The sequence below is a fragment of the Pleurodeles waltl genome, chromosome 5 (assembly GCF_031143425.1).
Source record: "Pleurodeles waltl isolate 20211129_DDA chromosome 5, aPleWal1.hap1.20221129, whole genome shotgun sequence".
Classification (NCBI taxonomy): Eukaryota; Metazoa; Chordata; class Amphibia; order Caudata; family Salamandridae; genus Pleurodeles; species Pleurodeles waltl.
This window is the reverse complement of record NC_090444.1, coordinates 1,774,534,703-1,774,678,881: the sequence shown is the minus strand read 5'-3', so window position 1 is coordinate 1,774,678,881 and position 144,179 is coordinate 1,774,534,703. Positions and strand designations below refer to the sequence as shown.

General features: G+C 46.1%; 1 protein-coding gene across 2 annotated transcripts; it reads left to right on the top strand.

The window, feature by feature from the left end:
* The first annotated feature begins 23,081 nt into the window (after positions 1-23,081).
* On the top strand, positions 23,082-66,314 carry FOSL2 (FOS like 2, AP-1 transcription factor subunit). 2 transcript variants are annotated; one of them, XM_069236216.1, is made up of 4 exons: positions 23,082-23,529; positions 53,012-53,266; positions 55,109-55,216; positions 59,824-66,314. In XM_069236216.1, exons 1-4 carry the CDS (start codon positions 23,410-23,412, stop codon positions 60,337-60,339), a joined length of 999 nt encoding a protein of 332 aa, XP_069092317.1. In that variant the 5' UTR covers positions 23,082-23,409; the 3' UTR covers positions 60,340-66,314. The 2 variants fall into 2 exon arrangements, with proteins under 2 accessions (XP_069092317.1, XP_069092318.1); XM_069236217.1 differs by lacking the exon at positions 23,082-23,529 and adding an exon at positions 39,698-39,958.
* The last annotated feature ends 77,865 nt before the right edge of the window (positions 66,315-144,179 follow it).

Here is a 144,179-nt window from a genome sequence, read left to right as displayed (position 1 = left end):
CATCACAAAGGATCTGACATACCAATCACACACACTCACAGTATAACCACACAGAGGCACACAACACTGCAAATAACACATGTCAACACAATCACAACACACAATACCAACACAAATACATGTCCCCAACTTTTACATGACCATCACACATGACACACCCATCACTGTAGGACAAATGCAATGCCCACACATGCTTCCCAGGCACAACTGGTAGCACAACCACCACACACAACACTTACACACACATACAAACAAAAACAGCTAAGACCGAAACAACCATAAAAAAAGAGAGGCAGGACGATTTAACTTTCGACAACAAGGGGTTGGCCCAGTTATATGTCAATTATCCATAAACATATGTACATAAATATGTCCATAGATTAAGGCCATAAGGCACTCCAAACACATATGTGCAACTTTCACATATGGCACTTCCAAGTGCCCCGACTTGATACCTGACTGTCATGTAACCTTATGGGAAGGGAGGCACCTCAGGGATTGGGAAGTGGGCGTGCATTTTGTGTTTTTTTTCTTGCCCATGACATGAACTGGGTTGCTTAGTTATGAGTGGATGGGGTTTAGAAGTACAATATAGGCTCACCTGGTCGTTGACATACACACTTCAAAGTGCGCATGTCAGGTTGACAAGACCATGTCCACTCACCTGAATTCCAGGTTCCGCAGGAGCGAATAGAATAAAACCCTCACCCCTAAACACTATTCTTTCGTATCTGAACTGAACAGGGAATGAGCGAGTAGTCTCTAGGTGAAAGGGATAGGGAACAGGGATTTGGGAAGGGAAGAGAAACAAAAACACTGGTTCACGAAGGAGCTTCACTATTGTTCTAAGAAAGTTGCTGCAGTGTTTGGTGCAGAAATTTCTAAGACCAAAAACACATCAAAAACAAAAGAACTACAAATATCACAAAGTCTTTCAGCAAAATTACAATAATTATTATCATTCGATTGAGCAATCACCCAGCCTTTCAGCAAAGTCACAATAATTATTAGCACTTGAATGCTCAACTATTAAACACGCTTTTGTAACTCACAACAAAATCGTTATAGAATTCAACTTATGAATTTGTCTTTTGTTATTCATTTTCACACAATAGACTCGCTCCAAAAATAATCAGAATAAACATCTAATTTTGAATAGATATCAATCGATGCTTTCAGGAGTTCACAACACTTAACTTCAATGCTGTCTTTAAAAATACTTCTCAAGCTGTCTTTGGAAAATAGCCTTACGGGTTTCTCAGCATCGATGAATGTTTTTCATAATGCACTAGATAAGGTTGAAAACAGAGGAACAAGACAGGGATTACTCACGAACCGACTTCTCCTCAAATTATTTCAATTATTTGAGGGAGATGGAATACTGTTCGTAAATTCTCCAGCCGCTGCAAAAGTAATTCGCTCCGGAGAGGGAAGCTCCGATGAAGCCTCGCACTGACATGACGACTCCAGAAAGAATCACGGAAACTCCATCTGAACCGGTAACACCTGCGATCGAAGGAAGACTTGAAGCCAAGCACAGGAAACACCTTTGCAGTTCTATTTATAGACTGGTGATGAGTCATCAGACACATGCTGGTGATGAGTCATCAATCACTTCTGATGATTCACAAGAAGGAATTCTGGTGATGAGTCAGACACATGCTAGTGATGAGTCATTAAACACTTCTGGTGATTTATTACAAGGAATTCGATGTCTCCATAAACCCCTTGGCACACAGTTCACAAATGGAACAACACTTGCTTTTATCAATATAAACAAACATGCAATGCAGTTTTCCTCACAAGTTACAGGGAAGTGCTGTGCTGTAAACACATTCATGACATGTTTCATCGTTCTTCATACATGCTGATGGTGCAGCAAGAAGCGTGCATGTGTGAGTGCGGATCCTAACACAGGTTGGCCAACTGCCTTTCTGCGACCAGCCGCACATGCGCACTAGAGGCCTCTAATCATCAGTGCATAGTGGGGGGGATGATGTGGGCAGCCACAACCCCCTGCACTCAGAATGAAGGCTGGCTTCACCAGCCCAATCCAGCCCTGGCGCTGCTCTCAGCAGAGGAGCTGTGCCAGGATTGGCCAGGACTTGCGGCATTAATGGCATTGCACACAGCACATTGAGCTCATGGAGAGAGGCTTGGTGGTTCTAGCCAAGTTCCATCCTGACCAAAGGTAGCCCTCCGAGATGTGGCGAGACACCCACCACGGTGTGGAAGGCACCTTGATACTTACATCTTGTCATAAACGCTGAGTTTGACGATACCTGCTGAGAGTTATATGTTGTGCTGAAGGTGTTTCCTGTTTCTTGAAGAATTCATGTCTGCCAGTTAGTGCGTCATTTCTGTGTGCAGAAAATACTTGCTGCCTCGAACGGCATTTCAAACAAGAACATAATTTGCATAGTGTTTTATTATACTATACTCCGTCATTCAGTGCTGTTGGTTTTAGAGTCTGTTTTCATTCATAGCCGAGGCTCCTCTCACCTGATTATTTGTGTATTTTTTGTTTGAAGTTTTCAACTGTTTTTCTGGTGAGCAACTTAACCGTGCATCAACTTCTGAAGGCTGCTAAATTTAGAGCACTGAAGACCTCGGTTTTCTCTCTGAACACAAGGCATTCATTAAAATCTGCTCTATTGATCAGACTGTGCGTAATAACATATATTGTGCTTTTGTTGTGATGCAGCATTAATAAGGTAACTCTTAGTTTGATGCACTGAGGAATAGACAGCTTTCAATTTGTCATCACTGGGCACTTGTCATCAGTAAGGGAGGCTCACACTAGCATGCCACTAATGTGTGTATTACGGGGCAGCTTCCAGTGTGTTTCCAAAGCAGTAAACGCAGGTCTCAGTGTGATGTCAAGTCAGTAAGTCCTGGTCTCAGTGTGTAGCCTTGTCAACAAGTGACGCTCTCAGTAGGATCTCAATAGAGGAAGGGCAGTGTTATGTCAGAGCAATAAGAACAGCTTTTCGTGGGAAACTTTGTCAGTAATGACAGTTCTCATAGTTGTAAGTAATGCCACAGTAGCAAGGGCAGCTCTTGGTGTGACATGACTGCAGTAAAGGCATCTGAATGTGATGTCAGTGGAGTAAGGTCAGCTCTTGATGTGATGTCAGCGGTAATGAGAGTTCTCAGTGTGATGAATAGCTGTAAGGGCTGCCTGCAGTATGATGTCACTTTAGTAAGGACAGCTCTCAGTGTGAGTTAACTGCAGTAAGTGCAGCTGAATGTGATGTCAGTTTACTGAGGGCAGCTCTTGAGATACCACATTAGAAAGCTCTCATTGTCATGCCACTTAAGTAAGGGTTAGTTCTGGTGTGATGTGGAGTCAGACTGAGTGAGTCAGTGTGAGAGTGAGTGCGGCTGATTGAGTCAGACTGAGAGAGAATGAGTTTCAGTCAGAATAAGTGAGTACGAGTGAGTCAGAGTGAATCAGAATGAGTATGACTGAGCAAACCAGTGAGAATGTGTGAGACTGAGTGAGAATGATTAAGGCTGACTGGGAATAAGAATGAGTCACAGTAACTCTGAGTGAGTCAGAATGAGTTGGAGTTTGAATGACTTAGTTACAGTGAGATTGAATCTGAATAAGTAGGACTGAGTGAATCAGAGAGGACGAGTGAGTTATGAGGAGACTCAGTGAAACTAGGTGAGAATGAATGATACTGAACAGGAATGAGTAAGTCAGAGTAAGACAGAGTGAAATTGAGTGAGTCTCAGTGAGACTGAGTGAGTCAGAGTGACATTGTGTGAGCCACAGTGTGTGACATTGTGTGAGCCACAATGAGTGAGAATGAGTGGAACTGATTGAGTATGAGTGAGTCACAGTGAAATTTAGTGAATTGGAATAAGTGGCGATGAGTGAATGAGACACATCGAGTGAATCATGGGGAGAATACTCAGGGAAACTAAGTGAGAATGATTGAGAGGTAATGAGTGAGTCTGAGTGAGACTGAATGAAACTGAGTGAGACCAAGTGAGTCAGAGTGAGTTTGAGTCAAGCAGAATGACTTAGGATGAGTAGGACTGAGTGAGCGTAAGTGAAAACGTTGAGACTGAGTGGGTCAGAGTGAGACTGCATCAGTCAGTGAAACTGTGACAGACTAACAAAAGTGACTGCAAGTGCAAATGAGGGTGTTAGACTTGGTGTCATTGGCATGGTCTCCCCTAACGTTTTGCCTCTACTTCCCAGGTTGCTTCTGTGTGCTGGACTCTGTTTTTGCTGTTTCTTTGCTCTGGACACTTTACCACTGCTGAGCAGTGCTAAAGTGTAAGTGTTCCCTGTATGAATTAAATGTGTACATTGGCTTATCCATGATTGGCATATTTGATTTACTAGTAAGTCCCTAGTAAAGTGCACTAGAAGTGCCCAGGGCCAGTAAATCAAATGCTACTAGTGGGCCTGCAGCACTGGTTGTGGCACCCACGCTAGTAGCCCTGTAAACATGGTTCAGACATACCACTGCAGTGTCTGTGTGTGCAGTTTTAAACTGCCAATTCGACTTGGCAAGTGTGTCCACTTGCCAGGCCTAAACCTTCCCTTTTTATACATGTAAGGCACCCCTAGGGTAGGCCCTAGGTAGCCCCATGGGCAGGGTGCAGTGTATGTTAAAGGTGGGACATGTACATATGTGTATTACATGTTCCGACAGTGAAATGCTGCCAAATTCGCTTTTCACTGTTGCAAGGCCCATCTCTCCCATAGGTTAACATGGGGCTGCCTTTAAATATCATTAAATTGCAGATTCCCTTTGGGAGCAGATAGAAATTTAGAGATTAGGGTCTCTGAACGTACAATTTAAAAATACATATTTTAGTGAAGTTGTTTTTTAGATTGTGTGTTTGAAAATGCCACTTGTAGAAAGTAGGCATTTTCTTGCTTAAACCATTCTGTTACTCTGCCTGTTTGTGGATTCCCTCTCTGGGTCAGTTTGACAGTTGGGCTGTTTGCACCTCTCCTCTAGATAGTGACACAAAGGGAGCTGGAGTGTAGCCTGCATATCCTGATGGGCCATCCGGGCTGAGGGGAGGAGTGGTCACTTATACCTGAAAGGGCTGTGCCTATCCTCACACAATGCAGTCTCCAACCCCCTGGTGTGTTTCTGGGGCCTGGCTTGGGCAAGGAAACAACAGAGACTTCTCTTTGAAGTAGGCCTACTTCAAAGGCAGAAAGGGGTACAAGAAGGGCACCCAAAACCTCTGAAAATTAGATTACTTCTGGAACCAAGAGGAACCTCTGCCCGGGAGAAGATCTGGAGAAGCTGGAGGAGGAGTACTGACCCTTTGCCTGTGACTGTGCTTTGCTGGGTTGGCCTCCAGTAGCTGCTTCCACCTGAGAGAGGACAAAGACTGACTTTTATGTGATTTCCCACTGGTGAAGAATCTCCCAGGGCTTGAACTGAGCTTGCCTCCTGTTGTTGAAGTTTCAAAGACAACAGAGCCTTCTCTCTGCCAGCACTCAGGCTTTCTGCTGAGAGTCCTGCTAGCTAAGTGGTGCCCTAACCTGTCTCTGGGCCCTTGAAAAGTGCATCTGGTAGAAAAAGGACAGAAATCAATGCAAAGATCACTGTGCGGGAAAACCTTGCGGCTGCTAAATGATCGTAACTGGCCTCACGGCTCAAATTACGCTCTGCCTGCATCACGACTGAGAGATCGACTCAATGCGACTGGAGAAACGACGTGCAACACCCGCAGCGGCTGCTGTCGACGCAAGCCCCCACGCAGTGCGGTTTCCTGACACAACGCAACCGGATTTCAATGCAACATTGCTGGGTGCGGAAAATCAACGCAAAGCCTGCCCGCAGCCGAGGTGCCCATCCGGAATTGATGCATCGCTCTCTTGCGGGAGAGAAGAAACGACACACGTTGACCAGACCAGAGGAGGAACGACGCACAGTCTCGCTTGCGAGTGAGAAATAAACACATCGTTGGCCTTTTATGGTGCACACTCGCCTGTGCGGCTTTATTTTGACTCAACCCAGATAGTTTTGTGCAATAACAGCGTTCTCACTGTTTTCTAAGGATTTAAGACTCTTATTCTTTTTAAAATTCATATCTTGACTTGTGTATGTCGGATTTTAATCGTTTTGGGCTTGTTTTGTTTAGATAAATATTACTTATTTTTCTAAACCTGTGTTGTGTCATTTTGTAGTGGGTTCACTGGGTTACTGTGTGTGTTGGTACAAATACTTACACATTGCTTCTGAAGTTCAGCCTGCCTGCTCGTGCCAAGCTACCAAGGGGGTGACCAGAGGTTAACTGAGGATGATTCTCCTTTACCCTGACTAGAGTGAGGGTCCTTGCTTAGACAGGGGGTAATCTGACTGCCAACCAAAGACCCCATTTCTAGCATTGGTGATCAGTGGTTGGGATTGGACTTGAATTTGTACTTGACATACAGTGATTATGTGTACACTACTGTTTTCAGTGCAGACCATTCTTTTACGTGACCACATACTACTTGTCTTTATGATTTTTGCTTTTTTCTCTTTTTGGGGTTTTCCCTACTTCCATATTTGGTGGTAATCATTTATTGCCTTTTGAACTTCATTTGGGAACTCGTTTTTCTGCCTTTGCACTTTTGACTCTTCATCATGTCTCAGTCTGGAGATGCATCAGCTGGATCTGCCTTTGACTTAAGGAAACTGGAGAGCTATACGGTTGCTAAGTTGAGGCAGTTTTGCGAAAACCTTGCTTGTCCCATTAAGGGCTCCACCAGGAAGGAGGAACTGCAGAAGGTACTGAGGGCCTGGGTAACAGCCAAGGAAGCTGAGGGGCACACAGAGGGGGAGGAGGAGGAAGGGCAGTCCATACACAACTACGTAGTAGGTGGGCCTGTTATGTCCAGGGAGAGGGTCTCCAGGCCAGGTAGCAGTGTGTCATCCAATGGTCTGACTCCTGAAGAGTTGCAGGACAGACAGGCAGAGAGGGCTCACAAGTTGGAGTTGGAGAAAATGAAGATGGCCATGGAAGAGAAACAATTTATTGTTGGCTTATGAGCTCAGCTTGAGGGAGTTGGATCAGAGGAGCAGGTCTAGTAGGGATGGTGGCAGCAATAACACAGTGCAGCCTGAGAGGAGGGTCCACATCCCTAAAGACCTTGTGAAGGATTACAAAAGGGAGGATGACATATTCTTATGGTTCAAGGGGCTCTCCATATGAATCTGGTCCCTGAAGCTCATTGGGGGGGCGGGTCTGTGGAAGCACTTTGAGGTAGAGGGGAGGGATACGCTGACATCCTTAGGGGACCCTCATGTGCTCACTTACTCTATATTGAAGGACGCCCTACTCACAAGGTATGGTCTCACCCCTGATCAGTATAAGGACAAGTTTAGGTCCTATAAGAAGAAGGAATCCCAAACATGGTTGGCATGTGTTAATTATTTTTGCAGGTCACTGGATGAATGAAGAGCATTAAGGTGACAACGCATGAGGGGCTTTACAGTTTAATTATTTGGGAGCATTTGTACAGTTTATGTTTTCCAGAGCTGCGCCAGCACCCAATTGACAGCAAGCTGACTGACCCCAGGAAGCTTGTGCAGGAAGCGGACCATTGGGAGAGCACCAGGGTCCAAAAGAGGTATGGGGGAGACCATGCCAAGGGTGGGCAGGGTCCCCATCAGAAGGAGTGGGGAGGAAGGATAAAGAGGGGGAGTTCTCTAAAGAGCCCCAACCTAGTTCCCAGGGTAAAGAATCCCAGCCACCAGTAGAAAAGAAACCTTGGGTTTCTACAGGGAAACCTGCAGAGAAGGGGTCCCGCAAGTGCTTTGCATTGATCAGGACGGTCACATGTGGTGGGGCCCCAAATGTCCCAAGTGGACACTGGCACCCACTGGTGCTCAGTCACAGGGTTTGGCCAGTGTAGCGCTTGGAGAGGAGTTGGTTCCAAGTGGGTGGGAGCCAGCTAAGATGACCATTGTCTTACTAGGGGACAGTGAGATGGTCCTGAGGAGCACTAAGAAGTACAGGCGGTGGGTGACCATCAATGGACAGAGGGTGGAGGCTCTGAGAGACACAGGAGCCAATGTGACTACAGTGAGGAGTCAACTGGTGTCTGAAGAGCAGATAGATCCCCATATCCTTTACCAAGTAGTTGCAGTGGACAACTCAGAGCACCTGTGTAGAGTGGGACAGGTTCCCTTTGAATCAGGGTGGGTCTCAGGTTCCTTGAAGGTAGCTGTGAGTCCAGCCATGCCTGTAGATTGTTTCCTTGACCCAGAGAATTCCCCTTGGCAGGAGGTGAATCGCAGGTCACACTTGGAAATGTTGGGTCTGCCTGGGTGGGTGTGTGTGTGTGTGTGTGTGGGTGTGCCTTCCTGGTCAATGGGAGCCCATCAGGGTGATCAGGAGATCCTGGAGCCTGAAAGAGTGGCCCAGGTGTCTGCCAGAAGGAGGAAGGGCAAGCAGTGAGGGAAGTCGTCCTCAGAAGTTCCCACTGTACAGGAGGAGGCTGAACCTGAGGGGGTGGCCCTGGAGCCTCCAGGGGAACTGTTAGGACTCACACATGCACACATCTTGCTACTTCCTCACAAAATAAATCAGCATTTATGAAAAAGGATGAAACATGTCATGAATGTGTTTACAGCACAGCACTTCCCTGTAACGTGTGAGGAAAATGATCTTCCGTCTGAAGACCGAATACTACATTGCATGTTTGTTTATATTGATAAAAGCAAGTGTTGTCCCATTTGTGAACTGTGTGCCAAGTACTTTATGGAGACATCAAATTCCTTCATTTGAATCATCAGAAGTGTCTGATGACTCATCACCAGCACACCAGTCTATAAATAGAACTGCCAAGGTGTTTCCTGTGCTTGGCTTTGAGTCTTCCTTCGCTCGCAGGTGTTCCCGGTTCAGCTGGAGTTCCGTGATTCTTTCAGGAGTCGTCTTCTCAGTGCAAGGCTTCGTCTGAGCTTTCCTCTCTGGAGAGAATTACTTTCGCAGTGGCTGGAGAATTTACAAGCAGTATTACATCTTCCTTAAATAATCGAAACATTCCAGGAGAAGACGGTTCGTGAGTAATTCCCCTTTCGTCTCCTTGTTTTCAGCCTTCTTGAGGCTAGTGACCTTTTGGTGCAATATGAAAGTCAGTCGTCGATGCTGAGAAACCTGTGATACAAGACTATTTTCCAAAGACAGCTTGAGAATTATTTTTATAAGCAACATTGAAGTTAAGTGTGGTGAACTCCTAAAAGCATTGCTTGATATCTATGTGAACTTAAACGTTTATTCTGATAGTTTTGGGGCAAGTCTATTGTGTGAAAATGAATAACAAAAGACAAATTCATAAGTTTGATTTTATAACGATTGTGTTGTGAGTTACAAAAGCGTCCTTAATAGTTGAGCACTCGAGCGCTAATAATTATTATGACTTTGCTTAAAGACTCGGTGATCGACCAATTGAATGATAATAATTATTGTTATTTTGCTGACTCTGTGATATTTGTAGTTCTTTTGTTTTTGGTCTTAGAATTCCCGCACCAAGCCCCAAGGCAACTTTCTTAGAACAACAGTGACACTCCTTTGTGAACCAGTGTTTTGTTTCTCTTCCCTTCCCTTCCCTTCCCAAATCCCTGTTCCCTATCCCTTTCCCCCCGGAGGCTATTTGCTCGTTCCCTGTTCATTTCAGATACGAGAGAATAGTGTTTAGGGGGGAGGGTTTTATTCTCTTCGCTCCCGGGGAACCTGGAAGTCAGGTGAGTGGTGGACATGGTCGTGTCAGAAAACCAAGCCCACAAAAATTAAGTCTGCCCGAGCGAAGATGTCTCAGACAGAGGTCAAAATGGAGGACCTTGTGCAGGCTCTGGCGCAGGTTCAGGCTGAGGCAGTCCAATTGAGGGAGGCGGACATGGTCTTGTCAGGAACAGGTGGCTGAACTGGGTGAAGTCCCTGAGCTGTCACAGTGGCAGCAGAAAGTGGGGCCCCCCAGGGAAGCATTCTGTGAGGCATAGAAAGTATGCCCTACTCTGGAGGGTTTGCAGCGGTAGGCTGCAGACCAGGCATCTGGCAAGGAGCCTAGATCACATTTGATTAACTGGGAGGATGGCCTTTATATAGCAGCCTAAGGTTCCTGAGCCTGGGTCAGCCCGTGTGCTGGTGGTAACCCAGTGCTTTAGAGCCTTCCTACTGGGTCTGGCTCATGATCTGCCTTTAGCTGGACATCTGGGGCAGGACAAGACCTTTGAACGGCTTGTCACCCACTTTCACTGGCCCCTAATGCGCAGGCATTCAGATGCTCATTGTAAGACTTGCCTAACTTGTCAAGCAAGTGGCAAGACTGGGGGGAAATTCAAGGCCTCCCTCCAATCTTTCCCTGTGGTTAGTACCCCCTTTGAAAGGGTTGGTATTGACATTGTGGGGCCTCTGGATCCCAAGACAGCCATTGGCAACAGGTTTATCCTGGTCTTGGTGGACCATGCCACCCGGTACCCAGAAGCCATTCCTTTGAGATCAATCACTGTCCCTGTGGTGGGTTGTGCATTGATGGGGGTTTTTACCCACATGGGGTTCCCCAAGGAAGTGGTGTCTGATAGGGGTGCCAACTTCATATCAACTTATATGAAGTCTCTGTGGAGGGGGTGTGGGGTAACATACAATTTCACCACTCCCAAAGCAATGGTGAAACTGCACCTTGAAGGGCATGATTCTCTTGCCACGCCTTCTGTTTGCCTACAGGAAGGTGCCTTAAAAAGGGCTTGGGTTTAGTCCTTTTGAGCTGCTGTATGGCCACCCTTGCCAGGGTGGCTTTGAGTCTGGGAAAGGAGGCTTTGGAGAAAGCCCCTAATAAAGCCCCCCAGGATGTATTCATTTACATGCTGGCTCTGAGAATCCAAACTGCCCGCTTTAGGGGTTTTGCTCAAGTGAACCTGGAAGCAAGCCAGGAGGACATGAAACGCTGGTATGACCAGAATGCCATTCTGGTCGAGTTTCAACCTGGTCAGAAAGTGTGGGTGATGACGCCGGTGGAGCGTAGGGTGCTCCAGGACACGTAGACAGGGCTATTTGAGGTTGTGGAGCGCAAGAGTGAAGTCACCTCCCTGGTGGACTTGCGGACTCCCAGGAAATCCCCGGCAGATTCCTGCATGTGAACCATCGCAAATCACACTTTGAGCGGACTGAATTGTCCATGCTCCTAGCAACAGATGATGGGGTGGAGGAGGAAGAGAGTGAGCCTCTTCCTGAACTCTTGTGTGCTGGAGATAGGGAGGGGAGAAGTTCACTCCCTCCACAGACCCATCCTTGACTCCAGAGTAGCAGAGGGACTGTCGGCAGGTGTTGGGTCAGTTTGCCTCTCTATATTCCCTGATCCCACAGGTCACAAACATATGTACACATGATGTGGACACTGGGGACAGTCCTCCTGTTAAGGATAAAGTTTACATTGTGACTGACAGGGTTAGGGCTGACATTAAGGATGAAAATTCTAAAATGTTAGCTTTGGGGCTATTGAGTTCTCTAGCAGCCCTTTGGCCAGTCCTGTGGTCTTGGTCCCAAAAGCTGCTGCTCCTGGTGCTAGTCCAGAACTCAGTACTGCCCCTTTGCCTGTGACTGTGCTTTGCAGGGTTGGCCTGCAGTAGCTGCTTCTACCTGAGAGAGGACAAAGACTGACTTTTGTGTAATTTCCCACTGGTGAAGAATCTCCAAAAGCTTGAACTGAGCTTGCTTCCTGTAGTTGATGTCTCAGGGCCAACAAAGACTTCTCTCTGCCAGCACTCGGGCTTTCTGCTGAGAGTCCTGCCGGCCAAATGGTACCCTAACCTGTCTCTGGGCCCTTGCAGAAATTCATGCAAAGTCTGCTGTGTGGGGAAACTTTCGACGCAGAACCTGCCTTGCAACAGCTAAACAATGCATTGCCGGCCCTGCGGCAAAAATCGCTGCTCTGTCTGGATCGCGGATGAGAGATCAACGCAACGCGACTGGAGATACGATACGCAATACCCGCAGCGGCTGCTGTTAACAATGCAAGCCCCCACGTAGTGCAGTTTCCTGACACTGTGCAACCGGATTTCAACGCAACATCGCTGAGCACGGAAAATCAACGCAAAGCCTGCCTGGACCTGAGATGCCTGTATGGAATCGACAGATCGCTCTCTTGCTGGAGAGAAGAAATGACGCACACCGATCCAATTGGAGGAGGAAGGATGGACAATCTCGCTTGCGAGTGAGAAATCAACGCATCGCTGGCCTTTTCCGATGCACACTTGCCCATGTGTCTTTATTTTGACGCTACCCAGGTATTTTTGTGCAAGAACAGTGTTTTCACTGTTTTCTAAGGATTTAAGACTCTTATTATTTTTAAAATTCATATCTTGACTTGTGTATGTCAGATTTTCATTGTTTTGGTGTTGTTTTCTGTAGATAAATATTACCTATTTTTCTAAACCTGTGTTGTGTCATTTTGTAATGGGTTCACTGGGTTACTGTGTGTGTTGGTACAAATACTTTACACATTGCTTCTCAAGTTAAGCCTGCTCGTACCAAGCTACCAAGGGGGTGAACAAGGGTTAACTGAGGGTGATTTTCCTTTTCCCTGACTAGAGTGAGTGTCCTTGCTTGGACAGAGGGTAACCTGACTACCAACCAAAGACCCCATTTCTAACAGAGGGTAAATGACTAAGACAGAGTAAGAATGAGTGAGGGATTAAGACTGCAAGCTAGTGTGAGCAAACCCCCCGATTCCTCCAAGTAAGTGTCAGTCTTGCTCACTGGAATCAAGCCAAGGATTACGCTCCGCCACTTTTAATGGTCACCAGTCGCCACTGACTATACATGTATTATAAAGGACACATACACAGTTTCTGTGTTTAAGTGTGATTTATTGTGCATATCAAAAGACTATCAGTAACAATTGAAGTGCATAAATGAAAATAAAAGTGTTGAGTGAAGCCTAAAGGGTGTCTCAGTGGACACAAGGGTGACAAATCAGGAGAGGTTTACATTTTGGCAGTGGGTTTGGTCTTGGCATCTGCTCTAGCCGGATGTCTAGGTGGACACCCACGTTTGCGGGGGTTCTTCTGCTACAGAAGGAGGGGTGTCTGAGGCTTGTGGTCCCCCTGGCAGGGCCGCCGTTCCACTAGCTGCTGCAGATGTAGATTGGGCAGATGTTATGTGGCTATTGAAAGGGGCCTGATGGTGTGCTGAGAAACCAATGAGGGTGGAATTGATGTCCCTCTTCACCCCTGCAATGGGAGCCGTGGTGGCTTTTTTTGCCTGCCACTGCTGCATGACTTCCTGTGTGACATTACTGTTGTAGATACTTACCAGACTCCAGTCCCCCAGGTATTCCAGCCAGGCCCTCAGGATGCAGTATGTCCATGAACTTCTCCCCCCATGATGTAAACTGTGGGAGAGGAGGTGGGGAACCACACCCAGTCTTCTGCACTGGCTATCTGGTGCCATGGAAGGGACCTTCCCCCGTAGGTCGTTCCACCTCTTCCTGATGTCCTTCCTTGTGCATGGATGGCTGCCTACTGAGTTGACCCTGTCGCCTATCCTTTGCCACAACTCCATTTTCCTGGCAATCGTTGTTTGTTGGAGCCGTGCTCCAAACAGTTGTGGCTCTACCCTGAAAATGTCATCCACCATGACCCTTAACTTGTCATCAGTGAAATGTGGGTGTTTTTGTGGGAATACGGTAGTGGTTGTGTAGACAGTGTGTGGGGGTGTTGTGAGTGTAAGGGTACAGTGCTGGGTAATTGGTGAGGTGTGGGTGGCACGTTGTGAGGGTGAGACGGTAGTGGCAGATTGTGTGTGCTAGTGATGTGTGTATTGTATTAGTTGAGCTGATGTGGGTGGTGTGCCGAGTGTGATGTGCCTGTTGTGTAAGGTGCTATCTCTATTGTGTTGCCTATTCTCTGGGTATCTGAATGGTGTTTTGTTGCAAGGGATTGTGGGTTGTGTAGGGGTGTGTTATATAGTGCAATGAGGTGTGTCAGATGTGTGAACGGGCCAGGTGTAGGGTATTCAAACTGTCCAATGTGGTGTGGTATTTTGACTGATGTGAGTTCTGACCACGGCGGTTCGCACCATCAATGGTTTTCCACTTGGAAGAACCGCTGTGGTGATTTGTGGCTCGTAATCTGGTGGGTGGAGTTTTGTCAGGCTGGTGGTGCTGGTACTGGGACTGCCTCTTTCCTGCCCTACAGTGTCAGATTTTTGGCAGTCTTCACAGTGTGACTCTTAATACGGAGGGTAGATTACTGCCAAGGTGGCAGTCTTTTCGCAGCCGCCACCGCGGCGGTTTTCCCAAAAGATCACCTACCTCATAATGAGGCCCTATACACTTACTCAAAGACACTCTAATGAAGGTATGCTGTCCACCTTCCTGTGTAAAGACAGCTTACACTTTAATTTTGACTCCCCCATATTTGTTAAAGAGTATTCCTTCAAAGTTACAGCTGCCCCAGTATTGAAATATACCATCACTTATTGTTCATTCTGTTTGTATTAAATGGTAATAAGTATATCTGGTCTCACATCATCCATCGCCCCAATGCTCTGGGACTTGCTTATCATCCTTTCTTTCTCTGCTGTGTTCTTTCGTGGTCAGACACCTCCTGATCTACCCTTACTCTTGCACTTGCTATTCCCTTGTTGATGCAACACATTCACTCACCAAAGAGAAAGCTTGTTGGTGCCCCCCCACCTCCTCCCATTTTACTCATGCTTTCAAGAAGTCTAGCCACACCTGCCCCCTCCTCCTCACCTGCATGGTCTGTTCCTTAGTGTCTTTCAATTCTCCAGCCCCAGGAGATGAGCCCGCTTCTGCCTATCCATCCCTTCGAGATGCACAATGAACAGTTCCACATCTCCATGTGTCCCTCCTTGAGATGGCCCTAAAACTGCTAAGAAAGTGACATTCATCTTCAGCGGTGCACTCTAAATTATTTATACACTCAATCCTGCTGTCACTGGCTCCAATAGCTGGCTGTTAAAATGAAACTAAACTTATAGCAGCTTGCATACCACTTTCTTTTAATTGGCTTCTGAGAAGGTATGTCAAGATCCCCAACTCTCCCTTACATCCATTACCGCCATGTAGAGCACTATTTCAATATTCATGCTAATAAGGAGTATGCTCACGGCCACTGTGCACACTGTACATAAACAATTCCTAGCAATTCAAATTTTGAGGAAGAGGGCAGAATCTAGCTGCCGTGAAGGCATGTAGTCAGCATCACTGTGAGTACAACAAGAATTCAACGCAGCTTCTCTACCCATCACCAAGATCCAGCTTAGACCTTCTGTTTCACCTTGGACACCTGCCAAGCTTCATACACCACAGCAGAAGCCCTTTGGGAACATCTACCTGTTCTCCACCTTTTAAGTCAAAACCAATGAAGTTGTTTTTTGTTATAGGCAAAATGTGCTCTGCCAAAAGCAGCAAAGGATCAGCCAAGTGCTCTACCAATGCTTCCGTCTTGATGATGTTCCCTCAACTTAATTAGTGGTGGAACAGCGTTTGACCTTTACAGGAACAAAGACATTATTTAATGAACTTGCTCTTTAAAATAGCATATAGACTATAGCTTCAACTTATTCTCATTACATGCTTTAGCAATTTCCTCTCATTATGTCTGTTGCTATTATATTCTTTTGATCACTCTTTCCAGCCGATACACTTTTATCAGTAGTACGTGATCACTTTCATATATAAGTACGTTTTAAATATTTTTGCATAATAATAGCCTATGTCTTATGATCAACCTGGGTTATATAAACAATTGAACAACCAATTTGGTATATATGGTCTCTTTTTATAACTACCTTACTCTCACAGATTAATCTTATGACAGATTTCTTTTAACTATTCCTTATCACTGTCTAAGGGCCTCATTACGAGTTGGGTGGTTGAACCGCCACATCTCCAATATGGTGGTGGTGAGGCGGCCGTTAAGCAGGCAGCCTCACCACCGCCATATTACGATGTTTCCACCAGGCTGACCAGCAGAAACTGTCGTATTACGACCTTTCCACTGGTCAGCCCGTGGAAACTATGCAGCGGCATTGGCCTCGGCTCCCTTAGGGAGCGAGGCCAATGATGTCGCAAACAGCACCCTCAGACTGCACACTATCTGCATAGCAGACAGTCTGCGTTCCGAGGGTACTGACAGGGGGGCCCCTGCACTGCCCACAACATGGTCATGGGCAGTGCAGGGGCCCCACTGCGGTCCCCATCACTGCCTACCTTTTAACGATGGGGACTCTGCCATAAAAAGGCTGGTGGAAAGGAAACTCGTGATCAGTGCGACTGATCCCGGCGGAGACGGTGGTCTCCTGGTAGTCTGACCTCCAGGATCTTAATCTGGCGTTGGACCCCCAGGAGTGTCCAACCACCAACACAGGTTTGGCGGTCTCAAGAACACCAAACTCATAATTAGGCCTAAAGTTTTTTCTAGTGCACAATTCTGGCTGGCAAATTATTTTGACTGCCAACGGAGGGCAAATTATATTGAATACCAAATATTTTTCTTATGTGTTCTTGTTGAAAATGCTTAAATAATAACTTTGCATTTAAAACAATTTTAATTTGACATTTAGAAGTGCATTTATTCATGTGATGTAGTTGTGCCACATTTAAATGAAGACATTATTTTATTATTATAGATGTTATTTTGATGGTCTGTTCATCTTGCTCCTGCTCATTACCCCTCCCAATCAGTGTCCCTCTGCATGTCTTAGCTCCCCACTTTCTTCGCAGAGCACAGGTCACTGTGACATAACTAGTTATTTTCCTTAGAGTGCATGCATAGTGAATTAAACTTTTTTGTGTGTTGAATGTTACAATCCCATGGACATTTCCGCCACAGTTACAATATGACACTAGTAGAACACACTAGGGTATGGATGATTGCTTGAAAAATATTTCATGTTGTGTTGTGCATCTCTCGACAGCAACAATGCAGAAGCTGCTGGAACCTTTCTAAAAAAAATGGGTTTGTTTTATGGGCACGATTGTTGTGTTTTAACCTCTGATTTGTCCAATGTGTGTTATCACTAGTCATGTTATGCTGAATTTGCAGTTTTTTAATATTTCCTGTTCATAAAATGTGTATTAAAAACTCCCTGATTCCATTTCCTGAACATCGATTAGCTAGGGTTATTGTCAGTTTCTCTTATGATTTTTGCTGTTCATTGGGACTTACAATAATTCTGACTTCATGACTGTGTACTCTATATTTGAGACTTTGTGGCAAATATTTTTTAATTTCTGTGTATTACCTCAGTGACATTTTGTAGTACACCCCCTTACCTCCTCCCCTGACCTAGAACTCCAATTTTGAGTGGTCCCATTAACTTATTCTATTACTCTGCTAAGCTAGTGTTGGGCCTGATGTTGAGGAGGGTGTTCTTTAACACATGGCCAAAGGTGCCGGAGTGAAAATTCTAAGGTAAATGTGGGAAATTTACATTTTGGGGTGCATTTGGCATTCAGGGTTCTGGATCCACAAAAACAGTAGCAGAGGATGGTTGCATAACAGCACCTTCTCTTTTATAGGGGGTACCCCAAACTATTTTCTTGAGGTTTCTCAGTTCTTAATGACCAATCAGGTGTTTTTTGAGTTTTGGAACTTCACCAGTGCTTGAGGCTCCAGAGAAATGACTTTCAGAGCGTTCCTGAACGATTTGGAGTGTAAGTATAAATAGGGTGAACTGTTTATGTGTATGGTGTATGTATTTATTGAGATGCATTGATTTTACTTGCCTGTAAAAGGTGGCGTGTAGAGCGATGCGCAACATGGACATTGATGGGATTTTGATACAACACCTTCTCCTTTCTAGGTTGTGTGCCTAATTTGGGTTGTGTGACTTGCTGTTGAGTGCATGGAAGAAGTGCACTGACTAAGGTGGATTGTCACTGACTGGAGTCTACCTACTGAGGCTTGTGCTTTAAATGAGGCTTTCTGTTTTCCGATATTGGTTTGACTTTTATTCTTGTTTCTGAAGTTTCATTGTTTGCAACTGAATTTTTATACTTGATTTACTGATTTTTCCTTGATATCTAGGGTAAAAATACAAGGGTTCTTTAGTTTATTGTTTTAAAAGAGGATTTGCAATTGTTTTCCTGTCCACAGAGAAGTCATGCTGTGATTGGTTAGTCAGCTAGGGAGCCACACTGGGATAGGTCAGATGTCACCACAAGACTCTGCTCAGATTGGTTGGTTACTGACGAAGCTGTGCTTTGATAGGTGGAACTTTGACGGAGATATGCTGTGATTTCTTGTTGTTCTCTAGCTTGTTGTGATTTTGAGGTGATTTTATGTTTGTTTTAAGTGGAATAATGTGGAACATGTTAGAGGAGCCCAAGATTTCAGTTGTTCCTGCTTTAGACGGTCAGAAATTACCTGCAGAGGAGACAACTGCATTTGAAATGATGACGAACACTGGGTTTCACACATGACCTAAGATCTCCGAATGACAGGATTATACTGCTTCTAACAAAGATTTGCAGTTTACTTTAGAGAGTGATTTTAATACTAAAAAGTTAGATTTCTTGAGGCAGGCTATGTTTGATATGAAGCCAATGCCCAGACCAACGCAATTTGAGGCTATAAATAAGTTGGATTGAATGGCAACAGGGTAAGAGAAAGAAAATGACAAAACAGATGATGGGCTCATTTAGGCAGTGGTTCGAGAACAAGTGGGACAACCAGGAGAAATGCCAGGAGGAGGAGATGATTGAGTGTATAAAGAGGTTTCCTTCCTGCTATAGTCAAGGAAACAAATGATAAGGACATGACAAACAAAAGAGAAAAGCAGAATACCGACTCGCATGAGGAGGATAATTTATTCAGCTTTTGAATTGAAAAAAGTTAATGTGGGCATTTAAAATTTTTAATTTGGTGAAATGTTGCAGAGAAATGTTGGTTTAAACAATCTGTTGACTTATAATGCTCATGAACTAAGATACTTGATTAAAGAAGCAGCCAGATGTGCAAATGAAGCGCATGATAAACTAGAAGTTAGCTGATGAATAGGAGGTTGATGTTAGCAAGATGAAAAATGTTGAACAAAATTATAAAATGGATTTTACACATGATGAACTTAGAGAAATGTGCTTAATCACATTGAGAGCCCATATTAAAGATGAAAATGAGAAATCTAGGGACTGGAGTGACTGAAAGAAATATTGAGAAAAATAGAAAAGAGGGACAGACAGCAAATAAAAAGAAAATGAAAGACTAAGGGTGGAACAAGAAATGTAATGAGTGTTTCAGAAGATGGGTCTGGAGCAGTTTTGGAGTTTCCTTTGAGAGAAGTTAATGGAGGGAATTTTGTGCACGTGCCATTAACACAGCATGATTTATATTTAACTTGTCAAAGTTGAGAGATGGTCCAGGAAAGAGGTAGCAAGGGGTACACACTCTGACAAACCTTTCTCAGATGCTGTGTGACCTTGTCCGTGTGAGATGTATTTATACAGATCATGTAGGACCCTGATGCAGGTATGTTCCTAAACAACTGATAAGGCAGCAGACTTGTGGCAGCAGTGATAAACCCCAACAATTGTACATTATGTTCCTATCATGTAAGTGAGAAAGGGACACAATGTTAATACCTATGTACATCACTTCATCATGACGCTGATAATGACACCTTCACAGAATGACACTGATAATGCAAACCAAAACATTTTTATAACTATAAACAATGGCAGCCATCTTAAAGGAAATAAAATAAATGGGTTAAAAGAGAGCAAGCTCAGTATGCTAAAAGTCAGTAGGTGACGGGGACACAGGCCTGCAAGCTAATCTCGAGAACACTAAAAACGAAATTTGATTCAGCACACCACCACACTGTTTCCACCAGGTTGACCAGCTGGAACACTGTCGTGCGATGTCTCTGGCGGTCAGCTTGGTGGAAACATCGTAATACGAGAGTGGTGAGGCCGCCGGCTTGACGGTCGCCTCACTACTGCCATATTGGAGTTTGTGCAGTTCAACCGCCAAACTCATAACTGACCCCATTGTTATTACTCACCCTGAACCCCATGGGCATAAATAGTTGTCCTTGTGATATACTACCTATGTGTAGCAGCAGTCAATTAGATAACATGGTAAACATGACAATGGTATACATGGAAATTAGTGCACGATCTAGAAATGAAAAATCTCACATAAAGGGTCAAATTTGTTTATTTTCAAGTAATGACAATGTAATTTTAGGGGACAAGATGAGTTTATTAGCTAAAAATGACACTTGGAGCAAAACTGATGTCAATCCAGAAAGAAACTATTATTTATTAATTGAAAAATGAAAATGAATGGCTGTTATAAGGAGGTAAATAAAATAAATGTACCTAAGAAACTATCACAATGGTGCTTCATGAGAAATACGTTTGTTTCCTAGAACTTAAAAAACTGTCTTTCAGAGCATAACTAGTGTATGTTCAGAAAATAAAGAATTCTTCTTGGAGATAAATGGAGTTAATTTGCTAAGGCAAAGCGTTTGCATACCTTAATGGAATTTGCCAACTGGGGTTAAAGGACAAAGTTATTTACATTTTCAAAATATAATTGAACCAGATGTTTGAGTAATAGTTCATGCCAAGTTGGGAACACTTCTTAGTGCTTTTACAGCATATTTCCATAGTTCAAGGGGCACTTGGTGCTTCAAATATCATTTCTGGGCTCAAAGCCTCAATATGTAAGTTTCAAATGAGAATGTGCCTTTGGAAATCAAGACAATTTACTAAAGTTGAAATTTGATGAGCAAATTGTTTTGTGAATTGGGTTCACAGTCTGTCTTACCTGGGGGTTACCTCTGCTGTCTAAGGCCCAAGAGTATAATATATGTGTAAAGTTCTATTTCCTTATTCTGGCGATCCCTTGCTCATCTATCATTACAACACCCCATCTGGCTAAACGAAGAGGCTGGCGTTAATCGCCTTATCCCCGGTTGTCCCTCGTGTCACCACGGTTCTAGAATCCCTTGGATGAGGTGCATTAGAGTGACCACCCTGGCCCTAGGCTGCCCTCATATTTTGATAACCCTAGAAGTATCACCAAGGAGTAAAGGGTGTCTGAAGGCTTGCTTCCCTGCCTTCTTTAAAGGGCCGTAGAGAGAGGGAGGAGCTAAAGAAACCATCTATTGGATATTTTTGCCTCCTTCAGACAGTGAACACTGTAGCTCTCTACTTGGTGTTTGTTCAGACCTCCTGGGAACAGGCGCTACTAACAATTTCGAACTGGCTCGATTAGATGGTTTCTGTATCTCTCCCCAGTCGCTGTTGCACTTTGTATTTTTCTGGACGTTTTATACCCCCTTGATAAACAGTGTTTGATCCCACTGTTACGAAACTGTAAGATTAGGGGATGTAAAGTTGTGTTGATTTTTGGCCAACAGCTCGAGTGTCACCTGGTATGTAAAGTGTTTTTTTTAATGCTATACGATTGTGTGAATTAGTGTTATAATAAATTAGGCTATTGGGCATGGCTTACTCGAGCCTGCTGCCGGTTAATGTTCTTGTAATTCATACGCTGGATGAACTCTGATGAATTTACTGTTCCACTTTTTTAGGACAGCTAGCATCTTTATACTGAAAATTTATGTACCGTTATTTATTGCCCTTATTTTTATCTTTTTTTATTCCTTTTCATCATTGTTAGTGTCTATTATGACTTACTCATTTACGATCCATTTTTCTGTGATCTAATAAAGAAACTGAATAGATAACAAAAGGTTGTTGAAGGAATAAAAGACGCATCATCCATTGTTTTTAATTGATAAGAGACCATGTGTCTCACAAGTGGCAAAATCCACCAAACACCCTCAGGAGGAGTGGGCCTGCTCAACAGAAGATGAAATAATGAATTGAGTACTTCACTTGTGTCCCTTTGGCGTCGCCAACGTAATGTATGTCTTTTCAGACAATGTATGCCTAAGGTGAGCATGAAATGCTGAATTTGGGCCATCGGACATCGCTCTAGGACAAGTGTTTTTGTTCCTTCTGTGCTTGATTCGTGCAATCCGCGTGCTGTGCACGGACCCCAGAAAGGCTAATGCGAACCAGTGCACTTACCCCTGGTGCAGCAATGTCCTGCAGATTGTAGGTGCAGTTTGGGGACTGCTAGAAGGACGGGACAGGGGTGCTGTTACTTCAGCATTTGCACTTAGAAGCACTCTCTTGTCTACATGAGGGCCACACAGGTGCAATCACCGCATGAGGGGCAGTGTGGTGTGCTTGGGAAAGAAAAGCGCCAAGTACAGTAATGCTGGCTGGTTAAACGCTTAAAAGCAGGCAGTGTTGAAGGTGTTACCCACGAACGCTGCCAGCATCAGGAGCGGTGGGTCACCGCAGTGTGAGATAGGTGGGAGGGTGCAAAAGGAGGAGTCGTGTTACTTCCAAGGCCCTCACACGCCCCCTCTCCCACTGATCCATGCTAAATACCCACTGGGTCTATCTGGGAAGAAGATTTTATTTTTGTTTTTTTTAAGAAACAAAAATTCATTTCTCTGCGTTAAAAGATACCGTAGGCAAAATATTCTCTATTACAGTGCAATACACTAAGTACATTCAATCCCCAACTTGTCCAATGTTTTTGCTACACCTGTCCGCACTCCGCCTCCTCCCCCCACTCCCAGCCCTGCTATGGGTGTCCGTCGTAGCGCTACGAAGGGTTGGTTGGTCCTTGCATTCATGTTCAATCAAAAACAATATAACCACAAGTAATCACCCAGCGCTGCGAAAGAAAGATGGGGCTTCGTTGCAGGACGGACAATGCACCGTCCTCAACCCCGGCTCCGTGCAGACTGAGCCCCGGTCCTCCGTTCGCTGGGAGCCGAGGCCCCAGAAGGGGGATCCCTCCTCCATACGTCACTCCATCCAAGGAAACCCACGCCCGCGTCACTGCGCCCAGAGCACCATTTATGGCGACATGCGTCAATGGCACGTACCACAGCATTCGGCGGGCGGGGGGTTGTTCAGCGAGAGACGAGCCTGCCTCTACTAAACGATCGGCGCGCTGTGAAGCAGCAAATCTCCTGCCGCACAGACTGAGACGTTAACCTGAGAGGAGGGATTTATCTGTCGCTGTTTGCTCGTACTCGCCCCCACCCCCGTTCCCTGTCACGTTGGATGCTTCCGGCGGACGTCACCGGGCCCGCTCGCGCTTGGCTGCCGAGTTGATAACAGGAGGCGCTGAGCTCGTGCCATGTCAGTGAGTCATCGGCGCAGGAGCGGTGCGGGCGGCAGAGGGCGCACAGGGCGGGCACTGACTCACCGCGCTCCGCGGACGGGCAGGGCGGGCTCTGCCGGCACCAGGGCCGGAGCTCTCATTCATACCGACACCTGTGGATTTGCTCGTAGGCGTCGGGCAGAAAACTTTTGACGGGGACTGGTGCGAGCGCGGAGACCCGGGCGGGGAGGCTTCCACCCCCCAGCGGACCATGTACCAGGACTACCCCGGGAACCTGGACAGCTCCTCCCGCGGCAGCAGCGGCGGCTCCCCCGGGCACACCGAGTCCTACTCCAGCAGCAGCAACTCCATCCCCGGCTCATACCTGCAGGTGAGTGCGGGGGTGCCCACCCCCCGGGGCTGTCAGCTGCACCCCATCATGGGGGACGTGTGGAGGGTATTTCACCCCCAGCCCGGTGACTGTCTGCGGGATCCGTGAACTGCCCCAACACCTCCGGGGGGCATGTCCACTCCACCAGGACTTTTGGGGGCATATGTCAAGTAACTTTGCCCCTATCCGGGGCACGTCAAGTGCATGTCAACTGGAGTGGCCCCCTCCTGCTGACATGTCATCCACAGAGGTGATAAGTTAACTACATCAACACCCCCGGGTGCACGTTAACTATAGTTAACTACCGGGGAACTTAACACCCTGGTGCACATCAGCTGTTTTTAAAGCCCGTAGGACATGCCAAGTACATCCGAAACCCCCTGAGGGACCGATCACGCTCACCCCAACCCCCATAACACTCTCGCACTCACACTTGACTTGTCAGACACATTCCGGCCCCAGGCGCAAATCGACCACGTTAGCCCATCTACCGAGGGAAATGTTTACATGTCACTCGACGAAGCATGGAAATGATCACATCACATCACCGGGTGACATGTCCCTAACATTTATTCCCCAGCACATAATTACAGCACATCTGCCTTGGGGACAAGCCAGCTGCCCTCCATCCCGTGGACATGTCGCAAAGCTTCCCTGCGCCCGAGGCGAGTCTCCGCGCTCTCCCTTCTACAACGGGGCATCTCGCCCATCCCCGGGGCATCTCGCACGCGCTTCTTCCTCCCCACCACCCGGATCAGTACCCCAGCCGAGGGTCTCCACAGCCAGACCCGGCGCACCTCACCCACTCGGCCATCATTGGCTTATCAGCTGCCCTAGGGATGCCATGATGTACCCCCCTGCCCTCCGCCCCCAGAGATATCCATGGCCAAGGTATGCCATCCTCTGCCTGTAGTAAAGTTCAGTAGATCTCACCTTCTGGTGCAGGACTGTGACATAGCTCCCATCCCAAGCAATTGTCCAAGACACATCGCTGGTCAAAGACGTCTCGCCCTATTTAGGAGAAATACGTCAACTTCTGGCCAAAGGAAATTTTTCCACCTTCTCCTAATATATCAGTCTCTGTAATATGTCAGTGGACAAATTAGTTTGTCTCCTTTGGTGTCTTAACATCATATAATCCCTTTGAACGTTGCCTCGATTTTAGGAGTATGATAGCTCTACCGCCAAGGCACGTCCAGGGTACCCCACCCGCCATGGCCCTTCCCTGGGAATGTCACCTGTTACATGCAACACACCAAAGGGTATGTCAGGACATCACTCCCAACAAGGCCTGTTTACTGCACCTCACCTGCCAGCGACAGGCATCCACCAGTCCTGCAGTTCGCTCACCTTTAGTCTCCCACTGATTGGTGGAAGACGAGTCTTTCAAATCCCTCGATCTCATTGGCTAAAGAGCCGATCACTGTTGGTCACACAGTAAGTAGGCGAGGGGGTCATCCCTTGCGTGCAGGATCTCGGTCAGTGACTGTGACTTCCTAGCGGGTGGACTCTCCGCTTCCTGTGTCTGTCTCTGAGAGTCGATCTCACTCACTGGGTGAGTCTCCAACATTTTTGTTCTGGCAGGAATCACATTGGCTGTCTGCACCAAAGTTCCGAGTGTTTTTGTTCTGTTAATAAAGTACCTTCCAGCGCAGTTGTGAATAGATTTCGCACATTGCTCTTGCTAAAAGCTCCCCCCTGTGTGATTGCTATGTTTTTCGGTATTTTTGTTAGTTTTTTCTTTGTCTTGTGTTGCTTCTCTGAGCTGTGGGTGATTGAATACATGTGGTGTCACGGCACAGTCTCGTATATCGTTTATATATATCGCAAACAAATATCTTTAGGTAAATCTGTCCTTCGGAGTGTTGTTTTACTGAAGTTTCTTTAGTGGTGTATTGTATGACTTCAGTTAGATACCGTGCCTCTCCTGCGACGTGATGTTGTCACTCAGGGTCTATTCCGCGCACAGGATAGTGCCTTGTTCGTTCAGGGAATCATTAACTCCTTAATATCTGTCAACCTCAGTTTTACTCACTTGTTGTGGTTGTCACTTTTTGCAAGGGCCTACTGGTGGTAGTAACAATTGTGATTTTTTTTTTTTATTTGTATATACCTTTTTGTGTAGTCCTCATTGTTGGAACGCTAGTGTCACTCATTTGGAGTGGGTGTCACTCATGAGACTGTGTCGCTCAATGGCAGTATATCCTGTCTTTCTGGTGGTGGTATCGCTAATTAATGCTTTTATGGCATGCCTTGTAAGTTTGTATTGGTGTCATTCATTCGGCGTTGCCTCCGCTCACTTGTTTGACACCTGCCTGTGTGGCGGTGCTGTGGCTTCGAAAGGTTGTCATTTGTCGCGGATCTGCAGTATCTCGTGGGGGCCTAACTCGCACGAGGCCGTGCACATTTAGGGGTTATGGTATATACGGGGAGTCTGCATAGCTTTGTTTGCCCGTGTGACACAGTGGACTCCAGGCTTGAGTTTGCCCCCACTGCACACACCCTCTTTTGTGTTGATTTATTTGCAGTAGAACACTGTTTACTTGGTGTGATATTACCCCGAGGTGCCCGCATCTGTCTGTGCCCGCTAAGGGCGCTTAGCCGCCAGGAGGCAGTAACGGAGGCCTCGACTGTCCGGGCTGGGCACCAGACACGGAGTGCCCAGTCGGGTTTTATTGAAAGTGGGCAGGGTTGGGGGCATCCATGGGCTGACCATCGTCTGGTCCTTGCGGGCACATCTGGAGAAGTTGGCATAAACTGTGTCCCTGGCACGCTCCACCCTGGCTCGCACTCCTGCACCGCACCCAGGACCCCCTCGCTGCCAAGACCCGGAGAAGCTGCCCGGCCCTGCCCGCCACGCGCCCACACCCGCCCCCACTGATACCAGCGGCGCCTGCTGTCCCGCCAGACCAGGGGTCTTCAAACTTTATAATGCCGCGCCCCCAGTGGAAGGAAAAAATCATTGGGCCCCCTCCAAATTGTTCACAACTATTCTATTAGATTGGAAATGTTTAATAATGTCTAGACTTATTTAAACATTGCAGTTAAGTTCTGATGCGGTTTTAAAAAGGCAATGAAATACAAGATACCAAACATACTGTTCTGGACAGACAGGCCTTACTAACATGTCAGAGTAGGCACGGTGTGAATATTAAGGGGGAGGGGGGGCTACGAGTATTTGTAGTCCATTCCCTCTTGACACATACCCCCAGGTTGGATATTAACGACAACACATGCTGCTGAAGGCCCATTACAGCGCGTTTACTGCTATTTTGTTCCTGCTTAAAAAAGCCCTGTTATAGACATGATACTTTTGGCCAGAGCTGGGCGCCCCATCGGTGGGATGGCTTGAGGCCCCTGCGAGGGGCGCCCCCCAGTTTGAAGTCCTCTGCTCTAGAATGTGGTTTGTCTGTACAGTGGGTCACTTGCTGTGATCCTGCCTGTTGGACAGTGTTTTGCCTGATGTGCCGTGCGCTGCAGCCTCGTGCGCTTTCCTGCCCCTCCTTGAACACGCTGCTCAGGCTCGCAGGGACCAGGGGCCATATGTACGAACACATTTTCCCATAGACAAGGTATGGGGAAAACCCTTTGGTACATCTGGCCCCAGATGCCTCCCCTTGGCCCAGGACTTGCAGCTCGCCCCTGGCTGCGGGCGGTGTCATCACCACTCCAGCTATGACAGTCCTCTGCTGCCATCTAGCGGGCCCAGTAGACCCTGCAGTCCTCGAATCCTCCCCGCACCACTCTATCCTGCACCCAAGTACGACTGTCTCGGCGTCCAGGAAGACATAAAAGCAGAACTAATTCCCCGTTCCGGTGACGTGAGGGCTTAGGGAAAAGGAGGGATGAAACTCAAGAAGGCCCCACAAGAGAAGTAATATGTTGCTCTGATCAGTCTGGCTGGTGTGTGTGTATACGTTCCTGACTATGGGCTGAGGTAACCAGCCCTCAGGATCATTATGGCAAAGCTCGGAATGCAATAAATGTACAACAGCAAAAGGCGGCAGTTATAGTGAAGATGCAGATAAACTCACAAGCTCGACTTGCATTTGTTTGATAAACATTTGATGTTTTCTTTGTTTTCTGGTATCTTGTTCATATTTGAATGCTTAAGGAATTTTGGAAGTTTCACAGCCGGCATGTTTCGCCCCACGTTGTAACCTAGGCCTTTTCTCAAAGCTAAGCAGAACATATCTGTGCAGAAGGGTCATGTAGGACCGCCGGTGCGCGCGCTGCAGGAAGCCGGGTGGGCCCACGTGGGCGCTCTGAGGTGGTGATCCTGGTCTGGCAACCGGAGGCATACATTTTTTTTAATTCTATTGTTTTCTGTTCTGTTAGACCAGAAGGCTGAGGGCCTGGTTTACATCCCTTCCGCCGAAATCTGCATTCCCTTATGTTCTGAGATTTGGATTTCCGCAGACGGGATAGCGTCACTGTTAATCTCCTCTACTAAACTCTAAATCAAGCCCTTGGTTTCTGAATTTACCTGTCAAAAAAGTCTGTTTCGACCAAATTACTCCTGCTAAAAACCCTACAGTCTGGAGTTGATGGGCTTTCACGTGCTTCTAATTTCTATGATGATTGGCGGAGTGATGCACCCGGGACCACCTGCGCGACGTCACGTCCGTGGTCGCAGGTTCGAGTCCCGCCTTGGTCGCCCAGGCTGCCGTGGAATCTGCCATTAACTGGACAGCGGTCATATCCGTTATCCGTGGATGGCACCAGGATGGCCCCCAGAGCGTGGCCTGACCGGCCCTGGGCAGCCTGACCTCTGCACGTGGCATTACCTGCTGGGGGCCTTGGTTTGCTTCTTAGACAAGGGTAGCTCACCAGGCCCTGGGCAGGGCCCCTCCACCCTAGCCCCCCAAAACACTACGACCCCGTGTGTTACACGCCCGCGTGCCTGCGCTGTCCAAGGTGGATCTGTCCGCGTAGCCATTTCCTGTCGGTGGAAGTTACAGGAATCCTCGTGAAACGTTGTACAATTGGCCTCTTCTCACCCACGCTGGTTTTTCTTGCCCACAGAACCCCGTTTTATGTTCAAGGGTGCCCTGCGAGGGCCTGGCATCGCTGCACCACTCGCTTCTGGGGTGCGGATGATGCACTCCGTGCCCGCTGGGTGCAGACCCCGTGTGGCAGACAGGCCCCTCGCTCTCATTTCGGATTATCACCCCCAGTAGCGCCTATAAAGAGGTCCTGGTCTCTGCTCTTACGCCAGCAGTGGTCGCATTTCCGGTTCACACCTTAAAATTAAGTACACAGCATTCAGCGCAGCCGAGGCGTTTAAAGACTATGGGCGTGATTACAACTTTGGAGGAGGTGTTAATCCGTCCCAAAAGTGACGGATTTACCACCAGCCTTATTACGAGTCCATTATATCCTATGGAACTCGTAATACAGCTGGTGGTATATCCGTCACATTTGGGACGGATTAACACCTCCTCCAAAGTTGTAATCAGGCCCTATATCAGTTTAGATATTCATCTTTCTCATCACTTGTAACTCAGGAGCTGCTTCACTCCTGATAAAGTGGCGTCGTACTCACCAAACGCCTCCTGTCCCCCTACGCCCTTTTGTTTAGGGTCCTACCTCTCAGTGGTTGGAAAGCATCTCTTCTCTTATACATCACAGCTGCGTGGGGTACTCTGATGGACCAACTGCTTCCCAGCATCCTTTCCTGTCCAATCCCCGCCCCGCATCATTATAGACAAGTTCCAAGGATGCGAGTAAATGGCTGAAAGATCCCAGCGGCGTCTGGTGGCGGGGTTCGCACCTCCCCCACCTCCCGTTGCTCCTCTTGATTGGTTGGTTCTCCAAAGATAGCTCAGTGGGTCGAGGCCAGTAGCTTCAGCGGTCAGCCCAGATCCAGGAGCTTGCCTCTCCGGAGTGTAATGTGGACCTTAATCTGCTAAATGAGGCCTGGCGATGGGCACAGGGCAGTGTGCGGAGACTCGGTCGCTGAGTGGGCAGCGTGCTGTGTGTGTGTGAAGTCCGGTAGCGCCAGTGCCCCGCACCAAAGCGCGTTTTCACAGTTTTGGGACTTCCATCTCTGAGCAGCAGGCTCTGGTCCAGATTTTCCTGTCTAGTGGGCACCACTTGAACACGCTGGCACCTACTGCGAGTACGGGCCACCCTGGATGGACAAAAACCGAGTCTTCCCACCACAGTGAAGGACACTTGTCCCCTAGTTCAGTGTGGACAAGAGAGGCCCTCCCAGTGAAAGAAACCAGAATGTTTGTTAAAGCCCCTCTCAATGCTGCGCTGCTAGCCACCACCAGGCCACCGGCCCAGGCGTACACTAGCCGACCTGAGGAAGGCCGAGGGGCAGTGCCTGCCCCTAGTGCCAGTCTGGGTGCCTCCAGCACACCCTCGCCCTCTAGTGCTGCCGGTCCACTCGTAGGCGCAGGGGAGCAGGGCTGCAAGGCCTGTGGCTTCAGGGGAGGCGGCCTACCCACCCCACCGGTCTGTGCTGGGCCTAGGCTCGGCCTCCTGTCCTTCCAGCTTGAGGTTGTACAACCTCTAATGCACTGTGCCCTCGTGGATTCTCTTCCTCAGTCTTTGGTGTTGGGTCACTAGTCTGTCCTCTTCTCTATTCTTAGAGAGCTTAGCTGACTCCATGGGAGGCTGGAATCTTGCTCACGACTCCTGTCGTCTGTGTATTCTTGGAGGGCAATCCCTGACTGATGCCACGTGTGATAATTCACTGAATGCTTGTGCTGTGTCTTCGTGGCTGTGACTGGGGTGCACACAAGGCTTCACAGCAAAACGAAGTAACCACTAGGCGCTCTGTGTGAATCCTCGAGGAGCTGTACCCGGGGGTCTGGTGCACTGGGCGCTCTCTTCGGTGTACACTCGGTTGTCAGTAGCGGTTTCACATCATGGTGCCAGCCAGTGCCACGTGACACTGCCCGCCTTCTGCTGCTCCAGGTCCTTGATGGGTTATAGACGGGGCCACTGGAATTATGCAGCAGGAGAGGGTCAAAATATGCTGAAGGGTTGAGTAAATACTAGGCAGGAAAACGAAAGTAATGCGGCACATATTGTAATATTACTTCAATATCATACCATTTTCAAACTTGGTTAACACTGCCTGCGCATTGGTTGTACCTTATTGGTACCAGTTTAACACCGAAATGTAGCAATAAGTAACAAAGGTGACCAGTCCAGTTTAGCAAAGGGCCTTCTAGCGCGCAGCAACGCGTATCGCTGCATTGTTAGTAACTTTTGAGCTACAACACATGTTTTTGTTATCTGCAGATTGAAGCAACTCTCTAATTGTGCAAAAATCGCCGGACCGCACAATTGCGTAATTCCAGCGGCCATGGCTATCGACCAGGGTTACCCTGTTAATAACCTCCCCTCCCCCGTGTACTGATCTATACTGAAGAAACCTGACCCACTGGTAACTGGTGTTTTTCTCCCACACATTGACCCGCCTGGAACATTTCACAATTACCCCCCCCCCCCCCGCCACTTACTGGGACAGCCCATTCCCAGTTTTTTGCTTGGTATAGACCAAAAATCTTCAAAACACCCCCTCCAGCTGTACTCCTGTAGCAGTTTATGCCAAACGGATTCCCAGCCAAACCCCAATGATGTACAGTCAGCCGCCCTCCCTGTTCCATACCTGCAACATGCAGTGCTTTAAATGGAAAAATAGAAGTGCAGGTACTCTCTATCAGAGTACCTGCTTGTTTCTGAGAAGTGCCGGTACTCTCCAATTAAAAGTATTACGTTTTTCTTGATATGCCGGTACTCTGCCTCTCAAAATAAAAAAGTGCCGGTACTCAGTACCGGAGAGTACCGGCCCATTTAAAGCACTGGCAACATGTAATGTCCCTCCTTTGCTCCACACCTGGGACATGCAGTGCCCACCTGCCCCTCTTCATACACACCAGTACCCCCCTCCCCCACCCCTTACTCTTTATATCCACCTGGAACCCACATTCCCACCTCCCACCCCTGGAACATGCATGTCCATCCGTCGTGCTTGCTACACACATCAGGAACATTTAACGTGCCAACAGCTCCCGGTGCAAGCCATGGGCACCCCCTCCTTGGCACACACGAGGAACAGTTTGTCCCGCTCGTATCCTTCCCGCTCGAGGGAGGTTTTATGGCCGAGCTCTATGCAAATTCTTTCCCTGCTCAGGATGCCGGATGAGCCGCGCTTCCTGCTGGTGAAGGCCGCGGGCGTGCAGCGCCCTGCCTGCCAGGTGCCACCCTCTGGGCACGGTCTGCAGAGTGCCCTTCCCCGCGGCGGCTGCTCTTCCCATGCCCATGCAGTCCGAGGCGGCCCCGGGGCTGGGGGTGGGCCCGGGGTGGGTGCTCGGCCCCGGCTCCACCTGTGCCCGGGCTCCCTGCTGCAGTGCTGCCCCGGGGCTGGGGGTGGGCCTGGGGTCGGCGCTCGGCCCCGGGCTCCACCTGTGCCCGGGCTCCCGGCCCCCTGCTGCAGTGCTGCCCCCGGGGCTGGGGGTGGGCCTGGGGTCGGCGCTCGGCCCCGGGCTCCACCTGTGCCCGGGCTCCCGGCCCCCTGCTGCAGTGCTGCCCCCGGGGCTGGGGGGTGGGCCCGGGGTGGGCGCTCGGCCCCGGCTCCACCTGTGCCCTTGCTCCCGGCCCCCTGCTGCAGTGCTGCCCCGGGGCTGGGGGTGGGCCTGGGGTCGGCGCTCGGCCCCGGGCTCCACCTGTGCCCGGGCTCCCGGCCCCCTGCTGCAGTGCTGCCCCCGGGGCTGGGGGTGGGCCTGGGGTCGGCGCTCGGCCCCGGGCTCCACCTGTGCCCGGGCTCCCGGCCCCCTGCTGCAGTGCTGCCCCCGGGGCTGGGGGTGGGCCTGGGGTCGGCGCTCGGCCCCGGGCTCCACCTGTGCCCTTGCTCCCGGCCCCCTGCTGCAGTGCGGCCCCCGGGGCTGGGGGGTGGGCCCGGGGTGGGTGCTCGGCCCCGGCTCCACCTGTGCCCTTGCTCCCGGCCCCCTGCTGCAGTGCTGCCCCGGGGCTGGGGGTGGGCCTGGGGTCGGCGCTCGGCCCCGGCTACACCTGTGCCCGGGCTCCCGGCCCCCTGCTGCAGTGCGGCCCCCGGGGCTGGGGGGTGGGCCCGGGGTGGGCGCTCGGCCCCGGGCTCCACCTGTGCCCGGGCTCCCGGCCCCCTGCTGCAGTGCGGCCCCGGGGCTGGGGGTGGGCACGGGTGGGCGCTCGGCTCCGGGCTCCACCTGTGCCCGGGCTCCCTGCTGCAGTGCTGCCCCGGGGCTGGGGGGTGGGCCCGGGGTGGGCGCTCGGCCCCGGCTCCACCTGTGCCCTTGCTCCCGGCCCCCTGCTGCAGTGCTGCCCCGGGGCTGGGGGTGGGCCTGGGGTCGGCGCTCGGCCCCGGGCTCCACCTGTGCCCGGGCTCCCGGCCCCCTGCTGCAGTGCTGCCCCCGGGGCTGGGGGTGGGCCTGGGGTCGGCGCTCGGCCCCGGGCTCCACCTGTGCCCGGGCTCCCGGCCCCCTGCTGCAGTGCTGCCCCGGGGCTGGGGGTGGGCCTGGGGTCGGCGCTCGGCCCCGGCTCCACCTGTGCCCTTGCTCCCGGCCCCCTGCTGCAGTGCTGCCCCCGGGGCTGGGGGTGGGCCTGGGGTCGGCGCTCGGCCCCGGGCTCCACCTGTGCCCGGGCTCCCGGCCCCCTGCTGCAGTGCTGCCCCCGGGGCTGGGGGTGGGCCTGGGGTCGGCGCTCGGCCCCGGGCTCCACCTGTGCCCTTGCTCCCGGCCCCCTGCTGCAGTGCGGCCCCCGGGGCTGGGGGGTGGGCCCGGGGTGGGTGCTCGGCCCCGGCTCCACCTGTGCCCTTGCTCCCGGCCCCCTGCTGCAGTGCTGCCCCGGGGCTGGGGGTGGGCCTGGGGTCGGCGCTCGGCCCCGGCTACACCTGTGCCCGGGCTCCCGGCCCCCTGCTGCAGTGCGGCCCCCGGGGCTGGGGGGTGGGCCCGGGGTGGGCGCTCGGCCCCGGGCTCCACCTGTGCCCGGGCTCCCGGCCCCCTGCTGCAGTGCGGCCCCGGGGCTGGGGGTGGGCACGGGTGGGCGCTCGGCTCCGGGCTCCACCTGTGCCCGGGCTCCCTGCTGCAGTGCTGCCCCGGGGCTGGGGGGTGGGCCCGGGGTGGGCGCTCGGCCCCGGGCTCCACCTGTGCCCGGGCTCCCGCCCCCTGCTGCAGTGCTGCCCCCGGGGCTGGGGGTGGGCCCGGGGTCGGCGCTCGGCCCCGGCTCCACCTGTGCCCGGGCTCCCGGCCCCCTGCTGCAGTGCTGCCCCCGGGGCTGGGGGTGGGCCCGGGGTCGGCGCTCGGCCCCGGGCTCCACCTGTGCCCGGGCTCCCGGCCCCCTGCTGCAGTGCGGCCCCGGGGCTGGGGGTGGGGTCGGCGCTCGGCCCCGGCTCCGCCTGGACTCCCGGCCCCCTGCTGCAGTGCTGCCCCCGGGGCTGGGCCTGGGGTCGGCGCTCGGCCCCGGCTCCACCTGTGCCCGGGCTCCCGGCCCCCTGCTGCAGTGCTGCCCCGGGGCTGGGGGTGGGCCCGGGGTGGGCGCTCGGCTCCGGGCTCCCGGCCCCCTGCTGCAGTGCGGCCCCGGGCTCCACCTGTGCCCGGGCTCCCTGCTGCAGTGCGGCCCCGGAGCTGGGGGGTGGGCCCGGGGTGGGCGCTCGGCCCCGGGCTCCACCTGTGCCCGGGCTCCCGGCCCCCTGCTGCAGTGCTGTGGGTGGGATGTGTTTACTGTGTCCTTGCGTGTGAGAAGATGCCCCGGAAAGGCGCACAGTGCATTGGTCCCCATGACACCCGATGCACCCACATTCTGAAAGCATCGACCCGATAAAAGCTGATGTAGCTGCGTTAGGAATTTCTCGGGGGCAGGTAATTCACATTTTCAAAGTGTTTCCCATTGGGCAGTGCTTTAAATGGGCCGGTACTCTCCGGTACTGAGTACCGGCACTTTTTTATTTTGAGAGGGAGAGTACCGGCATATCTCAAGAAAAACGTAATACTTTTAATTGGAGAGTACCGGCACTTCTCAGAAACAAGCAGGTACTCTGGTAGAGAGTACCTGCACTTCTATTTTTCCATTTAAAGCACTGCCATTGGGGAATAGCGTCTTCTTGCCCCAAAGCCCGCACGTCCTAGTAATGAACCCTTCGCCTCCCCCTTTCTCCCCAGTTAGAGTGACCTGCTGGAATGCATTAGAGCATTAAGGCGATATGGCGCGGTGTAACCACCAGGGGCCTAAATCCCGCTTCCCTCACCCTTGGTTCGGACGTTTCTGACCGGTCACAATAGGACCCCAAGGGCTGTGGAGTAGTGGCAAGGCCAAAGCAAGCAACCAAGGGTAAACTTGGGGAGACCCCTGCCCCCCACCAACACTGCAGCTAATGAACATTGACAGCTTAAAGGCCGGAGTCCTGATGCATGTGCACGAGTCGTAACTGAGTCCTGTGATAATTCAGACCCTCCGTTTTCTCCTGAAGGTTGCTGGCAGGTCACACCTGCTGAAATTTATCTTCTGAAAAGGCCTGGAGAAAGGCAAAACATGCACAATTTGGTGAGTTAACAACTGATTCTGCATGCTATGCCTTTTTTTCCAAGTTGAAAGCTTGGATCGGGAGGTAACCACATTCTGGGGGCAACAGTACTTACCACGTGTGGTAATAACAATCTTACTGCACCCGACTTGTAATGTAGGGCAGTGGTTCCCAACCTTTTGACTTCTGTGGACCCCCACTTTATCAATTCTAGAACCTGGGGACCCCCACTGGATCATGATTGGAATCCGGGGACCCCCGACTGAGTCATTACTGAAAGCTGAGGACCTAATTTGTTAAAATTATTAAATTTTCGAAGTAATGGCGGACCACCTGAGGAGGCTCTGCAGACCCCCAGGGGTCCCCGGATCACAGCTTGGGAACCACTGATGTAGGTCATTTCCTCTACACTGTTAGTTAATGGCTGTATAAAACAGGCCTTTAGCCATTTTCCCTGGACCTCCTAAAAAGGCACACAGGTGCACCGACTGTTGGAAGTGATGTCCCACACTTCACTGAGGGACGAGTTCTGTAGGTTTTTGTGCTGTTTGCATTGAGACTACATCAGACTTTGCCACAGAGGGGAGCTAGTTCATACCTCAAGCTCCGGTGAAACATGGGCCCTTCTCCAGAACAACCTCTGCAACAATTGCCTGCCTGCAGCACAGTGTGACGCAGAATCTATATTGTGGACATTGATGGGGAGTGATGTCACATAGATGATGCCTACTGGTCAGCCAATGAGAATGGAGCTCCCCAGTAGCCTGGAGAGTGCCCTTCGACAGTGCCCATGGTTCTCTCGTGCAGTGTGCTTGGGCCACTGCCCTGAGGATCACTCTGTGCTGGGGCCTGCTTTGAAGTTACCACTCTGTGACGCAAAAATGGAAGCCTTATTCACTTCTTGGAACTCAGCTGGTAAAGTTTTATTCTATGGTCACCAGAACGTTGGGCCTCACTAGTCCACTCTGTGACGCAAAAATGGAAGCCTTATTCACTTCTTGGAACTCAGCTGGTAAAGTTTTATTCTATGGTCACCAGAACGTTGGGCCTCACTAGTCCACTCTGTGAAGCCTTATTCACTTCTTGGAACTCAGCTGGTAAAGTTTTATTCTAGGGTCACTAGAACGTTGGGCCTCACTAGTGGGAATGCTGAGCCTTCTGTGCTAGGACCCGCCTAGCTGTCACCATACGGCCTCGCCAGACAGGATCTTGAATTAGTCACCCTCGCTGACTCAGTTCAGGAAGGACCTCAAGACATGGCTCTTCGACTGACCTGCGTCCCCCTTTAGCGCCTTGAGACCCCCAGGTGATAAGTCACGCTCTACACATTTCTGATTGATTGTATTGGTGTCTCAAAGGGGCAGGAGCACCCTAGGGCTTAAACTGCTGGCACAATATACACTTCTAGCCTATGGCATGGCCTCAGATTGCTTTGAGTGTTGGTGCTCTGAGGTTTATGCCTTCTGGTCTGGTGGTCCCCTCCTCCTCTAGTTCTGCAGGTTAAAAGCTAGCCTTCCATTTCGATGAGCGGTTGCTATTGGTAGAAGCAGGTGAACCGTCTCCTTGTGTTTGCATTGGTTGAGGGTTGAAACTGACTCCTCAATTTGTCCTTGAGCCCTCACCAGCTCAGGTTGGTCCAGGACTGCATCAAGTATCTATTGTGGTAGCATTTATTAGGCTTACCTCTGGTGTAATCTGGAAGTTGCAGCTAGTTCGGAATATAGTACTTGAATTAGTACACAATTTGTTTTAACCTTATCTCTGGCATGTGTGTGGTCTCCTCTGACTCTGTATGGGCAGGCTGCCTCAATGGGGTTGTATGACAGATAATAGAGCACGGAAATATTATACCTCCAAGATATCATGGCCAAAATATCAGCTGTCAAAATAGTGAATGTAAGTTTGTGTGTATAGTATATAGATTTGGTGTTAACGCCACATTCATCTACCTTAAAATATCTTGTAAACATGTATATTATGAGTGAAGCATACTATCAAGTATAGTAAACCTGTAATTACCTATATACTTACCTTTACTGTACTTTGGAAGTCTATTTTTAGCTCGTGATTTGTTGAGTGACACTTCATCCACGATATTCTGGTGCTAGACTGCCTCAAGCATCATGTGTGTTTTTCATAGGCAAAGGTCCAGTGACATTGGCGCGCGACTGTGCCATACCGCCCTAATGGCCCCTTTGCTCAGGCGCTTTACCTCTCCCTTGTAATACATTTTATGTGCGCAGGGAGCAGTCCTTTCTCGACTCTGGCCCCTCAGCTTGGGAACTTCTTGCCCAGTATACCCCAGCAAAGTGTATATCATGTTGCACAGGACTCCCAAATCCCAGTCATTTTGCTGATAACGTTCATTTTTAGGGTCGAGCCTGCGTTGCTCGCGCATGCGTATTGCAGCGAGACGCTTTAGTGTTTAGGAAAGGGCTCGAAGCCCTGTCGACGTCACGTCAGTGTTTTTCATTGGTTCGTGGGCTTGCCTAGTAAAATCTGCTTGCTTTCATTAGTCGAAGGCACGCAGACGTCATGCCTTTTCCGGTGGCTAGCCCTTCTCGAGCGCAGCGACCAAGTACAGAAAACATGGGAGGCTCACTTTTTTCTGTCGGATCGTCGACTACTTTTTCTCTATTTTCCTAGCGCGATTTCGCTTGGCAGAAGTCTAGAGCTTTACACAGTTAATTTCACTTTTTTGGGTTATGTACATAAAAGCACTTTTGCTGATAGATGAAAAGTCAGGTTAGGAGTTTACAACGCGATCAGCTCTAACATGAGCAAACGCGAGACCCGTTGCATTGCAAATGCTTGTTTTTCTTGAGTCTTCGCGCCAAGACGCCTTTAGATAATGTTGTGCTGATAAGTGCTGCGCCCCCAGATCTGGGCATTCTCATTGGCTGAGTCAGTGTGGTGTTGCATCATAGAGACTGGTGGGGTCCAATGTATGGTCCAGTAATGCGTTGTTTTACATTAGCTGATGGGCGCGTCTACGGGCCGCCCCTTGGAAGACACCTTCTGAGACCACTTAAGCCCCCATGGGCACTCAGTCATGTCAGGTTTGCACAGAAGAGTGCTGAGAGGGCCTGCAACTGGTCAAGATGCAACACGGTGTTAAACAAAAAAAAAAAAGTACATAAAATAAAGCATGACCTGGTTGAAAGGAGCAGGATCCTGAATGTATGTCACGTCTCCCTCTTGTGGGTCCCCGAGGCCAGGTTTCAGCCAGATTTTCAGAATACACGTACATCTATTCCCATGTCGGCTTCAGAGTCTGGCCCAGACACCCCTGTTTTAAGTCCTGACCTTTCTCATCCGGGTCAGGAGGAGCTGTCACAACAGCAGGCGGCCCTTCAAGGAAGAGTTTTCCCAAGAGCCTTTTTACCGTGAAGGGGCACATGAGTCATTCCCTCTTCCCAGCAGTCGGACCCTGCCCCCTCCCTCCCTCGCTGCAGCTCCCTCTTCCGAGGAACTCGGCCAGACTCCATAAGTAAACACACCCAGGGCCTGCCCGGGCACGGCCAGACACCCTCCGCCCCCTCGGTTACCCCTTCAATAGCCCGCGTGTGCGCTCTGTGGAGGGGTCACTGGTCGCCTGCAGCTCCCCGGGGCGGTGAGGGGGGCGCCCCTTCCAGGAAGGCGGGGAGCAGGGCCTGCTTTGTGGTAATTAGGATAAACGCCGGATATGGCGCCCTGCTCATTAAGAGGTTAATTCTCCTTGCCGGGACCCCCCCCCCCCCCACCCCCCCCCCGCCCTCACCCCTCCCACCCCACCTTTCTGGGTGCTTGAAGTGCGGTTCTGGCCACACTGTGTCACATTATATCCAAAACTTAGCTGAAGTTCCGGACGGTGCAGTGCGGCCTGGATTCTCCTTTGCTTGACTGTAGTGACGTTTGCAGCAAGTTACTTTACAAAAAGTACATTTAGCACAGAGGTCGCATTATTTACCCTGTTGGGTAGGTTGCCTTAGAGTGAACACTTATCTCTGAAAACTTCACCGGTTCAGTGTTCCTGCGCCCTGTCAAAGCGCTGGAAACACGTCATCTGCCACAGCGAGCAGCGTTTATTTAATACGTTTGAAGTTGTTTAATTCAACACGTCAGCTCTCTGCCTGAAAGCAGTCATGTGCCTGCAGTGACCCCGCCAAATCATGGTTGTCTTACGTTAAGTACATTAAAATTGAGTTTTCTAACTCATCGAGAATATATAGACACGCACCGCTTGAGAGCCAGGTCTGTGCACCCGCTTTACAACACTTTGCTGAATTCCGTTAGGTTTTCGTGCATTTATAGCGCCTGGAAAGACTCGGATTGGTTTCAGGGCAACCAGTAGGAGCTGTACCAAGTGCCTCCACAAAACGTGACTTGCATCAGGTAAGGCTGTTTGTAGTGGGAGCCCACAGTGGGAGACCTGTATGCAAGAAATGTAACCCCTCCAGGGTACATGTGTGTTTTAAAGCGCAGCGGTTTTTAATAAGAGTTTTGTTAATTAGGCTCAGCCCCGGGGAGTTGGCTTTCTTCTTCGAAGTCTGTGACCCGGCACTGAGTTAATCGCTTCCTGGCTATTGACTCCCCGGTTTCTTTGTACAGTCTCGTCTCAACAACTTCTGCCCGCTGAGGTTGAAAGCAGTACTTCGGGTGAGGTCAGATGCGATGGAAGGACGTATAGCGCCGTGAGGGTCTTATTACCTCAGATGTCAACTTTTCACTGGGCTGCTCCGTTTCGGTGAGCTACGGAGGCGTGGGTAGTTCGAAACTACCCGCCCGCTTCGGCGCGGTCTGCAGTGCGGTGGGGAGCCTGGAGCTCCGAGCTCACCCCGTCCAGGCCTCAGTGAGCTGTGGAGATGAGGGATTACCCCAGATGAGGGATTACCCCATCTCTTGCAGAAGGTGGCCATGAGATGCTAAGGATGTGTGAGTGTTCTATCGATACAATTTGTTATATACTGTTGTGTGTCTGGGATTGTCATGCTGCAGACTGTGCCCGTACCTCTGGACTCAACCACTTTTTTTGTGGGGGTGGGGGGCCGGAGGGGTGATCTCCTTGCTTGGGTGTGTTGGCTGTGCAGGGACATTACTGCAGCTGGGGCGCAGAGGTTTGAAGGGGCCAACTCACCCCAGTTAGTATTTTTTTTTTTTTTTCTCTCACCATAAAGGATTTATGGTTTAAAAAAAACAAGCATTTGCTGGCGGTAGAGCTATTGGCGTAAATTCCTACCTGGTCTTTTCTTGCCACATAAATTGAAAATGATGTGTAAAACTAGTTGACGTTAGTGAGCCGATTCAAAGCACCATGGCCGCCACGAGCATGAGCGTGAAGGAGAGACAAAAGGAAAGTTTGCTCAGTCAAACGTATCGGCAATTATCCATGTAACAGGGTCAGGCTGCAAGGCGGTAACAAAACCGCCTAAAGGCGGGACAAACGTAAAGCATTTACCAATGATAAGTGATTTTTGAAAGACAAGCCACCCCCCCCCCCTAACGAGTGAAAGTGCTGGGTGTGAGGGGGCGTGGTTAAAAGCACACAATTCTTACAACAGGTCAAAGTGCTCGACCTAGAAAACCTCTAATTAATAGATATAGGGCGGGGGAGGCAATTTCGCTGTTTTTATTAGTACATGTGGTGCCCCTGCTGTTCCCTGGAAGCAGTTCTGAGGCTCGGACACCCCTCTGCCTTAGAGCCTGCTACTGACAGTTTTATATCCAAGATATAAGTGCAGCGGTCCCACTGAAAAGTGTTTTTTTGAAAGTGTTACCCTTCAAAGATGAGAAAACAATGCCTATAAAAATTATTCACCAAAGCTCGGTGTACGTTGAACCCAGGGCCTTAAATATGCTCATAAAAATAAAATGTCATTTTTGCTGTTAGACCGCCCAAAGTAAAGCAAGGATTAGGGCACAGGGCAGACCGTCAGTTCACCCTAAAAGTTTCTGCGGAAGTTTGAGAGATCCGCAGTGTATGAATGAGAGTTTTAGGTTGAGTGACGATGGCAAGGGTAGGAGCCGAGGTTATGGTCTTACCATAACTTGTAAGTATCCTTTATGCACCCCGTCAGCTATTCTTAACCCCGCTGTAAGTTTTGCAGGCAATTTAGTATATAACCGCTTTTTCATTTTCTATTTTTTAGACATATTACAATCTTGCATAACCTTAAGCAGGCCAGGTTGTAAACTGTCCTGTATCGAAGCGCAAGTTACAGTAGCAGTCATAACCACAGTCATTTCTGCCACCTTGTCACACTGGATCAAACAAGCACTGGTAGTGCTTTCATTTGGAACCTCTTGGCTTTGCCAATGGTTTTTAGCGATGCTGTGCAGCATACCTGATGCGGTACAGCACGGCTTAAGAGGGAAGCAAAAAATAGCGCCATAACGGAGTTGCAGTGGCTGCATCATTTTGTAGTCCTGCGCAACTCACATGCTCTCTCCTACAGAATGATGTGAATACTTTTTTCCTCTTTATTTACGGATCCAAGCTGGGTTGGTAATAAAAAATAAAAAAAAAGCACAAGCGTGTTTCCCTTCTCTCCTTTTCCCCAAAAATTGGTGGATGAAGCAACACTTGCATGAGTGAGAGAAGAGACGCAGGGGGCGGAAGCAACACTATGCAGGCGAGCTAGAGCACTGGTGCACCAGAGAGAATAGAAGCACACAGGCAAGAGAAACATGTGGCAGGCGGGGAGGAGAAACACAGGTGCAAGAAAATAACCGAGCGAACAAACAAGGGTGAGCAAAATATGGAGCGGCATGGAGAGAAGCACAAAGGCGAGAGGACATCAGAGTCCTAGGGTAGAGAAGTACATAAGGGAGGCAGCTGGAAAACACATGCACTGTCATAGAGTGCGTAACCGAAAAGAAAAACACAGGTAATGAGAACATGCTCCAGGGGTGAGACACAAACAAGAGGAAGGACAACTTGCACAAGCTAACTAAAAAGAAGCAAGCAACAGATAAGCCAACTACTGGTAAGAATGGGCAGGCTTTAAGGCTACTATACTCTCACAATAGGTCTTTCTGCAAGCAAACAAATAGCTTGCGCTGTCTGGTAGTCAAGACCTAAACATGAACACTGAAGTCACTGCACAGCCCTGAGACCACGATCTAGCTCTTAAACTGTACGGATGTTTTAAGTGTTGAGCATAACCACAGCCACTGGAATTATGCAGTGCTGCAGCTTTTTTTCTCATAATTATGGATTTGCACGCATTCACGATCTGCAGATTTTAACAAAAATTGGTTTCTAGGCCAATTGGCTCAAAAGTTACTAAAAACATGGAATGTGTTCAGGCGCAGTGGAAGGCCCTTCACAAAGGTTAACTGTCCCTCTTTCAGTCACCTTTTATTTTGGTTTCGTTGTTTGTATTGCGTTGTTAAGCTGGTACTAATGAGGTCAAATATTTGCCCGGACAGTTTTACCGTGTGTAGAAATGACCTAACAAAGTGATACTATCAGAAAATGTGCGCGTTATGTAGGGTGGCCAGACGCCTGGATTTCCCCGGACAGTCATGGTTTTCAGGACACTGTCCGGTGTCCTGGCACTTTGGTCAATTTTAAAGAAATGTCCTGTTTTTTTAGACGAGTCAGGTCATCCTGCAAAGCAGAGTTCAAAGGGATGCATTTCTTTCCACAAGCTGCCAAAGTCTGAAATTGTTTAAGTGGTGTATCTGTTTCTGCCCGGCAGCTCAGGAGGAGACTGCTCCTGGCAGAAAGACAGAGTGGGAAGGAGTGGACAAAGGGGGCATTGCCTGCATTGTCCTGCCATTGCTAATGTTTAGTAGTCTTGTAAATGTGTGTGTACATATATGTACATATATGTAAATGTGTTTACAAAATTATAACCCTAGTGTGCGCGCGCAAACCCCCCGCCTTTTCATTTTCAAGGCTACGCAAAAAAGGGACAGGCCAGATGCAGAAGTGATGCGGCGTTAGTCCTACTTTTATGTCTGACCTGTCCCGGTTTTTGTTTCTCACATTCTGGTCACCCTAGCATTGTTGCATAATTTCTTTCCTTGTCGCATAAATTGGTCAACCCTGTCGCATATTTCCGTGCTCCCCTACCTCATAATTCCAGAGGCCCTTGGCATAACCCATTACAACTGTAAAATACGCAGCAAACGTTCGGTTTCTTAAAGAACATCCGAAAGCAAGAGATTGCTCAATGACTGCAGTCAGGTAACCCCGGGTTATTTCGTAACGCGTTTACAGCAGAGGCATGTCTTATTTTTTTTTCTAAGGAATGTTGTATTTTTAATTTTGCCAACTTGTAAAAACAAATCCTATGCACGAAAGTGCATTCCTGTTTCCACTTGATATGCACGTTAAATTTCTTAGTTGAGATGAAATATAAAAAAAGCGTGTGGTTTAAAAAAAAAATTAAAAAATCCCTTGTGTGGTCTGCGAGCCGTACCAGGCTGCGACATTCCACACCTCCGAGCCTTTCCCAGAAGTGACTGCCGAATTCCCGCCCAGCAGTCAGCCAAATGGAATGCTCTGCTGCCCTCTAGGGGCGACTCCCGGGAAGGCGGTCCGGAACTTGAGTTTCCAGTACTTCAGTGAACCTTGAGACGTGATGGGGAAATGTAGGAACTAACTCTGCGCCTCTCTTCAGGCAGAATATTTCACTGATGGCGCCAGAGATAATGAATGGCTTTTAATGCTGAAGAAGATGGGATTTTATTCCATTTATTAATAGGTGGTGGCATTAAAGGCGCTTTCATGATGAATACGTGGATTCAGGCTCGAATTTTCGAGATGTATAGGCGGAGATGTGCGTTTTCCATCTGAAGTGCTTTAAATTGAGTGAAGGGTATTTTAGGCTAAACGAGTCTTAAATCCAAGAGAGCAGCGCGGGCCAGATGCGTTATCGCTGCTTACCCGAAGGCATTTAAGGCCAAGCTGCCAAATTCCAGAGGCCGAGAACTGCAGCGGCGCCGCGGGACTTCCTCTCGCCAGGGGTGTTGGTCGGCGAGGTCGAGGTCACGAAGCCCCTGCACAATCAGGCAGAGCACAGGAGTTCAAAGATTAGCGTGCAGCAGTGCTTGACATTGAATAATTAAGGGCTTCTGAGAAGTGCCGGTACTCTCCAATTAAAAGTATTACATTTATTTTGAAATACGCCGGTACTCTCCCTCTCAAAATAATAAAGTGCCGGTACTCAGTACCGGACAGTACCGGCCCATTTAAAGCACTGGCGTGCAGTCCACTAAAAACCTGCCCTAAAGGACAAGGGCAGTGATATTATGGGCTGCTGAGTTTACAAGTTGCACACACTCCCCTTTAAAGAACAACACTGTAAATCGACGTCACACCTGGGGCTCCCACGGCTGATCCGTAGGTAAGTAGGCCAGAGCACCGCCATTTTGTGGGGGAGACTGAGGTCACTTCCTGCCTCAGTGTTCTCCCTGGACCACTTTGCTGGTTTGTGCCACTGAATACCTGCCTTTTACCTTTATCAAAGGTAGGCTTGTCCAAACAGGCAGTAGTAAGGAGGACCACACTGCGAGATTGAGGTGGGTGAGGCCTAGCTGCGGGCCTCTGTCTTGGTGGGATGTACCTCAACGGAGCTGTCACTCAACCATCTGCCCAGCCTTAGACGGTGGCATCCTTGATAACACACCCTTAGCTTCAAATAGCACTTTTTCATGCTCTTGGTGTAAGAATGAACTTCGTGTCTGTTCTCAGTAGTTGAGAGCTTTAAAATATAAACTGGGGAAGACGAGGCAGGAGAGACCTATCTGTCCACAGGGCACCACTAGGAGATTATAAGGGTTTCAGCCACACCCAGTGACCTGATCCACCATGAAAGATGTAAACCATCTCTGACCCCGGCCATCACAGCAGTGCCTTTAACGGTAGTGCTTGGGCTTCAGTGCAGAAAGTGGTGGGCGGTTATGATAAGTACCAGCTCACTCCACATCACCCTGCCCTGGGATGTCTGGGTCAGCCAGATGCTGGAAAAGAAACTGGGACAAGTTGCGATCCATGACCTCCTGCTTGAGTAAGACCTGGCTCTCGCACTATGGCACGTGCTGCCATCGGAGGGAAGTTGTTAAACACTAACGAGGCCAGTATGTTCTTTCAACAGAAGGGCCACCGCTCTGAAGTCACACAAGTTTATGAAACTCGTAAGTGAACTTGAGAGCTGCCAGTGACCACCATGTAGTCTCTCAATGGCTGATGCAGTGCGGGATCTCCAGGCAGCCGTGTGGGCTTCAGTGTTCAGCCCCATTTCTGGTGAAGTACAAAACGATACCCAAGCACTGAAGCTGCAGTCCAAAAGCATTTACAAGTCCATGAAATAAGGATTCGTAGACAATGGACCCAGTCAAGTGAGTTTATTGAAACGTGGAAGATTCAGTGTTCCAAAATACATGTTATCACAACAGCCGACACGTGTTCTGTCACCATCCATGACGTTTCCAAGGCTACAAGTGCAATTAGCAGTAATGGATTCCAAAAAAAACGATCCACACGCCTAGGCCTGGAATTATGATGGAAAGCTTGAGGCACGGAAGGTAAACGTCGGCTGTCACGCCTGTAGCGGAGCCCATATAATTGGTGTTTCTGAGAATTATTGGATTGCTAATTTTAATTGACAAGGGCGAAGCGAATGGCCCATTCGTGAAACCTGCCCAATATGAAACTCTCCTCAGGGACACAGTTTAGTGCAGGGGGGCCCAGGTTTCTCACTGCCCCTCGCTGGCAGTGAAGTCTTTTCAGCACCTCGCCAACTAAGAAATTCTGCCTGCTCTTGCAGAGGTGTCTCATCGGGGTGTTTGGGGCTGGTTAGAAGTTAAGAATAACTTTGAAGATATACAAATGGTTTTTCTAGGAATGTTGTGTTTTCACAGCTGGTTCAATGCCAGTTTCAAATCCACTGCATCCCCCCTATTAGTGATGTGAAATTGATTCTCGGCACTTACAAGAGCTGTTCATGCTGTGTTCGCCTTCCTGGGTCTCCCCAAATGATGCTATGTATACCTTTCATCCCTTACACCAAAGGAGGTTTGTACTGAACGCCACACTTCATCTTATCGTATTTCCTGACTGGGAAGCCGAAGAACCTCCCAAATAGTAAGGCATGCCGAGTATTGGTCTCTGAGGATAGTCTCAGGCCCACAACTGGACTTTTAAGACTCTTGCCAATCTTCAACAAGGCAAGTACTCTTGTGTTCATTATCCACTTTTAAAAGTTGACCACCAGCTGCTTTTGCCCTGGGCGCTGGTCAGACATAGATTTAAAAGTACAGATGCCTTCCCTTTCCCATCCCATGATGGGAGAGTACATGTCCCCTGTATTTTACTGTCTTCCCACTACACTTTACTGAGTTTGAGCTGAGTTCCTTGGGCATCAGATTGTTTGAAGACTTCCACAGTTGCCTTCTTTCCTTTTGAGTTAACCTTTAAAGGAATTATGAAGCTTCAAACATGTGGACATTTATAACAGGATGCTTAGTTTTGGGCACATGTATAAATAAGGCTTTGTGTTCATCTTCTAAAAATCCTGCCTCCTAGTTTTTCTGGATGTGAGTGTGTAATACATACATTGGATTTCGGTGAAACCTAATATGTGCCACTGTTGTATCTTTAGAGTGTGTTCAGTGTCTCATAAGACACTTTCTGATTCTGCAGCTCTTCGCTCCCCCTTGTGTGAACCTTTGTTAAATATCCTCCAGGACAAAACAGTGCAGGGAGTGTTCTAGTCTGACCGACAAGTGCTTCAGCCTGTATGAAGCCTGCAGTCTTTACCCACGTGATAAGCCATTTATAAATGATGAAGGCTTTTGTTTGTGACACTGGGCAAGTCTTTAGTGCTGCTTTATCAGTCCTTTCCTTTCAGTACCTTGGCACCGAAGGCTAGCTGCAGCAGCCCAGACTGATCTTGCTTAATGTGACTCTTTCCCAGGGTTTTAATAAATGCCCTCTGCTGTCCCTGCGGTGTGAAGAGGGGGCAACACTTCACGGGGCCTGTATTCTTTAGGGATCCACATTCAGCCCGAGGTCAATGAATATCTGTGAGATGGAGACGGGGGGGGGGGCTCACCACATTTTGCAGTGGGTCTCCATCAGTTTGCGTTGTGCCACTGCTCTCCCCAGGTAACTATCTCCAGAGGTTGTCAGAAAGTGGAAACGTTGGCTTTGACAGTGCTTGTTGTGGGTTGGCCCTTAAAGCATTTTTAGGTCTGGGTTTTGACCATGTAACTGTCAAATTGATCTGATACAATGTATGTAGTGGGTTTTCGGTCTGCCCTTTTCAACCATTGGTTTTCTTCAGCATCATCCTCGTTCATCATTGGCCTGAGATTGTCACTTGTGTCTTGGCTCAGCCCAGTGGAGTATTCATCTCTTGACTAGTGCTGCTTGTGTATGTATCCCTCCACCTCCACTGCATGAGGGACTACTTTACAACTAAAACTCTCTATCCACTCCTGCTGGGTCCCGTCCATAATCTCAATCAGTTCCTCATCTGTTTCTTTCTACCCCTTCTGTTTTCTCGATGCCCCCCTTGCTTACTCTTCCTTGCTGCTGCTTCTCAGTTTATAATTGCTGCTGGCACCAGGTATTTTTTCCTCCATTTCATAGAAAATAAAGGTGTGGTTTACCAAGTGCTCCCTTGCCTTCTGTATCGCCCTCTTTTTGTTTAGTTTCTATGACAACTTCTTTTGAAATACAAAGGAGTATAGTGAAAACACCCCAGCCACCCAACCTTCTATTCGAAATGGGACCAAAAATAGGTCTGTATCAGACAAGGGAGTCTTCAATACAGTCTGTCTTTTGTTTTGTCTTCCTTTAATCTGCTTATACTGCATGCTTTAGCACATTAAGCCCAGACCTATTGGCTTTCATAAAGCTTGTTTTCCTGAATGGCCACTGTTCTTACTAGCCCCTCTCTGGAGACAGGTCATGATTGCTATGAAAGAGAGCAGCAGACAACTGGGCCTGCGATCGGATTTTAATATTTCCACTGATTTCATAGGGTGTCCAATAGCTGCAGATGGTGCCCAGCCAGCAATCTCGGTATCAAGTCCAGCTGGCCAGTGCTGTCAGGGCCCCATAACTCTGATCTGCGTGTTGTAAAAGGAATATTTGTAATTAAATTCTTACATCAGTCCTGTCTACTCGCAAGTAAAGTAGGTTGATGCACACAACCTTAATATCTTACTACCAGCTTCCTGTATGCGTTCTTGTTCAGAGTGAAGTATAGCTAATGTAAAGTTGTCAAGATTCCAGAAAAGGTCTCGGTTTCGTTCCATAAGCTATATTTCAGCAATATTTTGTGTATTTCGACCCACATCTTAAAATGTAAAAAAGTCTTGTGGGGTACACAAATGCACATAGCATAACTTTTTTGTTTTTCTAACATTTGTGTGGGTCTTGTGCTTTCAGAGTGGAAAGGATTTATTTTATTAAATACTGTGCTTGCTTGGGTTGCCTTCCATTATCCTCATTGACAGATTCTTGGATGTTAACTGGTTTCAAAACATTTGCACTCTAAAAATGTACTCTTATGGATATATCTCACCATAGATTACATACATTAGAATACTCCCATGGTACCAGACTAGATCGAGAAACTGTGCTCCTGCACGTTGCTAGGTAACTCTGTGGCACCGGAAGTGATGAAGCCGAGCTGCATGTAAACACGACTCTGAGTTTCTGCTCCCTCCCACATTGATCGGGAGCTCCGCTTCCAGTTTTGTCCGCCTTCTTATGACTTCTAGAAATGAACTCCAACTGTGCTAGAGAATGTTGTCCCCACCCAAAACTACAGGTATCAAACCATACCACGACTGAAGAAAACAGATGTCAGTCACAGACTGATATTCTTCCTGCATCAGAGTGAACTTCAGGAAAGCACCTCATTCTGCTGTAAGATGTGTGAATGTTACTATCCAAGGGTGTTATTGAAAGGGCACATGACTCCTAAAGAGGACTTTAGATTTTCTTGTGATGGAGAACTGGGGGTCTCAGACCTATTTTGGACCCTCCACCTCAAAATGCCTTTCTGTGGAAGGACAAATTCAAAATGCTCACATAGACCCGGCTCATTCTGCTCTGGATCTGAACAACTGGATGGTGTCCACCCTGCAGGACGGAATTTGTCAAATGCTTGTCCTGCAGTCCCACAGACGTTACTTGCAGTTGAGGTTAGGCCAGTAATATTTTCAGTTTGTTCTACTCCTATCTGACTAGCATCATTCCGGTGTTCACGGAAGTGATGGTGGTGGTTGCTACCCACCTTCAGAAGTTGGGATACCAGTTTTCTCCCACCTCAGTAATTGGCTGTTCAAGGCAGGCTGAACCCAGTCAGTGGTGACATGAGCATCTGTGCTTCAGGAGGATCTTATATCACAGGAAATGGACAGTGTCCTCCACCCACATCTGCACAATCTTTACCTACACGCGTGATGATTGAGTGGTGGCTACTTATTGTGTTTGATCTGCCGCCTGAGGTGGTGAATTTTATCCTTGCTACGAGCCCTTCCATAATCCATTAATGCCATGTGCTAGGACACATTTGTGGGTTATGTTGCTTGGAAAATTGGCCATTTACAAGTAAAGTTGTCTGATGTTCATTTATTTGTTTTATCTTTTACTAGCATTGCCTTGCAGTGGTCACTGTTAAAGGGTTTGAGAGCCATTTCTCATCTCTACATTTTCCTGATCAACCTTCCTTGTTTAAGTCACTTGTTGTTGTGATTCATTAAAGGTTGTACACTTGTTCCCTCCCGAGCTGTTTGTGATGCCACAGTGAGAACTTAACTTGGTCTTGCTGTTTCCCATGTGCATGCTTGTCTTGTTGAGCTGATGCTCAGTTCCTCGCTGATTTTGAAGACTTCATCACTGAGATTACATCAGCTTGTCACATGAGTGAGCTCCACGCTGCTTCAGTGCAATGACCTTTCATCCCCTTTTTTTTCCTGGATAATGTTGGTGTTGAGGACTTGGGCGTCATTTTTGCTGAAAGTTGTGACTCTTTCACGTTGCGTAATCCTATCACGCTGCCAGCATTCTTTGGTCCTACTCATCCTTTGAAAGAAGAGAGGATTTATCGGCTTGACGACAAAGACTTTAAGCGTTTACAGTGATTGTACCAATAAACACTGTGTGGACAATCCGCTTTTTGTGGGGTTCTCTCAGGCAAAGAAAGGAAATGTATGTGCAGAAGTGGGCCCTTTTGAGGTAGATAGTCCTTTGCATCGAGATCTACTATGGTCTGGCCAAAAATCAATCCCTGAAAGGTTTGAGAGCAAATTCCACCAGTGCTAAGACTACTACCACTGCTTTGGCTGCTGGAGTGCCTGTCCTTGGCATCTGCCAGGCTGCAGTGTTGGTGCATTTGTTCATGAAGTACTACTGCCTTGACAGCTAGGTGTGGCGGGAAGGGCATTTTGCCAGCTTGATTCTGCCGGACTTCAGTCTGAGTCCACTCTGCAGACCCTCTACGTGAGGAGCTACTGCTTTGCTATCTACTGTAGGTTGAAGGATCCATGACTAGGAGTATACATCAGTTACTTACCTTCAGTAATGCTCTTTCTGGTGAATACTTACTGCAGATTCCTCACTGCCCTTGTGGCCTCTTTAATATCTAAAAATCTCCCAGGCTAATACTCAACATACTAGCACGAGCATTTAAAAAAAAAAAAAAAGTTTGTATTCTGTACAACAGATTGATAACCTGAACAAGAACACCCCCTCTCCTCAACTGCAATCATGTCAGATTATTGAAGCAAGATTACAGTATCACTACATAAACTTTCTTCTAGGAATCTGACCTCTCCCCTCCCCCCCCCCCTACACCTTTGGCACCCACTCAACCCACAGTGACACCTCCTTCAGTGCAAACACCCTGTTCATCAGCAAGGTGGCTGATCCCCATACCTAGTCTTCTATGCTGTCTCATCTGTCAAGTTAATTTATGGATCCCAAATTTTGATGGTTTTTTTGGGACCACGCCCTCGCTTTATAGATCTGTTCCTCTGCGTGCTTGCACCAGTCCATGTTGGCTTCCCATCTGCCCGCCGCCTGGACTAGTACCAACAGCTGTTTGAGGGCATGCTTGAAAGGGAAAACAAAGAACTGATGTCAGCCTGCAGGTGTGGCGCTTGTATGCAGCTCCACTGTCACTTCTGGGGCAACAAGGGGCCATCCACGGAGCTCCACGACACCACCTAGCAGCGAGTGGCAGCACTGCGAAGAAGTGTCTAGGTCCAGTATGGCTCCTGGGGAGTATTGTAAGGTGAGGAATCTGCATTTAGATAGAGTATACACCAGAAAGAGTGTTACCAAAGGAAAGTAACTTGTTCATCTCTCCTTATTCTCTTCCTCAGTCACTCCCAATAAGTGCATGAATATTACTCCCTCATTAGAAGGCATTTGTGCAGTTCAGAAATTGTTACATGTCTCAATCTGTAACCCTTTGTAAAGGCACCAGTGTTACTGTCTTAAGGTTCCTCAGCTCACGTGTACCCCTAACATGTGCTCCACTAAATTGTCAACAGTGGATCACTAACTGGAATTTTGAGTCTGTTCCGCACTGTGACCAACTAGCAGCTATCTCAATATTCATTCTGTAGCAAAATAGACTTTTGTACTCCTGCACAGAGAAGACTGTAGGCTGTGTTTTACATCTTATGGAAAGCTGTGAAAATCCCCTACTGGTGCATTTGAAGAGATTGTGATAGCTACTGGTGTCAAGTCATTTCAAGTATTTTTAAGTTCCTAGGTTACATTGACATGGGGTCTGAACCCAACTATTATGTCGGCACCAAAAAAAAAGTTAAATTCACCAGTTATATGTAACCAAATAAAGTACAACTTGCTTAGCTGTGATGCACTGCTAATGACCTCAGTGATGACATACAAAATGTAGAGTGGTGCAAGTTACACTTCTCAGTTACGTATTACTGGTGAATATCTTTATTTTTTATTTTTGTTTCAAAACTTGTTATTTTTTTACTAGAAGATCTGTGTAACTCCACTTTAAGTTGAATTTGTTTTCTGTGTATATATATGTGTGTGTGTGTGTGTGTGTGTGTGTATATATATATATATATATATATATATATATATATATATATATATATATATACAGCTGCAATTAGTGCTGTCATTAATGTTGGCATCCTGGTCAAATATTCTGTAGTGCTGTTTTTATTTATCTGTGATTACCGCTTACCCAACTATTGATTGAACAGAATGTGGCACTGGAGATCTGAAGTGACCATGATGACTCATGACTCAGCTATCAACGCTGCCTAATATGAAAAGTGCCCTTAAACTTCCGCCAACTTTTCAGATCCCCATCCAGGCACGACCAGTCCTCTTAGATAGTGGGCAAGAAGAGCTGGGGTCGGTTGGGCAGTTGCTAGGGTCCCAAGGACACAAGGGCCTGAGGCCAGCTGAAGTCCTTCGTGCAGCCATGTCTGGAAGCTGGTCCTTCAGCAGTTATACACGTGCGGTAGGAGAGGCTGCTCGGTCCTACAGGCATCTTATGTTTGTCTCAGTAGAACAATCTACCTGTGAAGCCTGTTCCTTAGGTGATTGTGATCCACTGGGCCATGATTGAATGAAGTGATAATTCAGTCATTCCTATCCTGAAAATAATCCGTGTGCCTTGACTACAAGGAGCTTCCTATTTCATTAAAAGCTGCCAATGATGTAACTTTCATGACTATTATTTTAAACTATTGTCTTTATTTTTTAATCTGTATTTTTCGTGTTAGAAAAAGCACACCCAGTCAGTATTCTGAAAACGTAACGCTTGGACTTTGGCAAAGCTAATTGCATAATATTAATGTCCTGCACAGAGAAGAAAGGAGAAAATTGTTGATTGGCTAGAGCATGTTCCCAGTCCATGGTTACAGTTAGGTAGTCGAGCTTTGATTGGATCTTGTATATTGAATGGAAGTGTTCTGGTTGGTCAGACGGTGCTTACGTGTTTTCTTTTCCTTCTCCCGCTGTAGAAGTTTCGAGCGGACATGCCGGGTGCCAGCAGTGCCTTCATTCCCACCATTAATGCCATAACCACAAGCCAGGAACTGCAGTGGATGGTGCAGCCCACTGTGATCACCTCCATGTCGAGCCCCTACTCCCGCTCGCACCCCTACAGCCACGCCATGCCCGGCTTGTCCTCTGTGACTGGGCACACGGCGCTGCAGCGGCCCGGCGTCATCAAGACCATCGGCAGCACAGTGGGTCGGAGGAGGAGAGATGAACAGGTAATGTGGAGTGGGAGCCCTCAGCGCTTCCTTTCATGCACTAACTACTCTTGACTTGTGGTTTCCATCTATTATACACCAAACTTGGGAGACCCAAACTCCTGTTAACACTCTTCGCACATCCTTGTGCACCGGGGCCCTTAACGCATCCCTGCAGTGCTGCCATGTCATTGGTCCCGTCTAAAGGCCAACCAGCCTAGCACTACTCAGCTTGGGGCACTCCATAACTTCAGCTTGCTACAGGCAGAGGTGGCCCTAGGTATTATTTTTTTTTCTGAAATAGTTGCAACATTTGTCCTTCCTAGCAGTCAGAAATTGTAACTGTTTTATTCCTATTGGAATGTCTTGTCAGTCTCGGTCACAAAAAAGGAATATTTTTATGAGACCTAAAGCAGTGGTTCCCAACCTGTGGTCTGGGGACCCCTGGGGGTCCGCAAAGCCTCTTCAGGGGGTCCGCGACTGCTTAGAAAATGAAATAACAGATTACATCCCCAGCTTTCAGTAATGACTCTATAGGGGGTCCCTGGATTCCAATAATGATTCAGTGGGGGCCCCTGGGTTCCAGTAATGATAAAGTGGGGGCCCACAGAATTCGAAAGGTTGGAAACCACTGTCCTAAAGTAAACCTGTGAATTTCTTGAAACTAGTCTTTTTGTAGTGCCAGACTCAGCCTGGAGATGCTTGGACATCTACATAAATTGCAGATTACGCAGCACTAGATTGAGAGCTTGGACGCGCTTGTTTGCTGTTAGGACATTGGAGAGTTTTTTTCCTCCTTCATATGTACCACATTTTGAATGCAAAAATACCCCTTTCTCCGCCTACTCTGAAAATATGAGGGCAGGTAACTGGCTGAGGCTTTTTGCACATCCGCCCAGAATCCTGCAATGTCATACCTTGATGGGTATTCGTCACGTTCGTCTGCCCCTCCCACAAGAAATGTTTATACCGCTAATACGCAGTACTGGCATATTTCATACAGTCATAAGTTGCTCGTTCTGTGATTCCGATTGTTTTCCCCTACATATAAAACTTTCAAAGCTTGCATATGAAACCCTACAGCGTCTCTTGCTTCAAGCTGAATGGTCTTTTGTGGTTGCTAGAACCAGGAGACTTCACACCACTCACAATGTTTCTAAATTTCTTTTTTCTCTTGATTGTTTTTCACATTACCATAAAATGCTCGAAATGATTTTCTTTTTCTGTTACATAAAATATTTACTTGGTTCTGCAAGACTCCCACAAAAGTGGGAGAGGAACCAGTTGAGTGTGTGGAAGAAATCACAGGAGTGGTGGGCGAGGAGAGAATGCTGGAGAAAAGTGAAGACTCCGAAAGGGAGCCATTGCCCTTGCATTGCAGCTGCAAAGAGTTTCACCGCAGTGTTGCAATATTATAAGGACACATAGGGTTAGGCGTAATTAAACAAATCAGCAGATGTGTGCAGTGGACACCCCCTGAGTTTTGTTTCGTAAGTATTCTAAAACTACTTTCTGGAATTGACCTTGAGGAAAACTACAATGTCTACAGCTGCATGACGTTGCTGACAAGGTTTCAGTTGAAAACCCCTTCGCTTTCAAAGAAGTCTTACCACACGCTGGCGCTGCAGTGACCGCACACCGCGGAGCGGGCTGGCCGCTTGTGCAATCCTTTATCTGCTCAGGAGCAGGACTCTCCTTCCCTGTCCTTGGTAGCATGTTCATGTTCCTCTTGCTCAATCTGGCTTCCTGTTCCTTCCTCGCTCTCTCTGCTTTCGCTTCTTCTGTGCAACTGCTAAAAAAAAAAAAAAAAACAAGTGACAATAGGCTCAGATTTTTTTTTTCTTTTTTTTTTTTCTTGTGTAGCTCTCACCTGAAGAGGAGGAAAAACGCAGAGTCCGACGAGAGCGGAACAAACTGGCTGCCGCGAAGTGTCGCAATCGCCGCCGAGAACTGACAGATAAACTCCAGGCAGTACGTACGGCGCACATATACTCTCCAGGCCACAGAAGCCCATACTGGACGTGTCGGAATTATAGACCTGTAGCATTTAATACTGGCAGGGGAACACAATAGCCTTATAGCCCACCACAGCTGAGGGCTACTCTGGTTGTTAATGGCCCTGAACCAGGCCCTATGCGAGAGAGAAGGCCTTTAAGAACCGCAATAGCCCGAGCTAGAAGCGCTATAAGGCTATTAGAACATTCAACCCACCAATGGTAGAATGTTCTGAATTAAAAAAGAATAAACAGAGACAAATATTGGAATGTTGGAGCCAGAAGGTGGACACTGGCCATTGTTAGTCCTGGGCCACTGCATTGTCTCCATTGGAGCTCACAACATTCCTGTGTTCTAATAACCATTAACTTGATGTGGGTAGTAATGGTTTGCTTGGGTGTATTATAGGTTTTGGGGCCAGTGCCTTGCTGGGTTTATGGCTGTTTCACATTCCTCTTCATTAGCAACCTCAAATGTAACAACATGCCTTTGAAGCTGTGTTGTGCAGGACACCTTCCATGCTGCATCTCCTCTCTGGCGGGTGCACAAGAACCTCAAAACCCCCCCCTTGCAGCACCTGTTTAGGGTTGTGTAAGGGAGATCCTGCCAGCTGTGAGAGGCATCCCAGAGTTGTCCCTAGAGATAAGACATAGTGGATAGTCCAGTTGCCTGGCCCATCAAGAGCAGGAATCATTCACCACATAGATCTCCAAAGCATTGCTGACTTCACCCTCAAGGTCAAGAATGCTTTTGTATCTAGAATGGTAATGAAATAGACCCCTGCACCCCTACCGTGTGTCCCCTCACGACCTTTGCTCGCTCTGAATGCACCTCATCTTAGAGGTGAGCTCACTGTAGGAGGGGAGGGTGGGTAAGAGGAGGGGAGAGGTGCATGTGGGGCAGTGGATGGGACAAGATGCACCACTGGTTTCTTTTAGTAGTCACATGTGGAGTGTAGATGCTGTTTGTAGCCAAGGATGAGGGTCCAGCACTGCACATTCTTCTGACGGTCTCCTGAGCTGCCCTATGAGACTAACTTATTACTGAGCAATATTGTCTCTTCTGATGTGAACAGACCTGGCAGGATCACCCCCTCCCCAGAAGTCACAAACATTTGCACAGACTTGGTTGGTACCATAAGGTGCCGCAGCATCAACTGCAACACAGATCTGCGATGCAACATGGTAACGTTTGTTCCCACCTGTCCCCCCACCCCACAAAAAACACACTGCTAAAATACCAAGTTAAAATTTATTTAATCTGGGTCACCCCTTCTTAGATATCTCTGTATTTTTTTTGTTTTGCAGTAGGAGTATACTTCTTCCACATTCAGCACTTTAGAAACCATTAAAGGGTGTTTTAACAGTCTTACTAAATAATTCAACCCCAGTGCACTTGTCAACAATTTAACCTAATTCTAATATCACGGAATTGGTGTAGTTATTCCCCTCTGTCTGAATCTGCAAGCTGGTAATTCACAATGGGAAACAGCATCAATCTTCCAGCAGTACAATTTCCTGTGGAACCTAAAATGGGAAGGCATGTCCAGGGATGTGGAATTCCTATTGCCCGACGCCCGGCACATCTTGTTTGGGGTCAAGGGCAACAAGTTTTTATGTTTACTTTGTCCTTGGGACAAGTAGGCCCAACCCTCTGCAGCACAAACCCTTTGGCTGCCTGTTTACAGAGAGTGGAACTCTCTGCAGTTGAGGTAATGTGTTTCCAAAAGATAATGCTGTTCGAACTTGTATTTATGGTTCATTATTTGAAATCCTTCATTATTAGGGTGAGTGCTGTAATTAAATGTTTTAAGGTCACACTTCACTACTGATGTTGGTTCCAGTACAAAAAAAAAAAACGTGTATACACGTTTGAAAAGTTTAGGCTATGAGGCTAAGTATAATGCTCCCAGAATGCTCTCTGATTAGATGCAAATGAAGTGTCATTTAGTAAAATGTGTTGGTGCATGCTAGTATTTCCCAAAAATATTTCTAATGGAAAATCAGTGTAACCATTTTCAACACGATTATGGCAAGCATGAAAATAAACAAACACTGACAAAGCCAACTGATCGGACATATTTTTATAAGTCTTTTAGTTTCATCAATGCGTGTCTTGTTTTGACATGGCTTTTGTAACACTTTATTGTTGTGGGAGCTATCAGGCCCTCAACACTATCAAACACTGGCAAAAAAAAAAAAAACGTTTTTGAACTCTAAAAGCACACGTTGCCACCAGTGGCATAACAAAGGCCCCGCAGCCGCCCTCCAGGGGGCCCCTTCAGCACAGCACCTGCCCTGAGTGAGTCTGGAGAGGGGGCTCCTCCATGTTCTTTGCAAAGGGGCACCCTCCAGTTTCGTTACGTCATTGATTGCCACTGTAGTTCCTGACACTGAACAAAACTACTTTGTGTGCCAATATGCTCCTTGTGGAAGAGCAGAATGCGATCGCTCACAGTAAAGCCAGCCGAAAGAGAGAGAAATAGAAGTTTAATAAAAACAAAATGTTTTGTTAACACCAGACCTAATTAGGGACCAAGACCCACATGTAGGTAGCTTTTTGCATGTCGCAAACAGCGACTTTAGCTGTTTGCAGCGTGCAAAAAGCACATTGCGATGCACAAACCCAGTTTTGCCATTCGGTAACCTGGTTACCGAATCGCAAAACGGGTTTGCGACTATTAATTAGGAAGGGGTGTTCCCTTCCTAATTGCGACTCGCAGTGCAATGTAGGATTGTTTTGTGACCGCGAACGCGGGCGCAAACCAATCGCAGTTTTCACCCATTTCGAATGGGTGCTAACACTTTAGCTATCCCATTGTGAATGTCACTGTAAACATTTTTTCAGAGCAGGCAGTGGTCCTGCGGAACACTGCCTGCTCTGAAAAAATGAAACGAAAACGTTTCATTTTTCGTTTTTGTAATGCATCTCGTTTTCCTTTAAGGAAAACGGACTGCATTACAAAAAAAAAAAAACAGCTTTATTCAAAAGCAGTCACAGACATGGTGGTCTGCTGTCTCCAGCAGGCCACCATCCCTGTGAGGGCCGCCATTCGCAAGGGGGTCGCAAATTGCGACCCACCTCATGATTATTCATGAGGTGGGCATTTGCGAAGCCCTTGCGAATCACCGATGGTGCCATCCTACATTCGGATTTGCGACTCGCAAATTGCGAGTCTGACTCGTAATTTGCGGGTCTCAAATCTGAACCTACTGACATGTGGCCCCAAATTCTTAAAGAAAGTCACAAAAGTGCACCCATGGTATATGTCGTACCCCTATAAAATATTTGTGAACTGTATTTTAGCATGGGTAAATACGATGTGTAGATTTGCTCATTTGAAAATCTATTGAGCATTTGCAAGTTCATTTTCCCTCCAGCCACTTTCTTCCCAACCCTGGAAGAAGTTCTAATTCTGCCATTGTCAGGAGTAAATGTCCAACCTTTCTTATTATGGGAAAATATTCGGGAGAAGCTGGTGAAAATCTTTAAAACATGCAGGTTAGTAGGTTTGCAGACTCAAAGGCATTTCAGCCCTGGAACTATTGCTTACTGCTTCCTCCAGCCCCAGTATGCAGATCTGCAGAAAGGTGGAAAATAAGGAAATGGCTACAGTAGGGATTGAAACTGCAAGTATTCAAGCCCTACTAAGGTAGTAGCCCTGGCATAATCAGAGAGGCTATTATCAGAGCTCTTACATAATGAGATTGCTGCCATAATTTGTCGCCACACTACATGGCACCAAAGGGACAACTAGATCTTTTTACAGGACAAGTAGATTTGAGAAGCAACCTGTCCCCTGGACAAGTAGATATTTTAATAAATGCCACACCCCTGCATCATGTCTTCTATGATCCCTCCCATACCTTTTTCCCCCCTGCACGGGATTGCAAGAAGACTGGCATGGTGGACCATGGCTGCATACATTAAGCAAATGCCAAATTTGAAGCAGATATAATTTTTTTGGATCAAATTTATAGTCAAAATAAACAATGCATTTACAATGGGAAGTGGTGACTACCTCCCAGAAACCATCAAATCCATCTCAACCGTCCACAAAATGTATTTTATTTTCCTAAAAATCTAAGGGTGTTGCAAGTACGTTTGCGATAAAGCCTTTCTGTCGAACATTTTCCCAATTGTTCATTTACCTGTATCAGCAGCAGAAAGTACTTGGCGCACAGTAGTAGGGAATGCTCCCTTGTGCCCGCTTATTGGAACGGAGTCTTCGAAGAGAAGTTGTTGCTTTGTGTTCCTGTAAAAAGTTATTTATACGAGGAACCTCTGTTTATTTATTTATCTTCCTAGCAAAGTTTCGACTGCATGGCTTCTCCAGGTCACACATTGGTGAAAAATAGGGGTGGAGGGAATAATGGGTGTCTTTGCGCTTGTGCATGAGCAGACAGGTGGCAGGACGGGCACAAACTGAGGGGGCAAGAGGAACCTCTGTAGTACAGCCTGAAGTCTGTGTGACGAGATATATTGCAATATACATAGATATAAACTTATATTCAAGACAAAAGTTGTTACATTGTGTTTGTGATCTTTCCCTGTTTAAATTATATTTCCTCCTCATTTCACAGGAAACGGAGAAGCTTGAGGAAGAGAAATCTGTGCTTCAGAAGGAGATTGCAGATCTGCAGAAGGAGAAGGATAAACTGGAATTCATGCTTGTTGCTCACACGCCGGTTTGCAAAATCAGCCCAGAGGAGAGGAGGACGTCTCCTCCACAGCCTCTCCACACGGTGCGGACCCCAGCAATCGGCGGCGTGGTGATCAAAGAAGAACCTCAGGAGCAAGCCATCCTGTCCTCTGTAATTGACAAGGCCCCAAGATCTGTCATCAAACCCATCAGCATCGCTGCTGGTTACTTTGGAGAAGAGCCGCTGAACACTCCGGTTGTGGTGACCTCCACGCCGCCGGACACACCCAGCACTTCGAACTTTGTGTTTACGTACCCCAGTGGACTGGAGCAGGATTCTCCCATGTCCTCCTCCGAGTCATGTTCCAAAGCGCACCGCCGGAGTAGCAGCAGCGGTGGAGGCGGCGGCGACCAATCTTCGGACTCTTTGAACTCCCCCACCCTTCTGGCACTATAACCAGCACCGGCGCCCTTGAGCAAGGAGGGAAACCCCGGAACGGTTTCTGAGCACAAGGAAGCATTGCTGTACAGCGCAGGATGAAGCGCAGCTCCTCTGAGTGGGCTGCCGGGAATGAGCTGAAAATAGGAAGTGTGCAAGGGATCGAGTCCCAAAGACAAGCCGAGAACACTGAGAGGAAAAGCCATTTCTAGAACTGGATCCGAATCGAACACCGTTAATTACTTGACTTGGATATACTTTAGAGCTGGAGAACAAACTCAAGACCAGCCACACATTCCTTGCAATATGTCGTTTCTTACCTTGTGGTTGGCACTGTTAGTGGTTCTTAAACACTCTGATTGGTGGCTTTAGGCTTCCACTGTCTGCATTGACATTTCCCCTAGCGTCTCTGCTGTCAATTCTTTGTTCATTGGTGTTATGGTGGTATGCTGCTTGGCTTAGGGAATGACGGTTATTTTTTTTATTTTGTTGCTTTTGGACAAGCAAAGATAGTTTCAGTATTTGTTCAAGGTACGGAAAGGCAACACACAGCCAAAAATAAGTTCTTAAGGAAGAGGGTATTTCAATGAAAAACATTGATTCGTCTTAGGGTAAGTTCTAAAGAGTTTGCCATTTTGTGGCTTGCAGCACATGGTTTGGGGACAATTTATAAACAATAAAAGACAACTACAGGTTTCTTGAATGTTCTAAAAATGAAACCCTCTATCTTCATGGAGGAGTTTATTAATAGGTAGCACACAGAAATCACAATCTAAGCACAAGCAAAAGCTCTTCTGGTCTGGGAACAGCAGGGCTCCATCTGTGAGTGTGTGGACCCCCGGTTTCGATAATCTCTGCTGGTGATGGCTGAAATGCCATGCAGTTGATATATGTGGAACCACAGTGGTGCATAACTTTATCGGAGGATACGCTGATATTATGCATCAGTGCGTGACTGCACGGGTCCATGGTGATATGACATTTACTCAGTGGTTGTTGCAAAGATCTGCAAAATCCTAAAAAGAACAGGTTCTTGGGCGCTTTTGACAATCAGGTCGTGATTTTATTTTTTTGAACAATCGTGTTGCGCATTCTGCCCTATTACCTGTTATATTCCACTTGTGGCTTGAATGAGGAAATTGCTATGTTCGTCTGTTATGGTGCGAGCAATCATTGTACTCTTTTGGTCACTGGGAGACCAAAGTCACAATAATAGTCTTAATAATTACCAGCAGAGAGGTTACTGAACGAAGTTTGGAGAAAGTTGAAAGAAAAATGCACCACTGATCAGGTCTTTAGTTAAAACCACTCGCAATATGAATTTATTGTTCTTTTTTCAATGGTGTAGACCCCAGTGCAGCTCAAGATGTATTTTATTGCTCAGTTTTTTCAATCCTTAACCTTACTCAATTATTTTTCATGTGGTAACAGTGAGTGATTGAATCTGTACAATTACTTATCCTTACACAATTACACATATGACCCCTTAAATGTGTATTTTTCATTCCTTTTTTTTTTATACACCACAAAGCTGTTTCAAAGGGTATTGTTGACAATATATAAACATGGGAGCTGGTGGACTAGGAAGGCTTGTAAGACGGTAACATGAAAGATGGTGGATTTTCACGCTTCCGCAGAGGAGCTACTTGCAGTCTCCAAAAGCAGACCACCATCCTGGCATCAGTGTGTCTCCATGTTAAGCCCTGTACCACAGGTGCGTACAGGAAACTGCAGGTCCGTGTGCCATCATGTGCCCTTGAGCACTACTACATTTGATATTGACTAAGTGAGTGCCTTCTTTTGGTCCATAAAGTAGTGTTATTGCATCACTTTCCACGCTGTAAGACCACTTTGCACAATTCAGGACACACACCAGACATACCATGTTTTAGACTTGGTTATCCTACCATGAAATTGGTTAGTCAGTGGGCTTAACTCTCCTGGGCCCGGGTGCCACTTCACCTGCTGCACTATTGATAGCTACAACCGCTGGGGAGTAGATCACTTTAGCCTGCGTAGAGCAGGACCCAATTGCATCGTTCTGTGTTGATGAGATCGTGAGTTCTGATCAGCACAGCTAGAACAATGCACTGTTCTTTTTTTGAGGCTTTAAAACTTTCCATTACACATCATATTTTGTATTCTCAAAACAGCCTGGAGAATATCTTGTGTTTGAGGGGGAAAAAAAACTGTTTTCCATTTTGGTTGACAAAGTGCAGCGAAATCTGAAGTTCGTAAACGTCAAAAGAATGAAATAAACTGAGCAAGCTGGAAGCTGCCCCATAACTTATGCAATCACTTCTCTTGTGATTAAGGCAGGTGAAAGGCGCAGGCCTATTTGGCAAGCCATAACTGTGCTATCGAGCATGCTGTTAAAATGCAGTAGGATATGACTGGGTGACAGAAATTGGACTGTAGAGTTCTGGCTTATTGCTGTGGTTTAAAATTTAAATAGCTTGGAGACAGTGACGTTCACATTGTAATTCAAATACACGTCCCTCCCGATTGATGAAGTTAAGCACACCCTGGGTGCCAGCTTTTATTCCAGATCCACAAACATCAGTCATTTACCATATTTATACTTTTTTAGCGCCGCTTTTGCGTCAAAAAATGGCGCAAATGCGGCGCTAAAAAAGTATAAATATGGGCCTTAAACTCTTATCGTGACTTGTACCATAGACAGATTTCCAAGAGTGGCAGGATTGCTGGTCGAGCAGATCTGCCTACGTTCAGGCTGTGTGCCTCCCAGAATGGACCCTTCTAGAAAAGGTCTATTTAGGGAATCGCCAAGCTTTATCTGAGAAGGTGCCCACCCAGAACGCGTCGTGTCAGACTGCTGTCATCAGTGGGAGTAAATATGTGGGACAGTGGAGGAAACTCCATTAAAGTTGGCCAGGGTATATGATGAGAGGTTTTTCCACAGGGGCAACTTTAAATTACTTTTCCATATGCTTAAGATATGGATCTATATGTTGCCATATATGCAAATGGTGCACATAGGTTGACAGTCGCAGGATTACACCGAAAGGTTTTTGAAAAGTTAGAAATGTCCTGCAAAAGTAGATGTAATGCTACATGTGTACATTCCCACCTCTCTTTTGTGACTCGTACTCTGTGTTAACTTGGGCTCATCCTTTTCACCCGGTGCCTCTCCTCGAAACTCCAAACATCGAGAGCAGGTCAGGTGCATTGAGCACCATGCATGAACCTGGCATTCTCCATCAACTGGGAGCATTCGGTAACCTCATTAAACTAACTAGTTTTCCTCAGTCATGGGTGACTGAGGCATCCAATTTTGCTCCAGTTTGAGCACTGCAAATCCCATTTGTGGATGGAGGTGAAAAGTGGTGTTAGGCCATAGGCCCACAAAGCGGTTTGAGCATTTTCTCTACCAGTTTTACCACACCTCACTCCATCTGTACGGACGAGGACCAGAGCTGCCTAAATACATCATATTGAACCCACGTGCTATAGTCTTCTTTCATGTGAAGGTAGCTGGGATTTCCCCCTCTATCCGACTGGTTGGATGTGGTGTGTTGAGGAGCCATTACAAGCGGGAAGTTTATCCTGATAGGGCTGGTACCCGGGATTAACAGGCTCGTCTGGATTACAAGCCCGCTGGGAACACTGCAGGGTTGGAATGTTTCACGTAGGGATAAAATGCAGAATTTGGTACGGACACTCGGCTGGTGGTCCACACCTCTCCCATCCTAAAATTACCATTACCTGTACCATTTTCAGTTCCGAAGGGTCATGGCAGGGCAGAATACATAGTGGCCTGCTTGTAATGGGGCCACGTGTTCTACTGCATAAAACCTGGAAAACAGTCCTCAACTCCTGCCCTATGTAATTAAGTGATTGATTTCTGTTTATTTCAGGCTTCTGCAGTTGGTATGGATCTAAAATAGGAAGTTGCTCTTTCTCTCCGATTGTCGAGAGATGTGCAGCATCTCACCAGCTCCCATGTTGCAGTTGCTCAAGCTGCGGTTCATCGTTCAGGCATATTGTGCTCTACAATTTTCCCAACAATGACATTGAGCTTTTCATCGCCTGCTCCCCAGGTCTCCCTCAAACAACGTTGTGCCTTATGGACACTGTGGCAGCCATGTTGAAAGTGAGCATAGCCGACTGCAGTCATTGTGGGTCGCTATGACAAGTCACAGCTGTCGGTCACATCTACACTCTGGTTTCTGGTTTGTAATGTAAACAAGGCCTCAACTTGATTTGTATTAAGATTGGCTAGATGCATTATGAGAAAATGCAGGCAAAATGTTAACCCCCTCAGATTACCGGATTATTTAATTTGCATACAGTCTTTTGACAATGAAATATGTGGACTAGGTGAGTAAAGGAACAGGCACAGAGTTGTGTACTCTGTACATGGATAAGTGTTGGTGTGTCCAATTTTCTCCTTCGAAGGCCAAAGCCATGTTAGATTTGAAAGATAACCACTGACAAATTATCCTTTTGGTTCACTGTATGTTTCTTCTGTAGTATCCCAGAAATCTGGATGGCTTTGTCCTTTGTGAACCAACTGCTCTTCCCTCGGGTGATGCCAATATATCCATGGTCAGGGTATATAAAATGTTAATTTTGCTGGTTTCCACTTTTGAGTTCTTCTTTCTCATTAGTTTTGGACCCACCCCCTAACAAAACGCCTTCTCGAGAAAGAAAGAACAAAAAAACCTACATTTACTAATGTATAGCTGGATCTCAGCACTGTCACAACAAAGAATCATTCCACGTGGACATTGGAGAGCAATTTCCGAAAGGTTTCTTATACGTTCTACAGAATATCTTGCATCTTATTTATTTAAAATGTTTACATCTGTGTGTACTATTTTTTTCCATGACTCAAATCGTAAACAAAAGCATTATAAATACCACCATGTTTGTCTACATTACTTTGCAAGTCTGTCTTTAAATTGCTGAAAGTTATTCTTGAGAGACACTGACTCGCTGCGTTGCTGGTGTCCAGTCTAAAGGGCACACGGTCCAGCAAACCGAACCAGACCAATGAAATTGGCTGCCTTTCAGCTTTTGGCTACACAAGTTGATCTAAAAATATACTTGATATTTAAATAAAATGTGGCAATTGTGCAGATCCAAGGTATCCCTTTATTTCATTGGTGAAGTAATGCATTGTTTGTGTACATAGTGATGTATTTGTTCAGATACCATTTTTAGCGATTGTTCACAAGTACCTTGGGTAATGAAGATCATCAGCATTGCCTTTGTCAGAGTCTTAAAGTATTTTCTGGTGTCAAGTATTTAACTAGGTTTCAGAGCACTGTTCTTTCTTTTTTTTACAGTTGTTTAGATTAATTCCTGTCAAGATATTACTTGAGTGGGAACACTCCTCTTTGCTCAACTTTTTTGTATGTTCTAGTCTGTATAGGCTGCGTAAAGATGTATACATGTTAGAATAATCTCTGGGATACCATTTAAAAGGGCCCTCATTTTTTGTTTTAAGGGATAACCTTTGTACAGCAATATCGCCATCTTGTGGCCAATAAATAAGCCTTTAGAATTATTTTTTAAGTAATGACCATGCAAAGCAACATGAACTTTCTTTTTATTGGTTATATTTTGGCCCAACCAAGATTGAGATCAGGATTGAGTAATTTTTTGTTTGCTGTTTTACTGAAATACAGGCCTACAGTATTTGCACTAAAAAGCTTGTTAGTAAAAGCTTGCTGCTATGAAAGAAAGAACATACATTTTTTGCTTCTACACTTCTAATTGATTCCAATTTTGTAGAATAAATAAAATTAATTTAGATAAAAATGCACTTTTTATATTTTCTTCGATTTGAGTTCTTCATAGTTCTTATTTGGGATGGTTTCAGAACTGTGCAGTGTTGAATCATGATGGTGTGTAAATTTGACACCTGTTGTCCAAATTAGATAGACACTGGGCTGTTTGTGTGTATTCAAATTCCACAATGTTTCCTTTCTATTGTTGAGCTATTAAATGTTTCCTTTTTATAACAATGGCTTGTGGAATGAACATTTTTTTCAAAAAGCAATCCTTTTAATGTTTTTTTTTCTTTTTCGTCTACTCAATTTTTTTTGGATGAAGAAAACATTTATTATAATAGTTTCACTTGTACTTAGGTATACAATATAATATTCCATATAACCTTAAGATAAGATTACTTTTTCTAATGGGAAAAAGGTGAGAATTGAGAGGATCATGGGAAGATGAAGAAAAAGGTCAGGTCCAAGATGAAAATATAGTAGAATTCGAAATTAGGTGTGAAGAGAAGACCTCGGTAAGAGATTACTAAATTACAACATATTTAATTGTTTGTTGAAGTCTGAAATTAAAAGACTTGTACCTTGATTAACACAAAGTAGATTCTAGCAGCTAAAAAACAATTTGGAAAAATATATCCAACAAGATGGTATCGCCTTCAATGCAGTCACAATAAGGAGATCCAATACATTAGGCATATTAGTAGGACTATCAGAATTGGGAGATAGAGGCTGAAGATATTAGACAAGATAAATGGTAGATCAATACTCAATGTTTGGAACATTTAGATCAAACTAAACAAAATGATTTTTCATACTATTAAATAACATATGACTCATAGAGCCATTGTCATTAGCTCAAGATCAACAAAGAGAAGAACCAGAATGATCAAACTTATTAGTGTAAACTGGAGTAAGTGTAGCTTTATTATAAATGGAAAAAAAGCTATCTGGTAATGTTGGTTGCTTTGGATGTTTAAATAGTTTCAACCGTAATCCAACCTTCAACTGGCTGTGAAACATTCAAATAGTCTTCACATAAGAATTCAATGGTAGTTATAGCTGTTATCGAATCAGACAAATACATTTTTATACATAAGGACATCTTAAGAAGCAGGTAACTGATATTTCTCCTGAAGAACATAAAAGGTAGCAATGGCATTCTTACTCCAAAATTGACAATTGGATAAAAAATTTTTTTTTCTTTCCATTGTTTAAAATAAAATGACTTGTGTGCTTTTATAAACCGAATATGCCATATTAGAGAGTTTCTAAGATTGAGGAGAAAATTGACCAGATAATCTATTCTACAAAAATTTAGACTATTTATTTAAAATAAGGTACTTGGAAAAATAACACATATAAACAATCTCTAAAAAGAAAATTAAATAGACATTGTTTAAAAATAGTCCAGCGAGGAATAGGGTTATCTTTGAAAATATACACCAAAACACAAGTTTGCATAGTTATCAAAGAAGAGTGAGGTAAAATCCGAATCTTACACAACTTTTTTTTTTTTTTAAATTTAGATATGGCAATGTGAGGAGTCTTATTATTCCATAGTCATTTGGAACCAATGGTGTTAAGTTTTTAAAAATAATAGTTTGGAATCTTAAAAATGAGTATGGAGACAACATTAATAGTTTTATTTCTATCAAGGCTCCCTCATCACAATAAGAATAAGGGAGACAAAACAAATCAAATTCTGTAACTTAGATTTCGGTGTCAAAAGATTGTACTTAACAGTTTTCTAGTACTTACTGAGAACGAAATAACAAGATACTTGATCTTTGAGGGGAAACATTAAACATTAGTTGTTAAACATATATGAAAAACAGAATTCAACAGGTGTACCTCTGTTTTGGTAAAAATCAATTTAGATCCTGAAACATTGGAGTATACTTGAATTTTGTTCAGAAAAGGATGCAGAGATGTGAGGTTTAATCTGTATACTAAGATGTCACCCACATATGGAGATACTTTGATTTCTTCCAGACATGTTTGGGTACATTAATTCTTTCTAGGAAAGGTTATGAACTTAATACACATAGTAGAGGAGAAAGAGGGCAACCCATTCTAGTACCGCAAGGTCACAATAAGAGGGAAAACACCCATTAACAAAACTACTTGACTTAAGATTGTAGAATAATTTCACAAAAGAAATACATTGCGGGCCAATCCCAAACTATTTAAGAGTCTTAAACATATATTGCCAGTTCGTTTGATCAAAAGCTTTCCCAGCATCAAGTGATAATGCAGCCACAGGAATGTTTAATCTGCTTGCTTGACTAAGATTTGAAAACATTGAAACCGAATTCTATTATACTACCAGGTGTCAGGATCTAAAATTAATTTTACCAAAACAGAGGTAGTCCTGTTGAACTCTATGTTTTTCATATGTTTGTTTTATCAGTAGCAAATCTACCTTTGATAAAACCAGACTGGTCAAATTTAATATAAAAAGTTACAATAGACTAAAGGATATATGAGGATATATACTGATATTCTACATTCATGATTAATAAGATGTGGGTATAATGTTTGCAATATCGAGGGTCTTTGTCATGTTTAGCAATAATAGTAATTCAAGCAGTAAAAAGGGTGCAGCTAGTGTTTTATTAATAAAGATTAAGTTCTAACAATTAAATGCAAAAAGAAAGATTGAGACATTCAGTGAAAAGCCATCTGGACCTGGGGTTCTGTCATTCTCCAACGATTTAATGGCTTTTAATATTTCTTGTGATGTGATATCTTTTTCAAGATCTTTTTGATCATAATTATTTTGAATGCCATCAAAGAATTTACTAATGTCGGATGAATGTATCTTCAGAATATAAATATTTATAGAACATGTGTAATGACTTCGGAAATTTCAGCATTAACATTTGAAGTAGTGTTCACTATTTCATTAACTATAGATTTAACTGCTTTGCGCTTTTTTAAATATTTAACTAATTGGTAGGCATGAAATTTAGATTTCACCATCAACAAGCATCAATAGTAGCAATTTTATTTAGTTCCAATTTTGTTTTAATTAAATCCTGCAACATGAGACAATTTGGAAGGAAGTAAGTGATCGTCCAATAAGAGCTGATTATTAAATCTACAGATTATAAGTCACTTGTGGCGATATCTAGAGGACAAATATCAAGAGCATGGTCTGGGAGAAAAATAGAATTTACCTCTGCAGATTATAGGCATGGTAATGTTTTTGTAACTGAAATATAATCAGCCATTTAAAGTGGAATATGTACATTAGAGAAAAAAAAATCTGATTTTATCTGGATTGCACATTCTCCATATGTCAGGTAATGGTGATAGAGGAAATTACAGATTTGAAAGCCAGGTGACTTACCAGATTTAAATGTATACTTTAATTTCCTATCTGAAAAGGATCTAATAACTCATTGAAATCACCAGCCTTAATAACATTGAAATAGGAATATTAGCTAGTTTGGTTTTGATAGCATTCCAGGAATCAGGGTCTGGTGTATCACGACTTTAAACATTAAACAAAGTAATATGCTTATTTTCGAGAATAACATTAACCAACACCCATCTGCCAAGAATATTACTTTCTGATGATGTGAGTTTTCATTTTTAAAGATAAATAGTGTAAGGCCGCTATACCACCCCTATAATCATTTGCACTAGAAAAAAATGGCTCACCTGTTGGATTCATTTTATAGATACAGATTTACTACAATGCATCACTTGCTAAAAGGCAATTTTTGTATCCGGTCTAGATAAATGAGTACTTTTGTCATTTTACTAGATCCATGAAGATTCCACAAAACCATGTTAGACATAATTGATGTCGGAGGAAACAAACGTGGGATCAAAGGTAATTTGAAAGAATAGGGGTGGGGGATATACAATAACAATGATATAGGTAGAACATACATTAGGAAGGCAGCACCATATAACCAATTTACACTCAAGAGACGAGAAAGGAAGGAGTGAATGAACATACATAAAATAAGGAAAAATAGATTAATGGATAGCGCCCAGAACTGCAAAGAAGATATAGGAAAAATGGATATTGCATGTCGATGCCATGATAAGCTAGGCAAAAAAGCTTTAAAAAAAACAAAAACACCCAAAACAAACTGATAACGGTACTTCGTAAGTTCATAATATAACAAAAGATGTTCATTTTTAGGATGAACAAGTCTCTGCCCTAAGAGGGGAAATATTCTTAATTTAACAGGATCATCAAAAGATTTAGGGACTGATCAGGAGTTCGGCGCTTGAACTGCCCGAACTCCAATACAGTGGTGGGCAGGCAACTGTCAAGGTGGCGGCCTTCCCACTGTCTTATTACGATGTTTCTGTTGGGCTGACCGCCGGAAACAGTGCGGTGGCATTGGGAGCCAAGGCCAATGCTGTCGCACACAGCACCCTCGGAATGCGCACTGTCTGCTGTAGCACAGTACGCATTCCGAGGATGCTGAGTGGGGGCCCCTGCACAGCCCATGTCATGGTCGTGGGCAGTAGCAGGGCCCCTCTGTGGCCACCCCAACTCTGCCTATCCACCAGCCTTTTCATAGTCGGGACCCTGCTGTGGAAAGGAAAGTTATGATTAGCACGGCAGTGCCGAACTCAACACCGCTGTAGCTGACCACGACTTTCACCGCCACCAACCTGTTGTGATCTCTGATCCTGGTGGCGGCGGTCTTCTCGCAGTCCGACCGCCAACATCGTAATCTGGCATTTGGGCCACCAGGGATATGGCAGTTCGACTACCACAGCAGGTACGAGGGTCTTATGGACTGCCGTACTCGTAATCAGGCCCTTAGTCCTGCCCTCATGAGTTATTTTGTATTTACAAAGATGGAGAATTGTGCTTTGCCAGCCAGTGAGTAGGATGTAAGCTCAAAGGAGGTGATTTGGGGATGTTTAGGAGCTCTGGAGTCAATTCCTTTGAAACGTCAGAGAAGGGCCCTCAACACCTTCTGGTAAGCCATATAGGCATGGATTATTGTGAGGTTCTGTTTCCAAAGCTTCAAGATTTCCTGTAGAAGAATAAGAATGTTCACAGTAACATCTTGGACCATGCTGCTGCCTCATTTCAACCATCCCGTTTTCATTATGAACCATCTTCGCTTTATTTGCTGTGGGTTTTCATTGGGAGTGTTGATCAAAGGTGGCGAGGCTCTTACTTCTAAATTTGTGTCCAGCATTTGGTTAGAGGGAACTATGTGGTGGATCATTTTGGATCTTCTGAGTGTTGCACCTGAAGAACCAGTTTTAGCACCAATAATTGCATCATTAGCCTCTATCTTAATTGAGCTTTTATTGCTAGATGTGCTCAAATGAGATTTTGCTCTGTTCAAACAACAAATTATTAGAAAAGCAGAAAAATATTGTTAGTTCTGATAAGGCGTTATGAGCAAAAACGTGAGCTTACCAGAAAATATAAAATGTCAAATGATGAGCCACCAGTCACAGAACTATTTTATATTGGGGCAAAAAAAAAAAAACAACATCTCAGAATGTTGTAATGGCCAAAGAAAGCAAAACGAAGTAACCTGATGAAAATAAGTCCCTACATAGGTGCATAATTATATTACTACAGAGAGTACATTGTCAGTGGAACCTCCATTATAGAGGGAAAACGTTTTTAGAAGTCTGCCATGTGAGGAAAGTGCAAAGCACAAAATATCAGCCTCACTCTGAAAATATCAGCCTTGCCCAAAGATGTAAATCTGTCTTGCAAATCACCAGCGGTTGCTCCCCCTGAAACACTTGAGAATTTCAGGGGAAGCAGAACATCCAGAAACTGAACAATTGCCCCAAAAAGTGTCGCAGAGTGTGAAAAAGTGGCAAAAAGTAAAACTGAGCTCATAGATCTGCGCAATCTTGTCCGGTGCACAAGCCCCACCCCACCCTTCATGTTTTTATTGCACCTTTTAGTATTTTATTCAATAAACACTGGGGTCATTTATCATTTTTGCTACCCAACACATTGTTCTTGAAGGTTCTGTCGATTTTCACAAGAAAGTGGATCATTGTTAAAGGGAGGTATTTTTGCTGCAGGATACAATTCATGTTTTTGGGCCTTGAATTGGGCCCATATATGCTAGTTAACCTCTATTGACCGAATGTCCGCTGCATCTTGTTTTAAAATCACCATTGATACTGCTGTTTAATACAGTTGTGCTAAACCAGAGATAAGATGCAACTCGTCATGTGGGTGATGGGACACATTTTAGCCCTATTTAACCGTATAAGGTTCTAGAGAGGATCCACACAAACCCTTTTTGTTCTAGGTAAAACTGCGCCCGCGATAGAGAACGAAAGCTAAACTGAACTTTTTTGCTGTGTACTGTTCACTGCCCATTCGCTGTGTATATATCCTGTGTTCCTCTCATGCAAACATCTCCCCTGGATTTGAAAGTGTGCTTGATGAGGGCACTGAACTACTGAAGCATAGCGAGGTAAAATGATGTGGCCAGGATTAAATACTCTTGTTGGTTAATCTGAGACCAGTGCCAATTTTGCCTAATATCTACAGCTTCTACGAACCTAAGGCAGGGCCACTGGAATTATGGCGATTTTTGCATACTTACAGATTTGCCACCTAATCCATCATCTGCTGCATAATCTGCAGATTTGAACAAAAAAGGGTTTCTAGCTCCAACGGTTCAAAAGTTACTAAACGTGCAGCCACAGGTGTGGTGGTGAAGTGGAAGGCCCTTTGCAAAACTGGACTGGTCACCTTTTTAGGGTCGAGCCTGCGATAGCATGCTCTAGCGCTTGTGAGACGCTGTAGTAGTTAGAAAAGGGCTCGGAGCCCCACCCATGTCACATCAGTGTCTTTCATTGGTTCGTGGGCTTGCCTTTTAAAACCCTAGTGCTTTCATTAGTGGAAGGCATGCATAAGTCATGCCTTTTCCGGTGGTTAGCTCTCCTTGAGCGCAGCGACCAACTACTGAAAACATACGCGGCTCGCTGTTTTTCCGACTGGTTTCTGGACTACTTTTACTCTTTTTTTTGCAGCACAATCTCACTTGGCAGAAGTCGAGCGCTTTGCATGACATCGACCCTGAGACCGTTTCTATTTCCATTTCCATTTTTTGGCAGTGCGATCGTGCTCGTTTTTTTTCCATTTAATGAGGCAAGAATAGTCTGGTTGGGAGTTTACAACTGTTAATAGCTCTAACTCGGAGAAATGCGAGACCTGTTGCATTGCAAATGCTTGTTGTTGCTTATTGATATGTTTGGGTATTAAAATGGTACTAATAAGGTGGAGCCAATATTGAGATGGAGTGGACCAGCATGGCCACTTGCAATGAGAAGTTGTGTGCATCAGTGCAGTTTCTTGTTAAGTGCTGGTCACTACAACCAAAACATCAAAAGAGGTTTTTGTTCATTATTGCCACCTATTGACACAACATTTATTAATCAACTCCAGCAAGTCGTCTCCTGGCAATCTAGCAAGTTTGCAGATGTATGTCAGGTGCAGAACAGAGAGCTAAGCAATTGCGTGGTGTGGATAGAATTTTGAGATTACTTCAATAGAAGAAATTATGGAAAGATTTGTAAGATTGCGTTACTTTGAGGGGGGAAATAAAATAATTGATTCAGATTTATTCTGATGCCTTATTTCTTGGTTGTTGAAGTATCTGGTCTTTAGCACTGAGTGATATAGATCACTGTGTGGTGGGTGGTCCATGCAGCATGGTTCCTGCATGGTTAGATGATTCCATGGTGTGTTTGTGTTTAACCTTTGTATTCATCATGTAAAATAGAGACCTCTACATACATGTAGCGACTCCTTTTGTATTTTTGAAGGATGGTTAATGTTATGTGGTTGTATGATGCTGCATGCATTTCAGTACTCTAATTCTAAAATCTATTGTTTGCAAAGTTTTCTCCATCGGGGTTTTCCTGATAGACTCATGCAGAATGTCTGTGGTCCTTGTTGCGGGCAACAACAACAAAAAAATCGCACCTAGTTTTATTTTGAAAGTTGTTTGGAAAGTGGTTAAAACTAACTTACAAAAAACAGCACATCTGTTTTCAGCACCAGCTAACACTCATGAGAAACAAGCATTTGCAATGCAATGGGCCTTGCATTTGTTTGAGTTAGAGCTATTGACGTTGTAAATTCAGAACTGGACTTTTTTGCCACATAAATTGGTCAACCTTGCTCATAATTATAATTTGGTCTTTTCCTTCCACTTAATTCGAGTGGCCCTGCATATAACTAAAGCACTTCCATTTACCTTCTTCCTCTATCTGCAGCCAAAAATGAAAATGTTGCCATTTAGTATCCTTATTTAAATCTGACATGCTAATTCCAATAGAATACCACTTTCAACACTTCACCATCAGAGTTGCTGGCTAACACAATTACCAAAACAAGACCGCCACAAAGAAGTAATGAGAGAAATAAACTAGAAGCGTCACCCAAACATATCAAGCGTGTTCAAAAAGTCCTAGTGTTATAAGGATGTTAAGCTGGCCTGAATCATGGTCATAATTGTAATAAGGAGAGATTAATAAAAGAAATACAATTATCATATAAACCCAATAAAAACCTTTATCAGAAATAAACATTTGGCATGTAATGCGTAGAACAGCCGCTAGAGCACACCACAATGAAAATAGAATAGCATTTGTAAGAAACATGGTCATATTACCTTATAGTTAGCCACTAGAAAGGCAAAACCATGTGAAAAGAAAATGACTAAAGGTATTGCAGTGTAACCATATATTTAGCCCATAGAGGGCATTATGCATTACACATTTTCAGGGCTAGCAGGCCTACTGCAATGGTATTGCAAACAAGACCCTTAAAACACAAACTACTCTCAGCTGTAAAACAAGTTTCAGCCATGAGAGAGGTTAAAAAGACATTGAATAGAGGAAGGGGTTATTATTTTGGGGTCCCCACTTACCTAGTGTGGGGACCCAGATGTGATCTAGACAAAGCAGTTTGTGGTGAACGTTTTGAAGGTGGTCCCATTGTCCTAGGACCACCACAGGCTGCGTTATGAGCAAATACATCATTTGATGAGTCAAAAGAAATACATAGATTTCCTATCGGTCATCTCATTTCCCTTAAATAGCGGCTTATCTTATGCTATCCTAAAAGTCTGGGATGAAATGAAAGTGCAGATGCGTAAGCAGTTCTTTTCATCTATCGTCCAGCCTCCTAAGTAGGACAAATACTGCAAAATGTATCCTGTCTATCACCTCATTGGCCTTATATCAGGTGGAGCTATGCCAAGATTGGACAATTGTCATATTACACATTGACATGTGAGTCTAAGAGAATACATTCAAAATGACGTGCTAGAATAATGTGAGCCACATTAAAATTCATTAATATTGCATATTATCATTTGATTATCCTCTTAAGCAAGGTAAGACAGAATATAAAGGAAATGGTGGTAGAATTTAAAGGTTGAAACCCCTGAGATGTCTGCAGAGCCACAGCGTTGAGAACATAGAGACCGATGCCATCATAGGTAAGATATAAGTTAGCGTGGATGTAGGAGCCAGGTAAGACAAAATATAAAGGAGAGGGTGGTAGAATTTAAAGGTTAAAACCATGAATCGTGTCTGCAGAGCCAGAGTATTAAAAACACGGAGACCAGCGCCATCATAGGTAAAAGTTAGCGTGGAGGTAGGAGCCATTTGACAATGAAGTTTCTTTTTGGGCCAACCCACCCCTGTTGGTTACCACCCTTTGCAGCGAATATTGTAGTATGTTGACTGTAATGCTCAGAACAGCCCCTAGAGGGCACCACAATAAGATTATCATTTGTATGAAACATGGTCATGTAACTATATAATTAGCCCCTACAGGGAATAACCACATGAAAATAGGATGGCACAAAGTAATGTAGTTCAACCATATATTTAGCCCCTAGAGGGCTTAGTGTCTTATACATTTTCAGGCCTAGCAGGCCAACTGCAATGCTAAAGCCCTTAGTACACAAACTACTCCAAGCTTTAAAACATAAGTTCCAGACATACGAAAACTTAAAAAGGGACTTAATGGTGAGACAGGTTATTTTGGGGTCCCCACTAACCTAGTTTGGGGAGCTAGAGATGACCTAAACAGAAAGAGTGTCATGCTGAACGTTTTGGTGGTGGTCCCATTGTCCCAAGACCACCACAGGCTGGGTTATGGGCAAAATTTTTTGAAAAAGAATGCTTGCAAAGCATTATGGGGCGACCTTTCCTGAGTGCAGTGAATATTGTAGTATCGGCTCTCCCGCTGTCCTGGGAGAGCCACGTTTCAGATTTCTGTGTTTTTCAGTAAAGCATTTATTGATTGTGTTTTTGGGAAAGCTATGGAGCGCAAAGGGGCGAGCCAAAAGAAATGGCTCTGATTACCCAACAGTGTGAACAATGTGACCAGTGCTCCAATACCGCTGATGTCGTTTGCAGAGTAGGTGCTGTGAGCACTCTGAGGGCCATGGCTGCCATGGAGCACAAAGGGGAGAGACAAAAGAAAAAATTAGTTCGCCCATGCTGAAGTATATCAGCAATCGTGCAATTATCCATGTAACGGGGTTAGGCTGCAAGGCAGTAACAAAAATTCCCCAAGGAGGGACAAACATAAAGCAATTAACAATGACATTATGGGATTTTTGAAAGGCAAGCCTAAAAGTGATGGGCATGAGGTGGGTGTGGTTAAAAGCTGACAATACTTACAACAGGTCAAAGCGCTTGCGAGGAAACCTTGCCTGAATGCAGAGATGAACTACATAAGTTACTAGACTTGAGTAAAATGAAATACACTGCTAACTACGTGAGTCTCTGTTCTTCCTGTCGAGTACTACGCACTGTTTGACACATTGCTAATTTGGTAGTATGATGAGAATTCTTGTTTCACTGTATAATTTTGATTCCCCTAAACCCCCCCCCCCAATTTGGGTATATTTTAGAAAGTGAAAAGATGCATCTTTTCTGCATTGTTGACGCTTTCCAAAAGTACACTTTTCTTGGTAATGCGGGAGGGACACAACTACGCAAGTTGCATAGCAGTGGTGGCCTAACCATTCCCTCAATCGAGGAGTCCTCAAGCTCCCAGATTCAGGGGCGGAGATTGCGAGCCCCTTCTCACGCCCAGCACGAGTAGTCTTAGCACTATTCGGATGTGCAGTGTAGGTAATGCTGCAAAATGTGGGGCATGACTTGCAATCCTTTCTGCTGCTGTGAACTGGAAGTCCGAAACAGACAGTGTAGTGTGGTTAGTTTTACGTATCCTTTGCGCATTAGCTTCAGGCTTTAGGCCTTTGTGCACTTTGTCCTGAATGTATTTTATTCATTTGCTGACAGCTTAGAGCCTCTGTGCACTTTGCTCTAAATGCTTTTTTATTAGGCTTCGTACTGTTATTTTTCAAATAGCCAGTTCTACGGTGTTGTTTTTTATTCATATCACACTGTTTTGCCTACTTCAGCACTGGAGTTCTCCATAACATATTCACTCTGTGCTTCAGTCAAGGATACAGTCTGGTACATTGCCGATAGACGTGGTAGGAGTTTAGATTTGGCACTCCTGCGTAGGGACATTTGTGATCACGATGACATGTTAGTTATAAAATCACTTCCTTGTCCCAATACACGCAAGAGGGAGATTCCGACCAGAGAACCACAACTAGACACTGACTGCCTCGTTGCAGATGCTGAACCAGATCACAGGCCTTTGCTCCGGTATGAGGGCTGATGTCTCCCCAGTGAATCGGAAAGGCAAGCTAGAAGCTTAACATGCTGTGCTCTAAATAGAACAAGCAGAGGAAGAGTAGAAACTGTTAGGCACTATGATAGCTTTGTTCTTATGTTTTACTCTCCTGGTGACTATTTAAATCCTACTATGTTGTATTGTTCTGGTTATTGCGGCTCACGCCTTATTATCTAAAATACAGTCATTTTATTAAAACATTATATAAAACTTATACTGTCTTTGTCATTTGTATATGAGATCATATTGTAAATGAGAGAGTTGGTTTGGATCTGAGTGACCACGACTTCCCTGAGAAGTCCCAAAGATGTCATGCGCTCGGCTGCCTAATCATTTCTTCCCCCTGGGAGAAATGAGGCACTGCTAGTTAGCCGGAGCAAAAACCGGATTTAGGGTGACAGAGTTCTTTACAAGTGGGTCAGACTCAGTCCCCCACACCGTGATCGATCCTGCTGCCTAGAAATCCAGTAGTCTCATTTAGGATAATGAGAGCCCACGCGACATGGCGCCGCCAACGATTGGTCTGGCTCTAATATTTAGGTCCGACTGACTCTCTCGGTCTCATATATATTTTCCTCGGTTCCGTACGCAGAGACGTCCGTGGGGCTGAGGGTTTCCGCCACCACGGGCCAGGTACGTCCTATTGCTTAGTGGTTGGTTGTTCAAGCTTGAACTTTGAAAGGAAAAACCCTGATATTGGTGTGCCTTCTCTGACCTAGAGCTATTTTTTACAAATGGCGAATCCTAATGTAGTGAATTTAGCAATCAATATGCGTCACCCGCTCACAGGACATCTGATAGCACATGGACTGACAGTCCAGGGGGGTCCAGTCACTTTTGTGGTGGACGCCCATGCAGCCTATAGGACAGAACTTTTTTATTCTTGGGTCGTATTTCCAGCAGTTGATGGGGTACAAATACTTTTCACGAATACACTGTTGCGAATGTCCCTGGACAATACAGGGCTTACGCTTACTTAGAGATACCGCTATCTTATCAAGAACACCATAATTGGCTTGATGGCGCCCTCCCACATACAGTAGCACAAGTGAGGTTAGGTCCGTTGAGTAATGATGGTCCGACCTGGCCTTTATTGGCTATCCTGCGGTTGCAAATTTGGCAGTGGCTGATGTGCGTCGTTTATATATAGACTTAGCAACAACATACAGAAGACTGGTTCAGTTTGTAATGCAGACATTAAATACTAATGCAGCGCGTGCTGCTCCGGCGCACCCACAAGCAGTGGTTCCGTGAATCAATCCGGCCACTGTACACTCAGTTATGGGTAAGGTACCGGCTAAACGTGAGGAGACTCCATTTTGGCTGGCGCAAAAAATTAATACGCTGGAAGAAGTATTTCCCCATACGGGACCTCAGGATAAACATAGAATTTTGACGATGTGTTTGCCGTATGGGATGGTTCCTCCGGTGGACCTTTGTAATATCTGGGGCACGGTGTTTGCTCTATACTACGGCACACGGTACACCGACATTAGCTCATTTACCGGAAGTGCTTAAACAAATTCAAGATGAATATGGGGCTGCCCCTGCCTTAGATTTGGGCATGCAGTTAATGGGCAATTTTGCCGCGGTTTCTTCTATTATTTTGCGTAATCTCAAGGGAGAGGCAGTAGCACTAGCAGTGCAAATGCGTCTTCGGGATGTTCCGCAGATTGATCAAGAGCGGGAACTTCCGAGAATAATATCTGCGACATATTCAAGTATTGATCGCGATAGCCTAGGGGCTTGCCCTCAAAAACCCCAATTGCAGGGTAAAAATAATAAAGATAATGCTAAGCAACAGCAACCTGAGGGTACGAAAAAGTGCTGGGAAAAGAAACAGCAAACACCTAAAAAAGATGGGGGACAGTCTCCGCAACTGGAGACCCCGCAGAATAGGTATAATCTCAGGAATAGGGATAATTTGAAGACGCCTGATAGATATCAATATACTGATACACGCCAATCTCGTTCCTTTCAGGACTCCGAAGAGAAGTGAGAGAGGTGGGCGGTCAGAGCGGAGGACGGAGTACGTGAAACCGAGACAGGATTCACAACGCTCAGCTGAGGTTTCTGTTAAATAAGAAGAGAAACCGCTGCAACAAAAACAGCAATTTAAAAAGAAGAAAGTGGCAGCAGTCTCAGTTAGACATGCCGCTCAAGAAGAGAGTTCTCTTGACGAACAAGACATGGGCGTTAGCACTGTTAGACAGCGCGGCAGAGGTCACAATAGTTCGCCGGAGTCTTCTAGAGCATCTGGAGGTGAAAGCAACTGATGACTTCAAACAAGTCGAAACGGCGGACATGCGAGTCTCTGATCCTGATAGAGTATATCAAGTGACTCTACGATTAGGAGGAGACATTGACCGCACTGTACACGCCATCTTTTGGGACCATGTGGTAAAATCATATGATGTTCTGTTGGCCGAACAGGATTGGCCACCTGACTTTGTTTGCGACTGTCCGGTTGGGGAGGATGTTATAGTACCTTCCTTCTCACCACTTGTTCCGAGAGAGCTAGCGGAGTCCTATGGTAATACATGGGCTCTAGCACAGGCTCCCGCCCTATATAGAAATAACGTGGGGTGGGATAGACAATCACCTTATCATGTAATTCCAATAAATGGCACACCTCAGCATCCTATTAAATTTGAGGCAAGGGCATCGGTTAGGAAAATTCTTACACAATTGGAGTACCAGGGTGTAATCGAGCCCTGTGTCTCGCCGATTAATAATCCCTTATTTCCGGTTGCTAATCCGGACCATTCATATAGGATAGTGGTGGATTACAGACATTTGAATAGTCACACACGCACATATGCAATACAGAATTCACATAGCGCAGCGCTTATGAACAATATAGTGCGTAAGAAATACAAAACAACGTTGGATATCTTGAATGGATTTTTCTGCCAAAATATAGTGTCCGAAAGTCGGGACTATACCAGTTTCAGTGCGTTTGGCTCTCAGAAATTTTTTGGTCGTTTGCCTCAGGGGTATAAGAATAGCCCAGGACTGTTTTCGGCTCGTGTGACTGAAATGCTGCACGAGTTGGACCCTGAAGCGTTATCATATGTTGATGACATATATTTGACAGACGATGAGATTTTGCAACATCTAAGGCACGTATTGCGCATTGTTGTGGGGTTTGCTGATATTGGCTATAAGTTTAATTTTAAGAAATCAAAGATTGCCTTCCTCAGCGTCCTTTTCCTGGGATAGGAGTTATCGAGTGAGGGCAAGAGCCTAGCGCCACATTTTTTGGAGAAATGTGCTTTATTGCAGCCTCCTAATACGGTTTGCAAGCTCCAGTCATTGTTGGGGTTTCTGAATTTTGGCAGAACTTACATTCCTGATTATGCTACGCGTATAAAACCCTTATACGAACTGATTCGCCCGAATTTTTCGAGTAGATTTTGGACGATTGAGCATACACACATACTGCGAGAGTTACAGACTGATCTCTTGGCAGTTAAACACTTACACACACGGGACAATAAGACACATTTAGTCATCAGGGTAATACCTGGGGCTGTTGGGTTTACGTATGTCACCTTTAATGAGGGTGAGACAGTCTCGATTGCATACAAGTCCCACTTGTATTCTGCTGCAGAACAACGATTTGCACAGACTGAGAAAATACTCACTGCAGTACAGATGGCTGTGATTAAAGAAAGACCGCTTGCCCAGGGCCAACGCATCATTGTCGTTTCCCAGATTCCGGCCTTAGAGGCTGTTACAAAAGCGAGTGTTCCTAATTCAAAAGCTTTACACCCGCGATGGATACAATGGGCTACGTCTTTGACAGCCACTGATGTAGATTACATATTTGACCCTAAACTGCAGACTCAAGAATTTCTTTAATATGAAATAGAGTACCCAGTTCCTGCTGGCACATTGCCTATTGACCAATATCAGGTGGTCATGTATACCGATGGCTCTGCGCAACCAGCGGTTGGGACTAAACAACAGTATTCTGCTGCATGTGTGGTGGTGAGCGGCACTATGGAGGGGGAAGTGTTCTGCCCTGACATACTTATACTAAAACCTTGGGAGATTGCACGGCGCAGCTGGCTGAGCTCAAAGCTCTATTGTTAGCGTTGGAGCACGCGGATCCGGCGATTTTGACCTTGCTGGTCTGCTACTACTGTGTTCAGTCTTTCAATGAATATCTGCACTATTGGAAGCTGAATGGTTCAGAGATTCTAAAGGCAACACCATTAAACATAAATTGTTGTGGGGTAAGGTTGCGGATCTGAAAGAAACGCTTCCTAAGGTCCATGTTGTGCATACACTTGGACACCAGCGCGTTGGAATACATGTTGCTGGGAATACTTTGGCTGATGAAGCCGCAAAATCGGCAGTGGCTGTCGCCACTGTGGCCGCAGTGACTCGTTCGAGTTCCAAACCAGACACAGAGATTTCGGCTGCCATAAAAGCTACGGCTGATGGCACGCCGTTTCCTTCTAAATATGGTTACTGCTTGAGTAGTGCGCTAAATGCTGTTGTTAATATTCCAGGCATTGGTGTACGTGAACTACCCAATAGAATTGAGAGACCTCGATTAATTTCTGCAGCACATGAGGGGATGGCATCTGCACATGCTGGTGTGGCTGCCACGATTTCACTTTTACAGGCTTGTTACTGGTGGCCTGGTCTCTATAAAGAGACAAAGCAGTATGGCCCTCATTCTGACCTTGGCGGGCGGCGGAGGCCGCCCGCCAAAGTCCCGCCGTCAGGTTACCGTTCCGCGGTCGAAAGACCGCGGCGGTAATTCTGACTTTCCCGCTGGGCTGGCGGGCGGTCGCCTTCAGACCGCCAGCCAGCCCAGCGGGAAAGAGGCTTCCACGATGAAGCCGGCTCGGAATCGAGCCGGCGGAGTGGAAGCTGTGCGACGGGTGCAGTTGCACCCGTCGCGTATTTCACTGTCTGCGCAGCAGACAGTGAAATACATGTAGGGGCCCTCTTACGGGGGCCCCTGCAATGCCCATGCCAGTGGCATGGGCACTGCAGGGGCCCCCAGGGGCCCCGCGACCCCCCCTACCGCCATCCGGATCTCGGCGGTCCGACCGCCGGGATCTGGATGGCGGTAGGGGGGGTCGGAATCCCCGCGGCGGTGCAGCAAGCTGCGCCGCCGCGGAGGATTCAATGGGGCCGCGGTACACTGGCGGGACCCCGCCAGTGGTGCCGGTCCGACCGCGGCTTTACCGCCGCGGTCGGAATCCCCATTGGAGCACCGCCGGCCTGTCGGCGGTGCTCCCGCGGTCCTCCGCCCTGGCGGTCAAAGACCGCCAGGGTCAGAATGACCACCTATGTCCTTTGTTGTGACGTCTGTCAACAAATTAAAGCTTCGTTGGCTAGACGCCCCTTCTGATTTCAAACAAACCGTTACAGTATGTGTACTTGGATCATTGTGGTCTGCTGACACCAGATAGTGCATACAAATATATATTGGTTGCTGTGGAATCGTGCTCCAGATTTGTGTGGGTATGGCCACAACGCTCGGCTGACGCTCGGACTGTTATTAAAGATTTGCGCATCTTTGTCGATACATTTGCAGTTGCAGTTTTTCATTCGGACCAGGGCCCTGCTTTCGCCTCTATGGCATTCAGGGACACCATGGCTTCGTTGGGGGTCCAACTCCAATTCTCGTCTCCATTTCATCCCGAGGGAAATTCTGTCGTGGAGCGTTTAAATCGTGATTTAAAGCAATCCTTAACGGCCAGGGTTATAGGTACGGGTTGTAGTTGGCTAGCCCACCTATATGGAGTACAGAGAGCACTTAATAACTTGCCTAGATGGTCACTGGGGGGTCGTACTTCATATGAGTGCCTGTTTGGAACACAAATGTATGTTCCTGATCTAGATGGTCCTGGTGTGGAGGAGGCAGTTACGCCCTTTGACATAGATGATCGTGTCACTGTTTTGCAGGATTTACAACAATTCCGTGAAGATAACTCTTCTGCAAGTGCTGCCTCCTCAGGAATTAAGGATGAGCCAGTAACACCTACTGGTTGGATACCCAGGATTGGGGATCTAGTGTGTGAAAAGGTCACAGTAAAGAAAGAATTTGGTCCTTCTTATCGAGCACCTGTCCCTGTGTTACGGGTGAGCAGCACGAGAACTGTGATTTTACCGCCGCTGCAAGGGGCCAAATGAAATCGCTTTGTTTCCATTGATAATGTCAAGTTACAACATGTGGCCGTTCTGCACAGCAGACCAAGAGGGACACCCAGTAGTTCCGGCATCCCTCTCACTACTGGGGAAGAAGTCCCACTGCAGGTGATTTACACCGACGCTGTTTCCTCTCCGAGCTTGGGGAGGGTGGAAGATGATCTTGCGATTGTTCCACAGACAACGATTAATATGGAATCTTTTGATCAAGTTGCTGTACGTTCTACTGATGTTTCTGAACATGTGGTTTATAGCGTGCCTAGGAGAGAGCCTCCATCTGCTTCTTTGTTCACAATTGCACCTTTTGCAAGAACTGCCTCTGGCTGCTTCAACGACGCTGATGAAGCAGTGTCCAGCTCTTCGTCCTCGATGTCTTCTGTCCGGGGTCCACGTAAGCTGCTGGGTTGGCTTAAACGCACATATTTTGTTTTTCCTTGGAACTATTTGTGGCTTTTTATGGCTTAATGACTCTTTTTTTTATGGTTGGGATTTGTGGTTACTTTTTTTCTAGTAATATATGGTCATTTTCTTCCTGATCGATCTGACATTGAGCACGTGGAGACTGTATTGAGACCACATTTTTCGTCTCATATGGTTCGAAGAGACTTGTCCAATGTGAACATTTCTGCAATACCGATTCCGGATGGGATTGTGTGGGATAAAGTAATGTTTGATATATGGTCCCACTGAATTGATTCAAATACCGTATGTCCTCAAGTTATCAATGAATGATATTGTTATACCAGGCATTGTTTCTGATGATTGGGATGTGAAGACAGTAGATTCTATGCTAACAGATTTGCAATATTATACTGTCTATGACGATGAAGATGCTTACCAATTTAGAGATAATCATGGTGACATGTTTTGCTACAACTATTATGGACACCACTTTATTCATAAAGCTAGTAGCCCTAAGTCCATATTTAATTATGTGCAATGGGAACATTGCTCGACTCCTCCACAAGGGAGTTCGAAAACGTATTATGATACATTTGCATATTTTTCTGGGCATGATCAGCGGAATGCTAAGTCTTACTATTTTAAAGTTGCGCCGTATTCTAATAAGCAAATTTTATTGACCGATACTAAATTACTGTATTCAAATTTGTTTGTATCTAAACTTTTGGTCGAGGGATATGAATACTGGTTAAAGACTGTTGACTTGAAAAGTGTTTGGGGTACGAAAAATTGGCAGATGCAAGGAAGGGATACATTATTTAGAGCATGTATTATCCCTGTGCAGATGATTTTCCTCAATGACACAGTACAACAGACTAGCTGTTTGGGCTTGGCGACAATTAGAGAGTTGAATTTGCCTAGTATATCAGTCCCTTCCAAATTAAACAACTGGCAGCACTATGTGAATGCTACTTTTAGTGAATTTACACATTGGGTCCAGAATGGTACGCTTAACACTTCATCGTTACATCCGGGCGGGTGGTTATTATGGCCTGTAGACGGTAATAAGTGTCATCAACGTTTTGTCACCTCTTCAGGGGGGTTCAGGACTAGTAGGGCAGACCCTTGTTACATTTCACCAGAACATGCTGATATTATAACTACGTACAGCGTGGGGAAGCTTTGTCAACAATGGTTGAAGTCATCCACGCTGGATGCAGTTAAGTCACATCTCAAGTTACTGTCTAATGGTACAGATTTACAAGATTTTTTGTCAGGTCCCAAGGTACCACTGAAGAAAAGGTTTTTATACGAAGTTTATAATGAGATTTGGAAACTTTCACAACAGGAGGCTGCAGCCCGGTTGAGGCAGATTGATCAGGAAAATCTGCTGCAGACTTTCTGTTGTTGATAATGGCATGCATACCCTTTCTGACCGTGTTTACACGATTGACAGCATTGTTTCCTCTGCTATTGACATTATTAAATCGGACATGTCTTCTTTATATCATGGGCAGAGTGAGACGCAGTCCATCATGCAGCTGGGTTGGACTCTTCAAACCTTGAAGGTGGGTCACGTTCCATGGCAGCACATTCGTGCCAGAGAGATCTTTATCTCCTTCAATTTGACTCGTCAACAACAGTTGATGGCTAAAAAGGAAGCGACATATGTTATGTTGAATATTGAGAAATTGGAGAAACTGCCTTTCACGGTGGCTGAGATTCCGTCAGCTGAGTGGTTGATTCATGGGGTTATTAATTTGCCTATCTCCACTCTGCAATTTACTTCTTGTTTGAAGCACATTCCGGTGGGTAGATATGAACTATTGGGAGACAGTTACATACACGAGGTGTGGGAGCTTCCCTTTCAATACAGATGTGTTAATGGTTTGAGGGAGGTTTTTCTTAGCGGTAGCGAATGCGAAGCTTCTGTCAGCCATTCCATGGTTTGTAAACAGCTGTCCTTGCACGGAGCGTGTAACGCTTCGATTGCTAACTTAGCTTGTTATTTGAAGGGTGTTCCAGTCCCGGTTATTAAAAACACTTTCCAGGTGCTTTCTAACGGCAGTTACATTGTTCTTAACAGCGAACGCTGCTGTGGCATGCGTGCCGGAATAGTTTACGTTGTCGTTGTCAACAAGGCCGTTACGTGTTGCGGGAATGTGTTGTTTCCCCCCACTCAAATTAGGGAGGTAGCGGACATCTGGCCTCATATTGCTACTTCCAAGGTTGATTTCGAAAAGTTGAGTCGGCTGAAAGCTTTGTTTCAAAAGCATGTGGCCCTTACATCTGCTAGCGAGACCTACGCACTTCAGGTGGCAAGGTCATCGGCGGAGATACAGTCCCTTTTGAATACTAACTTTCCAAGTCACTTCGGTGAACTTGTGGGACGTATATTTAATGCATCCAGCACTGCTGGTATTGCTCATTTTTTCAAAGCCGTTGGTGTTGGTTTCGCTCACACCTTCTCTTCCATATTCGGTTTGATACCTTCGGCTATACACTCTATTTTCGGAAGCATTTTTGGGGGTTTCCCGATTACTTTGGCTTTGTTGGCTGGAGTCCTGCTATTGTTGCTATTTTTTCGCAATGGCTGTCCCGCCACAACAAGATCCTATATTGCTGCTCCCGTCAGCGCAGCTGTGTCGTGAACGCATGATGCAGCATTTTGGAGCTACACTCCTGGGCCATTTGGAGTGTGACTGGTCTCTGTCATTCAGACCGGTTTTGCATTGTGTGCTACCCGTGTTTCGGTGCCTTTGGTGCTCGTTTGAACATGCACTGGCTTTGTCTCTCACTGCAGCGCCCTCCAGTGGTCAATCCTGATCTGTTGATGTTCCCGATTAGGGCTCATTCCCAGACTTGTGCACTACGGTTGCGTTTGCTTCGTGGGGCGGTTTATGAGATTCCCTTCCTGGAGGAAGATGGTATTGTCTCTTTCATAGGCCCTGCACGGGGTGCCGCCCTGAATGGTTTTGGGGCTTTGGAACACACCTGCTCCATGGTACTTTGTGGCGTGGATCTTCCGATATTAACATATATCGAAGTGGAGGAGCTCCTACGTTCTATTGCTTCTGTCTGACAATTGGATTTTTTTTTTTTCCTCGGCAAAATTGACACTATATTGAATTGGCTTTATCGTCACATGTTTCCTAAATTTATGACTGTTGTCTTCTTACCTTGTCAAAATATATTGTTTATATTTGGGGCATGCTTTTATATTATTGGAACCACTTGCTACCGACAAGGGGAGGGTGTAGTGTGGTTAGTTTTACGTATCCTTTGTGCATTGGCTTTAGGCCTTTGTGCACTTTGCCCTGAATGTATTTTATTCATTTGCTGACAGCTTAGAGCCTCTGTGCACTTTGCTCTAAATGCTTTTTATTAGGCTTCGTACTGGTATTTTTCAAATAGCCAGTTCTACGGTGTTGTTTTTTATTCATATCACACTGTTTTGCCTACTTCAGCACTGGAGTTCTCCATAACATATTCACTCTGTGCTTCAGTCAAGGATACAGTCTGGTACATTGCCGATAGACGTGGTAGGAGTTTAGATTTGGCATTCCTGCGTAGGGACATTTTGTGATCACGATGACATGTTAGTTATAAAATCACTTCCTTGTCCCAATACACGCAAGAGGGAGATTCCGACCAGAGAACCACAACTAGACGCTGACTGCCTCGTTGCAGATGCTGAACCAGATCACAGGCCTTTGCTCCGGTATGAGGGCTGATGTCTCCCCAGTGAATCGGAAAGGCAAGCTAGAAGCTTAACATGCTGTGCTCTAAATAGAACAAGCAGAGGGAGAGTAGAAACTGTTAGGCACTATGATAGCTTTGTTCTTATGTTTTACTCTCCTGGTGACTATTTCAATCCTACTATGTTGTATTGTTCTGGTTATTGCGGCTCACGCCTTATTATCTAAAATACAGTCGTTTTATTAAAACATTATATAAAACTTATACTGTCTTTGTCATTTGTATATGAGATCATATTGTAAATGAGAGAGTTGGTTTGGATCTGAGTGACCACGACTTCCCTGAGAAGTTCCAAAGATGTCATGCGCTCGGCTGCCTAATCATTTCTTCCCCCTGGGAGAAATGAGGCACTGCTAGTTAGCCGGAGCAAAAACCGGATTTAGGGTGACAGAGTTCTTTACAAGTGGGTCAGACTCAGTCCCCCACACCGTGATCGATCCTGCTGCCTAGAAATCCAGTAGTTTCATTTAGGATAATGAGAGCCCACGCGACAACAGCAAGTAATGACAGGAGACCGCCATGATCCTAGAGCAACTAAGAGGCTGATGGGTGAACCCAACAAACTTGATCTATACTGCAGATATGACTAAATCATTCAATGTTTATTTGAATACAGGCCTCACAAATCCTATTTCAATTAAATATATAAATATATGTTAAAGTACCCCAACTGTACATACTCAAGATATTGTTAGTCACCGAGGAGTTTCACAGCCAAGCAGGATGCCTCTGAGGTGGCTTACAATAGCTTAATTACGTTTACTTGGAGGTACTCCCCCCCCCCCCCCCCCCCGGGTAACACATGTTCACTTATATTTTAGAGATAATTTTACATAAAAATGAAATAACCAAACTCGGGTGTGTCCACCTCTTAAATGCAGTCGAAAAAGTTCCTCAAGTTTGCACAGTTTAACTGCAACAAAAAGTATAGCTAAAAACCAGAATTGCATTAGTTCTATGCATAAAATATTGGAAATGTAAAAATATTAATTCTAAAAATGAATTAGCATAATGTGCTTCCAACTATTAAAATGCTAAACTATTAAGCCAGCATAGAAGTGTGTTGGTGCTTTAAAATACGCGTGCCCTGTTGTTCTACACTAGCTCCTTTACTAACCATATATATATATATATATATATTTTTATTTTTATTTTATTTTTTTAACGAAAACCAGGGCGTCTGGCAATGGGGTTTTTTGGGGCAGTGGAAGCACAAGAGACTGGATTCAGAGCAGTGTTTGAATGTTAACATCATTGTTTCTCTTAGAGCATTTATTCCACATCCAAGGGGTTCTCTGTCATCTCATAGTTAGTAAGATGCTAAACAGGACACAGCTGTGAGCCAGACCTGCACTTCTGACTGTTGTGATGTCAGTGTTCAACTCTGATAAGTTATTACAGGCGGTTTGTCTCATTATAACAAACTGAAGTCAGAATTTGCTTTTAGTAAGACAGGACTAATGGGTATATTGCATTAGCTTATGTAGTATACATAACATAACTACATTCCATCTATAAATACTATTTTCTTACGGTGCACCAATATACAGTGGTCAAGTTAAATTTTTTTTAGCAATTCACAAAGAATTTTATAAGTCGTATCTTCATAACTGCGGCGGCTTCACGCTTGCACTGAAGATGCCAAACTTTAAAAGGTAGGCAGCTGTAAAGATACTACTCGTAAAATTCCTCTGTGAACAGCAAAAAGTTGTAAACTTACACTGTTGTGTAAGTTTACCTTTGTGAATTAGGCCCAATATATGAGAAATGTTTCCAATACCAAAATCCTGGCCCGTGACCCTTTTCTTCCTCAGTGAAATGGGAAGATATTAAATCTCAAACTAGTAGGCAGTACACATCAGCAACTTACTGGATGTATGACATTATTCAATGTTTAGAGTTGATTTGAAGTTTGGATATGTTGTCAGACGTCATTTGGCATAATAAAGGAGTATGTTGTTTAGTATTCCTTGAAATTAAGTTCACACAATGAAATTAGAAAAACAGTTGACTCACAACATTGTTGAATAAATGTAGGATATAGCTCTATTTATACTCATGCCACAACTAATCTTCAGTAAGTAGCCGAGATCCACCCTTAGAAGCACCAGCCTCCTAGATGACTTTTTCGCTTGTTCATAAAAGTATAAGTGCCCATGACAGCAGGAATGATGGGAAATATGTTGCTCCTTTTTCTGGCTCATTTAAATAGCTAATAACTTCTCACTGTATCACACAACCTAAAGGCGAGGTAGAATTCCCTGGAATGGTGAACTCAAATTGAAGGAGGTATGTTTTGAGTTATTTGGTTACACTGATGTGGATAAGCTTTTAATAGTCACCCAGAGCTGACATAACACTCAAGGACTGGTCCACAGAAATTTCAACACATCTTAAAGAATTGAGGTTGACCTTTATGACCTCAATGGTACCTGTGCCTCCCAGAGAACACAGTTAAGACAGGACTCAAATATTACTGTGTATGCTCCACTGCAAATTCTTTTGTCAAGTCTTTTATTTCTTAATAGATAAGAACCCCATAGTACATGGACATCCCTCTGTTGATACGACATGAAGGACTCTGAAAACTCCATTCGGAGATGCCATGTAGGTCCCAATATCCTTGGTATAGCTTGGTAGGTGTGTTCATCCTGACTAAAATCAAAAAATGTAACAACAAAAAAATAGATTTAAATTGTCATAGGTACCTAATCACTGGATGAAAAAAAGATGGATGTAGAGATTTTAAGTGAGTCAAGCCAGATGTATCAAGAATATACTTTTTAATTTAAAATTAATAATAGAAAAAATCATTACCATGAATAATTAGTCTAATTATTAAAAATAGCCCCACAAACAAAATCATCCAAATAGTCCATTCACTAAAAACAAGGTCCCAGAGGAAGATCCATGGTCTTCACGAAAACCGCAGAAAGTATGTCCAAACATTCTTCCTGCAAAGCCGGGCCACCAGGGACAGAGAAAACTCGGATGTGCGTTTCCGTGGACATCTTCAGATCATCCATCCACCTTCATCAGGACAGGTAGCCAGTCATCCCTTATAAGCATTTTCAAAGTTTGAGATCACTGAGGCCATGTAGAGTACATGAGGTCTATTGTGACGATACCCAATGAAGTTCACTTCTCTGAGGGACGCGGTCGCTAGGAAGTGCAATTGTAAATCAATAGGACAAGGTTTGCATAAGGAAGGACACATGATGCTGTATTACAAGACCAGAATGGAATCTGGTCTTGTTAACAATGCAGAGCCTGTAATCTGCTTCATTAAATAGCAGCCATTGAGAAGAGTGCCTGAGGAAGTGAAGGAGCTTGCATGCCTCATATGTCCTGGATATGCGTATGCGCTCTGATGTATGCTTCGATACCGGTTTGAACGATCTAATGTGACAACTGACGATCAGACTAGCTATAGACCAGTCCAGAAAATTAAAGACTTTGTCATATTTCAGGGGAGTTGTCCCTGCTGAAATACTGAAAGCCCTTTCCAATACTATTGCTCTTAATTCTCAGAACCCTTTAAGTGGATTGAATAGTTTTCGATCTAACTTACCTATACTGGCGTAAATGTTAAAAAGCTGCACAGTGATGCAGCTCATACAACTGGTTGTGGACAATCACCCTTGAAGGGGTACCACTCAGGGTTCAAGGATGGTTGCCGCAAGGAGTATGCCATTCCAACCATAGTTGGCTTTGCTCTAGCTGTGCTAAACAAAAGTGATTACTCCTGTGTTGTGTCATTTTAGACCCGTGTTCCGCGTTTGACAATATTATCCCCCAGAAAAATCCCCGGTGGACGCAGTTTTCCTAAGCAGGTTTATATCCTTAAGGTTCCCTACTAATCCGTGGGACTGCACTACAAAAACAAAATGCATTGCAAATGCAACGAAACAGCTTCTGGTGAAGGGATGGGGAAAAACCTGAACCACTTGGGACATTCAGGCCTTCACTACAGGAAACATTTGCTTCTAAAGAGGTTTTACAGGTTGTTGAATCACAGGCTGTACTTTTCAGAAAAGGATACTGAGTGTTGGCTAATTTTTATTTAACAAATGATGACAAAGTGAAATTTGTGTATCATCGGAGGTTAGATTATCTACTACGAGGACTTGGTGAGGACCAGATGAAGGTTTATACCCATCTTACTGTGTATCTTAAGAGGCTGTTCTGCTTCTCAACATCACTGTGGCTGGTGGATTTCACGGCTATTCTTATTTGGAAATCTCAGCCTATAATTATTAATGTGATACACACCCACAAAATACAGGCCATGTGGGTGCAGGAATTATTATAATTGCATGTTTGCCAGCAATTCAGCTGTGCAGGTCTTGTTCCACAGGATTCTCTTTTACTAAACCCTGTTCTTCTATAGGGCGTTAGCATTAATGTGCTATAGGTAATCAACCAAGCTGGTTTATTTTAAGATCTTGCTCGGTAGCGAGTTGCTTCATAAGACCTACATCTCTGTATGTCGTCAATGAATCACATCCATCCAGCTCATTTTCTGCATTACTCTTTTTGTTGAGGTTCAGGGATGCAGTGGTATATGCAGAATAGTGTGATGGCGGAAGGATACACACGCAGAGTGGGTTACATTGTCAGAATCATCAGGAACTGGGTATCACCTGGACTTACCGCACCTTAGAAGAATTTCCTTGTTAAGGATCTCATCCACTGTATCCTCTGAGAATGACTACCCTTTCTGCCTCTAAGAATGGGCATGCGCAGTTAGTGATCATTGCTTTTGCCAGCTTAGGAAAGATTATTTTATTTTATCATCAACCTCTGGAACTTTGCAAGATTAGCAAAAAAGTTTTAAAACTAAAAGTGGAGAAAAATCCTAGTAGACTTTGCTCGAAATCCTACAAATCCTCCCATTTGTGGAATAATTTTGCAAAAAAGGGTTTTGCAGGAAAAATGTGTGACATGTTTTAATGGTGGTGATTTTTCCTTTCAAGCTTTTTTTCTCACACAATTTTTCTTCTGTAAATTTGTGGAGCTGTAGAAAGTAAAACCGAGTTTTCGAGTCCTCCCATTTTTTTTTCTTTTTTAACCTGGCACGCACCTGTCAGCAAGTTCCACATAACTCCTACCTGAAAGAGGTGTGAAATTGGTGGCATTTGCTCTGGTGAAATTAGCTGGTGGAAACAGACCCTGTTTCTGTGAGAGATCGCCCAGTTTAACAAACTCACCACTGCAGTTCTACAGCTGATTAGTCAGCCCAGTTGGATGCCTGGCCTGCAGGTCAGCTGCTGATTTTCATGAACCCCAGCAGTGCTGATTCACTCTTTAATTCTCCCAAAGGAAACAGTTTAAACTGAGTAAACTTAAAACCTATTACCTGAGAGTAAAGAAATAATTCAATTTTGGTGCTCACTGCATGTCACAAATTTATTACCTTCGCAGTTAGTCTCAAGAAAAAAGGCAAAAAATATTTTCAGTAGCAAAAAATCTAGTGACATTTGTATAGGGGACATTGCACGCTGAATAGTGCCTTTCTGCTACCAACAGATATTGCTATAGTTCAATAAAACTGTATTCGTCTTTTCGAGGATGAAGGGTGGAGACAAACCTATTAGAGAAGTTCATATGCATTGATACCATAGGTGCTTTAAGCCTCTGAGTTATGTTTCAGGCATCTGATAGGGGTTTTCCTGATGTCCTTCTTCGATTTAGAATGCCTTTCCTATCCATCCCTCAAAAATTTAGAGGTGTGTAGAAAGTTATTTGTACTATGACTTCGAATTTCACAGTAAAGCTTAACAAAGGTGACTGATGACTCTTCAAAAGAACACTTAAAAAAAAAAACTGATTTTGGCGGTAAACACAACTAGGAAACTCTCACGATGCAGTAAGACATGGTGTTATTGAGTAAGAAGTTCTACGGAAAAAGTTGCGAGCACTGTTTACACTGGGAACAATTATGTGTATACATGTGTAATCCTAAACTACTTTTTCCAACTTCCCCCTCAGGCTATTAAAATTGTACTGCATTGCAGCATCTCTGTAGATTTTCATTCCCATGTGTGGAGGGTGAAAGCAAGCTACATTAAGAGGGAGTGTTGTATTTCTTGTAATCCTCTGTGGGAAGTGTTTCAGTGCTGTGTGTGTGTGTGAACTGAGAGGTGCCCTTGTTTAGGGGTGCGGTGCAGCAGTGTGACGGAGGATGCATGAGCCGTACGTGCTTTAAGTGTAAATATAGCTAGGAGTAAAACATCTAGGTAGCGACGCACCATCAGCCTGGGCAGAGGGTAAGCGGGATGTAGGTAGAGACACCATCCACCTGGGCAGAGGGTAAGCAGGATGTAGGTAGCGACGCACCATCAGCCTGGGCAGAGGGTAAGCGGGATGTAGGTAGCGACGCACCATCTGCCTAGACAGAGGGTAAGCGGGATGTAGGTAGCGACGCACCATCAGCCTGGGCAGAGGGTAAGCGGGATGTAGGCAGCGACACACCATCAGCCTGGGCAGAGGGTAAGCGGGATGTAGGTACAGACGCACCATCAGCCTGGGCAGAGGGTAAGTGGGATGTAGGTACAGACGCACCATCAGCCTGGGCAGAGGGTAAGTTGGATATAGGTAGCGGCACACCAACCGCCTAGACAGAGGGTAAGCGGGATGTTGTATGTGTCTACACCAAAAAAGAGGGGTAACCACAGATGGCCCTGTAATTCATAGGGCAACATGTGTAAAGCACAGATGCTGCCACATGAGTTAAACGATGCCAACTGGCGACAATGGGGGATTGTGACCTGAAGAGTAGCACCTTTTAAAGGCAGGGACTCTGCCTATTGCTGTATAAGTACACCTTGTGGGAGACGACAGAAGTGAAAGCGCAAGCAAGGGTTGCAACTTCAGCAGAAACTTCAGATCTCCAAGGCTTTGATTCTAAATGCTGCTAGGGTGAAGGAAGCCAACATTTTGACCAAGTTTACACGCCGCGCCGCTTCATGCCCCAGGAAACTCTCTAAGGAAGATGAGCACCCGTTGGTTGAACCCTTATCAGGTCATAGCTCTGACACTAGCCAGACTGGTACCCTGCACATGTAAGGGGGAGAGACTAAGCACTTGGTAGGCTGCTAACCTAACAGTGCAAGGGAGCAACATCCGGCCCTTTTTTGCCTTTGTCGAGCATAGCAGCTCACAAGCGCTGCTTTTCCGACGTGTTGCCATCTATTTGGGCTTTTAACCACGCCCACCACTATCGCTTGTTCATGGGCTTGCTGTTCAAAAATCCTTTGTTATCATTGGTAAATGCTTTATGTTTGCTTCTTGGGGGGGGGGGGGTTAACAGCTTGGACATCGTCCCTGTTACATGGCTAATTGCACTTTTGCCGATACGTTTGATTGCGAGCAAACTTCTTTTTCCTTTTGTGTGTCTCCTTCATGCTATTGGCGTGGCACTTTGAATCGGCTCACTTATGTGAAACTCTTACTTTTAATTTCCAATTTGTGTGGCACGAAAAGTCTAGTTAGGAGTTTAAAACGCTAATAGCTCTAACTCGAGCACACGTGAGACCCACGGCATTGCAAATGCTTGTACTCGTCTATGCTTACCCCTTCATACAAGCTCAGTACTTTTCTCAGATCCCAGAGACCCTTGCTCCTTCTAGTTTACATGAGGGACATCCTCCTGTCCTGCTAAGATTTTCTGCTATACAACTTTCACTTTCATTATTAGAACGGCATGACATTACCGGGTAAGAGACAATGTGGTGCAAGAAGACTCCCGCTCTTTCATTGTTTTTGTCGGGACAGCAGCAGGGCACAGGTCTGCAGGTCTCATTCTGGAGCTTTTATATCTCTCCACAAGTTAGCTTTCATGCCGATGACCTCCTCCTGGTCCTTTTCTGCCCCACACTTCTGCTATTCACTATAAGATGCTTCTGATCAGAAATAACAGATGCCATTTCTTGTTTTAGACACCTTGCAATTCAACCCCTTTGAATGCCAGCTCCTGCCAGGAGCAGTGCGTTAAATGGGCTGGTACTGTCCGGAACTGAGTACCTGCACTTAATTTGAAAGAGAGAGTACCTGCACTTCTCAGCACTGTTGCAATACATTTAATGGGAGTGTACTGGCACTTCCCAGTCGAAAACATGGTACTCTAAGGGCAGAGTACCTGCACTTTAAAGATTGACCAGGGGAGTGTCTTTAGCCTGCTGGATAGCTTACGCCTGCTCTGAGAGAGCAGAGCCTGTGCCTGCCTTGTTCATCCAAGAGCTCTGGCTTTGTGCCCTGCAGGCACATTTTAGGGGGAAAAAAATCAAACTACCACCTACGGGTTAAAGTTGGTTGCAATGCCTCAAATCAACCTTTTTGATTCCTTGGCACTGGCTCCATCCGGCTGATCCTTACCATTGCAAAGAGATAACCTGCAACCTCCCTTTATTGGCATTATAGGGTGAAGTACACTGAGGCTTGCCATACTATTTTAAAGGTGGAGTTCAGGCTACCAAGCCCACACTATATGACGTGGAAGAGAGACCTTGTGGGTTGAGCATCTTAATGGGGCTGTCCATTAATTGAGGTTCAGTAGGCTTCACACCAAACCAGATGTCCTCCAACAAAGATGTGTTCTGGAATTATTTTTGTTTTTGAGTTTGTAGTGATGCAGTGATCAGGATTTGTTTTTCCACACTGTGTAGCCCCTTTAAATAAGGTAGTATTTGAGAAAGCTGCAAGAGTGTGGCCGAGAATTAATAAACATCGATGCATAGCCATACAAGCGGGTCATTAGAATCTATCAATTGAGTGGATAAGTGGCAATCACCAAACAAGAGGAAGGCCTTGAGGAAGAAGATCTGATAACTCTAAGGATCTGAAACTGGAAGGTTAGGTAGTGTGGGGGGGGGGGGAGGAGGGAGGGGGAGGAGAGGGGTCAGATCATAAGGCTAAGCAGAAGAACAGATACAGCATGAAAAATAAAGGTGAGGAGACCTTTGCACACATATGACCTCCATGTCAAAGGGAGTGTATTTCTCTCTCTTCATTAACTTTAGTAGAGTGTTGTTTAGGTTATTTTCCAACTAGATGCAACATTTCCCGTTTCCAGGGCTTGAGGTAGGTGAAACATGGCAGACCCCTTGGTTATTCGGGACAGAATGGCCTGATGAAGAATCTGGATGGCCCTGCGGATCAGTTTCCCCGGTGGCAGCAGATGAAGGAAGAGGGAGACATGATAAAGCAATTAAAGCTCAGCAGGAAGATGTGTGCAGGCCCCTCTAATTTACATATGTGACACATTCAGGGCTGTTAGCATCTCAATCGATGCCCCAGCTCCTGAAGTTACTTTGTGCAGACCCCTCCTGTGCTGCAGCCCCCCCTCAGCCACCTACAGGCCCTGCTTACAGCTCATAACGGGCTGAAGGTGTGAGTTGCTTGTGTGTTAATGCTGGGGGGAGGTAAACTCTAGGACAACAGGCATCCTACAGTGCATGTGTAGGCAGGGGGCCTAATTGCAGGACAAACCAGAAGAATGTGTCTCCTTGAAACTGGGACCATAGGATAGGGCCCCCACCTGTTGGCGTCACCTCGCTACGTCATAGCAGCAAGACCCAAGGAACAAGGGGGGGCCCTCCAGTGAACTCAATCACAAGACACCTTTCTTTCAATTGGAAAGGCAGAGGGCACAAGAGAACTGGGGTGCCGTGGCCTGGCTTGATGTACTGTTGCGGGGCCCCATGTTGGTGGGCTGAGTGCGGGGCCCCAGGCAGCTGCCCACAATTCCCATCCCTAGCACCGGCCTGTAGTGTTGATGCAGGAAGTGGGCAACACCCCTTCCACAGACTCGGAAGTGAGTGTGGGGAGCAGACCCCCCTAACGGAGGTGCAAGATGGATCGCACCAGGAGGACGGAAGGGAGGGTATAAATAAAAGTGGGAAGGCGGGAACAAGGATTGCGCGGGTAGAGTTTGAAAGTAAAAGGTTGCAACCCAGCACTGGAGTCCGGGTCGTTATTTCCCTGCGCAGCACGCCAGCAACTCAACTCGACAATGGCAATGAGGTGGGCCTACCGCGTTCGGTAGCAGCGTCACCCCAACACGCAGTACTAACTAGGTCGGTGCTGCGCCCCACCTGTGCGGCCCAGTGCGTGCACAACGGCAATGCGACAGCTGCCTGCCATCTCCAGAACCTGTCCTACTCTCCCCAGCAACCGCCAACACCGCCGCCCAGTCAGCAAAACGAAAGAAATTCCACAACGTGGGACGCGGCGCGCACAGTTCGGCGGCCGCACTTACTTCACAACAGCTGCCCCGAACATCAGCACGGCTCCGGCAACACGCCAAGACTCGGTGCCTGGCGCGGTCGGAGAGTTGTTTTCACGGACACGCCCTAGACAGATACGAGTGTCCATTCCAGGTGAAGAAGGCCCCTGCAATGATAACTGCTGCCACGCACATACTGTCACAAGCCTAGGAACCCAGAGAAAGGCATTTTTCCTGCTCATCGGTGTCACGCCCACCCTCAGCGCCCAAAACCAGCACAGGGGCACTAAACAGTAAAATTTTGACACACCACAGCCACCAAAAAAAAACGTTTTTCTCCTTCTAAGAAAAGGGAAAAACAAAGAGAATCAGCGCCTGGCAAAACAACCCCAAGCCCACACGCCCAAGTGACAGCAGAGGATCCTAAGCCAGTACACAGTACCTCACCGGAACCAGACTCCCTCCCGCCATGGCCAGCATACCACCACTGGAACCTTTCACCATCACTGGCGGACCTCCCACCCAAGCCACGAGGTGGAAAGTCTGGGTGGAGCACCTCGAAACATACTTCGAAGCTCTGGATGTCCAGCCAGAAAGATGAAGACCCCTCCTTCTTCATATCGGCGGGGCAGACATCCATAAAGACTTAAAATCAGTAACAGAAGCAAGGCCGTGCACATACGAAACCCTGAATGGAGCAATCACCCTGCATTTTGAGCCTTATACGAACCCGGACTGCGAGAGATTCCTGCTACACCAAGCCTGTCAAACAACAGACGAATCAGTCCACGTCTTTTATGCCAGACTGAAAGAGTTAGCCAGCACCTGTACACTGCCCGATGAGGAGGACGAAATCCGGGCACAGTTCATCCAAGCGTGCTCGTCATCAAAGCTCCAAGAACGCATCCTGCAACAACCAAACATGCCCATGAAGGACATCCTCACCCTCGGACGGTCTCAGGAACTATCGCAAGCTCGAGCGGCACACATGGAACAAGCACCACCAGCCCAGGTGAAAGCAGAGGCAGCTAACGCGGAGACGGCAAATACACCGCGACCATAAGGGGAAAGCTATAAAGGAAGGCTAAAAGGCAAACCCTGCAAGTGGTGCGGCAGCCCAGCTCCACATCCCACCACCTGCCCAGCTTGGGGCAAAATGTGCAGCGCATGCGGAAAAGCCAACCATTTTGCAAAAGTCTGCAGATCCACGCCCAAACCAACAGCTCACACCACAATAAAGTCAATCAAAATGGTCGAAACCACGCCAGACCCAGATTCGGACAGTGATATGGACAACGACCCTCACACAGTCCACGTGGTGCACACCACCAGGAGCCGGCGGCTACCCACATGCCAAGTTCTAGTCCAAGTATCTTTCATACCAGCACTAGTGGACACCGGCGCCTCCATAAATCTGATGGCCATGGACATATATAGGACCTTACCCTAACCGCTGCCCCCACCCGGACCCACAAATGTACAGGTATTTGCGTTTGGCAACACCCAACCCCTAGAAATAGCAGGGGCATTCGCGACAGAAATCTCCCATGACGCCACCGGAAAAGCCACAAAGATCTACATATCTAAGGACGGTGCGGGGTTCCTGCTACGTGCCAAACCGCCCAAGACCTCGACCTAGTGCATTTCGCGTTTAGCATCCATGCTAATGCACTCTGAGACCTAATAGAGGAATTCAACTCCCTGTTCCACATAGATCACTCAGTCACCCCCACAGCCCTCAGACATCGGCGAGTGGTGTTCCACCTTTGCCCCAAAGTTGAACGCGAACTCCAAATCCTAGAACAAGAAGGCATCATTGAACAGGTTTCAGGCCCCACAACATGGGTATCTCCAATCGTAGTTGCAAGGAAGCCCAAGCAACCAGACACTGTCTGCATCTGCGTAGACATGCGCATGCCGAACCTAGCAATCAAGAGAGAAAGACACCTGACTCCAACCATAGATGATATCCTCAGTGAGCTAACAGGATCAAACTGGTTCTCAAAAATGGATCTCCAGTCAGGATACCACCAAATCATGCTACACCCGAGTCACGGCCCATAACCACATTCCCCACACACATCGGCCTTTGGCGATACAAGCGACTCAATTTCGGCATATCCAGTGTGGCAGAAATATTCCAACATGTCATAAAAGAAGTCCTGCAAGGACTCCCAGGAGTCCTGAACGTGAGCGACAAATTTTGGTTCATGCCCCTACCGTCGAAATACACCTAAAGAGACTGCGAGCTGTGTTCATGAGACTAAAGAAACAAGGGCTAACGCTTCACCGTGAGAAATGCGAATTCCTGAAAGAGGAGATCTGTTTCTTTGGATATCGATTCTCCAAGAACAACATCGGGCCAGATCTCCTCAAAGTCAGGGACATCCAAGAAGCCCCAGCGCCCACGTCAGTCTCGGGAGTCCGAAGCTTCCTAGGCATGGTGACATACTGTGGCTGCTTCATGAAGAACCTTGCAGACATCACTGGACTCCTGCGACGGCTCGCGCAAGCAAACCACCAATGGGAATGGGGCGAGGAACAAGAGCATGCCTTCCAAGTCACCAAAACCGCACTTTCCGCCGACACCACGCTAGCGTTCTTTGACCCTCAACGCAACTCACAGCTGGTCATCAACGCCAGTCCCACAGGCCTGAGAGCTGTGCTAGCGCAGAAACACGACTGCGGGGAGTGGGCCCCCATCACCTTTGCCAGCCGCATGCTCACACCAACAGAGCCGAAATACTCACAAATTGAACGGGAGGCCATCGCCACCCACTGGGGGTGCTGCCACTTCCATCTCTATCTGTATGGCAAGTCTTTCTCCGTGGTGACCGACCACAAGACCCTGCTGCCCCTTTTCAAGGGTTCATCCTCAAAGCCACCACCCAGAATCGAAAAATGGATCCTGCAACTCCAAGAATTTGACTTCACACTTGAATACCAACCAGGCACAAAGAACCCTGCAGATTTTCTGTCCCGTCATGCTCGCCTGGCCACTCCCCAAGAAGTGGCAGAAGCCCAGGAAACGGAAGAGTACGTGCGGTTTGTGATAGATCGAGCCAGACCTCTGCCCATACCGCTCAGTGAAGTGGTAACAGCAACCAACCAGGACGAATGCATACAAATTGCCATAACTGCCACCCGGACAGGAGAATGGCGGACGCCCCAATGTCCAGACACCTTCCGCACACAAGATGCCCAAGCCTGCCTACATGCACTGTTCAGCGTACGCCACAAACTCTTGGTAAGCGAAAATGGCTGCCTGTTGAGAGGTTTCCGCCTGGTAATACCATTCAGCCTGACGGCCAGAACTGTGTCCCTCGCGCACGGAGCCCATCAAGGCATTGTCAAGTCGAAAGCCCGCCTCCGGAACGAGGTGTGGTTCCTAGGTTTGGACAAGCTTGTGGAGGACACCGTCAAAAGGTGTCTCGTCTGCCAAGCCAGTGGCTATCCAGACCCCCCCCTGCACCGGTCATCACAGAACAGGGGCCCCCAGCACCATGGCAAAGGGTAATCGCAGACTTTGGGAGCCTTCCTGATGGGTCCTACATGCTTATAGTAGTCGACGACTACTCGCGATACCCTGAAGTCAAAGTGGTACATTCAACATTCGCACACACAGTCATCCTGAAATTCGAGAAACTCATGGCCACCCATGGGTTTTTCGGTGAGGACAACGGACCTCCTTTCAATAGCCATGAGTGGGCGGACTTCCTGGCCTCCACAAACACCAAACACCAGCGCATTACACCCCGGAGGCCACAAGCAAATGGAGAGGTGGAGAGGTTGGTCAAAACCCTAAATAAAGTTATCCGCTTTGCCGTGGCAGAAGCTGTAAACCTAGAAAGTGCAATATACACTTTCCTAAGTGAGTACTGAGTTACGCCTCACGCTACCACAAGAGTCACCCCCCAGCCAACTCTGTTTTGGGGGGACAATAACGAATGCCATCCCACATCACTCGTCATGGGCAACACAACCACCACCACCAGACCGATCAGCAGCAAGGAGAGCCAGCACGAATGCGCATGCCTCCAGGAAACGGATAGTTTGTGTGGTAACAGTGCGGGTAGGCGATGCTGTCCTGGTCAAAGACCGCCACCCAGGGGGCAAGTTCCGTCTGCCTTTCGAGACACGGCTGTGGACTGTGACCGCCGTGAAAGGCACCATGGAGACAGCCCAGCGGGGGCCAGAGACTGTGACCCGCAACATGGCATTCTTCAAGCGCCTGTCCCTAACAACACCCAGCGAGAACTGGATGAGCAGCACAGATGAGAGGGCAGACTCAGACGTGGAACCCGCATGCCAGGAGTCGACAAGCGGAGGAACGGGGATCGCTACAGAACACCAGGTAACCCATCCAGCACCAGAGCAAGTGCAAGAGCAACCCACAGGAGCAAAGACACCTAACAAGAGCGCAGAGCAGATCCCAGTGTCAGACCACCCCGGGAGCGGGAGGTACATGCAGAGGCACAACCCATACCTCTCTCGGTGATATGCAGATTTTGCATGTGACTGACCCTAGCAGAGGAGACCTAGGGCTAGACAGAACATCCTGCCCTGCCAGAGACCACAAAGGTTTTATCTTCATCTCAAGTTTGTGTTGTTGTTTTGTTTTAGTCATTTCTCTTTTCCCTGTTGGGGAGGGATGTAGTGTTGACACAGGAAGTGGGCAACACCACTTCCACAGACTCGGAAGTGAGCGTGGGGAGAAGACCCCCCTGACGGAGGTGCGAGATGGGTCGCACCAGGGGGACGGAAGGGAGGGTATAAATAAAAGTAGGAAGGCGGGAACAAGGATTGCGCGGGTAGAGTTTGCAAGTAAAAGTTTGCAACCCAGCACTGGAGTCCGGCTCGTTATTTCCCTGCGCAGCGCGCCAGCGACCTGACTCGACGCGGCCCTGTAGAGATAGGAAGATACTACTGCCATCGGGGCTTTGAGTTAACTGTGCTGGTTCCGCCAGTCCTGGTTAGGCTGAGCCTCACAAGCATGTGAAAAGAAATGTAGGCACCTGGAAGAAAGGAAGACATCCAATCAGCTCTTATACGTTCCTTTGAACATGAGTGAGGAGAGTCATGTTATAGGGACCTCTGATTTGTGAGAAAACAATGCTTGGTTTGTGATAGTGGCGTAACAATCCCTCGCAGCCCCTGCGGTGTAGGGGGGCCTCCGAGCTCCAGAGGGCCCCCTCAGCAAAAGTGGTAGGTGATGGCCAGGGAGGAGGGGGCTCCCACCATGTATTTTCCAGGGGGGGCCTCAAGTTTTGTTACGCCACTGGTTTGTGAGGACATGTCCCTTCATAAATCAGGATTCTTTTCTCTTAGATATTTATGTATCATACAGTGAGCAAAGGACTAGATGTCTTGGCACAAAAATACTTGGAATGAACAGAAGACATATTTGTGTGAGAAAAGATGAGTTCTAAGAGATTTCTGAGAGCTGGGCAAGAATGGAGCAGACTTGAAGTGCAAGTCTACCCACCTAGTGCTGGGCACCCATCCTGCTACAGTCACTTCACGGCCCTCTGGCCTCCCCGGGTGAAAAATCCAATGGTCCCCACTTGGAGCGGGGAATAATGGGCAGCCGGGGAGGTGCAACACAGATGGATCAATGCCCTGGTAGGATTCATGTCTTGGAGAAAAAGAAAAAAATAAATATACAGGGAGTGCAGAATTATTAGGCAAGTTGTATTTTTGAGGATTAATTTTATTATTGAACAACAACCATGTTCTCAATGAACCCAAAAAACTCATTAATATCAAAGCTGAATATTTTTGGAAGTAGTTTTTAGTTTGTTTTTAGTTTTAGCTATGTTAGGGGGATATCTGTGTGTGCAGGTGACTATCACTGTGCATAATTATTAGGCAACTTAACAAAAAAAAATATATACCCATTTCAATTATTTATTATTACCAGTGAAACCAATATAACATCTCAACATTCACAAATATACATTTCTGACATTCAAAAACAAAACAAAAACAAATCAGTGACCAATATAGCCACCTTTCTTTGCAAGGACACTCAAAAGCCTGCCATCCATGGATTCTGTCAGTGTTTTGATCTGTTCACCATCAACATTGCGTGCAGCAGCAACCACAGCCTCCCAGACACTGTTCAGAGAGGTGTACTGTTTTCCCTCCTTGTAAATCTCACATTTGATGATGGACCACAGGTTCTCAATGGGGTTCAGATCAGGTGAACAAGGAGGCCATGTCATTAGATTTCCTTCTTTTATACCCTTTCTTGCCAGCCACGCTGTGGAGTACTTGGACGCGTGTGATGGAGCATTGTCCTGCATGAAAATCATGTTTTTCTTGAAGGATGCAGACTTCTTCCTGTACCACTGCTTGAAGAAGGTGTCTTCCAGGAACTGGCAGTAGGACTGGGAGTTGAGCTTGACTCCATCCTCAACCCGAAAAGGCCCCACAAGCTCATCTTTGATGATACCAGCCCAAACCAGTACTCCACCTCCACCTTGCTGGCGTCTGAGTCGGACTGGAGCTCTCTGCCCTTTACCAATCCAGCCACGGGCCCATCCATCTGGCCCATCAAGACTCACTCTCATTTCATCAGTCCATAAAACCTTAGAAAAATCAGTCTTGAGATATTTCTTGGCCCAGTCTTGACGTTTCAGCTTGTGTGTCTTGTTCAGTGGTGGTCGTCTTTCAGCCTTTCTTACCTTGGCCATGTCTCTGAGTATTGCACACCTTGTGCTTTTGGGCACTCCAGTGATGTTGCAGCTCTGAAATATGTCGAAACTGGTGGCAAGTGGCATCGTGGCAGCTGCACGCTTTACTTTTCTCAGTTCATGGGCAGTTATTTTGCGCCTTGGTTTTTCCACACGCTTCTTGCGACCCTGTTGACTATTTTGAATGAAACGCTTGATTGTTCGATGATCACGCTTCAGAAGCTTTGCAATTTTAAGAGTGCTGCATCCCTCTGCAAGATATCTCACTATTTTTGACTTTTCTGAGCCTGTCAAGTCCTTCTTTTGACCCATTTTGCCAAAGGAAAGGAAGTTGCCTAATAATTATGCACACCTGATATAGGGTGTTGATGTCATTAGACCACACCCCTTCTCATTACAGAGATGCACATCACCTAATATGCTTAATTGGTAGTAGGCTTTCGAGCCTATACAGCTTGGAGTAAGACAACATGCATAAAGAGGATGATGTGGTCAAAATACTCATTTGCCTAATAATTCTGCACTCCCTGTATATATATAAATATATATATAAAATTATCTCTAATTATGTTTTTATTCTCTACCTCATGACTTCTTCTTCCAACACTGTACACTTCCTGTCTCTTTATCTCACTATTGCAGACTCTATTTCAATCCTGCTTTCACAATTAGTCATTTTTTCCTTATGTTTCTCTTCCTCTCGTTTTCATTCTTTTCTGCCTCTGTCTCCTTTACTCTGGGTCAAAATCTGGTGATGAAAAATAAGTTCTGGTCTCAGAAAATGAGTGCCAGTGCCCAAAACATGAAAACACTGGCACAAATTAAGCACGGTGCATAGACCCATTGATCCTGAGATCAGTATCACTGTCATGTTACCAATGTAACCTATGACACCATTCTTTGGGGGAATAGATGGAGCAGTGGAGATGTAATGGGTATCAAGGGAAATTATAGCGCCTTGGGACTTACAAGCAGTGCAGTGACCTGGCTTACTAATAGACCCTTATATGCTATCAAGTCTGCTCGGGTGTGATGGAACGGAGCAAGGCCTCAATGAAAAGGGGGCAACAATACCACATACTGTGCAAAATCCCCGCACTAATCAGGATGGGTGGGACCGCTGACGGGGGGCAAGGGTCCCAACGACCACCCACCCTATAAGGGGTCTGTACCTCTCTGGGGAGTCCTTTTCATTGATCGGGTTCCTACATCCTGCACCGGCTCAACGGAGACACGTAGAACAGTGCCTAGAGGTGGGCACTGTTCTATGGGTGTGTGCAAAAAAAGTATATCTGCCCTTACATGTATGCAAGGCCCTTTAATGGAAAGTTAGAATCCCAGGTACTTGCTTTTCATAGAGAAATGCTGGTGCTCTCCCAATATTAAAAGCATTGCACCTCTGCTATGAAGTGCCGGCACTTAACCCTCCAAATCAAAGACGAGATGGTACTTTGTACCTGGCAGTACCTGCCCATTTAAAGGAATGTATGTATGCCAATCACACGATGATGAAGGGCTAATGGGGGCGGGAAAGGGTGCAGCTCACATAAGTCATTAATAGAAGCAGTGACTACAGCTGTTGCCTGTGGGAGCTGCCAGGCGCAATTAAACATGCCACATAGTCAGGCCACTAGAATTATGCGAATGTGTGGCCGCTGCGATTGACACATGATTATAGATTTGCTGCATTCGGTACATAATCCATCATCTGCCACAGGATTTACAGATTTTAACAAGGAAATTCTTTCTAGCTCGAACGTTTCAAAAGTTACTAAAAATGTAGTGCAACATTGCCACGCATTGGAAGGCCCCTTGGAAAACGGGACTAGTCACCTTTATGTTCCTTATTGCAATATCTGGGTGTTAAATGGGTATAAATGAGGTGCAATCAATACCCAGACGGTATTACCAACTTTAAAAATGACAAAATAACTAATAATATTACTAAATGTGGCGCATTTTGCCACATAATTTGCCTTTTCTGTCCGCATAATTTACCTAACCCTCCGCATCGCTTGGCCCTCTCCTGCCGAATGATTCCAGTGGCCCTACCCACAGTGTTTAGAGCAAAATCTTAACATGTGTGAGGCCCCCTGCCTCATAGCTGTGTGATGTTACTCGCCCTTCTGCAGTGCCTGGAAGCAACACAACCATGAAACCCAACTAGAATCGAAACGTCTTTCAGTAAATAGTTTACCACCCGTTGCCTAATGTTCAGTAGCAGAAACACTGGCCACGTGAAAGGTTAAACGTACGAAGCCGCGAGTAGAATTTAAGGTCATGATGACTAAAGCTTAAATTTGAATAAAACAATTACAAGGAATGCGTGAGCGGCGCGCGCGCACGCCCATATCCTCATTTACCACATCCCACCGACGTCAGCGGGCCGCGTGAACCCACTCACCCGGCGCTGATGCGGAGTATTTTGACGCGAGATGAAAGGAGCCTTTCTTACTCATCACCTACGGCGCTGACAATGATGCCAGGACGGTGACTAATGGCGGGGGCCGGGGGAGGGGAAGTACCGCAGAGCTGAAGTAAGCTGAGGTTCAGGGAAAACCGGCCTTACTGCAGCCCTTCCGGGACTCTGGCCTCTTGCCTCACGGGGTCAGGACGGCTCGCCTCCTGCCTTCCTATCAGCGCCAGAGATTAGGGCCGAGACACTCGTCACCGGAGGGGGAGGGAGGCACCGAGATATAATCCAAAAGTTGAACTGCGCTTGCCTTCGGCTGTGCACCGTGCACAGCAGCTCAAGGCGGCCTCGGTGAGAAGTGGCGCTATATCAGCGCTTAGAACTGGAAAAATATAGCGCCAGGAACCCATAAATTGGGGTCAAAATGTGGCTGAGGAAAGAGGGGAGTGGAGTTAAAAGGGGCGGAGCGCCAAAAGCAGAGTCTGACGGTCCACTTACACATTTAAAAAAAATCTGCAAATAAATTTCTCGTTTACCTAATTAGTCATAAAGTGGTGACATCAGTGGCTGCCAACCTTTGACTTCTGTGGACCCCCACTTTATCATTACTGGAACACGGGGACCCCACTGATTAATTATTGGACTCCGGGGGACCCCCCCCCAATAAGTCATTACTGAAAGCTGGGGACCTAATCTGTTAATATTATTTCATTTTCTAGGAAGTTGCTGACCCCTGAGTAAGCTTCACAGACCCCCATGGGTCCCTGAACCACAGGCTGGGAACCACGGGGCTACCTTTAAACTATTTTACAGGGTTAAATTGACTCTTGTGGTTAACACAGTTCTGGGGGAGATGCATGTTTTGTCCTGGAGAGCAACAAAATTACGTCTTGGTAGGTGCAGTTGAGAATATTGACTTGTGTATAGCGCTCCGAGGTCAGAGTCTGTGTGAATATGTAAGTCATTATTTTAAACTTGCATTACACACAGTAGAATATAGACTGCTACAAAATTCATAAAGAGGTTTTATATAAAATGGTGCTTCCAAAATATAGATTTTAGTAATACCCAGACTGGATGTAATGCATTTTCTTTTTTACAGAACTGTCCCTTCAACACTTTTTCACTAGTAGCAAGTGCTATATATAAATACAGTTCATATTAAAAACACACACCTCACAGCTCAGTCGTTAACTCTTGCACTGCCACTCAAAATAAATCTTTTTCATCCAAAGCTTCGATTGATTCGATCAATTACAGTTAATGAAACTGGTATAACCACTACTTACCACGCTTGACATTTATCACACAAACTCCACCAGCCATTGTCACCTTTTTACCGTGCCATAACCTAACCCACTGACAGTTCATCCACACTGACATTTCCCACACTTTAAGACATGGGAACTTTTACACCACACATGGACATGTATTAGTGGGTAGCGTCACCACATAAACATTTATCCTCCAATGTTAAAATGTGGGCACCTACCACATGGGTCCAGTGGCATAACGATCTTTGAGGGGGGCCTCCCTGCAAAGTACATGGATGCCGCTTCATCCCTGGCCCGCCACCTACCATTTTTGCTTAGGGGCCCTGTGGAGTTCGGAAGCCACCCTGCACGCGAGGGCTGCGGGGGCTTATGTTATGCCACTGCACGGTTTCCTTTTCCCACACTGGTGTTTGCCATTTCATAGTACATATGGGGCCTTTTAACATACAACGTTTGCTACAGACATTTACCTCTTTTGAACTTTTACCACTGAGACTTTCACCACTTGCAAAGTTATACTGAAAGAGTGGGGTAACCAGCCCTCTGAAGAAAGCGTTCAGTTAACGCGGATAACATGCATGCAGTAAGAGACCTGTCACCACATATGACCGTAACCCATTACCATGTGTCGGCCCTCAAATCCTGGCATTTCCCTCTTAATATTATTGCAAAGACCTTTAACTACAAGTTATCCCTACACAACCTGGTGTGCCCGGTCCTGAAGTGGGCGCACTGCTGTTTCGAGACCTGTGCAGACTGAGGGTATTTAAGGTGACAAGGTGCTAGAGAGCACCACTCTCACGTGGATCTATCAGGAACGCCGACACCACTACCTCCTCTACTCTTAAGATGCTTTACTTTCACTCCTGTGTTTCCCCTCATCTTTTGCTACTTCTCTTACTTCCTCCTTCTTCCCTGTGGCTCACTGGCTTCTTCTGTACCTGAAGGCTGTGCAGCCGTAAAACTGCGACTCACCTACCACTCACAAAGAAATCTTTTTCAGCCAAAGCTTTGAGCTATTCGATCAATTAAAGCCAGTACTCGAGTATCCGTTACATTTGCAGATTCACCTATGCATTTGCAGATTAACTCGTTGCACACATTTGCATTTTCTTTCAGGGAAGCAGGCACCCTGGCAGGAAGGCTTCTTTAGCTGTCTGCCCGACTTCGGTATCACAGCACAGGAGACTCACTGCATTATGTTTCATCTGAAGCACATTTGAGTTATCGGAATTAACCATCCAGGGATGGTTGTCATTCTACAAAAAGTAGAGGACATTTTTTAAATAAAAAATAAATCCAATCCTGCCCACTTCGACCACTGGTTTAGATCCATAGGCCCCGATTTATACTTTTTCACGCAAAACTGCACTAACGCAGTTTTGCGTGAAAAAATATACGGCTGGCTAGCGCCATTCCAAGACGCCGGCCGGGCGTCATTTTTATGGAATGACGGAAGCCGGTGGTAAGGCCAGGCTGGTATCATGAAAAAGGATGGTAGCCGGGTGGGGGGAGGCGTAGGGGGAAGAGGAGGTTGTGCGTCAAAGGATGACGCTAGTCTGGTTAGAGGCATAAAAATGCCTCTAACCAGGCTAGCATCATCCTTTGACGCGCAACCCCCATGAACATGACTCCTGCCTTAGTAAAGGCAGGAGTCATGCCCACCACCCCAATGGCCATGCCCAAGGGTCATATGTCCCCTGGGCATGGCCATTGGGCCCAGTGCCATGTAGGGGGGCCAAGTTAGGCCCCCCATGGCACTTTAAAAATAAAATACTCACCTGTACTTACCTTACTTATCTGGGATGGGGTCCCCCCATCCTCTGGCGTCCCTCTAGTGTGGGTGGGGTGTCCCTGGGGCTAGGGAAGGGCACCTGTGGGCCCATTCCATGGTCTCTGACCATGGAAATAGGCCCACAGGTCCCCTATCGCCTACCCTGACCCAGGCATCAAATAATGTCGCTAAGCAAGCTTAGCGCCATTATTTAAGGCCCCCTTCCCTGTGCCCGATTTTAGCGCAGGGGGATAAATATGGTTCTAAGGACATATCGTTATTTTTTTGCACGGGAAAGCCTACCTTGCATCACACTGATGCAAGGTAGTTTCCCGCAAGCAAAAAATTACTTTAACTCCATAACTTTGCCCCTAGACGGTTCAAGCGCCAAAGTATAAATATGGAGTTAGGTTTGCGCCGAATTTGTGTAAAAACAAAATGACGCAAATGTGGCGCAAACATTGTATAAATCTAGGCCTCATTGTTTTTTTCTCAATCAGTTGTTATTCTAAGACTGCAAAACAAGAGGTCCTATGTGATGTTTTAAAATCTTTTTAATATAGACTACAATCACTATGTTACGTTTTACACCCTGGCTTTGTCTTTCTCCCAGCTATTCACTCCTATATTGGGCCAGATTTATCGTACTTTCCACCAACGCAGAAAGACACCTTTCTACGCTGCAGAGTGTGGAAGGGCGAGGGCAGGAATGCGCCATATTTAATATTATATGGTGCATTCCTGTCCTGTCCTTTTGCTGGTGCACAATGTGCTGCTTTGTGCCAACGCACGCACCCGTGTTCCATGGTGCAAGGGTGACTGCGTTGTGGGCTGGATTGTTTTTGTGCAAGAAGGGGCACCTTCCTCCACAAAAACAATTGTCAGAGGCATTTTCCTCTTTCTATGCAAGCTGCAGAATGCAGCACACTGAGGAAGAGGAAAAAACGAGGAGAAAGAAATATCCTCACTGTGCCTACCCTGGAAAGGCGTAGCATTTTGAAGCATTTCCAGCTTTACCTGTCTTGATAAATCTAGGCATGCCCCAGAATGCATGGGTGGATGCAAGGGAACACCCATGCTCCACCCATGGAACGTCTTCCCAGGGCAGAGTAATGCAAGGCCCTAGCTTGTGCTGCTTTTTGTTACTCCGAATTTATCAAGCCACGTAGGACCATGCAAGGTGGCCTTGTGTGGCTTGGTAAATCTCATTCTAGGTTTTGTGTCGCCCTGCATCACCTTGCCTGGCGCAATGATGATGCAAAACCTTGACAAATTTGCTATATAATGCTTACTAGTATACGCCCTATGTGATGCATACAACACCTTATAAACATCATTCTCTTATGTAACATTTCCTGTACTTTGATTTATACACTTATATGATTTATTGTGCCTCTGAGTGTGAAGAAAAGCTGCCTGGCACCCTCCACTGGGTTGAGTAGCACTATAAAACAATTAAATAAAAAAGCAGGTGCTATTTAAATCAATATTTGTGTAATTACTCACACAGGCAAATCTTGCATTCTTACAAAGCAAGCAGGAAGTATTTGAACAACCTGCCTCCAAAACCTTCTCTTAAGTATTTGTGAAGTGTTAGCAGGCTGCGAGCCTTTGTTTCCTTCTACTACAGTGGTGTCTAGGTGTTAGGCTCCAGATGGCTGCTAGCCAGCATGATACTGCAACTAAAGGGGGGTGATGGCCCTTTCTAACAGGTCTATGTTTTGGGCCCAGCTGGATGTTAAAATAAGAAAACCCCCTCCCTGTCTGTATGTTGCTTCTCCGAACAGTAAAGCAGACAACGTGCAGGCGCTGCTGAATTAGGTCTGGTGTTGGAGAACGACACCAGGACAAATTTAGCATATTTCGCTTTTGGAAAGGGGATCTGGCGGCATCCCCCTACTATACGCAGCACCCTGAGTAAATATCTACACTTTGGGTCTTGCATGGTATACACCTACGCAGGTCTTACAACAGACTAACTGATTCTCTAAACCTTCTGACACACACCTGCGTAATGTTTCGTTAATGCACATCCCTGGTGTACATGTGTTGTATTTCTATATTGCAAACCTAGCTACAAGGCAACGGAGCTCTGAACATGGTCAACAACGAGCATAAAGTTAACAAGTAAGAGGAGACGTATAATGCATTATGACGTGTTCTTAAAAGAGGTTCTTCTTCACCCTTTTCCTAAATTGAAGCGGTGCCGGTACGGTCCTGATGGATACAGGGATGTTATTCCAGATCCTGGGTGCATGGATGGAAAAGACTAAGGGGCATATTTAAAAATGCCCTAGCGCCACCTTGCACAACATTAACGTCATTATTTTTGATGTTAATGTGGCCCAACGAGGCCGAAGTCCCCATGCCGTATTTATGGGGTGGAGCAATGCATGCATTCTGTAACACTTTGCGCTACATTATGCATGCTCCAGGCATAATGTATGCAAAGGGGGCGTTCTCCCGTTATGGGAGCCAGAGAAATGGCATAAGGAAATCTATGACATTTCCTTGCGCCATTTTTTAATGGCTCAGGAGCAGCCATTAAAAGGGGGCTTCCATTCTTTAGAATGGGGCCCTATGTACTCTGTAGGAGTAGCACCAGTACATCAACAGTGACATGAGAAATTATGGTATTGCCCTCTATCCTGCCCCATGGTGCACCCTATTTTAAATACGGCGCACTCATGGTGGCGGTAGGGGGGTGCCAAGGGGCCAGGGAAAGTAGCGCTGCACTCGGTGCTACACCGCTTTCCATAAATCTGACCCCTGGTGTCTTGTTTTTCTGTGCCTGGTTCCACTAACCCTGCAGGTGTTGAGTCTGAACGTTAGGGCAGCTAGCTATCCTGATGACACTGCAGGGCACCTTGCACATGTGAAGACATTCTCCATGCAGAGAAACACCAGGAGACATTTGTTCGGAAAGTGGGGGCTATGAGTCTCGGAGCTAATTTGTGATTTTTAATTCCACAACCCCTTCTCCTAAATCAGGCCTCTTAAAAGATGTCACTCGGCCAGGTATTAGATGACGTTTATCGTGTCTGATTACTCAGTGCTTAATTTGTGCTTGTTGTTTCCGGTGCAGAGCACCAGCACTTATTTCTGAGGGCCGGCGCTTAGTTTTCTGTCTCAAGCATTTACTGTGAGCAAATGACACGTGGGAAAGACGGAGGAAGAGAAAAACGAAAAAGCGTCAGAAAGGGGAAAAGCAGGAAGTTGCAAGAGTGAGCTGAAGCGGCAGGGAGTGGCTGTAAATGGACTGAAGAAGCCCGAGGTGGCTTCAGGATTACGCTGCATCAGTATTATGTGCTTGCACTTTTAATTGCAACAGCTGTGTGTTTAAGAGAACGGCTTTGAGCACCGGCACCTTTCTATATACACATAAAGCACTGTGATTACTGTGTCGGACTGTATCTGAGTTCCAACCCCTTAGCACCTGATGGAGTAAGCCTTGACTGCTCCCTGCTGGCCCCTTTGGAAACACAGACTTGCACCCTGAACAACTTTCCCATCCAAATGACTACTCTCTTGAACAACCGTTTCCAGCACGGATTCTGCCCAGTGACTGCCTACTACCCAAGACCTAATGAAAAGTTTTACAATTTACTCCTGCCTTTATCCCTTTATATGAAAATACTTTTTGAAGGGGATGCTTAGAAACACACAAACAAAGAGACAGGGCACCTAGAAAGGCTATTAAATCAAAAACTCCCCTGCTAATACCATACTCAGCACTCAAGGGCCACCAAAACAAGTCACTCACCTCTCTCATCTGGATTTCACACTCTTTTCAACTTTTAGAGAAGGCAGAATTTAGAACCACAGAAAAGCCCAAATGTAAAGAGCTTTTATGATATATACATTAAAACATCCCATTGCAGTGCAAATTATACATAATCCTTCAACACAAACAAACGGTTGAAAACATATAAAAGGGAGACACACACAAGACACCCTTCATTTGCCTTTGTCTTCACTAATCGGTTTGATTCACAATTCAGGACACATAATATACATGAATAATACTCGTCTCTTATTTACTCCAAGGATATCCGTTGACCATTTGTTTGTGTAGAAGGATTTGTTTTTAGAATTTGCGCTCTAATTGAGATGTTTTTAACTTTAGGGTAAAAAAAGGAACTTTCCTGACATAACTGGAAGTTTTTGATAAGTTTGTTATTAAAGCTCTTCACATTTTGACGTTTTTGTGGTAGTAAATTCTGCCAGCTCCAAGAGGTGAAAAGAGTGTAAAATCTGAATGAGAGAGGTGAGTGATTTGTTTTGGCTGCCCTTTAGTGCAGAGTTTGGTACTATCAATGGGAGATTTTGATTTGATAACCTAGGTAGTGAAACTTCAGTAAAGCTACTGTGCAGATGGATGTTGTTCATGGCCTTGCCCACCCCCAGACCATAAGCACTACCTCGACTTCCATCCTTTCGACAAGGGCAAATCTTTAACATAACATCAGTCTTAGCCAATTGGAGTATTGGTTATAGTCGATGGAACGTTCATGTGATGACGTCAGGATAATGGGGTGCACAGTGTAGACATACTTTAGCTTCAGTTGTTTCATGGTCCCACTGCAGATGGAACTATTTCTTTTAAAATAAAGTCCCCGCCTCTCCCAAGCCCATTGGTCATTTAGGCAAGGGGGCGCCTGCAGTAGCAGTTGCATATCTGACTGGGGCGAAGAGTCAATGTCCACATTCATCCCAGTGAGTTCCCAATCTTGGGCCAAAATGCACAGAGTAGCAGGATACCCAGCCGTTGAATGTGCAGGGTTATGAATTACAATATAAATCAAGTTGCACATAGATGGGAAAAAGGGAACATAGATAATTTATTGTGCTCTCCTCCCACGTGCTGCACATATATTCAACTTTCTCCTACAAAATACTGTACCATGGCCATCTGAGCTGCCTGGGGTTGAGGCAGAATATCGGGAACAAAACTATAGTGGGACAAGATATTGTGTCAAGAATATCGAGGACAAAAATATTGTGAAGGTAAGTTTCTACAGGCAAGCAAAGGTTTACGATGTACAACACCATATGTATGTAACTTGACAGTGTATATATATATATATATATATATATATATATATATATATATATATATATATATATATATATGTATAAAATAGAAGAAAAAAAATTGAAAAAAATAGAAATTCACTTGAAAAAACAAGGAACATATTTAGGAAAAGTGGCACTGCACTTCTTTTCTTGCGCCCCTTAGCGCGCCCCTGACGCCACCATGTGTGCGCCGTGTTTAATAGACGACACACCATGGCAGTAGTTAGGGAAATAGAGTCAGACTTTTTGATGCTAGTTCAGCGCTTTGCAGGATTAGTGTCAAAAATGTTGATGCAAATCCTGCAAAGCACCCAGAGGCTCATTGTAACCAATGGGAGCATCCTTTTATCTCCTGCTCAGAGCAGGTGTTAAAAGTGCTGGAAAAAGGACGCAAAGAAATATCTTAGAATTCTTTGCGCCATTTTTTCGTCCCCCCTAACAGGGAAACACCCCATTTGCATGCATTATGCCTGGCGCAGGCATAATGTAGTGCAAAGGGTTACAAAGTGGCATGCAATTGTTTTTGGCCATCTAACGCCACATTAGCGTAAAACAAATGACGCTAATGTGTCGTTAGAATGGCGCTATGCCCTCATAAATCTGGGACCAACATTAATATTTTACTCGCACAAAACCATAGAAATTCAGCAGTTGTAGTTCTGATTATCTCAAGTAACTGTAACCCGTGCCCAAAGGTAACTATAACTCATGCCCACACATGCACAGTTTTCTCATCAATAATTTTACTGCAAATATTGCAGTGATATTATCAATTATGTCATAGAAGATGTTATGAGCAATGTAATGCATAAAAAAGTGCGCAAGTTATAGTTACCTTAGGGCACGAGTTATAGTTACTTTAGATAACTGCTGAATTTTTATGGTTTTATGCCAGTAAAATATGATCCTAACTATAACGTCCCTGCAACCTTTGTGTTTTTTAAGTGAATTTCTATGGCTTTTATAATGTTAAGTAATATTTAATTACTTTTCTTTAATCCTACCACTGCAGCGCACGGCCTTTGGCCTGGCCCTGCACCCACCCCCTATAAGCACCCAACCCAGGGACATGCACGGCCTTTGGTCTTGCGCGACGGAGCTGTCTACAGGGCCAGCAGCCACCCCACCACCACAGGCCCCCCTCTCTGCCTGATTTGGGCTCCAGGGCCCCTATCACCTTAGTCACCGCTAATTATTGAAAGAGGGAGTGGAGCCGAGTGGCTACCCGCCCTAGGTTGATTTTTATCCCAGGACCCCATCCCCCAGGGACTGCACAATTATTTTATGGGAAAGAGAGGGCGATGAAGCCCCCCTCCCGGGGCAGATTTTGGCCTTTGGGCACCCAGGGCCAGCTATTTATTCGAAGTAGATGGGGGCCATGTGGCCCTCACCCCTGGGCCGATTTTGGGCCTGGGGACCCCATCCCCTGGGCCAAGCCAATTACTAAAAGGGGGGATGTGGCAACTCTGCCCCTCCCACCCCCTGTGGCCCGGCCAATTAATATTAGGGGAGGGGAGGCCTTGCAGGGTAGCAGAAGTGACATCACTCACCCTTTGACCTTTACTTTCACATACATACACATTTACAGATACACACTCACATAATCACACTCTCACAAGCAACAATATACATTTAAAAGTATCTTTACTTATTTCAGCCAATTGTACTCCATTTTTATTACAATAGTAGTGAAAAACTTGATAGAAAACAAGGAGAATTGTGCCCTAACAGACGTCCATAAAGACGAGCTGTGGATGAGCTGCAGCTCTATTCCCGGCACAGATCTTTGCACCCCAGAGGCTAGGGGACGCAAAGGCAGTGCCAGGGGTCACAAGTTGCAAACTAAGAGTTGCGGCTGTGACCCCTGGCCTGGCGACCCCTAAATGAAGTCCATCCTGAACCATAGTGATAATGAGGATCATTTTAGCTCATATGTTTACTTTCCACAAATTGCAACCTCTTAAAGTGCAGAGGTGCACATGTCCAAAATCTGCATACGTCATCTCGGTCGCTAACTTGCTGTCTAGCCTCACGCCCGCTGGCTGGTCTCCTGGCAGCACTGGAGTTGTTCTGTAGGTGGTGGAGTGCTTGGAAGCTAGGCTGACCACCCGTCCGTAATTTTCATGGACTGCCTGTAATTTCGCCCTGCAGTCCATTGTCCGTGATGAAAGGCTTAATGGACAGCATTTGTCCGTAATTTTACCCTTTCACCTAAAGGACAAAATGGACAGATAAGTTTCCCCAGCTGGAGAGTAAGGGAGGAAATCTCCTGTGCTCTGAGAGAGGGAGGGGCAGACAGGTAAGAAACAGGCCTTCTTGCCAGGGGGTCTCCTTCCCTAAAGAAATGCAAATGCACACAACTGGTAAATCTGCAAATGCAAAGGGGCTTGGAAACCTGCATTGACTTTAATGAAAGGAGTCACTTTATATTGCGCTTACTACCCCTGACAAGACTTCTTGAAGCTTTCTGATGTCAAAGATATTTTCTTTTAGAGAGGTACTGTTAAGGGTGTTCCAAGGTGAGCTGTGGGGTGTGGTTTTAATGGATTGTTATACATTTGTTTGCACTAGGTGTAATCTGTATATTATTGAAATTTGTATTTTAGAAGGACTTTTTATTTATTTATCCTAAATGTATTGCATTTATTGAAATTTGTATTTTAGAAGGACTTTTTATTTATTTATCCTAAATGTATCATTTTGTATGCATTTTGTAGCAGCCTATATTATGATGTGTGTAATGCATGTTTAAAATGAGGACTTACGCATTTGCAGTGCTTTCATGGACCTGAGCACCTCATCGTACTAACAAACGTTAGCAAACCCAATAGGTCTTGTCTACGCAGGAGTTATTGGCTTTGCCATTTTGTTTTAGCCATGTTATACAGTGGCTGCTGTTCAGCATGGCTAAAAGTTAGGGGCATTAAGGAGAGTGTTGGGAAGTGTCGCAGAGTGGAATGGCAAAGAGTGGAGTAGAGTGTTGTAGAGTGAAGTGGCAGAGAGTGGGGTGTTTAGGAGTGGAATACTGTGGAGTCGCGTAGAGTGGCATACAGTGGGGTGGTATGCAGTGGAGTTGACTGGTGTACAGTGCATTGATGTAGAGTGTTGCAGAATATAGTGGTGTAAAGTGAAGTGGCATTGAATGCAGCAGCATAGAATTCATTGGCGTACAATGTAGTGTCAGAATACAGAGGCATAGATTAGAGTGGTGCACAGTGGAGTGTAGGGGTGCAGAGTGGGGTGGTGCAGAGTAAAGTGGCATAGAGTGCAGCGGCATAGAGTAGAGTGGCGTACAATAGAATGGCAGAGTGTGCAGTAGTGTAGTGTGGTATATAGTGCAGTAACATAGAGTGAAGCATAGATATGAGTGGCATAGAGTGCAGGGTGTAGAGTGGTGCACAGTAGAATAGCGTAGAGTATAGTGCTGTAGAAAGTATTGGCGTAGAATGCAGTAGTACAGAGTAGAGTGGTGTAGAGTTCAGTGGCAGAGAGTGCAATGTTGCAGAGTAGAGTGTCAGTGCAGTGGAGTAGAGTGCTATAGGAGCAGGGGCGTAGAGTACAGTGGTGCAGAGGAGAGTGCAGAAGGGTGCAGTGCAGTGGTTTAGAGTGCAGTGGCATGGAGTGGCGTGGGGCAGAATAGACTGGCATAGAGTGCTGTGGAGTAGAGTGACATACAATAGAGTGGCAAAGAGTACAGTAGTGTAGAGTAGTGCAGTAGCATAGAGTGCAGAGTAGACTCAAGTGGCATAGAGTGCAGTGGTGAAGAGTGGTGCAGAGTAAAGTAGTGTAGAGTGGTGCAGTACAGAGTAGAGTATAGTGCTGTATAGGACAGTGGTATAGAGTGGAGTGATGCAGAGTAGAGTGGCATAGAGTGCAGTGGTATAGAGTGTATTGGTGTAGAATGCAGTAGTACAGATTAGAGGTGGGTAGAGTACAGTGGCAGAGAGAGCAATGTTGCAGCATAGCATGTCAGTGCAGTGGTGTGGAGTAGAGTAGAGTGGCATAGAGAGCAGTGGTGTAGATTACAGTGGTGCAGAGTAGAGTGCAGTTACGTACAGTGAAGTTGTGAAGACTGCATTTGTGTAGAGTGCAGTGGCATAGAGTGGCATGGGAATGAGTTGAGTGGCATAGAGTGCAGTGGAGTAGAGTGGCATACAATAGAGTGGCAGCGAGTACAGTAGTGGAGAGTGGTGCAGTAGCATGGAGTGCAGAGTAGACTCGAGTGGCATAGAGTACAGTGGTGAAGAGTGGTGCAGAGTAAAGTAGTGTAGAGTGGTGCAGTACAGAGTAGAGTATAGTGTTGTAGAGGTCAGTGGTATAGAGTGGAGTGATGCAGAGTAGAGTGGCATAGAGTGTATTGGTGTAGAATGCAGTAGTACAGATTAGAGTGGGGTACAGTACAGTGGCAGAGAGTGCAATGTTGCAGCATAGAGTGTCAGTGCAGTGCAGTGGTGTGTAGTAGACTGGCATAGAGAGCAGTGGTGTAGATTACAGTGGTGCAGAGTAGAGTGCAGTTGCGTACCGTGAAGTTGTGTAGACTGCATTGGTATAGAGTGCAGTGGTTTAGAGTGCAGTGGCATAGAATAGCATGGGTCTGAGTTGAGTGGCATAGAGTGCAGTGGAGGAGAGTAGCATTCAATAGAGTGGCAGAGAGTGCAGTAGTGCAGAGTGGTGCAGTGGTATAGAGTGCAGATTAGACTTGAGTGGCATAGATTGCAATGGCATAGAGTGGTGCTGAGTGGAGTAATGTAGAGTTCTGCAGTGCAGAGTAGAGTATAGTGCTGTAAAGTGCAGTGGTGTAGAGTGGAGTTATGCAGAGTAGAGTGGTATAGAGTACAGTGGCATAGAGTGTATTGGTGCAAAATGCAGTAGTACAGAGTACAGTGGTCTAGAGTATAGTGGCGGCCAGTACAGTGTTGCAGAGTAGAGTGTCAGAGTGCAGTGGTGCATAGTGGAGTAAAGTGGCTTAGAGAGCAGTGGCATAGAGTGCAGTGGTGCAGAGTAGATGAGAGTGAGGTACTGTTTATTGATATAGAGTGCATGGGCATAGAGTTGAGTGGTACAGAGTGAAGTGCACTAGCACAGAGTGTATTGGCAAAGAGTGCAGTGGCATAGAGTGTAGTTGTACGGAGTAGATTAGTATTGCCTAGACTGATATAGCATGCAGAGGTGCAGAGAGCAATGGTGTAGAGAAGCGTAAAGTGCATTGGCATAGAGTAGAGTGGTACAGAGTAGAGAGGCGTAGTGTGAAGTAGCATAGAGTGCTGTGGCATAGAGTGGAGTGGTTCAGAGTGAAGAGAGCAGTGTCCCAAAGTGCAGTGGCATGGAGTGGTGTAAAGTGGAGTGGTGCAGAGTAGGGTGCAGTGGTGTGGAGTGGTGCAAGGTAGAGTAGAGTGGAGTATTCATGGTGCGGTAACAACACGTTTTTGATTGAAATGACCATTACATTGCACAGATTTACAGTTTTTCAAATAAAACTATACAGTGCACAGACCATGATGTGTGGAAATTGCATCAACTAATGTAATGATTTGTTTTATTCATATAAAGGTATTTGGTTCCAGCACAGTTCAGAATTAACAAAAGTGTGCTTAATTTGTACTTCTAATTCTGATATATTTTGAAATCCTTGCACAGTTTATTTAAATGTTGTCATGTTATAGAAAAAAACTCTTTCCTACCCCCAGTATGCAGCAAGATTGTTGCATAAATCCTCTCACGTTGAAGTCAGAGAAAGAAAAGTAAACACTAAGTTCCCACCGAAGACAGAGCCTGACATTTGACCTTGTTCTTTGAATGCACAGCAGATGTGATGAGATAAGAACAAGATTTACAGGCCTGTTTACAGAAAGGGAGCACTCGGAAAGATACTGGAAATAAGGTTTGGGTAAGGGAAGGGACAAACTCAAGCTAGATAGCCTAAAACAAGTAAAGCCAGCAAATTGAAAGCAACAAAATGTGAGTTACAAACCACAAAGCAAATGGCAAGCAACAGGTGGAATGCATTACCAAGGAAGCTCTATGAATGTACTTAAAGTAATAGCCCTGGGATACTTTGTGGGGAAAATCCAGTATTTTAGTCCAGCCCGTAACTTGCACAGGTTTGGCCACATCAATCACCCAGGTAGTATGACGAGAAAACCTGGAGTGGTCTCCATATTGCAGGAAAGGTCTGAACACCCATCTTATCAGTTTGATGCCAGTCCCTATGGTGTAGAGCTTCTGTCATACATCATGTAGGGTTAGTTCTAGATGGCAGAAAAAAATAGGGCATTTAATGATTGTTTAAGGTGGGTGTAAGTAAGGAGTTGACCGGGGAAAGATGGTAGTCTGCCACAAGGGTTTGGGAGTTTAGTAGCTCGCTGTCCAGAAACAATCCCCCAACTTAAGACACCTGCAACATGCACTGACGTAGTTGTTCTGAACACAGCCATCCAGAGCGAGTGGGAAGGCCTGGCTAAGGTAGTGCAAGAGCACAGGGTTTCTTGGTGTCAGTGAGTTTACAGGTTCTAGCAAGGCAAGAGAAAGCTGTGCATGATGACCCCGGATGGTGTTCCGTAGAATGGTCAGTAGGAAACAATGAGCAGTGCAGTAAGTCCTCCTTGAAAGTCTTTACAGATAAACCAAATCTCATGCAGGGGGGCGGGCACACAGCCAGCGAGCCACCCATTGGTCCTGTGCAGCTAAATAATAGCGTTCTGAGTTCAGAAGGCCTAATCCACTCACAGTCACAGGTAGCTTAGAGTGTAAAGAGCTACACGACGGCGCCACAGCGACCAAATCAGATGTGTGGCGGGTCTGAAGAAGGAATGAAGGACGAGCAGGGGAAGGTTTGCAAAATAATACTATCATCTGGGTAGCACACAGCTTCACTAGTGCCACATGGCCCACTACAGAAAACAGAAGAGAAGACCAAAAAGCAAGCTGGGCTCAGAGGGGCCATGACGCTCTGCCGAGATTTCCATCCTGCAAATCATTGGGGAAATGGTAGATATTAATCACTGGGGAATGAAAGATAACTGGTTCCCAGTTCAGTCTGAGGTCTAATTGTATATAAAGGGGAAAACAGTACCAAATGTTAAAGAAACACCAATTACATTTTAAAGTCTTTCTCATGTTCTTACATTTTGTTTGTGCAATTTACGTCCCAAATATTTTGAAGATTCTATGTGTACTTGAAACTTAGGGATAACCCAGATCACTGGTTTGGCTTTTGCTCAAATGAAAAACCATTTAAAGACATGGACAGGGCAGGCAATTGCCTTGCACAACCTTGCAAGGGGTCTGGCCCCTGCTCACCCTTCACAAGCATGAGCAGGGGACCATTGCACCAGAAGAGCTTGCCAGGTTGGGTTAATGCTACTTGTTCAACGATTTGACAGTACCTGTTCTGTTTCTCTCCTGTCTACAGAGACAACTCTTGGTGAACCCATCTTGTCTGATTTTAGGAATTGCCCCACCTTGTTCTTCTCTTCCTTATTTATCCAGTTCTTAGCAACAACCCTTTGAATCAGTTGCTGTAGAACTCCCATTTGATCTCCATTTCATCCTCCTCTTTTATTATCTTTGATTGGTAGTCCGGGCTCCCAGTTCTGAGACAATTGTAGAGTCCCGGACGTACAATCTAGTGCTGTGAGACTACAGACAAGTTGTGGGTACCTCACATCCTGACATTAGGTGTGAGACTGTCACCCACACTATCTGCTCTGTCTCAATTTTTGTTTTTTAGGTTGGAGGTTGAGGTTTGTTCAACCTGTTTAAACTAGCATAAGGTTACTTACTTTAATAGAAACATAGTCAAGATGTTGCTGTTGCTTTCTCTCCAAGAAATATTGAGTAGATTTGGGTAGGGGTGATGGCCTTGATCCAGTGCTGAATGGCATTAATTTACTTCTGAACAAGGATGTAATATGACACCTGAATTTAGCATACCAGGAGGCAATCACAAAAAGATCACAGTGAATGAATAGTGATATGTTAAAAAAGAGTAAATAAATGCAGTGATAACATAATGGGGCATGGCCTCTCTTGGGTGTGTCTGCAAAACTGAGGTTTGTTCTTGAAATTTTGTCCTGAAATTTGATCCCCCTCCATCCTGAATTTATGTCCTGGATTTTACCCTTTGTCCTGAATTTTTTACAATCTTGTCCAGAATATACTTGATGCCAGGTGTTCACCCTATTAGAAGTTAAAGAGTGGAGTTGAACCCGCGGCCGGAGAGATGTTATCTTCCTGGTCTTCAGTTATCAAAGGCTAGCAAGACCTTCTGTAAAGGGCGTGGCCTATGCTTGAAAAAAATTTCAGAGTAGTGGGTGCTGCCATCAGTGTTATGTCACTGACGTCAGAAGGATTGTATAAGATCCAAGCAAATGAGCTATACCCACCCAGCACGAGACGGGCAGTATGAGTGCAGTGGTGCACTGGGAGCACATTGTCCCAAATACATGAGTAAGACATGGTGTGGTAGGGTACAGCCATTTTACAGACAGTATATTTCCCGACAAAATTGACACTTGAAACATCCATTAAAATTGTATCAGATGTGCAATTTTACTGCTAAACATATATGGCACACAAACAATACCGCATGAAAACCATATTTCGGTGCATATTTATCCCATTTATCACTGACACATCACACAAGTAGTGTGTTGATTTGTTGGGATCATATTACAATATTTGTTTCCATTAAAATCCTGCACTACCGAAAAAAAACAAAGGGCTTCATTTTTATTGCTTACCTTTCTGCTGCTATGTTTGGAAATATTTGTGAACTTCATTTCCAAATACTTACATTTTGTTATATGTTAGGATACATTTTACACAGTGGTTAATTTATAAATAAAAACATGCCAGTGCCCAAAGCTCTCCTCTGAAACACAGCCTGCTGCAAATAAATGTGCGAGCACAGAATACTAAGGCAGCTTAATCCTAAAGCCATCTCGGGCCTCTTTAATCCATTTACAGCCACTCCCTGCCCTTTCAGCTCACTCTTGCAGCTTTCTGCTTTCTCCCTTTGTGATGCTTTTCCGTCTTTCTCTTTCTTCGTTTTTCTCATTTTTCACAGTAAATGCCTGATGCAAAAAAAGAAGTGCTGGCCCCCAAAAATAAGTGCTGTTGCCCCCCAACGGCAACCACCGGCTCAAATCAAGCACTGTTTTGACAGCATACAGTATTTTCTTTCATGGTTCCTGCACCCTAGCAACATTCTCACTAGTTTTACATTATCAAATTCCTGGCAATCAGTGAGAGGAGTAATCTCCACGTTCAGAGGACATTGCTTGACACTTGTCCTCTTTCTTTGAACTCACAGCAAATGCTACAAGATAAACACAACACATAAACGCCTTTTTATTCCTCAATGCCTTCTACACTTTTGCAGGGTTATTTTGGAGGTGCTGCAGCACCTCTGCGTCTCGACTTACATTGACCCCGCGCACACGGCTTACATACCCAGCCACACCCAATATGGCTACAGTTTGTGTAAGATCTTCAAACTTCACCTGGGGTTTGCAAAACCCTTGAAGACCTGTGGACCAGCCTGAATTTACCATGGAGAGTGTGGCTGTGAACTCCCAGGGGTGTAGTTTGGTCAGTATGATTGGGGGTGTGTCAGCTACAGGTTTTCCAACAATCACACTGGCATATAATGTTAAAATGCATTTTTTAGGACAGAGGGAGCGAAAGTGTGTGTGTGTGATTTTGTCTGTGTGTATGTAAAATGTCTTGTGAAATCCAACAGACACCTCACCATAACCGAGTGAAAGCCCCTGCACCCAACTATTTATCAGAAAATACATTTATTAGGAGGGTGTAACACTCCCCTCCCCGCCCTTCACCCCACCGAAGCCACGCCCATGTGGACTCCCCTGAATGATGAAACTCATGGAGAGAAGAGTCCCTGGGTTCACCAGTAGTTACTGGCTAAACTCTTTCTGGCTGTAGTGAGGGAATGCTGTGCATAGATTCAGGCTGTGGCATTGCAGGTTAGGGCATGACATACAGCTAGCTCGCATGTGTGTAAATAATGATCTAGGGGAAGCACGTCTTGTTACCGCCTGCAACTCCCATAAGGAACCCATCTACTAGTGTCATTCCAAGCCTTATCTCTGGGTCCCACACCAACATTAGTTGTCAAGCAGGTGCCCAGCACTGCTGCTGTGTTTGTTACCTTGGTATCCACTCTGGCCTTAAGTCTGTGACTGAGAAAAGTGCAGTATTAACACCAAGTTCCAGCTGGGTACGGCCCTTCACCTCAGCCCTTCCCAAACCACCCACCCGTTTAGAAAAGCACTGGAGCGCTTATGAGTAGAAGGCCACGATGTAGAGGAACATGAAATGAGGGGCGTGGAGGGGGCAAGACGCACACACTACGTGCTTGTGCTGCGTTCTTTCCTGTTAGGCTAGGTTGTCACATTCAAGTCACGGTTGCACCATGCACCAGAGCCTCAGGGACTCCAGGTCATGCAGAGCTGAACACCCTAGATTTGCTGCTGCCAGCACAGGCAGGTGTGAAGACCACAAGTAATCAGTGCAGAAATGTAGCTATCCTTGGGAGTGGTCACACACTCAAGACACAAGTGCACTGATTATGTGCTAAAAACATAAAGTAAATCATACATTCAAACTTTAAGTGCACTCAATCAAGAAAAGCAAGCCTTGTAGTGGTACTTGCACAAGAGGAAAGGGCTAAAAACTGAGAAAAACACCAGAACTCCACATATACAATTCCCTTGTTGTCATGACTCCCACCACCAAGACTCAAAACATCCTGCTAACTCTTCCAACAGACCGATCGTAAGAGTGTGCATTTAGCTCTGACAGTGGTCTTGGTGTTGCTGGGGCTGAATCTGGATGCAAGCTGGATGCAAATCACCGCGCGTACCTTTGAGCTTGGCTTTTATATATGGAGGTCCGAAATATTGAGTAGAGAATTTTGAGTTACCAAGTTATCATAGCCAAAATAGCAAGGAGCAAATATATGTAGAATAGGTAAGTATAGGTTTAGGATACTGAAGTGCGCATATATGTACCTTGACAATCAATATATTTTGAGCGTATGTGGCTGTGGAGTTAAGAATAGTAAATCTATGCTTCCTTATATGCATTTACCCTCTCAATAATTCGTCCTTGATATTTTGGCTACACACTAGTGGGATAACTCGATATTCCCTACTTGATATTCCAGACTACAGCCTCTTTTATAGCTGCTCTTCAAACATGGCTGCCAAGAATATGAAATAACGTGGTCAAGATCTTATTAGGGTAACTCTGCTTTAGATTGCTACGCCACCTCAGGGATGGCGTAAGAATGATGCAACGGGGAGCAATATCTATATTTCTTCCAGTTTTTCCTCTTTAGGTCGAGCGCGCAAGCGCTCTGGCCTCTTGTAATTTATTTGTGGGCTTTTAACCACGCCCACCGCACGCCCATCACTATCACTCGTTCCTGGGCTTGCCTTTCAAAAATCCTTTGTTATCACTGGTAAATGCTTTACGTTTGTCCCTCCTTGGGGCAGTTTTGTTACCGCCTTGGCCATCGATCCTGTTTCGTGGATAATTGCACGTTTGCTGATACGTTGGTCTACCAGCGAACTTTTTTCCTTTTGTGTCTCTCCTTCGCGCTCATGGTGGCCGTAGTACTTTGTATCGGCTTGCTTATGTCAACTGTTTTACTTTTAATTCTCAATTTATGTGGCAAGAAAAGTCCAGTTAGGAATTTACAACACTAATAGCTCTAACTCGAGCAAACACGAGACCCATTGCATTGCAAATGCTTGTTCTGCAGCACACATAGAAGGAGGAAAACACCTCTTGTGATTGTTTTTGTGCCAGAAGGTGTCCCTTCCTGCACAATCATTCATTCCCGCAACGCATGCATCCCTGCACCATGGTGCGAGGGTGCATGCATTGGTGCTAGGCAGCAATTTGAGTGCCAGCGCAGAGGGAGAGGACACAAATGCGCCAGATCATGTAGATACGGGCATTTCCGCCCTTTTCTGGTGGCGCAGTGCGGCGCAGCAAGACACTTGCTGCGCCGCCCTGTCCCGCAGGCCTTGTAAATGAGACACTAAGTCTAACACAGCGCCTTTTCAGGGCACGGTCTGGGCGAGGCAATTCATTTTATCTTTATAGTATTTGCATTAAGGTCATTACTATTTAGGTAATTGCAGTGCCTGGCCCTAGTAATTGCTGGACTACTAAGGATTTCCTCGTTCCTCCCAGTCAGAAATGCAGGGAATATTGACTGTGCTGCAGCGATTTCCACCTGCATTCTGCTTTTATTATTTTTAATATCCAGCGTTAACAGACGCGAAAGTAGTGAGAACGGGCGTAATCGCTCGAAGTTACGCATCCACGTATTTCAGATTTAAACAAAAACCTCCCACCTCTAGTAGCAAAGCGTTAGGTCAAAAAAAGAGAAAAACTGAAATAAAATGAGTAATCTAACAAAATAAATAAAACAGAAAAAAAGAGTGAGTTTACATAAGGGCTGGAAGTACTACAAAAGCAGAATAAAGGAGGGTATTCCCAGTAAACAAACAATAAAAGAAACGAAAAACAGCAAAAGAGACTAGATGGTACAACACTGCCACCTACAGCTGAAAATTAATAATACGGCATGAAGCTGAAAAAGTTCAGCTGATTTTGACAAAAAACTATGAGGAAAGAATACCTAAATTAACTACTGGATATCCGAGATCAATGTCAGAGTAATTGTTTGATCGGAGAGTATGATATAGAGCAGAGGTCTTCAAACTGGGGGGCGGGCCCCCCTAGAGGGGCCCGAAGTGATCCCAGGAGGGGCCCAGACTCTGGACAAAATAAATATTATACAGATAACAGGCCTTTGTTTTAAGCAGAAGCATGTTATTGCAGTTTTAAAAAGGTAACAGTACTTAACTGGAATGTTTAAATAGGTTTAGACATATTTAAACATTGCCATGTTTATAAAATAATTGTGAAAAATTCTGAGGGGGGCCCAATGATTTTTATTTTTCAACTGGGGGGGCGCGGCATTAAAAAGTTTGGAGACCTCTGATTTAGAGCATCAGCTGGTAAGCCTCTGAGCGGTAACAGCCCCAGTCCTCTGACGTCCCACTCACCACCTGCCCTTTGCTGAAGCAGGTGTTTTCATGCTGCCCCCCAGACCTGAAAATATCCGCCTCTGAATTTTCTCCACTGTAGGTAGGGATAGTGTGGCTGAAGAAATTCAACCAATGGGTTCTCCTCTAAATGTAGTATTTTCCTCCAAAAATAGAAAAATTATCCGTGCTATCTGAACTCTAAATCTGATGATGTATAAAAGTAAATGTGAGGTTGTCCCACACCTGAATTTGATTTCATGACGTTTGTGTTCCATGCACACTTAAGATTTGAGCTACCTTGGTATCAGTAAAAAAACTGTTTGAGGGTTTGTCAACTATTGGATCAAATCCCAAATAAGTCTGATTCGAAGTCAACTCATTTCAGTTCTCCCTACCCTACAAGCACCAGCCATTAGCTTCTCCCCACAGTCAACCAGCAGCCAATATGGCCTAAGCCCCCAGTCAACCAGCAGCCAACATGGCCTAAGCCCATAGCCAACTAGCAGTCGACATGGTCTCAACCCAGAGTCAAATGACAGCCAACATGACCTCTAAACGCACAAACTAGCAGCCAACATGGTCTCAACCACCGTCACCTAGCAGCCACATTGCCTCAACCCACAGTCAACTTGCAGCAAGCATGGCGTCAACTCACAGTCAACTGATAACCAGCACAGCCTAAACACACAGTCAACTAGCATCTAACATGGCCTCAACCCACAGTCATCTAGCAGCCATCATGATCTCAACCCCCAGTCAACCAGCAGCCAACATGGCCTCAACCCCCAGTCAACCAGCAGCCAACATGGCCTCAACCCCCAGTCAACCAGCAGCCAACAAGGCCTACGCCCATAGTCAACTAGCAGTCAACATGGCCTCAACCCACAGTCAACTAGCAGCCAACATGGTCTCAACCCAGAGTCAAATGGAGGCCAACATGACCTCTAAACGCACAAACTAGCAGCCAACATGGTCTCAACCACTGTCACCTAGCAGCCACATTGCTTCAACCCACAGTCAACTTGCAGCAAGCCTGGCGTCAACTCACAGTCAACTGATAGCCATCACAGCCTCAACCCACAGTCAACTAGCATCTAACATGGCCTCAACCCACAGTCATCTAGCAGCCATCATGGTATCAACCCCCAGTCAACCAGCAGCCAACATGGCCTCAACCCCCAGTCAACCAGCAGCCAACAAGGCCTACACCCATAGTCAACTAGCAGTCAACATGGCCTCAACCCACAGTCAGTTAGCAGCTAACATGGTCTCAACCCACACTCAACTAGCAGCCAGCATGGCCTCAACCCACAGTTAACTAGGATCCAACACAGTATCCCAAAATCTACGGGTCTTGGTCTATCCCGGCGAAAGTGGAACATAATCTGGGGGTTCTTATAGACAATACCCTCTTTTTAGAACCACAAATCTCCTGAGCAGCTCAAACCTGTTTTCTTCAGCTGAGAATTGTAAAAATGACAATGCCTTTATTGTGCCAAACTTACATATCTCTGTGATAAATGCTCTGCTCCTGGTAAGTTGGCGAAAGTGGAACATAATCTGGGGGTTCTTATAGACAATACCCTCTTTTTAGAACCACAAATCTCCTGAGCAGCTCAAACCTGTTTTCTTCAGCTCATAATTGTAAAAATGACAATGCCTTTATTGTGCCAAACTTACATATCTCTGTGATAAATGCTCTGCTCCTGGTAAGTTTGGACTACACTAAGGCAACCTTCTGGGCTGGCCCCATTGAATCCCTCCATCTACTCCAATTCATTCAGAATATGGTCTCTTGTTTAGTAACAAACACAGGTAGAAGGCCTCAAATTACTCTAAGGTTAAATCCCTGCACTGGCTCCCAGCTCGGTCAAGGATTATTATTTTTAAGCTTCTGATAATTGTTCGGAAAGCAATTATCATAAAACACCATATCAGCTAAATAGAATTCAACTTGTGCTTTCCTGCTCCGACTCTCAGATTGGCCAACCACTCTCACCTAGAAATCCCTCGAACGTGTACTGTTATCTTTGGTGAACACTCCTCTTCAGTGGCAGCCACCAACTGCTGTCTTTTTAGACGTCTGTTATAAAGTTGGCTTTTTAACATGCAATCTGCTAGGTCTCTTAAGGGCATATGTATGAAAAGTGGCACTGCACATAGTGCCCCTGAGAGCAACCCTAATGCAACCATGCGTGCACCGTATTTAATATACGGCGCACCATGGCAGTAGTTAGGGAACAAGCGTCAGAATTATTTACGCTAGTTCGGTGCTTTGCAGGATTATGTTGACGCTAATCCTGCAAAGCACCTAGAAGCCCACTGTAGCCATTGGGAGCCTCCTTTTAACACCTGCTCTGAGCAGACGTTAAAACTGCCGAAACAAATGACCCAAAGAAATCTAACGGGGGAACACCTTTCCGTACATTTTGCTTGGCGCAGGCATAATGTAGCGCAGAGTTACAAAGTGGCGCAATGCATGCATTGTGCCACTTTGTAAATATGGTGCAGCATTTTTGGCTGTCTGACCCCACATTAGCGTAAAACAAATTACGCTAATGTGTCATTAGAATGGCGCTAGGCTCTCTTTAAAATGGGCCTAAGTTTTTACCTTCTGTTATTTTTTTTTCTCTCAGTTTGGCATATGTTGAGCTCTATAAATAATTATAACATAACATACAACATGACATAACATGACATAACAGTAGACTTAGTGATGGTTCCAGAGAGATTTAATCATCAGAAGACTAATACATTAGGAAAATTCATATAGACGCTTTTTGAGGCAAAACAGGTTTACACAAAAAGGAACTGGGGCTCAAAGAGCAGTCAATTAAAGCATATTTATAACCTAGCAGAGTATAGGTTTTCGAAAGATGAGATGACTCTACCTGTTCTTTGACTTGATCTAAGTCCACATCCATCTGTTAGACACTGACCCAGGTACATCAGCCAACACCGGCGCTTGCTGGACAGCACATCCTCCTGATTTTGGTCAGGAGACCGCTCCCCCACCTCCGCAGCGCCACCAAGCTGTTGCCCTGTCCTTGACCCTGGACGCGCTGCCAATCGCGCGTTCGAGGTCCTCCTCCACCCGCAGGCATCCACCTGCGCCTCATCCCTGGTGTCTAGTGGGCTCTGGTAAGCATCACTAGACTTGTGCTTGTACCGTTTTAAGTTTTGTGACTTGTTCTCTGTACCTTGTATTAATGTGCCGTTCATGCCATTGTGACTTGTCCTCTGTGCCTTGAATTAATGTGAATTACTGTGTCGTTCATGCCGTTGATGTTATTGTGACTCGTTTTTTGTGCCCTGTATCAGTGTGCCGTTCACCCCTCAGTTTCTCCTTCTGTGCCTTTTTCCAGTTTTTTCCGCCAATTTTGCCCCTTGTGCGCTCCCCTTGCCGCCGGCTCTCTCCGAGCCGCTTTCCCCGCCGCTGCCTCCCTGCGGCCCGCCCCCCTCACGCCCCCATTCGCCGCTCCCTCCTGCCTCCCAGCTGCTCCTCCCTCCCCCCTCCCTTCTTAATGGCGGTCGCTGTGCGTCCGCGCAGGGGGCGCGCCAGAGGCAAGCCCGTCTGCGTCCGTCCGCGCCTGGACCGTGCCCAGCGCCACCCCCCCTCGTCCACGAGACCGCTGCATCTCCAGACGCCGCTACACGCTCGATCAACTCAACGGCCTCAATCCCGGCCGCATCACAGCATGCGTCCAGCCCTCACCAAGGAACAGCCACGGACCCTTCTCATGCCGCAACTGCAGATTCATCTGCGGCAGAACATCGAAGCCAACAAAGACCGGAACAAACCACCTCCACTGCATACTCCTCAACACCCGCTCCGCACGCAAGCACTCCATCGAGCTCTGGGACCTGCTCGACTCCACCGCCCCAGATGTAGCCTTCCTGACCGAAACCTGGTGGAACGATTCCTCGGCGCCCGACATCGCAATAGCCATCCCGGACGGCTACAAGATCATCCGAAGGGACCGCACCAACGGAATTGGTGGAGGAATAGCCATCACCCACAAATCCACCCTCAAGGTCTACACCCACACTGACGACACCCTCAAGACCGCTGAACACCTACACTTCCGCATCCACACCGACCCCAAAACCACTCTCAGAGAAACGCTCATCTACAGACCCCCCGAACCACGAGCACCCTTCAGCGAATCAATCGCCGACCTCACCAGCACCCACGCACTCACCTCAACAGATTACATCCTCCTCGGGGATCTAAATTTCCACCTGGAGAACAACAACGACACCAACTCCACTACTCTGATCGACAACCTCACCAACCACGGCCTCAGACAACTCGTAAACACACCAACCCACATTGCCGGCCACACGCTTGATCCCATCATCTCCTCAAGCGCCCACGTCACCTTCAACCACACCACCGTACTCCACTGGACCGACCACCACTGCATCCACTTCACCTACAAGAAACATACCGAGCACCATCGCACCCAACAACCACCCCGCCGATGCTGGAGCAAAGTTACAGAAGACCAGCTTACCAACACCCTTGCCCAGAACCCACCCTCCGACCCCACCGACCCAGACACCGCCTCCCACAACCTCACTCTATGGATCAACGATTGCGCCAACACCCTCGCACCACTCAAGAAACCCACCGACAACCAAGCCAGAAGAAAAGCCACCTGGTTCACTGACGAGCTCCTAAACTCCAAGCGCGACTGCCGGAAACAAAAAATGGAATGTATCCTCAAACGCACACCTGACAGCCTCACAGCCCACAAGGTCACCACCCGCAGACACCACCAACTCATCAGACAAGCCAAATGATCCCACTTCAAAGACCGCCTGGACAACAACGTACATGACTGCAAAGAGCTCTTCAGCATTGTAAAAGAACTCTCCAACCCCAGCGCCAACATCAACGACATCCCTCCATCCCAAGAACTCTGCAACGCACTGTCCACGTTCTTCCACCGGAAGATCACCGACTTCCACGACAGCTTCAACGCCACTACCACGCCAGACCCCACCCCCGAAAGCTCCACCTGTGCAAACCACCTGACCTCCTGGACCAACGTCAACGATAGAGACACGCAAGATCATGAACTCCATCCACTCAGGATCTCCGTCAGACCCCTGCCCCCACCACGTATACAGCAAGGCCGACTCCACCATCGCCCCCCAACTACGGAAGATCATCAACATCTCCTTCGAAACAGCGACTTTTCCGGAAAGTTGGAAGCAAGCCGAAATCCGCCCCCTCCTCAAGAAGCCCAAAGCAGACACCAACAACCTCAAGAACTTCCGACCGATCTCCCTACTCCCCTTCCCAGTGAAGGTGATTGAAAAAATCGTCAACACACAACTAACCAGCCACCTCAAAGACAACAACATCCTGGCTCCCTCCCAATCCGGCTTCAGGCGAAACCACAGCACTGAGACCGCCCTACTCGCCGCCACAGACGACATCAGACGTCAAATGGACAACAGCGAAACATCAGCCCTCATCCTCCTGGACCTATCTGCCGCCTTCGACACAGTCTTCCACCGCACCCTGAAAACACGCCTCCACGAAACCGGAATCCAAGGAAAAGCCCTCGACTGGATCATCTCATTCCTCTCCGGCAGAACCAAGACAGTCCGCCTCTCCCCTTTCCGCTTTGAAGCCACCAACATCATCTGCGGCGTCCCCCAAGGCTCATCCCTCAGCCCGACGCTGTTCAACATCTACATGGCCCCCCTCGCACAAGTGGCCCAACAACACAACCTCAACATTCTCCCCTACGCCGACGACACCCAGCTCATCCTCTCGCTCACCAAAGACCCGCGCACAGCCAAAACCAACCTCCACGAGGGAATGGAATCCATCGCCGAATGGATGAAAAGTAGCCGTCTGAAACTCAATTCGGACAAGACGGAGGTCCTCATCCTAGGACCCACCCCCTCCGCCTGGGACGACTCCTGGTGGCCTACCGCTCTAGGAACCCCACAGACACCAACCAACCACGCACGTAACCTGAGCTTCATCCTCAACTCCTCCCTCATCATGTCTAAACAGGTCAACGCAGTCACTTCCTCCTGCTACAACACACTCCGCATGTTCCGTAGGGTTTTCAAGTGGATCCCGACAGAAACAAGAAGAACGGTTACACAGGCCCTCGTCAGCAGCAGGCTAGAGTACGGCAACTCACTCTACCCATGCATCCCAGCAAAAGACCTACTACACCTCCAACGCATCCAAAATGCCTCCGCCCGGCTGATCCTCGACATACCCCGCCGCAGCCACATCTCCCACCACCTGAGAAACCTTCACTGGCTCCCTGTGGACAAGAGGATCACTTTCAAGCTTCTTACCCACGCTCACAAAGCACTCCACGACACCGGACCAACCTACCTGAACAACAGACTCAGCTTCTACACCCCCACCTGTCAGCTCCGCTCCGCAAACCTCGCCCTCGCCGTCGTTCCCCGCATCCAACGAAAGACCTCCGGCGGCAGATCCTTCTCATACCTCGCCGCCAAAACCTGGAACACGCTCCCTACCAACCTGCGACAGACCCAAGACCTACTCACCTTCGGAAGACTCCTCAAAACCTGGCTCTTCGATCAGTAACATCAGCACCCCGTCTCCCCCCACCACCCCCAGCGCCTTGAGACCCTCACGGGTACGTAGAGCGCTTTATAAATTCAATGATTAATTGATTGATTCATGCTAAGCAAAACATGTGGCTGATTCTACAACAAAGTATTGTGCAGTTAAGAGAAAGGGGTAAGTGACATGCATAATATGAAAAAACTAACTATGGGGAATAACAAGGAAGACATCCAGAACTGTAAATCAAACCATTTCAGTGCCTAATTTGTAAAATAAAAATAAGTATAGGAGCTGATAAATGTCCCAAGTAGCCCGCTGCCAAGTTCTACCAAATCCAGGGGTTGCGGAACACCACGGCTGTCTATCGATGTCAACTCATGGCTCCTTCTTCCACCCCCTACACTTTATTTTTCTTTATCTTACACTTGAAGGCTCTCTTTCATCCCTCTTTTCTTCTTTTCACTGTTTTCCTATCTTTCTCTTCCTCCTTCTTTCATTCGTTTCTGATCTTTTTTCCTCTTGCACTGGGTCAAAGTCTGGAGATGAAAACTAAGTTCCGGTCCCTAAAAATTAGTGACGGTGCCCGCTATGTGCAACCATTGGCACACATTAAGCACAGTCCAGACTTTATCAAGGCCTTTAATACATGTTCCTGTTTTCTCACTTTTTGTTCTTTTTTAATATGAAGTTGTGCTGTTCCCTTCTTTCTTATTGTGTATGCCCACAGCAAAATGTTAAATATTTGCTGTAGTTTTATTTTGTACTCTGCCCAGCCACCATTTGTGGTTAGTGTGTGATTTAGAAATTTAGAAGTACAATAAATAAAAAATAAATGTAAATGTTGTCTGTTCCACCATCTTACCTGCTTTGTGGTTGAAATCACCACAGATGCTTGGTCTTATTCCATCTTTGTTTAGTATTTCTTCAGTTTCTTCCAAAACAGTGGGTCCTCTAATGACCCCAGAAGTGTTCTGATATCAGTTGCTGCGGAGCCAAGTAAGTCAGAGCGCACGAGCTACGAGCAGTGTATTGGCAAAGGTGGAATTGTAAATTTCTAAGTGCTGTAACATGGCCGATAAGATAGTAGGCTTGCTTGCCGGATAGATTAAGCGCAGGCTTCAGGTTTCCTGGTGGCAGCATGAGGTATGTCTTTAGACCTACAGAGGGAGTGAATCAATCAATAATCTGGATTTGTATAGCGCACTAATTACCCAGAGAGTATCCAGGTACTGGGTGAAATTTAGGGAGGTTCTTTAAAGTGCGTCTCAGGGGGTGCTCACAACGGCAAAGATCTCTTCTCCCGCTCCATGTCTGTAGGAGTGAGATCTAACTGAAGTCTAGGGGGCTGATTTAATTAAAGTGGCGGTGCCCCCAGTGCAGCTCACTTTTCATGCGCCCCTTAGCGCCCCCCCCCTACAGCCACCATGTGTGCGCCGTATTTAAAATATGGGCAATAGCTATTGATGTAATCTGCAGGAGTAGCACCAAACTTTTGGCGCTACTCCTGCAGAGTACATCGGGCCCATTGTATTCATTGGCATGCCCCCCTTTAACGCCTGCTCTGAGCAGGTGTTAAAAGTGCCGAGAAAAATGACGCAGGGAAATCTCTTAGATTTCCTTGCACCATTTTTTGCCCTCCTGTAGGAAAGTACCATCTTGCCTGGCATGTTACCCCCATTTTTACTTGTGTGTCAGTTTGTTTTTGCCTTTCTCACTGGGATCCTGCTAGCCAGGACCCCAGTGCTTATAGTTGTGGCCTGAGTGTGTGTCCCTGTGTAGTGCCTAACTGTGTCACTGAGGATCTGCTAATCAGAACCTCAGTGCTTATGCTCTCTCTGCCTTTAAAATGGTCACTGCAGGCTAGTGACCATTTTTACCAATTCTGATTGGCACACTGGAACACCCTTATAATTCCCTAGTATATAGTACCTAGGTACCCAGGGCATTGGGGTTCCAGGAGATCCCTATGGACTGCAGCATTTCTTTTGCCACCCATAGGGAGCTCAGACTAATATTACACAGGACTGCCACTGCAGCCTGAGTGAAATAACGTCCGCGTTATTTCACAGCCATTTTACACTGCACTTAAGTAACTTATAAGTCACCTATATGTCTAACCCTCACTTGGTGAAGGTTAGGTGCAAAGTTACTAAGTGTGAGGGCACCCTGGCACTAGCCAAGGTGCCCCCAAATAGTTCAGGGCAATTTCCCCTGACTTTGTGAGTGCGGGGACACCATTACATGTGTGCACTACATATAGGTCAATACCTATATGTAGCTTCACAATGGTAACTCCGAAGATCATGGAATTGTCCCCCATGCCAAATCTGGTATTGGGGTGCCAATCCCATGCATCCCCGGGGCTCCAGCATGGACCCCAGGTACTGCCAAAGCATCTCTCTGGGGTTTTCACTGCAGCTACCGCTGCTGCCAACCCACAGACAGGCTTCTGCCCTCCTGGGGTCTGGGCAGCCCAGTCCCAGGAACGCAGAACAAAGGTTTTCCTCTGAGAGAGGGTGTTACACCCTCTCCCTTTGGAAATAGGTGTTGAGGGTGTTAATAGGTGTTAAGGGCCTGAGAGGAGTAGCCTCTCCTGGCCTCTGGAAATGCTTTGAAGGGCATAGATGGTATCCGCCTTGCATAAACCAGTCTACACCAGTTCAGGGATCCCCCAGCACCTGCTCTGGTGCGAAACTGGACAAAGGAAAGGGGATGGACCACTCCCCTGTCCATCACCACCCCTGGGGTGGTGCCCAGAGCTCCTCCAGTGTTTCCCAGACCTGTGCCATCTTGAATACAGAGGTGTGAGGGCAAAATGGAGGCCTCTCAGTGGCCAATGCCAGGAGGTGACGTCAGAGACCCCTCCTGATAGGTGCTTACCTGACTAGGTGGCCAATCCTCCTCTCAGGGCTATTTAGGGTCTCTCCTGTGAGCTTCTCTTCAGATAACGAATGCGAGAACTCACCAGAGTTCCTCTGCATCTCCCTCTTTGACTTCTGCCAAGGATCGACCGCTGAATTCTCCAGGACGCCTGGAAAACTGCAACAAAGTAGGAAGAAAACTATCAGCTACATTGTAGCGCCTAATCCTGCCTGCTTTCTTGACTTTTTCCTGGTGGTGCATGCTCTGGGGCCTGTCTGCCTTCACCCTGCACTGGAAGCCAAGAAGAAATCTCCCGTGGGTCGACGGAATCTTCCCCCTGCTAATGCAGGCACCAACTTCTGCTTCACCTGTCCTCTGGGTCCCTTCTCATCGTGACGAGCGTGGTCCCTGGAACTCAGGAGCTGGATCCAAGTGACCCCGACAGTCCAGTGGTCCATCTGTCCAAATTTGGTGGAGGTAAGTACTTGCCTTCCTACGCCAGACAGTAATCCTGTGTACTGCGTGAACTGCAGCTGCTAGGGCTTCTGTGCACTTTTGCAAGGAATCCTTCGTGCACAGCACAGCCCAGGTCCCCAGCACTCGGTTCTGCATTGCTCAACTCGTTGAGTTGACCACCGGCTTTGTGGGACCCTCCTTTGTAGTGTTGAGATGACTGCCGTGCTCAGTTTTCTTGAACCCGTGTTCAAGTTCTTCTGCAGATGCTGCCTGCTTCTGCATGGGCTCTCTGTATTGCTGCGCACCCCCTCGGTCTCCTCCTCCAAGGGGCAACCTTCTGGTCCTTCCTTGGCCCGGGCAGCACCCATTTTCTTCAACAACAACCTTTGCAGCTAGCAAGGCTTGTTTGCAGTCTTTCTGCGTGAAAACAACTCTGCATCCTCCAGCACACCGTGGGACATCTTGTGTGCAAAGGAGAAGTTCCTGGCATCTTCCATTGTTGCAGAATCTTCAGCTTCTTCCACCCAGAGGCAGCAATTTTGCACCTTCATTCGGGGTTGAGTGGGCTCCTGCCCCCCCTGGACACTTTTGTGACTCTTGGACTTGCTCCCCTTTCTTTGCAGGTCCTCAAGTCCAGGATTCCGTCTTCAGTGCTTTGCAGTCAGTTGTGGTCTTTGCAGAATCTCCTATCACGACTTTAGAGTGTTTCTGAAGAAGTAGGGTAACTTTACTCCTACTTTTTAGGGTCTTGGGGTGGGGTATCTTGGACACCCTTAGTGTTTTCTTACACTCCCAGCGACCCTCTACACACTACACTAAGCCTGGGGTCCCTAAGTGGTTCGCATTCCACTTTCTTAGTATATGGTTTGTGTTGCCCCTAGGCCTATTGCATCCTATTGTATTCTACAGTGTTTGCACTACTTTTCTAACTGTTTACTTACCTGATTTTGGTTTCTGTGCATATTTTGTGTATTTTACTTACCTCCTAAGGGAGTATATCTTCTGAGATATTTTTGGCACATTGTCACTAAAATAAAGTACCTTTAATTTAATAACTCTGAGTTTTGTGATTGTTATGATATAGTGCTATATGATATAAGTGGTATAGTAGGAGTTTTGCATGTCTCCTAGTTCAGCCTAAGCTGCTCTGCTATAGCTACTTTTATCAGCCTAAGCTGCTAGAACACTACTAATCTACTAATAAGGGAAAAGGTGTAAATACCATCAGGAACCCACTATAAGCCAGGCCAGCCTCCTACATTCCCCTAATGGGGGAACACCCCCTTTGCATACATTATGCCTGACGCAGGCATAATGTGGCCCAAAGGGTTACAAAGTGGTTCAATGCATGAATTGTACCAATTTATAAATATGGCGCAGTGTTTTTGGCCATCTGATGCAACATTACCATCAAAAAATTGACGCTTATGTGTGGTAAGATGGTGCTAGGCCCTCTTAAATCAGCCCCTAAGTGATCCACAAAAGGACCTTTACTAGGATCGCTATCCATCTAGTTTAACGGTTCCAGGCCTGTTTAAGGGTCTCTGGTATGAGACACGGAGCCCTGGGCTGCAGTTTACACACAGAGGCGCACTTTTAAGCATACGGATGTGATTTGGCAGTAATCCATCTGAATCCATACAAGAGGGGGAAAAATCATGTTCGGTTAAAAAGGTCATTTAAAAACCCTTTGTCCTTTGATAACTTGCAAAACATTTACGTTCTGAAGAATATTGAATTCTATCATTTTTTGAAACTAAAAGCATATTTGAGCAAGCTGACATTTGCAGAAAGGGATCTCTATCTAACCCTGTTTGCTCAAAATCTTGCTAAGAATGGTCGTGAGATATCCAAAATCTACAAGGTTCTACAACCTAACTCAACAAAATCCCTACAGAAAATCCAGGAGTAATGGGAGGACATAGCCCAAACAGAGGACATTTTTTTATTCGTACACAGATATGAAAATCGCCTTCACTAACAAAATCACCCCACTCCTCCATAGAACTTTTTGGACCCCTTTTTTTACGCAAGTTGAATCTTAGACAAAACTCCTCATGTTGGAGCTGTAATACCATGTTTTAGTAACCTACATCATTTGCTTTACTAATGCTCCATACGAAAAAAAAAATCTGGAAAGAGGTTTTTGACTTTATTGAAACACTATTTAACATTCAAGCAATAGAAGAATATGCATACCGCCTGACAGGCCCTCAACAGGAAGACATCTTTTAGACCTGTTATGTACATTACCATGTAAATGGATTCTCAGGAACTGGAAAATACCACCAGCGTGTTGTTTGCGGCTTAGAAAGAATGGCTTTTTTTATTAAAGGTGCACTTTGCAAAACTCTCCTTGGAAATCACCTGGAAAATCAATCTGGCGTACGCTAGACGATTTTATGGAAAACAAAAATCCACCTTAAACACTTGGGCCCAGATTTAAGAGGGCCTAGTGCCTCCTTGTGCCACATTAGCGTCATATTTTTGTGATAATGTGACACAACAAGGCCAAAATCGCTGCACCAGATTTACAAAGTGGAGCAATGCATACATTGCACCACTTTGTATCCTCTTTTGCCACATTATGCCTGTGCCAGGCAGAATGGATGCAAGGGGGGTGGTGTTCCCTTGTGAGGGGGGCCGAAACAATGGTGCAAAGAAATCTAAATGATTTCTTTGCACCATTTTTTTGGCATTTTTAATGACTGCTCAGGGCAGGCGTTAAAAGGGGGCACACCACTGGTTACAATGGGGCCCTATGTACTGTTCAGGTTAATCCTGGACAGTACATCAATAGTGTCAAAATTATTTATGCTATTGCCCCCTACCGAGCCATGGTGTGCCGTATTTTAAATACGTGCTGACCGCGGGAGAGGCACTCTGTTCAGAAATAACTTTTAAAAGTACCTGTTGTTCCTTTGTGTCCAGCAGTTTTCAGACAACAATAAAAATGTCAAGATATCGCAGGGGATTAATGTTTCTGCTGGAGAGAGGTCCCGAAGTTTTCTCTAGTGGCAGTTTTGACTCACCATAAAGTAGCGCAGAGGGTTAACATGCCTGCTGCAAAGAACGTGTACCATGCAGATCACACAACAGGATTCCTCATTGTTTTGTGTCACATTTACGATACAATGATTTACACACATAAGACTCATTGCCTCTGTATAATGTGTGCGTGATGCAAAGTGCCCTGACACCCCAGGGTTGGAATGGGGTAGTGGTAAACTAAAAGAAATGCATGTGAGAAAGGGGCTGTGGAGAGATGAAGGGCACTGTTGGAAAGTGGTAGTGAGGAAATCCGTGGAGATGGAGGTTATTGGGGCGCACCCAAAAAATTGTCACACCAGGCGTCTTTAACTCTAACGTGGCCCTGATGTTTATGGTTTCTAAACTAGAGCGAGGCAGTCATCGCTGGGTGATGTGCCTGGTGACTTTAGCAGAATGTGGATCAGATTTCCAACCCTGCCACACAATGCTCTGAACATTTTGCAGGGCTGATTTGAATGCCCAGCCCAGCCCAGTTGTTCACCTGATTGAAAACTGGTTTAATTCTGATTTTATGAAGTTTTTCTGAGGAGCAGATAGCTTTTCTGGGATGAGTAAACACCCCCCGATAAATATATTTTCTGATAAATTGTTGGGTACAAGTAGTTTCAGTCTGGTATGGTGAGGTGTCTGTTGAATTACATCAGAGATTTTTACACACACACAGACAAAAACGCACACACACTCACTGTTTTGAAAGTCTTCAAAAATGTTGGTTATTTTTTACAAAATCTTGTGTTTCCTGTAACTTAGTAACCCTACCAAACTGCATTCTTCTCCCTATCTACTGCCCCTTAAGTCCCTCTCATGTGCCCTCCTTGTTGTATAATGTATCCTAACATTAAATGCAATTGTGGTTGTTGAAAAAACTGAAGGCCCCCCCAAATCTCAATGACCAAGCTACGCCCCTGTTTGTGCTGTCGCATTATTTCGTTCATTGTCACTTCAACTCATTTTGTGCTCATTACACTTCGTTGGTGACTGACTTGGGGATTACCTGTTTTCATCAGAGGAAGACTCTGGTCGCCATGGTATTTCATAGGCACTTTTAATCTTGACCGGACTCGTGACACCTGTGACGTGCCCCGTCAGTGACATCAGACGTAATGAGGGCTACGTCATCTTCAGCTGTCTGCAAATGAATCAAAATGTTGTTGCAATCCAGACAATACACTGGAAATAAGTCAACAATTGAACCTCACCCAAGGCTGCTGCTGCAATCCTCTACCTCTGAAGATATAGGACACACACGTGTGGCAATCAGCACATATAAAGGAGTTCATTCACTGCACTACTCCAAACATACGAGTGGCTTTTAGGAAAGTAACAACATTCATGTTCTGTGTTACACTTCAATGCACATTCATCTTCTTGTGTCACATGTACCATGAGCTACTATCTCTATGGTGTAAAGTTGTCTAAAGTTTCAGAAACTTTAAATATCAGTTTTTTTTTTTTTTTACTGAGGTCTTTAGTAGCGTCCCCTCAATGACGTCATCTGCTTAACATAATGTGACATTATCATAAATTCACTCACTGCTACTGACATTGAAGTGAACGAAAAAATCAATTTTCTTCAGCAGCGACAACTTTTGTATATCTAATACACTGAAAAGGCTGGTGCAATAGGTGTGCTGTGTAGCATGTGATCCAAACCGCCCCACCTGTGGTAACCGCGGGCGCAGAAGCCGGTTGCTAAGAGAATTAAATGTGCAGCGCCAAACTTTCCGTAGCTGTCTAGTGGTCAACGTTTCATGCAAAACTAAGTAGTGATAGAAATGATGGAATTGAAAATGTCCTAAGCATAGAACCAGTGCTTAATTTGTGTTTGCTGTCTCCGGTGCTGAGCATCTGCACTTATTTTTGAGGGGCTGCGCTTATTATTCTGCCCCAAGCATTTACTGCGAGCAAAAGACACACATGGGAAAAACGGAGGAAGAGAAAAACAAAAAAGCGTCACAATGGGAAAAAGCAGAAAGCTGCAAGAGTGAGCTGAAGGGGCAGGGAGTGGCTGTAAATGGATTAAAGAGGCCCTAGATGGCTTCAGGATTATGCTCCCTCAGTATTCCCTGCTCCCACATTTAATTGCAGCAGCCACGTGTTTAAGGGGAGGGCTTTGAGCACCGGCACGTTTTTATATACAAATTAAGCACTGCATAGAACTATACCACTATCCACCATTCTGCACCAAAACATGGCCATGGGGGGTAACTGGTCTGGGGTCAGCCAGGTTTAAGATGTTTCTGGGAAGGGATACACTCTGCTCTGTTTCTAAAGACAGGATGGACGGAGGACGGAGATTGGCAGGCTGTGGTTCATTCACTGTGGGTCACTCCTGAGTTCCAGTGCTGGACCGGCCAAATGTGACCTAGGGAAAACCCTCAGTAGGCTAAAAACCAGGGGGGTGGGGGTTGACATATAGACATCAATATGATCTGCTCACCTAAATCCTCCTGCACAAGGTTGGACTCGCTTGCTGGACTCACTCGGTTTACTTGAGGGCTGATGTGAACACATTTTCCGGGCTGGTTTTTTGTCTCGTATTCTAACACTGCTGAATTACAAGAATAAACCAGGG

What these genes read in the sequence shown, in the direction of transcription:
- FOSL2 (XM_069236216.1), top strand. Translation starts at nt 23,410, where the DNA reads ATGTACCAGGACTACCCCGGGAACCTGGACAGCTCCTCCCGCGGCAGC. An exon ending in TCCCCGGCTCATACCTGCAG is followed by an intron (nt 23,530 to 53,011) that starts GTGAGTGCGGGG and finishes CTCCCGCTGTAG; the next exon opens with AAGTTTCGAGCGGACATGCC. An exon ending in TGACAGATAAACTCCAGGCA is followed by an intron (nt 55,217 to 59,823) that starts GTACGTACGGCG and finishes CTCATTTCACAG; the next exon opens with GAAACGGAGAAGCTTGAGGA.